This window comes from Sceloporus occidentalis, unplaced genomic scaffold, assembly GCF_023333645.1.
Source record: "Sceloporus occidentalis isolate IW3139 unplaced genomic scaffold, rSceOcc1.0.p SCAF_17, whole genome shotgun sequence".
NCBI classification, from domain to species: Eukaryota; Metazoa; Chordata; class Lepidosauria; order Squamata; family Phrynosomatidae; genus Sceloporus; species Sceloporus occidentalis.
Window position 1 is genome coordinate 6,707,360 of NW_028316997.1, and position 144,179 is coordinate 6,851,538.

Below are 144,179 nucleotides of genomic sequence, written 5' to 3' on the forward strand. Positions count from 1 at the left end.
ATATTCTGCCCGAGAATATATTAGCTATATATATGGTAGTGAGCTCATTGGTCGTCAGCAGGAGGCCCCCTGCTGGCGACCAATAGAGTTGCTGATATGCACATTTAAACTACTGGCGCCAGAGCAGCTGCGGTACGCGTTAACCCCGTATTAACCCCTTAACCGGAAAAAACGAAGAAAAAACGAATATTTGCCCGAAGAGAAGACAGGAACGGGCGAATATTCGCGGAATACGAAGATTTTTTTGGGGGCGAAGACGAGCACACAGACGAAGAGCCCCCTGGTGCCCAAGTCTAGTGGGAACACAGATGCAATTGGTTAGAGGTACTTGTAGTTAATGAGAGTTCTGGTGCTAAATCAAGATTTGCAGTTGTTATAGTGCTACAATAAAAAGGTATTTCTGTTAGACACCTTAACAGTTACAAATAAGCCATTGATAAAAATAAAAAAATAATGTAACCCCACTGAGATTACAGTAATTTCTGCTGTCACTGATTTACCTGCAGTTCTAATAGAGTGAGCAGCAGATGGCAAACTGCCAAGCACATGGCTGAAGCTATAAAAGGCTGCACTGAGCACAACAAGGCACATTGGACCTTACAACACAATTAAGATGCCCAGGTTTCCGGTAACAATGTCATATACTACATGTGGAAGAGCGCAGTAAACCCCTAGCCATGTGGTAGATTAGATTATTATGGGCTCCAACTATATGTACCAATTAACATTGTTGTGAGTGGGTGAAGCTTACATAGCAAAAGTGTTTTGCGAGTTCATTATAAGCTCATGAGAGGTTTCCTCAAAGGCCAACCATTCCTTCCAGAAACTTTCTATAAAAGTAGCATCATCTCCTGATGTGTCTGCATGTATTAACGTATACTTGTTATCTGTGTTAACTGCCCTATTTAAATTGTACAGCGCTGTGTAATTTGTTGGCGCTTAATAAATCAAAAGGAATAATAATCATAAAATTATTGCATTCTATACTGTTTTACTACATTACCTTGATTTACGAGCAGTGTGCCTTCCTTACTTATTCTATTACCAGTAGATCTATTTTAACCCCTTCTGTCCCCTATAGATGTACTGGTACATCCATAAAACGCATCTAAAATAACAAATATGGATGCACCGGTACCTCCGGCCCTTCTTGCTACACGGGAGATCAGGCTGTCGTTTGACAGTCTGGACTCCCCCCTGTCAGCAGAACACCTATCAGTATATACTGAGGCAGACATTGACGGTGGTACAGTGTAATCCCTATCACTATACATTGAGCCAGACATTGATAATAGTGCAGCATAACTCCTATCACTATATACTAAGCCAAACATTGATGTGGTGTAGGCCTACCACTTCATTGTCTGGCTTAGGGATGCACCGAAGCAAAAATTCTGGACTGAAACTGAATATGACCCCCCACCATTAAAAAAATCTCACACTTTTATTTAAAGTAAGTAACACAGCAAAATAGGATAAAAAAATTAAATAACAATATTAATATATGTATATATATATATATATATATATATATATATATATATATATATATAATTGTTAACAGCAATCACACTCCTATCATGCCCAGGCATACCCAGATTCCAGCATGTACTAGCTGACTTGGCATGATAGGAGTGTGATTGCTGTTAGCAATCATATATATATATATATATTAATATTGTTATTATTATTGTTCACATGTGAACTCAGCACTGGAGGCATAGAATCAGACATACAAATCCCGTATTTGCAGGTATACAATAATAATGTATGGAAACATAGCAAGAGATAAAACTACAGGCATAGATTATAGGTTGCACAACCCAAAGCCAGCCCTGGCATCCACACTGCCCCCATAGAACCTGACCAGCACCCAGATTACACACATATGATTTACCATCTTTGTCCACAAACAGCCCAGCACGATTCAACTTTGTTGCCAAACAGCCCGGCCTGTGCCATCTTTGTCCCATAAACACCCTGCCTGTGTCATCTTGGTCCCCAAGGCTCAAACATTCTGCTTGTGCCATCTTTGCCTTTCCACAAATCAATTATACATCTATCATACACACAAACACTTTAACAGTCACTCACTAATTCACACTTTCATTCACATAATTCATTCACACAATCATTTATTCTCTCACTCATTCACACAAATTTACACATTCATTAATGCATTCTCACAAACTCATTATCTCCCTCATTCAGACAATTCATCCACACATTCATTCATTCTCCCACTCATTCTCACTATCTACCTTTTCCCCTTTTTTACCCCCTTCTCACTATCTACCCCCTCTCCCTCCTTTCTTACTATCTACCCTTCCCCTCCCTTCTATCTATCCCTCCCTTCCCACTATCTACCCCCCTCTCACTCCCTTCTCACTCTCTATCCCCTCTCACTCCCTTCTCACTCTCTACCCCCTTCCGTCTCACTATCTATCCCCCTCCCTCCCTTCTCACTATCTACCCCCCTCCACCTTCCTCCCTTCTCACTATCTACCCCATCCACCTTCCTCCCTTCTCACTATCTACCCCCCTCCACCTTCCTTCTCACTATCTACCCCCTCCACCTTCCTTCTCACTATCTACCCCCTCCACCTCCCTCCCTTCTCACTATCTACCCCCTCCACCTCCCTCCCTTCTCACTATCTACCCCCTCCACCTTCCTTCTCACTATCTACCCCCTCCACCTCCCTCCCTTCTCACTATCTACCCCCTCCACCTCCCTCCCTTCTCACTATCTACCCCCTCCACCTCCCTCCCTTCTCACTATCTACCCCCCTCCACCTTCCTTCTCACTATCTACCCCCTCCCTCCCTCTTCCTTCTCACTATCTACCCCCTCCCTCCCTTCTCACTATCTACCCCCTCCACCTCCCTCCCTTCTCACTATCTACCCCCCTTCCCCTCACTATCTACCCCCTCCCTTCTCACTATCTACCCCCTCCACCTCCCTCCCTTCTCACTATCTATCCCCCTCTCTTCCTTCTCACTATCTATCCCCCTCCCTCCCTTCTCACTATCTACCCCCCTCCACCTCCCTTCTCACTATCTACCCCCCTCCACCTCCCTTCTCACTATCTACCCCCCTCCACCTCCCTTCTCACTATCTACCCCCCTCCACCTCCCTTCTATCTACCCCCCTCCACCTCCCTTCTCACTATCTACCCCCCTCCACCTCCCTTCTCACTATCTACCCTCTCCCCCTTTGTAGTTAAAGGTTTTGGACTTACCATCCAGAAGTCCTGCAGTTCCCACCACCTCTGTCTCCTGCTCTGCCGCTGCTTCCTCCTCTGCTTTACTGCTTCATAACATGCCGGCACCACGACAGAGTTAGAGGGCTCGCGAAGGAGACTGAGGGGCGCTGAGCGGTTGCCGGGGATCCGGGACATGTGGTCACCCTAGCCCGTGGCACCCCCCGATGAGCGGCACCCGGGGCGGACCGCCGTCCCCGGCTAGGTACGCTACTGATGTGAGTGATGTCATTGTGCTAAGTGATGTCATTGTGACATCACTGGTAGTAATAAGAGGTCCCTAAGACGACCTCTAACCATACTGCATTTTTTTTTTATAAAAAAATAAAAAAAGATAATAATATAAAAAAAAAGAAAAAACCCTTACCATTGCCCTAACACAACATATAAAAAGTATAACCCCCTGCCCCTGTTCACAAACCCGTTAAGCCAAAAGTATAAAAAATACTATCCTAAGGAGTTGAAGTTGAGAAACTTGTTTTGCAGGTTATATACAAGCAATGCAACACGCTTGTAGGCTAGAGGAAGTAGAGAGATAGGGTGGTAGTTTGACAGATTTCAAATATCATGTTTTATATATTTGTTTCCAACCATATATTTTTAAAAATAAAAATTCACTCTCAAAGAGAGGATTGTTCGATAAACAATTGTTGGCTCTTTCTGCTTAACTTCATGTCTAGAAGAAAAACTCTGTTTTCCAAGACATTCTATGGTATGTTAAAGGAGTTAAAGGAGATAAGAATGGATATATTAGATTTATCAGCATTTAATAGCCAGTTCCCATAAATAATCTTGGCAAGGTTCTAAGGGTCAACTGTCAAAAAGTTAACATTTTAACTCGTATAACATCTGCAACTTTATTTTAAATTCTTGGTATTTTTCATGTTGTCAGTGATAATTTATTCTCAAAACATTATTTTGCCTTGAAAAAAAATGGAGACACTGGCACCTAGAGGTGTAGAGACTTGAACACCTTACAGCAACACAGCAATTTAATGTATTTTACAGGATTGATCCTAATGATGATCTTTATGGTGGATTTTAGTTCTTGAATTTTAAAGATTTGTTTATTAATACAAATATACATTAACAGCACTACACTGATAACACGGTAGCCATTACATTACTTTTATCTTTATAGTGCCAGCAGATTCCATAGCGCTTTACCATCAGAGTCAGAAAAATACATTTAAAATTACAAACAATAACAAATTGGTACAAAAGGAGAAGAGGACCCTGCTCTTCCGAGCATAAAATCTAGTTGGTTGAGGTGGAAGTGAAATAGTGGGAGAGGACTGCTTGGATAGGAATGAGTTGGTCAGCTGTTGGTCATTCAGATGGCTTTGACAGGATGCTGGCTGAGAGTGTTATGAGTAAAGTTTGCATGCTACTCAAAAGAGGTGGGTTTTCAGAGATACTGATGGTAGAAGAGAGACAAAGGTCATGAAAGGAATGAAGAGGTCAGTTAGAGGTGTATTTAGGTGGGAGGGTAGATACAGTATCTCACAAAAGTGACTACACCCCTTACATTTTTGTAAATATTTTATTATATCTTTTCATGTGACAACACTGAAGACATGACACTCTGCTATGATGTAAAGTAGTGAGTGTACAGCCTGTATAACAGTGTAAATTTGCTGTCCCCTCAAAATAACTCAGCACACAACCATTAATGTCCAAATTGGGCCCAATTAGCCATTTTCCCTCCCCAGTGTCATGTAACTCGTTAGTGTTACAAGGTCTCAGGTGTGAATGGGGAGCAGGTGTGTTAAATTTGGTGTTATCGCTCTCACACTCTCTCACACTCTTCACTGGAAGTTCAACATGGCACCCCATGGCATAGAACTCTCTGAGGATCTGAAAAAAAGAATTGTTGCTCTACATAAAGGTGTCGCGGCAACCAGGTGAGGAGTACAAAGAGAAGCGTGTCTTGTCTACAGTCAAGCATGGTGGTGGGAGTGTCATGGTCTGGGCCTGCATGAGTGCTGCCGGCACTGGGGAGCTACAGTTCATTGAGGGAACCACGAATGCCAACATGTACTGTGACATGTTAAAGCAGAGCATTATCCCCACACTTTGGAGACTGAGCCACACGGCAGTATTCCAACATGATAACGACCCCAAACACACCTCCAAGACGACCACTGCCTTGCTAAAGAAGCTGAGGGTAAAGGTGATGGACTGGCCAAACACGCCTCCAGACCTAACATCCACCAGCTCTGTGATGTTGTCATTGAGGAGTGGAAGCAGTGCCGGATTACCGTAGGAGCTGATGGAGCTGCAGGTCCAGGCCCCTACCTGAAAATAGGCAGGCCTTGGGCCTGGAGACCAACATTCAAAGCTGTAAGACAGCCGCATGACTGCTGCTTTGAACTACGTGGCCGGGCTGCCGCTTTGAAGACGTGATGGCAGGGCTCACAGAAGAGTTCCTCGTGACAAGGAGAGGATCTTCACGTCGGAGGAGAGCAGGGAAAAAGAAAAAACCTAAATGTAAGTAAGTATTACCAAAAAAATAGTTAGGGGACTCATATTCAAGGGAGGGGGTGGCTGGGTTTTGGCTGTGTGGCAGAGCCTGTCCTGGTGTCTGTGTCTGGGTGTGGCAGAGCCTGTCCTGGTGTGTGTGTGTTTGGATGTCAGCGTGGCAGAGCCTGTCCTGGTGTGTGTGTTTGGTCATCTGTTTCCTGGCACTTTACTTACTGCAGGAATAAATAGAACTTTTTAGTTTTTACTTATCCAGGGATAAAACGCGCTCCTGAATTTGTAGTCACTTCACAGGACAAAACTTTCTAGGCCCAGAAATCAGTTAGAGGAAAAGTAAAGGTTTTGTGTTATTTACTCTATTTCAATCTGCATATTTTATTGAAAAGGATTTGTGGCGCTAAATTGTGGCTTCAGCTGTATCATGACCTTTTTTAGTGTATGGATGTACTCCCAATCCCGTCACATAAAAGTCTATCTCATACATCTGCCGAGCTCTGATGTCATCTTTATTCAGTACACATGGATGCCGAGGAGTTAAGATTCTGTCCATTCCCAGGTACTTATTTGGGCTTTTAACACTTTTGGTTCCTGGGATTTTAATAATAATGTGGTATTCTGTTATTGTAAAGGAACAATTTAATATAGTTTTAAAAAGAATGATTTATAGCTATTTAGATGGTAAATAGTGTGGCTTAGATAGTGTGGCGTGTGGGCACAGGAGCTCGACCACGAGATACAATACATGGGGGGCTGTGTCACACCAACCGGTGTAGTACGTACATGGACTGGCTACCCGGTAGAGATGGCACAGCCAATTTCAGTATGTGAGGGGTTAATTCGATTGTATAGGCATATGACGCCAAAAGGTCTTTTTAGATAAATTGGTCTTTTGAAGCTGGGACTCCAACCAAGGCCCTCTGCAAGGTGTGAAATTTCACGGGGAGGCGGTGCCTTTAAGTCTGCTAGTAGAGTCATTCACCATATGCCTGTATCCCCTCATATATAATGGATTCTTTGATATGCTAAGTTACCACTAGCAGTCAGGAAAACCATTTCATATCCAGGTCATATCCAACACATATCAATAATAACTCATATATTCATTATCATACCTCCTTGTGTGCATACCTAGAACGGGGAAAGCGCACCCTACAAAAAGAGTACAAACATGGTGGCGCCACTTAACCAGTTTGTAAGGAATTGTGAAGTCTATGATGTCTAGTCATAAGTAGCAAGTGTGACATATCTATGGACTTCCCAATTTACAGGAAATTCATAAATGCACGAATTATGGCTGTGGCGAGCACAGGAGGGACGGTAAAATGAAAATAAGTTATTTGGACTGATATGTTTCCACCACACAAGGGGGAGGTCACTTATGGTACCCCTTCCCCTCCGCTTATACCACCTCTGGGCCGGCTTGGAAACTCGAGATGAACTGGGAAAGGGTATAAAATTAAGGAGAGGAGATTGGTCAGTGTGCTTACTAGGGGCCAAGATCTAATTTTGATTAAGTTGCCATCTTTCCTTGCCGGAGCCCTACGGACAGAAAAACTGTTACTTGACCATTCAGTGAGTAGTTAGGTTTTCTGTAATTTTCTCCTTTTTATTTTTATCTGTTGGTGTAAATAATCTGTTATCATCTTTTTGTGTATGCACTGTGATTTTTTTGTTCATAATAAATATTCCTTTATTAAGTTCTGCCTTTGTCTGGTAAAGACTCACGTTACCTGAAGAGACCGTTTTATTGGTAATTTTAAATCACATAATTATTGTGTTAAAATATTCTGTGGGTTTTTAGTCTGAGTCGTTTGGGGTACCAAGGCACCCCATTTCTAAATTGTCTTGGTGGTGGCAGCGTTATTTTGATATTTGTTATATCATTATAGTTAATTGCGGGTGGCATTAAGGGTGGATATTTGTATTTTTATCACTATTTCCGGTCTAGGGCAGACAGATAGTGAATTGTAACCCTTTTACCACCATAACCAAGTCACGCGCACGCTTGGAGTAGAGTGCGTTCGTGACAGGCTGGTTTCCAAATATTTCCAGGGCTGCTTTTCATTCCCAGTCCGGCCTTGCCGCCAGGGCCATCTTTAATGCAGGGCAAAATGGACAGCTGCCCCTTGAGGAGCCGAGGAGTTAAGATTCTGTCTGTCCTGCCTATTTTATTTATTTCCATAAAAAGGCCCACCAAAATCCTCAGCATCAGGCCCATGATGCTCTTAATCCGGCCCTGAGTGGAAGAGGACTCCATGCCCAAGAGGGTTAAGGCAGTGCCGGAAAATAATGGTGGCCACACAAAATATTGACACTTTGGGCCCAATGTGGACATTTCCACTTAGGGGTGTACACACTTTTGTTGCCAAGGTTTAGGCATTAATGGCTGTGTGTTAAGTTATTTTGAGGGGACAGCAAATTTAAACAGGCTATACACTCACTACTTTACATTGTAGTTGCCACATGAAAAGATATCATAAAATATTTACAAAAATGTAAGGGGTGTACTCACTTTTGTGAGATACTATATATTTTAAAAACACATTAGTCTTAAATAAGATACATATGAAGATACATAGTTCCTAATATCACTATGGGCCATGGCATCATGCAATAGGATGGGACCAACTGAGGGAGCACAGGTATGGTTCATATAACGTGGAAAAAAAAATCTCAATACAATCTCAATTTCAAATGTATTTAACTTTCTGAAAACAAAGTTATTTAAAACAGATACATTGCTTTCACAGTAGGCAATACAGATTGCAAACAAAATTTTAGGACAAAATGTAGGATTATCAGCGTGAATGTGTGTAAGTGTATGGTGTGTGTTACCCCATTTCTCCTCACCATCATTTCTATCCCCTACCATTATCACTCCATATTGCAACACAATCACCCCCCTCCATCTTCATGCTCCTTAACATAACGTCTCATCATCTCTATGTCTAGCCTTTATTTCCTCACCATCTTAATACCCTTCCTACCCCTTCATATACATATAATGTTCAACAATAATTCCCATTAATTCATACAACTTAACACAGGGGAGTAAATAGAATACACAAGGCTCCAGTGCAAGAATTGCCCTGGGGCCACCCAACTTTAAAAACAACATATCCCACAGTGCCACCTTTGTCCATAAATAGTTAGAAGAGCCACCTTTGCCACTCAAACAGCTTGTCTTTGCCCGAAAAAAGCTTGTATGTGCCACCTTTTGTCCCCAAACAGCTTGTATGTGCCACCTTTTGTCCCCAAACAGCTTGTCTGTGCCTGTTTTGTGCCCAAACAGCTTGTCCATGCCCCCAGATTGTCTCTTCTATCTTTGCCACCAGCTTGTCAGTGCCCCCAAATATCCCATCTGTGCCATCTCTGCCTCCTAAAACATTTACGCATCCATGCTCACGCACACAAACACCTGCACAAGTATAAATTCCTGCTCACTTGCACATTCATGTTAACACACACTTATGCATACATTCTCATTTTAACATACATACATACTCTCTTTCGCACCCCTCCCTTCCCCGCAGCTTTCTCTCTATTTGCCCTTTTAAAGCTGCTCTTCCTGCATGCAATGGGCCAGCAGCATTCATCTCTGGTTGTTGTGCACCATATTGCTAACGAGCGTATAAAATCAAGCACATAGGCATGCTATCCACACAGACAAACATTGGCAGTAGAATGGGTAAGAATAGATCATCCAAAAAGTGGTAGACCACACACACTCAAAGAGCAGGGGCACTGAGTGCTGTACCATGTAGTGCATAAAAATCGCCTGTCATCTGTAGCATCATTAGAAAGCTCCAAACTGACTCTGGAAGCAGCATCAGCACAAGCTATTGGCCTCATGAGCTCCATGAAATGAGTTTCATGGCTGAGCAGCTGCACATAAGCTTAAGATTACGATCCACAATGCCACTTGTTGGCTGGAGTGCTGTACTGAACCCTGGAGCAGTTGAAACGTGTTTTCTGGAGTGATAAATCACACTTCACTTTCTTGAAGTCTGACAGATGAATCTGGGTTTGGCAGATCCAATGTGAACACTACCTACCAGAATGCATAGTGCATAGAGACTCTGGGAGAAGAGATGCTTCTCCGGTTAGACACCTGAATACTCAGGGTCAAGGAAGCGGGGTCCTGAAACGCCCCACTCCCTGCCCATTTCTCCTTTAAATGGAGGTGTTTCCTGTGACGTTGCGGGACCACTTTTAAGGATCTTAAACATAGTCCTCTAGGGCAATAAGTCTTAGGGACACCAATTTGCAGCAAACTGTGATTTATTTGCATGTGCACAAATCAAGCACCATAAAACAAAATCATAAAGAGAAAAGTCTAGCTCCCAATTTAAACCCTCTCGGGCTATACTGTACTGGCCCAGACTGACCTGCCTTATTACTTCACGTCCCTGCCAGAGCCACCTCAGCCTTTTTTTCCCTTGGGTTCAAAGGTTTGGGGTCAAGTGGGTGTAAGTAACCCGAAACTTTTAAAACTAGTCTACATGTGTATATATATATATCATCATACTAGTATTTCAAATAATACTGTGTGATTTGCTTTGTTTTATTAAGGGACGTTCATAAGTGTTCTATTCAGGGCCACTTTATCTTGGGCAGATCATCCTATTGGGACTAGGGTAATCTTATTCTGCCATTTAGGCACACACTATGAAGCGCATGAGATCACAAGCACAGGTGTTTGTATGTATAAGACGACCCCCCAAAATCTGAATATTAATTAGGAAATTTTTTTTTAGGAAAAAAAGAAAAAGCCTGAATATAAGACGACCCTGTAGGAAAAAAGGTTTAACCCTCTAAATACCACTGTGCCCCATGATATGCCTTTTAACCCTCTAAATACCACTGTGCCCCATGATATGCCTGTTAACCCTCTATATGCCACTGTGCCGAATGAAATGCCGTTTGACCCCCTATGTGCCACTCTGGCATTTAGGGGGTTAAAAGGCATATTATGGGACAGAGCGGCATATAGGGAGGTATAAGGCATTTCAGGAGGCAGAGTGGCGTATAGAGGGTTAAAAGGCATTTCTGGAGGCAAAGTGGCATTAAGGGGGTTAAAAGGCATTTCATAGAGCACTCTGCCTACAGAAATGCCTTATGCCCCATTAGACATGCATTTTTAACTACATAATATGTACTTATCTCTTTGAAGTAAAGACTATGATTGAAATATGATCTCAAAATAACAGCAGAACTGGCAGTTTTTTTTAATATTAGCCCCTGCTCCCGATATATAAATATTAAATCCTGCTGCCTATATATATATATATATATATATATATATATATATATATATATATATAAATATTAGACCCTGCTGCCAATATATATAGTAATATTAGCCCCTGCTGGCAATATATATAAATATTAGTCCCTGCTGCGAATACATTTTATATTGAAAAAATTGGACCCTACGCAAGAATTTCCTTGGGCCCCGCTCCACGCTCCCTAGCATACAATCGCTCCCACTCAACTGAATAAAACATACAAACATTATATTTTCAGGTATACATAAATGATGTATGGAAACAACATAGCAGGTATAGATCAACACATTTACACACAAACCCAGCTTTGCGTGTATAGATCAATTGAAATTCACATGTGAACTCAACACTGAAGGCATACAATCAGACATACAAATCCTGTATTTGCAGGTATACAATAATAATAATGTATGGAAACATAGCATTGCAGGTATAGATCAACAGAACACACAAGCCCAGCATTGCAGGTATAGATCAACTGGAAATCACATGTAAACTCAGCACTGAGGGTATAGACCAAATAAACACATGGAAACAGCATTGCAGGTATTGATGAACTGAATAATACATACAAACCCTGTATTTTCAGGTATACATAAAATAATGTATGGAAACATAGCATAGCATATATGGATCAACAGAATAACACTCAAACCCAGCTTTGCAGGTATAGATCATTAGGAATTCACATAAAAACTTAGCAATAAAGGTATAGATTACACCCCCTAAATTACAGGCATAGATCACAGATTGCAGCCCTGGCGTCCACACTGCCCACATAGAACCTGACCAGCACCCAGATAACACACACAGGTCTTGCCATCTTTGTCCCCAAACAGCCCAGCATGAGTCAACTTTGTCCCCAAACAGCCTGTCCTATGCCATTTCGTCCCATAAACACGCTGCCTGTGTCATCTTGGTCCTCAAGGCTCAAACACCCTGCTTGTGCCATATTTGCCTTTCCACAAATCAATTATACATCTGTGATACACACAAACACTTTTACAGTCACATTTAATTCACACAATCATTTATTCTCTTACTCATTCACACAAATCATTTACACATATTAATTAATACATTCTCCCTCATTCAGACAATTCATCCACACATTAATTCATACTCTCCCTCATTCAGACAATTCATCTACACGTTAATTAATGCTCTCACTCATTTACACAATTCATCCACACATTAATTCATACTCTCACTCATTCACACAATTCATCCACGCATTATTTCATTCTCACTCATTCACACAATTCTTCCACACACTAATTCATTCTCTCACTCACTCACTATTTATTTCAACATTCTTACTACCCTCTGTCTCACTACCCCTCCAAAGTTTTCTCACTATCTACCCCCTCTCCCTCCCTTCTCACTATCTACCCCCTTTCCCTCCCTTCTCACTATCTAACCCCTCTCCCTCCCTTTTTGCTATCTATCCACTCTCCCTCCCTTCTCACTATCTACCCCCTCTCCTCCCTTTGTAGTTCATTTACCTTCCAGAAGTCCTGCAGTGCGAGCACAAGGCCTCTGTCTCCCTGTTCTGCCGCGATGAGTGCTGCTCCACTGCTGACCGCCGGAATATGACGTCATATTCCGGCACTCAGCATGACATGCTGGCACCAAGACCAAGCTAGAGGCCTTGCGGAGTTGCTGAAAACTTCATGAGCGACCGCTTGGCACCCCTCTATCTCCTCCACGTCCAAAAAAAAAAAAAGATGGCTCTTCAATTTCCGGGACATGTGGTCACTCTAATTGGGACTCATATCACTGTGCCTCTCTTTCCTCACCTGATGCCCTTTATTTCTAAGAACTGTAATGTTTGGTGCATCTGGGTGTTGAAGAACACCAAGACAAATAAGAAGAAAGTGTGTTTAGAAATGTGTTTATAAATGAAAATGAATAAACTCACAATAACTGTTTAAAAATATAATGCTTTCTACATATGAATGCACATATCTGGTTGGGGTGGCGGTGCCATCAAACACTATTCCTGAGGTGCCGGTGGGTCTAGGACCAGTTTTGTCCAATACATATAATATTATTTTGCCCCACCGTTCTATGCAGCGAGAAATGTTAGATATCCTCACATTCTATGTGATTTACAGTACCTTGAAATTGATCTTTCGGATAATCTGAACATTTTACTTTCACAGTGGTAACCTTGTGAACCATCCATAACAGCGACAGCGTGCTGGACGTGATTAATATATTTTCTTTTTGTCTAGAAGTATGCTTAAAAGTTTTTAAGCATACTCCCTGCTGACTATGAAACTGCATTATTCAGTCAGAGGCATTCAGTTTAGAAGTGATTTATATCACTGATGAGGTAGAGACATTTGGCTAGTGATCAGATCTGTTTTTACTGCTAAAGCAAGAATTAAATGCTAGTGACACCACGTTTGGAAATTTTCCAAACAATGACATTATAATATTATTTCAACATTTAATTTCTGAGGTTTGCAGAAGTGTATTATTGTGCATACATATGTCAATTCACTAGACAATTTCAAAGCCATAATTAACCACATGAAGGACAGAATATGACTGTACACAATATTGCTACTCTTTTCTCACAAAAGCAGATGTAACACATTTACTTGAGATATACATTGTATATAGTAGTAGTAGTAGTAGTGTGTGTGTGTATGTGATATATATATATATATGTATATGCAGCACATACATGCACACACAATCTATATAGACAAGAAACCTGCCCATTACACCAACAGGGATTTCGATGACATTGCATTTTAACTACATAGACATTAATTTGAAGTTGGTCCCCCCTTTTTTTGGAGTGTTTCTTTGCCCATTCATCCAGTAGAGCATTTGTGAGGTCAGGGTCTGATGTTGGACGAGAAGGTCTGGCTCACAATCTCTGTTCCAGTTCATCCCAAAGGTGTTTGATGGGGTTGAAGTTAGGGCTCTGTGTGGGCCAGTCAAGTTCTTCCACAGACTAATCCAATCATGTCTTTATGGACCTTGCTTTGTGCACTGAGACACAGTCATGCTGGAATAGAAAAGAGTCTTCCTCAAACTGATCCCACACAATTGGAAGCATGGCATTGTCCAAGCTAAAGCATTAGTAAGCTGAATCATTAGGATTGTCCTTAACTGGGCCTAGCCGAAACCTTGATTTCAATAATTAGGAGGTGTGTGTCCCAATACTTCTGTTCATATAGTGTTGCACAAAGCCAGATCCATAAAGACATGAGTTTTGTGTGGAAGTTGCTCCAAGGAGAGTGCAAAAGTAGTGGTAGTCCCCGTTTGATGTATCGAACAGGCCAAAATTGTTAGCTATACCAGCATAAGCAGAAAAATCTTCAGGAAAGGATTCACAGAATCCTTGACGTGCTTACAGCCCTCAAAGAGGGAAGATATGAAGGTTGTTGTTGTTTACATGGTCAAAGTGTATCAAATATATGAACTGTAAGTTCCTGCAGGAACAGGGCCCCTCATTTCTCTTGTATCTGTATGTCAATTGTTGTATTGTACCTGTCATTATCTGAAACATTTTCACCTTGTACAGCGCTGCGGAATCTGTCAACGTTTTAGAAATAAAGAATAATAATAACTGTATAAATGATCATAGTAGATGCAGAGGGTAAAATTGTAGGAGAATTTGAAAACTTAGGCCAAAATAGCTGGCTTGGGAAAACCTCCAATTTTTTCAGTTCTTCGGTACATCCCTTAAAAGTCTCACCAATTCATTGCCAACGCTTGAGCCACAGTATCTGCCTGTTTCTTATTCTACCTGGGACATTCAATTAACATCATTGTAGGATTAAAGGAGTCCAAAAATTGAATGCATTAAAATTGAAAAAAGTAAGAAAAAGGCCCAACACCTTGTATAATGATTTATAAAATATCCTAAGAATATTTGCAGAAAATGTGTATATATTGTTGGTGAGATCTAGGCGATAATAAGAGTAGGAGGCACAGTGGGCTCTTGTGCTTTAAAATACCAGGGCCTATTTTAAGTCCCAGTCTGGCCCTGATGTGCTGTGTTGCTGCATAAAATAGTAACTGGGCTGAGCTGTCATTACTTGGAAGCAGTGATAATCTGACTGGCTGTATAGTGACTTGTAATTAATCTAATCCAGTAGTTAAATCTCTTCTGATTAGATGTCTTTAGCTGGTAAATGATGCACCACTATATTGAGTGAAATCTTTATAAGGATAGTCAAATCAGGTCCAGTTCTTTGGATTGTAATTATTCTTTGCCGCAGTTTCTTGCTAAGAATTGTGAAATCTGTGACAGGTTCTGCTTAGGTAATTACTCAGCTCCTTTCTATATCAACTGCTGATAACTGAAGATTTACATTCACAATTGTATGCCCCAGGATCTGTTACAGTAAATTATTTGTATGTTTTCACAAAGCATGTGTGACAAATGAAAAAGAGTACAGAAATGTAACATAGATTTAAAATAAGTATGCTGATTTATCTAACAGTTTTAAGATTAATAAAAAACGAAGATATGATAAAGGCAATGTGAAGCGCTCCATATTTTCTTCTCTCTCCAATAAACCCAGTAACAAAAGAAGTATATGAATTATGCCGTGGTCCAGATCTTATCTTTAGCACTAATATATTTGTTTGATAAAACAAAGAGAACAGCTTACAGGTAAGTAGTGAGAGAAAGCTGCAGTGTATAGCACAAACATGTTGCTTTGAACAGCCATATAATGATAAGCAAATTATTTCCGAATTTATTGTAAGAAGATGCAATGTACATTATACAACATTATGTATAGAATGGGTACTCTGAAAGGCCAGCGGGCAACTGGGCACTAGGGTGACAGCATCAGCCATGCTTTGTGGCCCAGCATTTTTATTTAGGCTGGTCAGCAATATGATCAAACATGGCCAATGTGGTCACCTTAGTGGGAACATCTTATGTACTATAGGCCAGTGACCAACAGTGTTTCAAACTTGCCTTCTCTCCTAAGCTTATCTAGGAGGTGACGACTTCCTATAGAAGTGTAACATGCAGCCACCTAAAGAATTAGATATCATCATGTATAGAAATTGTGATATATACAATGTGGCAACTGGTGGGGTTTATTTTATTCTAATAATATTGCTGGCAGCCTTGTCAGACTTTCTAGTAGCTCCTGCAGATGTCATTTACGTGTTAGTTTGGTTCTTTTATTTGACTTCCCAAAACCTTGTCATGATATGTTTTTTTCTGATTTTGGATCTTTTTATCTATTTATTCCCATTGATTCGTATTCTAGATGGCTTGCTTTTCCCTCAGAAATCTCATGGTGCTGCCACAACCACAAGGGATTCTGGGTAGGAGCATGCAAATACTTCTACTACCCCTTAAATTTAAGTGGAAGTAGAAGGGTTTTCCATCACCCACCATAACTTATGCAATTATATATATATATATATATATATATATAAATATATTGTCAGGACTCGGGTGATCAGGTCGGGTAGGAGCCCATGTGCAGGGGATACTTGGGGTCCGGTCTGTAACCCACAATGCATGATTATGCCAACAGAAACCACAAGCAGAAATCTAGGTAATGCAATGTATGTATATGACAGGACAAGCAAATAAGGGTAATACAGTCTAAGCAAGAAACCGGACGTATGGCAAAATAAATACCGGTAATAAGTCTTTTGGCAGGGAGCCCACTGGGAAGGGCACGAAAGGCAGAGAGCCCACTGGGAAGGGCACGAAAGGCAGAGAGGCCACTGGGAAGGGCACGAAAGGCAGAGAGGCCACTGGGAAGGGCACGAAAGGCAGAGAGGCCACTGGGAAGGGCACGAAAGGCAGAGAGCCCACTGGGAAGGGCACGAAAGGCAGAGAGCCCACTGGGAAGGGCACGAAAGGCAGAGAGCCCACTGGGAAGGGCACGAAAGGCAGAGAGCCCACTGGGAAGGGCACAAACCAGGAAATCCACTTGATCAGGACACAGGTGCAGCGCCACAGCAGAAAGGTCCACAGACTTCAATACAAAGGCCCTGACTGAAGGGCAGGGCAGGTCCATAAAGGCAGGGTAATCCAGGTAACAAGGCCCAGCTGGATATATTGAATAGGGCTCAACCCAGGTAACAAGGCACACCTGATCCTAGTAATTGAGTTCTGAGTGCTCCAGAGGGTGGAGGGGGGCCACTAGTGGTAGCAGATTTAAATACCACAGGTATAAGAAAGCCATGGTTCAGGCAGCGAAAAAGTGGTTCCTGACATATATTTATTTATATATATATATATATATATATATATATATATATATATATATATATATATATATATATTGCTATTTGTATGTATTGTTTTTTATGTTTACTGGTGATATGTGCTAGATACATTTTTTGATGCATTTGATAAAATTGGTTCAGTGGAATAATTAGAGATTATATTAGCCTTGGTGAAGGTCAGAAACAGTCAGAAACTGGACAGCAATGCGACGTCCACACTGGAACCAGAGAGCCACCGCTGAAAACGCAGGAGGGCAGCCCGGAACGTGCAGTTAAACTGAAAAAGAAAGAGAAGGAGAACCATAACAGCAACTGCGATCAGAGTAATGGAATTAAACATCAAGCACAATAAATGCAGACATCATAAGAAACAGAAAGAGCAACGCACTAAAAGAGAATAACCCACAACAATAAGGGAAGGGAGAGGAGGGAAATTATTCGCCTCCTGTCTTTAATAAAATTTAGATTATACCTTCACCAAGGCTAATATAATCTCTAATTTTACAACAAGACAGGAGGCTTCATAATTTGCATTTTTAACGCTCCACCAAGACAGACGCGGCATGCGAGACCGGTCGAAAATAAAAGGTGCGGAAAGTAGAGGCACGAGACCAGTCAGCCGCCCTAAGGACGTCCGAAAAAGAGGCGCCCAAAGAGACAGCACCTGAAGCAGCCGCGCCCCTAACCGAATGAGCCCCAAAACTAGGGTCGATCCCAGCCAGACCCAAAAGCCAACGGACCCATCTGGCGATAGTGGGAGCCGAAACAGGCCGAAATGGGGCAACGTACGATATGAGGAGTTGAGAACCCCCCGAACGATGGGACGCAGTAACTGAAAGATACTGCTGGACACAGCGAGCCACACATAAGAGGGGTTGCGACGGAAAATAAGGATAAGAGACCAAGGAGGTGAAAGACTTGGTGCGCCTAGCTACCCGGAATTCCACCCCCTCCGGCGAGAAAGAGATGGCTCCAGCGTCGAAGGCCCTAATATCCGCCACACGACGAAAAGAGACCAGAGCGAGCAACACGGCGAGTTTAGCTGACAATTGTTTGAGCGAAAGCAATGGGTTATCCGGCCAGGATAGCAAGAAATCGAGAACCCTCTGTACATCCCAGAGAAAGGAATACCTGGGAGCCGGAGCCCGAGAAAGACGAGCCCCACGTAGCAGGCGACAAACCAGCGGATGCCGGCCGAGAGGCGATCCCTCCACAGGGGCGTGAAAGGCCGAGATAGCAGAGCGGAAAACATTCAAGGTACGATAAGATTTGCCCTGGGAAAAAAGATGGGACAAAAAATTCAAAACCTCGGTTACAGGGGCTGAGAATGGATCAGCCTGCCGTCCCATACACCAAGACACCCAGGATTTCCAAGCATAGGTGTAAGCCCGTCTGGTCCCTGGGGCAAGGGCGTCCCGGAGCAAACCATGAGCATGCTCCGAAAGGCGGCGCAAATCGCAGGATCGCCGGAAAGGCTCCAAGCTATCAAAGGAAGACGCTGTTGTAAAATGAGGGGGTGAAACTGCCCTGACGGGTCCAGGAGCAGATGGGGTACCGCAGGCAGCAGAAGTGGAGTGTCCGCACATAGTTCCAAGAGGGCTGGGAACCAAGGCTGAGCCGGCCACAGAGGGGTGATCAGCAACACCGACACCCGCAGCAGTCGGATCATGTGAAGCGTCCGAGGGATCAGCGCAAATGGGGGAAAGGCATAAGCCCCTGAGGGAGGCCAAACCTGCAGGAAAGTGTCCACTGCCAAGCACTCCGGGTCTGGAAGCCAGCTGAAGAAATTTTCCAGTTGTGTGTTCAACCTGGAGGCGAACAAGTCTATCGAGAACGGACCCCTCCTGGCATCCAGGAGCTGGAAAACTGCACTGTCCAATTTCCAGTCGCCGACATCCCTCCAATGTCGAGAGAACCAATCTGCCACCGTGTTGTCGGAGCCTGGTAGATATTCCGCCTTCAGGGTGATGCGGTTGGCGAGGCAGAAGTCGTAAAGCTCTTTGGTGAGGTCTGTGAGCAGGCGAGAGCGTGTGCCCCCCAGCCGATTGATGTATTGAACGGCTGAAATATTGTCCATCCGCAGGAGCAGACAGCAGTTGGAACGGCCCGCAGCCAAGCTCTTGATGGCGAAAGAGCCAGCGATCAGTTCCAGACAATTGATATGTAATTGTCTCTCCTCCGGGGACCAACGTCCCCCCGTCGCCCCCGACGGTCCTGACGCCCCCCAACCGAAGGTACTGGCATCTGACTCCAAGACCAGGTCCGGGAGGGTGCCGAAAATGGCTCGACCATTCCAAGCCTCCATGTGACGTAACCACCACATGAGCTCTAGCCTCACCTCTGCGGAGAGGGTAACTGTCTGGTCGTATGAAGGTAGCCTGCGAAGATACTCTGCCTTCAACCTCTGGAGCGCTCTGTAATGGAGGGGCGCCGGAAAGATCGCTTGTATGGATGCAGACAACAGGCCCACTATGCGGGCCAAGATGCGTAGGGGAATCAACCTGGAGCGTAAGACCCTGCGGATTTCCTTCTTGATTGCGGTAATCTTGGACAACGGGAGTTTGAGGATGGCAGACACGGAGTCTATCTCGAACCCCAGGAACTGGATGACCTGGGACGGGGTGAGGGCTGACTTTTCGATGTTGATGACAAAGCCCAAGTCCTGGAGCCACGAGGTGACGAACGCGGTCTGCTGGAGCACACTGGACTGGTCCTGGGAAAAAATCTGAATATCGTCCAGGTAAATGATGGAACGGATCCCCTGGGAGCGGAAGAAGGCCATAACGGGCTTCATCAGCTTGGTGAAACACCAGGGGGCGGAGCTGAGACCAAAGGGCAGGCAGGTGAACTGCCACAGAGTCTGGTTCCAGAAGAACTGGAGAAAACGCCGGTGCAGATGGTGGACTGGGACCGTCAGGTAGGCATCCTTGAGGTCTAAACGAGTAAGCCAGTCGCCTTCGAGAAGGAGGTCCCTGAGGAGATGAGTACCTTCCATTTTGAAGTGTCTGTAAGCGACAAAGGCATTGAGTTGTCTGAGGTTGATTACCGGACGAAACTCTCCCGACTTCTTGCGGACCAGGAAAATGTTGCTGACAAAGTGTGGAGGTCCAGCGGCGGGTTCTATAGCGCCTTTCTGTTGGAGCAGACGTAGTTCCGCGTCCACCAAAGCCTGTTGAGAGAGAGAAAGACGGGGGGGCAGGGAAGGGCGGACTGGACAGGAGGATCGGAGAAGTCTATGAGGAAACCCCGAACCGATTGAAGGACCCATGGATCTAGAGAGACGAGGGGCCAGTTGTGGGAAAAGAGGGAGAGCCTTCCAGCAATTCTTGTAGGGGAATAAAGATTTGAAAATAAGGGACTCACCGAATCGTGCTCTCCCACGAGTGGAGCCACCAAAACCTCTTCTGTTGGAGCCTCTGTTGGAGGATGGGAAAGGAGCTCGCAGCTGGTAGCCGGGTTGGTATGAGGAAGGTTGGAAGTAGGCACGGGAGCCTCTAGCGGATGATCGGCTGGCGGCCCGGCTCCTCGGACGTCCAGCCCTGGCGGAAAAACGCTGGCCAGATGTAAAAGCCTTCCGCATGGAGGACTGGGCCTTCGTAAAGGATGTAAAGATGTTGACGTGCTTGTTCAACTCTTTGATAAATGAATCCCCAAAGAGGAGTCCTTCAGCAGTAGGCCCTAACTCCTTGCTTCCCAAGTCCATGAGCCGAGGATCAAGGCGTAGTAAAGCGGCCCGGCGTCGTTCAGTGGAGAGGGCCACGTTGGCGTTGCCGAGCAAAATGACACAGCGTTGGATCCATTCCCTGCCGAGGGAGGCATCCATAGGCGTACCCGACATGACTGCTTTGTCGGCCATCAAAAACAATTGTGTTAAGGGGCCTGCGACATCCAGTAGCTTATCTTGAGCACCCCGAATGCCCCGTTCTGCACCTTTCTTAGGGTCTCGACCAGTCTTTGACATGTATGTCGCCATGGTGGGGTCGAATTGTGGGGTTTTAAGGACCTTGTGCGGCAGAATTGGGCGAGGGCACTCAGCCCGAAGTTTGTTGCGAACCTCCCTTTCCACAGGCCTGCGGATCCACTTTACCAAGAAGTTGGAGATGTGGTCGGGAGGTGTCCACTCAGCGGAGCGTGGGTGCCTGATGCGTTCGGGATCGAACCAAGGTTCACCCGCGGCGTCCAGGGTAGCAGAGTCGCCCGTAGTGTCGTTTGTGGCAGTAGGAGTACGCCCGTAGGGGTCTGAATCTCCAGAAGTTAGGGCCGTCTCGCTGAACGTGCGAGAGGTAGGGAGGTCTTGGTCGCCAAAGTCCGAGTCAGAGTCTTGCGACTCCCCACGCCACTCGTCTAGCATGGCGTATGAGCCACCTGCAGCCTCTCCTTCCTCAGATGAGGAACCATAAACATCCCCACTGAGCTCTGGGGCGGAGCCAATGTGGTTGCGCACAGCGCGGTGTTTCCCCTTGCTGGTGCCAAACAAGATACCCTTACGTGGGCGTTTGTGTATTGAGCCCTCGGTATCTGGATCCGAATGTGTGGGATCATCTCTCCCGCCTACGCCAATAGGGGCGTCCTGGGAGGCCATAGTAGGCTGTGGGATGGAAGCCAGTGCCTGCTGTAGGGCCGAATCAAATGAAGCCTTGGCGGCTGACAGCCAGGATGAGGGATCAACCGCAGAAGATGACTGGGTACTCTCTGTCATATTGCTCACCAAAGCGCAGCTTTCAGAAGTTGACGCTGTAATTATGAGCAGACAAAAAATTGATGGCACCAGAGGTATGTGCAAAGCAGATACAAAATACTGTGCAGAGCACAACGAGTTAAACCACAAGGTGGCAGTAGAGGCTGAGAAGCAGAGCCATGTTACTTGCTAAGCCCAAAGTAGAGGTATAATATCACCCAGTAGGGGGACAGGGCCAGCTGAGTATGAGGTCTGTCAAGGCGAGACCTGATTAAATCACCCTGATTAACATCAAACACAGGGGACAGAAAAAGGGACTGTAAAATATAGTATAGTAATAATAGAACAGAATAGAATAATAAAAATAAAAAATAATCAACTATTCAATTATGAGGGGTCCCCAGAAGGAATCAAACTCAGGACCTGAAGACTATCCACACTAAAGCAGAGCCTTAGCCGGTAGAGCCATTCAACTGCTTAATTAAATAAATAAAGAAAACACTAAAAAGGTGTAGCTACAAAATTGCCCTAGAAGGAAAGACACTGCCTGGAACGGCAGTGGAGGGGTTAAAGGACAGAGGAGAAGCACGTGGAGAGCAGTCAGACCATAGAAGACGGGCAGGAGCACCTCTGAGGTGCGAAAAGGAAGCAGAGCAAGACAGCAGGTGGAGAAGGCAGACAGGAGGACCGAGAACAGAAGGAAGAACCTCGAGGGAAGGGAGAAGGTGAGAGAAAGTTAGTGGTAGAGGAAAAAAAACCACTAAAGAAAAGACGCTGAAGACAGCGTGGGGAGGGTGAGGAAAGACTGCCTGAGGCAGTAAACTGCTGGGAAGGCCTGGGAAATACAGGGATAAAACTGTAAACCTAATGGATGAAATGAGGCAAAGGTGACCGGTAAAACATAGGAGTGGAGGTCCCGAAATAGGGGGCCAGGGGAAGGGGCAACCCCCAGAAACACAAGTAGAAGCAAGAATAATAAATATCATAAAATGACATATATATATATATATATATATATATATATATATATATATAAGGACAGAAAAAACAACAATAATAATAATAACAATATAGTAAATAATAAAATATATAAGGATAATAATGATTAGCCAAAAGTGATCTGACCTTGTTGGTGGAAGCAGCAAAGAAAGAGGATGGAGTGTCATTGTCACTTGGTTTTATGGTTTATGTTACATTTTGATTGGTTGTATTTTTCTATGTTTATTTCTTTGCTGCTATTGGTGGAAGAGTAAAGAAGGTTTATGCAAATTATGAAGCCTCCTGTCTTGTTGTAAAATTCACAGCTGATTTACGTTAATATTTTTGTGAACAAAATTGATAATTGTTCTTATTCAGTGCCACCTAGTGGTAGGCTAAGACATTTTCAGGACTGCATAAAATATAATTTGATGGCTGCCCAATCAAACTCTGTCCATTTTTTACTACTGTAAAAACTAGACTTGGGCACCAGGGGGCTCTTCGTCTTTGTCTTCGTGCTCGTCTTCGTCAAAAACGTCCGTGGCGTTTTTTCAGTCCTCTTTGGCGTTTTACTGCTTTTTTGGGCTCTGTGGCAGTTTTTCAAAATCGCAGCATGTTGACACTGGCGTTTTTTGCAAGGAAATCTTGGCGTTTTTCTCCAATAGAAGTCTATGGGAGAGAAAAAACGCCATGAAAAAGCCATGTGGGTTTTGCCTTGGCGTTTTTTATGGCGTTTTTTTCCACAGTTACAATGCAGAGAATGGACCCAGTATCTGTGTGTCCTATGAAAAATAGGCTGGAAACAAACAGTTTCACACAAAACAAAGTTAATATTGAATTTTACACCATTTGGAACAAACATGCCATTACAAAAAACATACCCGACTGGATCCTGCGTGCCAGAAGCAACAGCAAACAATTTGCACCATCATTTAGGGCCAATCTTCCTAGAGGAGCAGACATTCGGAATAAAACATGCTTTACAAACCACAGAAAAGAGACAAAAGGGTCCGCCGGGGCGTGTTTAAGTAGAACTCTACCAAGAAAATGACATCAGGAGGGGGCAGATACTTGCCATTTATCCTAATCCCTTTTAGCTGGGTGAAAATTCCAACGTATAAAGGCTGGAAAAACTGCCTAAGGTCAAAAAAGCAATTTCCACAAAAAGGATAAAACGCCAGAAAAAAACGCCAAAACCCAAGTGGAAACCTAGCCTCTTACTTTTTTCTCTTTTGAAAAAGAGAAATATTACCGTATTTGCTCGATTATAAGACGACCCTATAGGAATAAAGTTTTACCAGTAAATGTTAATTCATGTAAACTATGTGAACAATTGTTTGTTAATAAAAGCTATGATTGAGAAAAATATTTTGTTTTTATTTCCTTTTTTTCAACCTGCCCCCCCAGTTATGCACATCTGCCCCCAGGCTTGCCACTCTGCCCCAGAAATGCCTTATACCCTCTAAATGCCACTGTGCCCCATGATACGCCTTTTAACCCTCTATATGCCACTGTGCACCATGATATGCCTTTTGACCCCCCTATGTGCCACTCTGGCATTTAGGGGGTTAAAAGGCATATTATGGGGCAGAGTGACATATAGGGAGGTATAAGGCATTTCTGGAGGCAGAGTGGCATTAAGGGGGTTAAAAGGCATTTCACAGAGAACTCTGCCTTCAGAAATGCCTTATGCCCCCCCCCTCTATTTAACACTCCCTCCCCCTCCCTCCGCCAAACTTACCGGTGCTTCTGAGTCCCCGGTGCTTAGTCCGGGCAGTGTGTAGAGCTCTACGCGCTTGAGCGGAAGTTGTCTACGTGAAGCTCTATACGCTGCCCGGACTAAGCACCGGGGACTCAGAAGCACCGGTAAGTTGGGGGGGGCATAACACAGGAGGAAGATCCAGGTCCCCTGCATCGCTGCGGGGGATCTGGATCTTAGTCTCATAGTCAGACCTATTTGAGGTCTGATTATAAGACGACCCTGATTATAAGACGAGGGTTTTTTTCAGAGCATTTGCGGGCAAATACGGTATATAAGAGAAACATAATATAATACCTCCCCCTTTTACTTTGTTGAATAACTTCATGTAGTTTCAACCAGGCCCGGACTGGCCATCGGACACACCGGGCATTTGCCCGGTGGGCCGGACCACGGCAAGGCCGCATTGACTTAGGGGCTGATGGAGCTGCAGCTCCAGGCCCCTACCCTACCTACGGCCGCATTAACCGCCGCAAAAACCCGATGTTTTAATTTAAACCCTGTGCGGCCGCAGACCCCTAAGGCCGGCCATGGTGGGGGCTTCCCGGCCCCTTAGAGCAGGGCCGGCCTTTGGGGTGTGCGACCGCACAGGGCGCCACACTCCAGGGGGCGGCGGCGGGGGCGGTCCGCACCGGGTGCCGCTCATCAGGGGGTGCCAACTTGCGGCACCCGGCACCCCTCCAGAGACGGACAGTAATGTCCGCCGCTGGAGGAGCAGGCTCGCAAGGGAGCGGTATCGGAGGTCTTTAACAGACCTCCGGTTCCCTTGAGTGATTTTAAGCCGGGTTCAACCCGGCTTAAAATCACTCAAGGGAGCCGGAGGTCTGCTAAAGACCTCCGATACCGCTCCCTTGTGATCCGCGCGGCAACAGCTGCTGTGCGCCGGGATTTGTTGTCAGATCCCGGCGCACAACACTGAAGCCGCGCCCACCGCTGTTCGTGCCCTCTGACCCGGAAGAAGACAGAGAAGACAGAAGAACTGAAGAAGAGGAGGAAAAGGAGCTGTAAGGAGAAAAAAAGGAAAGGTAGGAAAACATTCAGTGAGAGTGGATTGGTATATGTGTGGCTTAGTATATATGTGTGGATTGGTATATATGTGTGGATTTGTATATATGTGTGGATTGGTGTATGTGTGTATTGGTATATATGTGTGGATTGGTATATATGTGTGGATTGGTATATATGTGTGTGGATTGGTATATGTGTGGATTGGTATGTGTGTGGATTAGTATATATGTGTGGATTGGTGTATATGTGTGGATTGGTGTATATGTGTGTGGATTGGTGTATATATACGTGTGGATTGGTATATATATGTGTGGATTGGTATATATGTGTGTGGATAGGTATATATGTGTGTGGATTGGTATGTGTGTGGATTGGTATATGTGTGGATTGGTATATATGTGTGGATTGGTGTATATGTGTGGATTGGTGTATATGTGTGGATTGGTGTATATGTGTGGATTGGTGTATATATATATGTGTGGATTGGTGTATATATATATGTGTGGATTGGTATATATATATATATATGTGTGGATTGGTATATACGTGTGGATTGGTGTATACGTGTGGATTGGTGTATACGTGTGGATTGGTGTATACGTGTGGATTGGTGTATACGTGTGGATTGGTATATGTGTGGATTGGTATGTGTGTGGATTGGTATGTGTGTGGATTGGTATGTGTGTGGATTGGTATGTGTGTGGATTGGTATGTGTGTGGATTGGTATGTGTGTGGATTGGTGTATATGTGTGGATTGGTGTATGTATATGTGTGGATTGGTGTATATATATGTGTGGATTGGTGTATATATATGTGTGGATTGGTGTATATATATGTGTGGATTGGTGTATATATATGTGTGGATTGGTGTATATATATGTGTGAATTGGTGTATATATATGTGTGGATTGGTATATATATATGTGTGGATTGGTGTATATATATGTGTGGATTGGTATATATATATATGTGTGGATTGGTGTATACGTGTGGATTGGTGTATACGTGTGGATTGGTGTATACGTGTGGATTGGTAGGTGTGTGGATTGGTAAGTGTGTGAGAGTGATGGGTGTTATGCTGTACCATTTCCAATGTCTTTTTCATGATCTAATTATGCTCTAAAAGTACATCATAACTCCCATCACTCTATACTGTTCCATACAGTGGCAGAGCTGGGAGGCAGAGGCCTTGCACCCCCACCGCAGGACTCCTGAAAGGTAAGTGAACTTCAAAGAGGGAGAGGGTAGATAGTTAGGAGGGGGTAGTTGCGGCGGGCTTAAGGGGCTCTGCGTTAATGCGGCCATAGAGGACCAGTCAGTCCGGTCCTGACTGGGCTTATTTTAAGGTGGGGGCCTGGAGCTGCAGCTCCATCAGCCCCTAAATCAATCCTCCCCTGCCACAGGTGCGGTCGCAGTTGCTGCTTGTTCCGGCAACAAGGTTAGTAGGGTGAGGGAGGGGGGTGCAGTGAGAAGAGGCAGAGGGGGGTTAGATAGTGAGAAAGGGGGAGAGGGGATAGATAGAGGTGGTACATATTGAGAAGTGGGGAAGGGGGTTACATAGTGAAAAGGGGCAGATAAGATGAAGAGAGGAGGTAGTGTGAATGCGTATGAGAATGAATGAATAAATGTGTGGATGAATTGTGTGAATGCGTATGACAATTAATGAATTCATGTGAGGATGAATTGTGTGAATGATTTGTGAGACTGCATTAATGAATGTGTTAATGATTTGTGTGAATCATTAAATGCAAAGATGGTACATGAAGGGTGGGCTTTAACAATAAATAAATAAATAAATAAATAAATATGGGCTGCTCAGGCTTAAATGCCCGGGCCTATTTTTTGTCCCAGTCCGGGCCTGGTTTCAACTGTTGACTATTTTAGTAGCGGCCTTCTGAACTCTCACTAAAATATCTATATGCTTCTGGAGATGGTGTCTCTACTCTAGGTAAGGTTCTTTGATCAAGATATGTTGCATATCCTCCTCCCTTTTTCTGCTACTAATGCTTCTAGCTATATAATCTAGCACACTGCTTGAATATTCAATGCCCTATTGCATTGCCTGTCTACCTAAAAGTCCTCTGGAACAAGTACTCCCAAGTCCCTATTCTTATCTTTGGACGACAGCATAGGACAGGAGGAGTTTGTCTGGTAGCGGCGGGGAGAGAAGAGGTAAGTGTAGTGACAGAAGCTCTATGATTGTGGCAGAAGTTCGTCAGTAGGTTATATCTGTGGACATGTGGACGAAGAAAGAAAACAAGAAATGAGAGCTAGAGAAAAAGAGAGAAGAACAGGAAGATACAAGACACGGAAGCAGAGCTGCGGGACATGGTAGTGGAAGTGGACAGCAGAGAAGGTAGGGAGACAGTCAGAGTGCATGAGAGAGAAAGTAAATGAAAATCAGTGTAAGTGAAAGTAAACATGAATGTCGGACAACGAAGTTTGTTTAAAAAATTCATATGGCCCTACATTTTTTTCTGAAACAAAGGGCAGGAAACTAAATTTGTTGTCCAAAAATGAATGGGTCAAAAATTAATCTGAATAGTTTTTGACTCATTTGCACATGTTTTCAGTATTCTGGCTCTTCATTTTTTCCATCACAAGTGCATTATTTTACATACAACGTATCGGCATTGAACTGTAGCTGTCATGGACTTGTGCAATAATCTAGCCATTTGGCTATTCCACTAAGAATGTCTACCCCTATGCTGACCTTACTGCACTACTGCTAATTAAAATACTAAAAGCAATGAGACCCTGAGACACCCTGCTCTTAACAAGAACCCTTGTGCAGAAAGCAAAATAAATTAATGGGGTGATTTTGTTGCCAGTGACTGAATGCTTCAAGCAGCCAAACCTGGCACCAAATGCAGACAGCAGAGTGGATGTTATGCTGCTGACCTGAAGCTGTAGTGTTTTCTCCAGGTAAGCAGCATAACATCAAATCTGCTGTCTGCATTTGGTGTGTGTGGGGGGCAGGAAGAAAAAGTACTTTAATATGTATTCTTTGTTCATGTTCTGCTGATGGCAGGTGCATTTGGTGGCAGGTGCTATTCTCCTGTGTTTGGAGAGGTGAAACAGTATGTGGATAAAAAGCAAAATACCATATTTGTTCGGTTATAAGACAAGGGTTTTTCAGAGCAAATGCTCTGAAAAATAACTAGACTTGCGCATTCGTCTTCGGGCGAACATGAAAACGAGCACGAAGAGGCCGTTTTTTTGTTCGTTCCGAAGACACGCCGAAGAGAATACAGTGCCGGCAAAACGTAGGAGAAGACGAAGACTCACAACCACGAAGAATCGAAGATTCATTTTTGCTGCGCAGCCGCCAAAATTTCAAACAGGAGTGAGCTGATCTCGTCTGTCCAATCAGCTCACTCTTGTGACGTCACGCTAAGGGTCTCGTCCAATGCCTGTGCTGCTGTTTTTTGAATTCTGAAGGCGCCTTTATTAAACCAGAGCTTGCCTGAGAGATCCATTCATTTTTCGCTGTGACTGCTTTGGCAACACTGCTGTGCTGCATCCGAGCGTTACAGAGAGAGATTGTTCTGTTCTGTGTGAGACTGGTAAGCCTTAGCCTGCCATTTCTCACAGTGTACTTCATCCTCACTTCAGTGCTACTTAATATAATTAATAATAATAATTTGATTAATTTAAATTTTTTTTTATTTAATTTGTCATCAACTGTAATGTAAGTGCTGTTGAGTTGACAGTGCACCCAGTGCCTCAGTTGCACTGGGGTGCCCTTGCCCTGGGCTGGCACTAGTGCCTACTGCCTGTCCTGCTTAAATAAATTAAATAGAATTTATAAATAATAATTTAATAGAATCTATATTTTAATAGTTCATTATAATATTATATATATATATATTTGTCAGTCATATATATATATATATATATACTATAGTATACTAGTGTAGAGTGTACTGTAGACATTCATCTACTAGTGTCTAATTTAAAATCAGTAATATTAATTAATATAATTAATAATTGAATTCATTATAAAATTATATATATATTTGTCAGTTATAGTTAGTAATAGTATACTAGTGTAGAGTGTACTGTAGACATTCAAGACATCTACTAGTGTCTAATCTAAAATCAGTAATATCAATAATTCTATAATTCTTATCTTAATAGTTAATTAAATTAGCTATAAATAAAAGTAATAATATTAATTAATTACTACTAGCATATAGTTCAGCTAATCTTATTAGTACTGGTGCTGCAGCTCTATAGTTTGTGCTTTGTTTTAGCAACAGTAAGAGACCAAGTCATTTTTTCTTAATTAATCTTTCATTTTATTTCATTTGTTTTGCTCACCTCAGTCCATCAGTGAAGTGAACTTGTTGGGCTAGTGAGTGCAGCCGCATAAATTCTGTGTGTTTTTGTTCAGCAAGCAGTGAAGCTAACTGTTTTGCTGTGAATTTTATTTTATTTCTAATTCTTTTCAAGAAAAATTGACTGTGTGACGAGGTGTACTAAGCAAAGCTTCAAGCTACTAGCTGTAGTACTAAAATAATTCTAATCTTCTTTAATCTTAATCTATAATATATTATAAATAATATATAACAATATCAATTCTAATTCATAATCTATAATATAAGTAATTCTAATTCTAAATTCCAATTCATAATCTATATTCTTCTATCTATAATACATAATATATAAGTAAATTATTTCTAATCTATTAATATTATATAATTTAATATTAATTAATAAATCATATACTGAATCTGATTTAACCTCACTTTAGCTTAGTGGGTTTGAGAGCGTCTGCCTAGAGGTAGACTTATAGTAAGGAAATATAGCTTTAGGCTAGCATAGTAGTAGGCTAAGCTCTTAGGCCCGTGTAAATTCAAATTAAAAATAAAATACTGCTAGTTATTAAATAGTTAATCTTGAGTTAATAATTTAAATAACTTTTGCACTTTGGCAGATTGCACACAACAGCACAGTGCAGTAGTGCATAGTTTTACTTTTTAAGCAGTAGCACTGAAGAGAACTTCCTCTAATTTTTTTGTCTTTAATTCGTTTTTCATTTTTTTTTTTATTTTTTTTTTATAGTTTTTTAAACACTACACTACACTACACTACACACACAACACAAAATTTGAAATGGATCCTCCTTTTGGGACTAAGGAGGGACAAGCTCCATCTACCATCACAATCACCACCACCAGCGCCACCACCAGCACCACCACCAGTTCTAAGATGCAGCCTTTGCGTCAGTCTAGTCGGCCAAGCAGGCCAAGCTCTCGCTTATCATTTGGGGAAGCATTGCTTGAAGGATCATCAAGTAAAGGAAAGGCACCAAAAGCAGGCAGTAGTAGTGCGGCTAGGCCCACAAGCTCTATGGTTTTTTACGGAAAGCCTAAAGCACCAGAAGCACGTTCAAAGTTAAAGGGTAGCACAAGTAGTACCAGCCCAGTGACTAAAAAGAAGTGCCTTTTGCCCCAAGCAGCATCTTCCCCATCCACAAGCAGCATGCAAGGTACCAAGCAGAGCCAAATTAGCAGCAAGACTCAGAGGGGTCCCAAACCAAAGCGATCTCATTCCTTTGTAGGGAAAACCACCACCACCACCACCACCACCTCTACCGCCTCTACCACCACTAGTGCTGCGCCTACTGTTCCCACTGGTACCGCCACGCCATGTCCTCCTAGTACCTCTAGCAAGCCACCAAGTCCTTACAAAATTTTTGTAAAGACAGTTAGAGAGAGGACTACACATAGTGGAACTCCACCTAGCAAGGTAGCAGAGGAGCCTGAGACTGAGAGGCCAAGTGCAGAGTCTATTCTTCCTGCTCGCACTACTACTAGTCACGAGTCTCACGACGATATCAGTCTTAGCTCCAGCCTAGCAGGAATTCCATTCGATCTGGCTAATGAAGAGCTAGACTATGAGCCAGAGGAAGTAGAGGAGATGAGTGGTCAGGAATCAGATTCCTCAGGGAGTAGTGTCCAAATGACTAGTGCACAATTTTCCCCTGAGCCTCCACCTTCTCCGCTACGATCATCACCATTACCACCACCACCAGCAGCAGCAAAACCTAGCAAATCTAAAGCTAAAGCAATTAGCAGTCCCACTATGGCCAGTACTGTTACCACCAGTCCCACCACCACTAGTTCTGCCTCTGTTCATCCACCCCGAGCAGTAGGAGCAGCACCCAAGGCACACTCCAAGGCTATGCGCGCCCCAATTTGGGAGCACTTTGAAAATGTTGAAGAAGGGCGCTATGGAAAGTGCAAACATTGTGGGAAGCTAATAAGCAGAGGGAAAGTGTCTGGCCATTTTACCAGTGCTAGCATGAAGCATCACCTCAGCACTCAACACAACGCTGTGCTATTGGGGAAAGATGCAGAAGTAAAACTTAGTGCAGGCAGCATAGCTGGTGGCCGTGGAAAAACCCCAACAGCTTCTTCTTCTGAGCCAATAGCAGCAGCTAGTGCTGGCAGCCAGAGACCAAGGTAGGTTGGAGCACTGCATGTCCAGCCCACCCTGGAACAATTTGTGGCATTCCAATCCAAAAGGTCAATGCCCAAACAGCAGGCCAATAAAGTAACGCGACTGATTGGTCAGTTCATTGCTGTTGGAGGGGCATCCTTCTCTATGATCGAAGGGGAGCCTTTCAAACAATTGATGGCGGCTGTGGCTCCACAATATACAGTTCCGTCACGTTCCACTTTCAGCAGGAACATTGTCCCCTCATTGTATCGGTCCTGTGTTGCAGCAGTGAAAGAGGAGCTTTCCAAGGCTGTTGGTCAGTCTGTTCATTTCACTACAGATTTGTGGAGTGCACCTAGCGGCCAGCATGCCTTTCTTTCTTTGACAGCACACTGGTGGCAGCCCGGTGTGTCTAAGGAAGCTGCTGCAGCAGGCTACCGATCTTTCCTTCTCCATGCAGAAGTGATGGATGAAAAGCACACTTCCCAAAATATTCTGCATGCAATGAGGAAAATGTTTAGCCTTTGGGTGGGAGCAGAGGCGGGCACCAATGTTGAAGTTGGTTTTGTGGTAACTGACGGAGGTGCCAATATAGTGAAAGCGCTGCGAGATGGTCATATTGTTGGTGTGCGCTGGCAAATCTAAAGCTAAAGCAATTAGCAGTCCCACTATGACCAGTACTGTTACCACCAGTCCCACCACCACTAGTTCTGCCTCTGTTCATCCACCCCGAGCAGTAGGAGCAGCACCCAAGGCACACTCCAAGGCTATGCGCACCCCAATTTGGGAGCACTTTGAAAATGTTGAAGAAGGGCGCTATGGAAAGTGCTAACATTGTGGGAAGCTAATAAGCAGAGGGAAAGTGTCTGGCCATTTTACCAGTGCTAGCATGAAGCATCACCTCAGCACTCAACACAATGCTGTGCTATTGGGGAAAGATGCAGAAGTAAAACTTAGTGCAGGCAGCATAGCTGGTGGCCGTGGAAAAACCCCAACAGCTTCTTCTTCTGAGCCAATAGCAGCAGCAGCAGCAGCTAGTGCTGGTAGCCAGAGACCAAGGCAGGTTGGAGCACTGCATGTCCAGCCCACCCTGGAACAATTTGTGGCATTCCAATCCAAAAGGTCAATGCCCAAACAGCAGGCCAATAAAGTAACGCGACTGATTGGTCAGTTCATTGCTGTTGGAGGGGCATCCTTCTCTATGATCGAAGGGGAGCCTTTCGAACAATTGATGGCGGCTGTGGCTCCACAATATACAGTTCCGTCACGTTCCACTTTCAGCAGGAACATTGTCCCCTCATTGTATCGGTCCTGTGTTGCAGCAGTGAAAGAGGAGCTTTCCAAGGCTGCTGGTCAGTCTGTTCATTTCACTACAGATTTGTGGAGTGTACCTAGCGGCCAGCATGCCTTTCTTTCTTTGACAGCACACTGGTGGCAGCCCGGTGTGTCTAAGGAAGCTGCTGCAGCAGGCTACCGATCTTTCCTTCTCCATGCAGAAGTGATGGATGAAAAGCACACTTCCCAAAATATTCTGCATGCAATGAGGAAAATGTTTAGCCTTTGGGTGGGAGCAGAGGTGGGCACCAATGTTGAAGTTGGTTTTATGGTAACTGACGGAGGTGCCAATATGGTGAAAGCGCTGCGAGATGGTCATATTGTTGGTGTGTGCTGTGCAGCCCACATCATCCATCTTGTAGTGAAGGCAGCAATGTCAGAAGGAACTAATGTGGCAGCAGTAGTTCTGTCCCGCTGCAGAAAGATCGCTGGGCACTTTCACCATAGTGTTAAGGCTAGCCAACTTTTGAGGGAAGAGCAAGAGAGGTCAGGTCTTCCCGTACACTGCCTACGTCAGGATGTCAGTACACGGTGGAACTCCACGTTAGACATGCTGGAGAGGATTTTGGAGCAGCAGAGGGCAATCCATAATCTTGCCTCAGAGCACAATATTGGGATTACCTCTCCATTGAATAGGGAGGATTGGACAGTGATCGCCCAGCTAGTGGCAGTCCTTAAACCATTCAGGGATGCCACAGAAAATTTAAGCTCAAACACTGCCAGTCTGGCCCAGGTAATCCCAGTGTTCTCCCATCTAGGCAGCAAGATGGATGTGTTCCTTGAAAACCGTGAGGCTGTTCAAGGTGGCACTCTACATCCTGACGTAGCAGCCATAGTCAGGAAGCTGAAGGATCTGCTAAAAACGAATGGAAGAGAGTCCTGAAATGATGCTAGCGTGCCTTTGCGATCCAAGAATTAAGGGAAAGCTAGCTTTGAAATTGAATGTTCTCAGTAGCTACCGGGAGCAATTGGTCAACAAGGTGCGTGACTGGCAGCGTAAAATGGGAATGCTGTCCGAGGAGGGAGAGGGGCAGGAGGAGGAAGAGATGATGTGGTCTGCTACTCCTAGCAGCAGCATCAGCAGCAGTGCCACAAGCAGCACAACACAGCTGAGTGGAGCAGCTGCGTTTTGGGAAGAGGCACTTGGGAGTATAGTTGGACCATCTGACAGAGCTAGCAGCAGAAAGGAGAGTAGTGCTGCTGAAATGGTCAAACTTTACCTCTGTGAAGTTCCTTCTGCGCCAAATGTTGATCCTCTTAGCTACTGGGATGAAAAGAAGAGTGTGTGGCCTGCACTCTCATGGGTTGCGCAGCAGCTACTATCATGTCCGCCAACCACTGTTCAAAGTGAGGTTAAATTCAATCTGCCCAAGTTGGGTTACCCAGCTCTTAGCTCGGAAAGTTAATTTTTTTTCTCTGTAATGTTTAAGGCAGTTTCTCCCCCTGGTTGCACGTGTTTGTGGTGTGGCAACGTCTGCTACCTCCGCCGGTGTAGCCAATTTACGCTAGGGCCTAGTGTCTGAGTTCTGGAAGTCCGCTCCCAAACGCCAAGGACTGACAGTCTTTTGCCCTGGGGTGAAACAGGTGAGCGGGTCGTCAATTGCCCACTCATTCACCTTTTTCCGTTTCCAACGCTGCTGCTGGTGGTGGTGCCAGTATCTTTTGCCAGTTCGCTTCCTAGCTGAAATCATGCCTCAAATGTCCCTAATGGAGAGGGTAGTTAATCCCCCAGGTTGCACTTGCTGCGGTGTGGCAATGCCTGCTACCTCCGCCAGTGTAGCCAATTTACGCTAGGGCCTAGTGTCTGAGTTCTGTAAGTCTGCTCCCAAACGCCAAGGACTGACAGTCTTTGGATGCTTTGCCCTGGGGTGAAACAGGTGAGCAGGTCATCAATTGCCCACTCATTCGCACTTTCCAATGCTGCTGCTGCTGCTGGTGGTGGTGGTGCCAGCGTCTCTTCAATGCCAGTTCGCTTCCTGGCTAGTGTCATGCCTCAAATGTCCCTAATGGTAAGGGCAGTTTCTCCCCCCTGGTTGCACTTGCTGCGGTGTGGCAACGCCTGCTACCTCCGCCAGTGTAGCCAGCTTACGCTAGGGCCTTGTGTCTGAGCTCTGGAAGTCCGCTCCCAAACGCCAAGGACTGACAGTCTTTGGATGCTTTGCCCTTGGGTGAAACAGGTGAGCGGGTCGCCAATTGCCCACTCATTCGCCTTTCCCAATTCTGCTGCTGCTGGTGCCAGTGTCTCTTCAATGCCAGTTTGCTTCCTGGCTAGTGTCATGCCTCAAATGTCCCTAATGGTAAGGGCAGTTTCTCCCCCCTGGTTGCACTTGCTGCGGTGTGGCAACGCCTGTTACCTCCGCCAATGTAGGCAGCTTACGCTAGGGCCTTGTGTCTGAGTTCTGGAAGTCCGCTCCCAAACGCCAAGGACTGACAGTGTTTGGGTGCTTTGCCTTGGGGTGAAACAGGTGAGTGGGTCGCCAATTGCCCACTCATTCGCCTTTCCCATTTTTCAATGCTGCTGCTGGTGGTGGTGGTGTCAGCGTCTCTTCAATGCCAGTTCGCTTCCTGGCTAGTGTCATGCCTCAAATGTCCCTAATGGAGAGGGTAGTTTCTCCCCCCTGGTTGCACTTGCTGCAGTGTGGCAACGCCTGCTACCTCCGCCAGTGTAGCCAGCTTACGCTAGGTCCTTGTGTCTGAGCTCTGGAAGTCTGCTGCCAAACGTCTAGGACTGACCGTGTTTGGATGCTTTGCTCTGGGGTGAAACAGGTGAGTGGGTCGCCAATTGCCCACTCATTCGCCTTTTCCATTTCCATTTCCATTTCATTATTTTCCTTCTGATACACAACCAACCAACCAAACATAACACACACAATAACACAGTGACATAACACACATAACACATACACGTACAATGCACAAATCACAAGGACCTTTCCTCTTGTTATTTGTCCTGGCCTTCACTTCTACACTCACTAGTATTAACGCTATAACTCAGACTTCATACTATAACATTTTTCCATCCACATACCTGCCAACAGACCCAACTTTTTCAGGGACAGTTCTGCTTTTTTCCAGTCCTGTCCCATCTAATTTAGCTAAACTAGGTATGCAAATACACGTTGGTAGTTATAGCTCGGTAGGTAGCACTAGTATAAACATTAAATAAATATAATAAAGTACTAAATAATAAATCTAACTTTAAAATACATTTAAATAAACCCCTAATAAAAGGAAATAAAAACAAGAAAAAAATGCATTTTTCATTATCATAGTTTTTATCATCTTATATTCAGGCTTTTTATTATTTTCCTAAATTAATATTCAAATTTGGGGGGGGGGGCGTCTTATAATCGAGCAAATGCGGTATATGTCTGTCTGTCTCTCTCTCTCTCTCTAATCTTTATCCTTGCTACAATGAAAAAGCTCAACCTGCGGTGATCCTTGGCGGTCCTTGACCAAAAATTTGCCATGGCCCTTGTACATATCACCTCAGTAGAGCAGCGAAGACCCAAGGCTGAGCATAACCTCTAGGGAAGAGGCTGTCATAGGCAAAGAACTCTGCTGTATATGTAGACATTTCTGGGCTATGGATTCCGTTTTCACCAGCATCTGTGAATTTTTATTTCTCTTACTCACCAATAATATCTTAATTTCCTCACTCTATCGTTCTATGATTGTAAGAAGGCAACATTCTCCTGAATGCTTTAAATGGATAGTTATGAGGTCTTTAGTCCGTAGAGGCGATGTGCGCGTACATGTTTGATAATTCCTAAGCTTTAGTCTACAACAAGTGGTGCAATCAAATTCCATCTGCACTTTAAGTCAGTCACAATGGATGTGATTTGGTTTGCAATCATCTGCTTGAACCTCAATGTGGCTAGGTTCTGACAAGCTGCTCCTTTGGCCGCTTGCAAAATGAAGGCAGTAATACTGTATTCCATTCTTAAGGACAAAGTATGTATGTGTGTATGTGTGTATATATATATATATATATATATATATATATATATATATATATATATATATCACATTATATCTTTATTCCCAGGTGCAATATTCATAATGTTAAAAAAAGTTCTCAAGTTTGATATAAAGAGATGGTCACACAGATACATAATTCATTTCTTCTAGTGTCATGAAGAATTCAGTGTTCAGTCTTAAATACTTTATTTATGTCTTTTTGGCAATAGATTTGCGCTTAAGGGAAACTAAGCCAGTGGAATTCCCACTAGTACCAGCTGTCAACATATAATGAGGATATGATTTTTTTAGGTGTTCTTAAACTGTAATTCCTTCTGTGTCATCATCCAAAGCAACAATGGAATTCCCTCTGAAACACCTTCATGCATCTAAAGTAAATGATATATTGCTTTACAGTTAGTAAGAGTTTAACAGAGTCTACTATTTTGCCTTATGTTTCACTTAAATTAATTGGTACAGCTGCTGAAGAAATAAAATACACCTTGGTCAATGCAAATTATATTAAAATGTCCCTTGTATGTACAATAGTGTTTTCTTGGAGCTACTGGTCTATCGATGCAGGGAAAAATAAATTGAAGTACACTTAGAGAATCCATTTTACTCAACATTAAATAATGACTGAAAGCATAAAGATGAGCACCAATTTTGAGATAAACTATGATTTTCTCTGTCAGTTCAATGTATACCTAGTCAATGACAACTGCACTTCACATATTTTCATTTGTACATGTAAAGCTAACCATACAATCAGAGGCAAATCTTGGCTGTGGATGCCCCATACTACTTACCTCCATAGCCAAGATTTGCCTCTGATTGTATGGTTGACTGGTTCAGCCGTACTGCTTACCTATCGGGCTAAATGTTGGATATGAAATCATATATCTGCAAAGAGAAAGTTCATTACGGAGGTTGTGCTGTTTAGGCACAGTCCTCCTTAGTATTATGTGTGTGTGTGGTGTCGATTACAAGGGAGATCTCTCATCTCCACAACCGGCCCAAGGAGAAGTGGCGTGCTGGGGAGCCTGATCACCCAATAGGAAGATCTGCACCTGGTTATGTGGCCAAACCCATGGAACTGCTCCCCTAGGTTTAGTTGGCGTAGACAAGAATATGCTACTGCATAAATTGCTCCTTAAGTGGTAGTGTGAGGTTAACACATGTGCCAGAAGCAACACCATAGAAAAAAATGAAGTCACTGTGATTTAAGATGATTTGTAGCAAGATATTCAGTTTAATACACAAGCAAGATTCCTTTATTGACTAAATTAAATAAAAGTTCAGTTCGCAAAGTTAATAGAGAGATAGTATAGCTAAAAGAAGCATAGGAAAATAAGTTAGTTACACCACAGCCCAAACGTGCACTTTAATGCATATTATACAAAGACGAACCAGACAGGCTGTTTGGGGACCTGACTTGCAGATTGGTGGTAAAGATGGGACAGACAAGTTTGAGTGCAGTGACAAGCTGCTTGGGGACAAAGATGGCACAGACAAGCTGAGGTAAATATGGAACTCTAGTGGTTTGGTGGCAAAGGTGGCACTGTGAGACATGATGCTTGTGAAGTCGGGGGGGGTGGGATACTTTTCACACCCCTCCTCTTTAGGCTCCACTGCATATTAAGCATGGATCCTGAGTAATAATTCATACATTTAGTTGTTTTGTGCACCATTTCAAATGTTTTATCTATTATTTTAACAGATAATCTTTAAGTAGAATAAGAAAAAGTGTAAATTCAACCATTTTAAACACTAGGTTCACACTCGAGATTGAGCTGCAGCCTCCCAATTTCAGGTAACAAGTGCCTAGACCTCAATTCTTACTGCCTGCATAAGTGGCAGTAAGTACCAGCTTTACCCCTAACAGCTTGTCACTTGCCAGTGCCATTGTTGTGTACAAAACAGCTTCACAGTGCCACCTTGGGGTCAAAATAGCTTCCTAGTGCCATCTTTGTACCCAAAAAGCTTGTTTCTGCCATCTTTTTTACCCAGATATCTTCTCTCTGCCATATTCGTGCCCAAACAGCTTGTCTCTGCCATTTGTGTCCCCAAACACTTTGTCTGTGCCATCTTTTTACCCAAAAATCTAAACAGTATCATCTTTGTAACCAAACAGCTTAACTGTACTTTCTACCCAAACTGTTACACAGTGCCACATTTGTCCCCATAAAGCTTCCCAGTGCCATCTTTGTGCCAAAATAGTTTCCTAGCCAAAGTTATCACCAAAGAGCTTCCTAGTGCCAGTTAGTTGGCCAAACAGCTTCTCAGTGCCATATTTGTTCCCAAACTGCTTCTTAGTGCCAACTTTGTCCCCAAACAACTTCCCAGTGACAACTTTGCCCCCAAACAGCTTCCCAATGCAAACTTTGTCCCTAGCTTGCCACCTTACCTTGTTGGTGGTTACTGCTTTCGCAGCGCCATCCACAAAAATTACTGAGAGAGAGGATGGGCTCTAATACATATCAATAGTCAAGTAACTGCCAAGTTGTCAATGGGAGCACCAGAACAACTAACCAATCAACACAAAAAGGCAGTACACTAAAGACAGTAATATTAGTATACCAGTATTGTATGGATCTTCACACACTACTCTCAGCCACTCATATTCTCTATGCTGCAGCAATGGGACCTGCCAATATTGAGTAGCAGGGGGGTCACCCAGGCAACTCCTTGGCTGGAGGTCATGTTACTAAGTCAAAAGATTTAGAGACTCCTTGCTGGAACAGAGAGAGCGGAATGGAACGTTGTTTGCTGGGGTGTCTTCCCTGGGTATGGGGAATTCTTTTAAATGTTTCAGTCTTTCCTTTCCTAGGTTTGGTGGCTAATTAGGGCAACCTAAAAAAACAATAATCAGTGATCACAAGTCAGGTATATTACAAATTAAAGATTGTACAATTAAAAAAAGTAACCAGATCACTTGTAAGTGACAAGTTTAGGCCACTCAGTAGTAATTAGTAGCAATAATTATGTATAAAAAATAAATAAAAAGTAATATCCCAAAAAGAACATGGACACAAGATAACCAGATGCAACAATTCCATATATTACATGAAGTGCATTGTGTGTGAAAGAAAAAAAAACATTGACCACACACTTTGGAAAAGGCTGGTAGTAGAATTTGTGTATGGAAAGTGTTACAATTTTTGTTTCTCACACGTTGTAACTGTGTAGGTTTGTCAAGTCATTTGGGGGCTAAAAGGCCAGATTTGGAACATGAGCAGTTCAGTTTTTCAACTTGGAATTTTTACATCTGGCTCCTCTGCTCCCATGTCCTTTGCCGGTCAATTCAATTTCCCTCCAGTAAATCATATATTTTTGGAAACTAGACATCAAAGGGTATTTCAGATGGTGGTATTTTAATACTGTCCATGCACTAATTCTTCCACTATCCATATTTTTTTATTATTTCACACACACACAATGCACTTCAGGTATGAATTTATAGTTTGTGGTTTATGGAAGTTTGACATCTGGTCATCCTGCACTTCTATTTGGGATATAATGTTCTATTTGGGATATCTATCATGCTGGCCAATTCAATGTACTCTATCAAACCATGTAACCATGTGTAGAAACCCCTGGATACTTACACTTTTGTGTGAAAAATGAAGTACATCTCTTTTAATTTTATAGTTTTGCATATCAGGACATAACAATCACCTGTTCCATAGCTGGTCTAAAAATGAGGTAAATACAACCCCAGATGAACAACAACACATGACATATTACACCATGTCATGATTTATTCAACAAAAGTAAACCAAAATGTAGAAGATGTGTCTGAAAAACTAAGTATACCCTTACTGCTTCCATAGGAATTAAGATGCTAAGTAGCAGACATGCCCTTGATTAACCCCTAAGGACCAGGCTGTTTTTTACTTTTTACACACTTTGGGCTGGAGGCTGTTTTAACACTTTTGCGGTGCTCATGTTTAGATGTAATTTTCTCCTCACTCATTTAGTGTACCCACACAAGTTATATATTGTTTTTTTTCAGGACTAGAAGGGCTTTTACCCATAGCCCCATCAAACCATATATTTTTGGAAACTAGACACCCCAAGGTATTTCAAATGCTAGTATCTTAACCCTTTCCATGCATGAGATTCTACCACCAGTCTTTGCCAAAGTTTGTGGTAGTATTTTTTTTTATTTTTTTTTTCACACAAATTGCTTTTTTCCGCATTTTGGTCAATCTGTGGCTATGCCCTATCTTTGAGCCTGGCCACTCCAATTTACCCCATCAAACCATTCATTTTTTTAAAATTAGACACCCCTTCGGTATTTGAAATGCTTTTACTTTAACTCTTTCCACGTTAAAATTTTTGGGACGACAGAGCGCTAATTTTAGCACTTGCTCATAATAATAAACTTTATTTTTTTATTATTTTATTTATTATTTTTAAATGTTATCACTTTTTTTTAGCTTTTTTCCCATATATTTTTTTATTATTTTTTAAATATTTTACTAATCACATTGACTTGCATGGTTGAATGCAGTACCTGTATTCAACCTGCAAGTGGAGCTAGAGTTCTCTAGAGGGTATGACGTCATATTCCGGAACTCAGCATGAAATGCCAGCACAGCGCCCGAGCTAGAGGCCTCACAGAGCAGAGTGACGGGCGCTGAGCGCCGAGCGGTCGCACAAGAATAAGTTTTCAGCAACCGCTCAGCGCCCGTCACTCTCCTCTGCGAGGTCTCTCAGTCACGGTGCCGGCATTTCATGCTGAGCGCCGGAATATGACGTCAGCAGTGAAGCAGCGCACACCGTGGCAGAGCAGGGAGACAGAAGCCCCGCGCTCTCACCGCGGGACTCCTGGAAGGTAAGTGAACTTCAAAGGGGGGGAGGGTAGATAGTGAGAAGGGGAGTAGAGGGGGTAGATACTCAGAAAGGGGGGGTAGTGTCAGGAGACTGGGTCCATACAGACAACTGTAAAGACCCAGAGCGCCCAAAGATTGTGTTCAGGAGTTACGGTGCAGTAGCAGAGTTGGACAGGGCCTAGTTCAGGGCGACAGCACTCTCCCGGTGGGCATCTAGGGTTGTGCAGCCACATATCAGGGCCCTGACGTAGCAGCAGATGATGACAGAACAGAGCAGAACTTGGAGATATCCTGCAGGCCCCCTAGAGCAGACATGAGACATAGCACTGGAATCATGTGCAGGATGCTGCAGGCTGGGAATAGGGAAGCTAAGCAGGGTATATAAGAGAAATATAAGAAGCAAGGGAGAGGGAGACCAAGCAAGAAATACAAGGAATACTCAAGATCTGACATGAACAGGACAGGATACCCCTCTACTGGGGATACAAGACAGGACACCCCTCTACCGGGGATACCGGACAGGACAGGACACCTCTCTACCGGGGATTCAAGACAGGACACCACTCTACCGGGGATTCAAGACAGGACACCCCTCTACCGGGGATTCAAGACAGGACACCCCTCTACCGGGGATACAAGACAGGAAACCCCTCTACCAGGGATTCAGGACAGGACAACAAAGCACAGAGCTGGCAAGACTGACCAGGCAACACATGACAAGAATACACAGAAACCACAGGACCAAACAGGACTAGCCTAGGACTACAAGATAACACTTGGAGATTCCGTCACATCTTATGGCCATAGTATGCTTAGCCCACCACTACGCCAAAGTACTCCAATTTATGGTGGGTTCTAATGCTAAACCCTGCATACAGAGGTACTAAACAAACCAAACAAGAAATCTAAACACATAGCAATGAGACATACCTTTAGACTGCACACTGAGACAAACATAACGGGTGGGGCACACCTTATAAAGGAAACAGAGCTGAAGCAAAGAGCAGAAATAGAAGCAAGGAATGGAAGATCAGAAGAGAGCATAAGGAAATCCAGGAATGGATTGAAGCAAAAAAGAGAAACTGAAGCAAGACAGAGATATGCAGCTCCGCAGCCTGGGTAGAACGTGACAGGTAGATAGTGAGAAGGGGGAGAGCGGGTAAATATTGAGAAATGGGGGGAGGGGCAGATACTGAGAAAGGAGGGGTAGATACTGAGAAAGGGCAGGAGGGGTAGATAGTGAGAAAGGAGGGGAGAGGGTAGATAGTGATGAGGGGTAGATAGAAGGGGAGAGGGTAGATAGTGATGAGGGGTAGATAGAAGGGGAGAGGGGGTAGATAGTGAGAAGGGGATATTAAGAATATTGAAATAAAGAGTGAGAATGAGGGAGAGAATGAATTAATTTGTGGATGTATTGTGTGAATGAGTGAGAAAATTAAAGAATTAATGTGTGGATGAATTGTGTGAATGAGTGAGAGTATGAATTAATGTGTGGGTGAATTGTGTGAATGAGTGAGATAATTAATGAATTAATGTGTGGATGATTTGTGTGAATGAGTGAGATAATAAATGACTGTGTGAATGAATTATGTGAATGAAAGTGTGAATTAGTGAGTGACTGTAAAACTGTTTGTGTGTATCATAGATGTATAATTGATTTGTAGAAAGGCGAAATTGGCACAAGCAGGGTGTTTGAGCCTTGGGGACCAAGATTGCACAGGCATGGTGTATATGGGTTAAAAATGCCACAGGACGGGCTGTTTGGGGACTGGGCTGTGTCCAGATGGCAAGACCTGTGTGTGTTATCTGGGTGCTGGTCAGGTTCTATGTGGGCAGTGTGGACGCCAGGGCTGGCTTTGGGTTGTGCAACCTGTGATCAGTGCCTGTAATTTAGGGGGTGTAATCTATACCTTTAATGCTGAGTTTTTATGTGAATTCCAATTGATCTATACTTGCAAAGCTTTGTTTGTGTTATTCTGTTGATCTATATTGCTATGCTATGTTTCCATACACTATTTCAGTTGATCAATACCTGCAGTGATGTTTCCATGTGTTGTTTATTTGATCTATACCTTCCATACATTATTTATGTATACCTGCAAATATAGGGTTTGTATGTCTTATTTGTGTGCTTGTTTATGTGTTTATTTAATCTATTCCTGAACTACAGGGAGTGAGTAAAAGAGAGGTATGGCTTAGTGAAAGAGGGGACAAAGGGACTCTGGTGATAATTATGGGGGAGAGGGCATCTCTCACTGTAGCATCAGAAGGAGGGAAGACTGCACTGACTCTTAGTCTTCTCTAAATCTGCAGTACAGTGTATGGCTGATGTTGACGCCCCGGGGAGGGGACAGATATGGCCCCTGATGCCGATCTTGGTGTTGCTGAATGCCGGGCACATCATTGGTTGTCACCTTACCGTTTTTGTGTGACGTACCTGACCCGTCAATGGACGTTAAGGAGTTAATTGATCATCAGCAAGGTGTATGCTAATGCAAGGAAAGACATCAGGGATAATCATAGCAAAGCAATTGTTGCTGCCAGTTAATCTGGTAAGGTTTAAATGGCCATTTCTAAACAATTTACAGTCCATCATTCTACAGTGAGAAAGACTATTCAAAAGCTTAAAACATTCAAAACAATTACCAATCTTCCCAGGAGTGGATGTCCCAGCAAATTCACCCCAAGGTCAGACTGTGTGATGCTCAGAGAAATTGCAAAAAGCCCAAGAGTTACATCTAAGACTCTACAGGCCTTAGTTGGCATGTTAAAGTTCATGACAGTACAATTAGAAAAAGAACAAGTATGGTTTGTTTGCAAACCTATGCCGTACTGTCATGTTCTTCTCTGATAGAAGAGGCTTTCTCCTGGCAACGCTTCCAAAGTTGCATCTGAATAAACCACAGACAAGACCAAAGTGGAGATGTTTGACTATAATGCACGGCGCCATGTTTGGCGAAAACCAAACACAGCATATCAGCGCAAACCCCTTATACCAACTGTCAAGCACAGTGGTGGAGGTGTGATGATTTGGGCTTGTTTTGCAGCCACAGGACCTGGGAACCTTGCAGTCATTAAGTTGAACATGAACTCCTCTGAATACCAAGGTATTCTAGAGTCAAATGTGAGGCCATGTGTCAAACAGCAGAAGCATGGCCAAAACTGGATCATGTACAACAGAATGGCTAAAAGAGAAAAGAATCAAGGTGTTGCAATGGCCCAGTCAAAGTTCAGACCTCAACCCCATTGAAATGCGGGACCTTCAGAGAGCTATGCATATATAAATGCCCGCAAACCTCATTGAACTGAAGCAACGTTGTAAAGGAGAGTGGGTAAAAAAATATCAGTGTGTTTCTTTATTCTGTATTTCCTTCCAGATTATAAAGTCTGATAAAGCACAGGCTCAGTATCTCACACAGAAATATTTTCTTTCTTCGTTTTACTTTGTTACTCTTTTATAATGTGTTATGGAAACAGTTGGTGCTTTATAAATTAATCACAGTAATAATTTTATAAGCCACACTTTGCAGTAATGGTAAATTTTGCTTTATTGAAATTGCATAGGTAAATCCATCATTTTATGCTTGGTAATACTGACAAGTAAATACAGAATAGCACAAAATGTAATATTTTCTACTAGAACTCTAGTGCCCTCTCCTGGATTTATGCTGGCATAACATGTCACATTTGAATGTTTTACTATCATTCAAAAATATTATTGGTAAACTACTCAGCAGTTTAGTAAATTCTGTTGTCTAAATACTTTCAATTACAAAATGATAGTAAAACTGTGTTATGAATTATAATTTTTTTTAAATTCCACAAACATAATATACTTAAAAAATTAATATTTCTACCAAATAGCCAATGTTTCTGTACCTCTAGAGCACATGCTTTTGGAGGCTACAACTCCTATCGCCCCATCATAATCCTGTCTGAGGAAGATGGGGGCTGAAGCCCACAATATCTCATCAACTCATTTTTTTTATGAAACAATACAATAATAATATGTGATAAAATATAGTATAATAAAGGTAAGGAGCCCCAAAACAGGTTCCAAGTGCATGCTGGCAGACGGATTAAAATTAATTCTCCCTACCATAATCTCTCTGGCTCAAAAACGTTTTTTTCTTAAAAAAAAGAAACAAAAAAAAACTGATACTCCACATTGATGGGGCAAGGAATCCCCAGGGCATTGTTGCTTATGCTAAAACCTGAAATTTTTTTTTGATCTGGTGGTATGGTTGTACCCCTTCAGGTTGCTGGAACTTAAAAGCTTTGAACATGCCTTTACAAATTTTATATAAACTGTATACAGCAGTCCAAAGGCTTAAATTACCACAAATTACTATAGCACTAGACCCCTTTTTCCGCTGAATGTTGTCCTCATCCCTCTACAGGTGCATAGCAATACATAACTGTGAAATGATGATTACAGCGGATTATTTATTTTTATTTATAAGGAACCTGCAACAAACAGTCCCACTAATATTGGACCTTCTTACTTCATTTGAACAAATATCCAGGCTTAAAGTAAATCTAGGTAAATCAGAGGCCCCATGGCTTCCAGGCCAGGACCCCAAATAATCATTTGAATTGGCCTTTAAATGGACTCTATCAGCAATAAAGTATCTAGGACTTTATGTCCCCCAAAATGTTACACAGCTATGTGCTTTAAACATCACCCCACTGATGTGTAACTTGAATGTCATATACCAATGGCACAATCTTTTACATAGCTTTGTAAGGAGGGTGAACTTGATTAAAATAGTAATCTTTACATGCTTTTTATATTATATTATGTTACTGCTATTGAACATTAATACAAATTTCAATACTTCTGGAGAGGACGGGAGACCAGAATCAGTAGCTGTTAACTTATGCAGAGAAAAAGCAATGTGGGGCTCAATCCGCCAAATGTAACATTATACAACCCTGCTTGCTTATTGAGATATGCAAAAGACTAGCTTTTGTCCTCACATGGACATATATTGCCTCATGCTTGTTTTTCAGAAATTCCTTTACTATACCTTATGTTATCCTTGGGGACTTCAACATCCCAGTTGACACCCCATTAAGTCCCATGATGGTCACACCCTGTACCTAATTTTTTCTAGCATGTGCTATCTCACATAGCTCAAACTTTTCTAATTCACCTTTACCACTCTCTGACCACCACTTCCTTTCCTGCTCTCTATCCTTGCCTCTTATTCACTCCCCTGCAACTTATCCTCGCCTAACCAGAGACCTCAGCTCTATTAACCTTCAGAAGTTCTCAACTAATTTACTCCCTCTCCTCTCTCCTAACTCTAACATCTCATCCCCTAACAACGTTACTCTCACATCTGCTCATGAGGATGTAGCCCCAGTTACTACTTGCTCTTCATGACATTCACATTTCCAACCCTGGCACACGACTGTAACCCAACACCTACGACGTTGTTCCCGCACTGCTGAGCACTACAAATGTATGGTACTTTCCTACTACTCCGCTCTCAACCTTGCTAAAGAAACCTACTTCACCTCCCTCATCTCCTCCGTGTTTCATAACCCTAAACGACTCTTTATCACTTTTAATTCCCTTCTTCGACCTACCCCTATTGCCCCTTCCACTAACCTTAATCTGACTTTGCCACGTATTTCAATAATAAAATCGAAACTATCAGATATGACATATCTGCACAGTCACCACCCTGCCCTCACCCTCCCTCTGACCATGCACCCTCCTACCCACTGACCTCTTCTTCCCTCACTACATCAATTCTCTGCTGTCACTGAAGAGGAGGTACGTGCTCTTCTTCTTTCCTCTTGTCCAACCATATGCCCCCCTGACCCGATCCCTTTCTATCTCACCCATGTCTCTTTCATCTATTCTTGTCCCTTCTCTAGCTCACGTCTTCAACCTCTCCCTCACTACTGGATCTGTCCCACCCTCCTTCAAGCATGCTACCATTACTCCAATCTTGAAAAAGCCCTCCCTTGAAAAAGCCCTCCCTGATCTGTCCAATTACCATCCCATCTCTCTACTTCCTCTCACCTCTAAGCTTCTTGAAAGAATTGTTTATACCCAATTAACTAAGCTTCTTGATTACAACTCCCTACCTGACCCTCTTCAATCTGGTTTTCGCCCTCGACACTCTACTGAGACCGCCCTTACTAAAGTTACAAATGACCTAGTCACTGCTAAATCCAAGGGCTACTACTCCATGCTAATCCTACTGGACCTTTCACCTGCTTTTGATACTGTGGACCACCCTCTTCTCCTTCAAACTCTTCATGCTCTTGGTCTCCGTGACACTGTTCTCTCCTGGTTCACTTCCTACCTGATCGTACCTTCAGCGTCTCCTCTCAGTCGGGGAACCCCAAGGCTCAGTTCTAGGACCCCTTCGCTTCTCTTTCTACACTTCCTACTTGGCAAACTAATTTCATCCTTTGGCTTTCAATACCACCAGATCTATCTACCCTCTCCTGATCTCTCTCACTCTGTCTTAGATTGTGTAACTAACTGTCTCGCCTCTGTCTCTACCTAGATGTCAGTACATTTCCTGAAACTCAATCTCTCCAAAACCGAACTTCTCATCTTCCCTCCCTCCAACGCTTATTCCCCCATCAGTTTCCCTCAATGTTAATGGTGCTATCATCTCCCCGTCTCCTCATGCCCTCTGTCTTGGTGTTACACTTGACTCCAACCTTTCATTCTCCCCCCATATTCAGTCTGTCTCTAAAAACTGCCATCTCCATCTTATAAACATTGCCCGCATCTGTCCTTTCCTAACACAGAATGCCACTAAGGCTCTTGTCCATGCACTTATTATCTCCCACCTTGATTATTGTAATCCTGTCTTAGCTGGTCTCCCTCTTACCCGTCTCACCCCTCTACAATCGACCATGAATGCTGCTGCCAGACTTCTCTTCCTCTCCCATTGCTTCACTAACACCTCTCCTGTCTATCAGTCTCTTCACTGGCTGCCTGTGCGCTTCAGGATTCATTTCAAAATCATGACTCTTAGTTTCAAAGCCCTTCACAGCGGTTCCCCTCCCTACATCTCCTCACTCATCTCTAAATACACTCCACACTGGTCTCTCCGCTCATTCAATGATCTCCTTCTATCCTCTCCTTTGATTTCTAGCTCTCATGCACGCTTACAAGATTTCTCAAGGGCTGCCCCTATCCTCTGGAATGCTCTCTCCGGCCTATCTGTCTCTCCCCTGCCTTTATTCCTTCAAAAAATCCCTCAAGACCCACTTCTTTAAGGGTGCTTACAATATAGCACATTAACACCCTCCCATATTCCTTTAGCTCACCTAAACATTTGTTTATTTAGATTTTTACATGAAATGTGTGTATATATATATATATATATATATATATATATATATATATATATATAAAGATTCACAATCCACAAGCATGTGAACGCATCATATGAGAAGCTTAAACCTTACTATAATATACTGTTATAGGAGCAAGCCTGTTTACATAACTAGGAGTTTTTTAACCCCTTAAGGACAATGGGCGGTCCCTAAACCCATTGAAAATAATGAATTTTGAGCCTGTACATGTACGGGCTTTGTCATTAAGGGGTTAAACATTAAAATAACTCACAGTGGAACAGACGTAAACATTTAAAAAAAAAAATTAAATAACAAATATTGATGTTCTGGTCATTTCAAATATTTTAACTTTTCCCTTTGGGCTTCAAAATCTGCACCGAATTTTCTTTTTGTCTTTGGTAAAGAGATTTGTGACATCCAATAAAAAAAAATTGGGAAAAAATGAATACACAATTTTACAAAATATAAACATCCGATAATATTCTACTTAGTAATGGTGGTGATAATATTACCATTTAAAATATACTAAAAATGTATGATGATTAGTTTTCTAGTTATGTGCCTTTATCTCTAGTGAACAAAACTGAATTCCAGTACAAGCTGAATTCTGCATGTATAGTGCTGAATGGAATTACCCTGATCTTGATGGATTTGTAACTACCATGTTAAAGTTGATGGTATAGGGTGTTACATTTTGCCAGATTACTGTAGGACACTGTATATAGCAAGGGCCACTGTGGCCTTGGCTGCTGGCATGCACAGATCTAACATAGCCTTATGCATCCATATTAAATAGTATTCCACCATAACTAAGCAAGAATTGTTCATTGGATTCATACAGGTCTAATGGACAATACGTGCAGCTACACTATATGGAAGTGATTTTGGCTGTTGACTTTAATTTATTTGCTGTTCTAATTAATTATGTGTGTTTTTTTTAACAAGGGTATTCAATTAAATCTTCGTGCTTTAAGAAACTGTAAGCCACTGTCCTTGTTTGCATTGATCTTCTATTCTGAGTTTAAAACTACTTGAGTGGAACTAAGTTTCCAACCCTCTTTGTAACAATAAGACTCCACCTGTTATAGAAACATTTAATGTTTAATACATAGCACTTCTTTCTCATTCACTTGAACCTTTTGTAACAAGATATTATATTGCCAAAGATATCATTAAAATTAAATTAATTATTATTATGTTCCTCTTGAGTACCTGCTTTAGTATATTACATGTCCTACCTATTTTACATTTCTAATAATACTAAAGTCAATACCTTCTTGCATATTATATTCAAATCCACAGTGACTGTTGAAGAATTTTTTAATAAGTTCATGCCAAAAATTTTATAACCTCATAGCCATACACTTTATCTTTTAATTACATTCACCTGAATTATTCTAGTTGCATCGGTGATTTATTTCATCTGGTTAATGAACTTGCTATGCTCATTCCATAATTTTGAACTTGTCAACTCTTAAGTATTTTTAGTGTCACAGTATTATTTTAATAGCAAATAAAACAGGATTGCATTGCATAAACAAAATGAACACTGTTTTGTGAAACCAGTGTAATTTGCTTCTTAAATATTACATCACAGCATTAATACATTTAAAACTAGATAAATATTTTAGATAAACTAGATGAAAAAGTTCTCATTTGAACTCAATGAATCAATGAGATAGCTCTGAAAACATTCCAGGTAGATACTTAAAGTAAATCTGCCACTATAAAAAATCTACTTGACATTCATCAATTTACAGAATTGCCTGCATGGCAACAATTTTAATGCACCATATGGATATTGAAGATCTGCTACAAAATTTTCTGTCACGTCTACCAATTTTACTTTTAACCATTTAACAGGTGAGAAATAAGCTTTGGGAGGTGGCTTACATAAAAAAAAAAAAAATCTCCTAAAGAAAACTGTTATGGAATATTTTAAGAGGTGGTAACCCAAAATGCAGGACATTTTGTAAGCTCTATAATGGTAACATGTTTTCTTTCGCGGGCATTCTAATAGGGATATTTATGAGTTTGCTATTCTTTTTAAATACAGTTTATACACAAATTGTAACAAAAGAGTTAAAGGGCACATGCGTCTTCGTTTGTGTCTTTAATAATTATAACCACTGCTTGTTACATAATGAGCACTAAAACAATTTTAAGCGACGCTAAATAGGTACCAAAATAATTTGTTCTTGGACCATCCCTGAATAGAAGGGCTGCTTTCTTGAACTTTTTCCTTTTGTAGATGCTTTCAGAGAGTGTACAAAAGAAAATCGGAATTCTGTTTTCAATTATTTGTATGTTAGCATGTAACCTGAAGATGTTTATTGGTTTGCTGATTGATTCTTATATAGTTACAAAACTCAGAAAATCCCATTCGTCACATACAATTTTTTCTCCAAGAACACACCAGAGGAGTGGGGGAGAGATCATAACTAACCCTTTATATGAACTAATAAAATTCAGTAAGGAAAAAAATATAACATTATACAGCAAGGTATTCTGGTCTAGGGTGGCAGTGCCTCTACCGCAAAACCGGGGACAGATCTGCATCTCCGCTGTGTTAGTACGCAATAAGCTGGCTACAGTGCCCATTTTACTATTTATACTCCTCCATGGGATGCATTTACAAGGCCTTTTGTACCTATAACATGTTTGCAATGCAGGACATATAATGTCCCGCATTGCCCTATAGTTAAGGATGCAGTGTCAGGCCCCATCCAGGCTGCGGAGCTGAATGTCTTTAGTTTCCCTTGTCTTGCTAATGTTCCCACTTGGCTGTAATCCATTCCTGGATTTCCTTATGTTCTGTTCAATTTCCTTATGTTATGTTCTGTTCCAGTTCTGCTCTTTGCTTCAGCTCTGTTCCCTTTATAAGGTGTGCCCCACCCATTATGTTTGTCTCAGTCAGCAGTCTACAGGTATGTCTTTCTGATATGTTTAGTACTTCTGTAGGCAGGGTTTAGTGTTATGACCCACCGAATATTGGAGTACTTTGGCATAGTGGTGGGATAAGCAAACTATGGCCATAAGATGTAACTAAATCTCCAATAGTTATCATATAGTCCTAGGCTAGTCCTGTGTTTATGTGTGTAGCCTGTTCCTGTAACCTGTATTCCTCAATCTACAACCTGCTTCTACTCCTCTAGCTCTGTCCTGCCTTTTCTGTTCTTAGCTCCAGATATCTCTATATCCTGTTATCTGTACTGCATACCTCCTGCTGCTATTTCATGGTCCTGGTATGCGGCCACTCAATCCTGATGGCCCAACACACAGGGAAGTGTGGTTACTCTGCATCTGTTCCTGGGTCTCCACTCTTGCACGGTGACTCCTGCAATTACATCATCGGGCCCACTGGGTCATTACAGTCGTCTGTATGGACCCAGTACGTGACATATGGCTGCAGGCTATATATGTCAGGAGTTCGCAGAGTGGAGTCTGCAGCGCTTTCGCCTTGTCAGCTGTTCCAGCCGTCTGCCCTTCTAAGAGGGCTCCCTGCCTTTTATGACTTTTTCACAGTTCCATAGTTTCTGTGTTCCGCAACCGACCCAGTGTGTTCCTGTCTCAAAGTCTCTTTGTGGCAGAGTACTTTCGCCTAGACCTGAGAGTCCGCTAGAGACAACTCCCTCATTCCCGTTCAGATATGCTGACTTCTGTTTCGGAGGAGAGTTTGCATGAGGCGGCTTCCTCATTCCTGGTCAGATATGCTGATTCCTGTTCTGGAGGAAGTTGGTCTGCTAAGCGGTAGTGCTGGTCACCAAAGGACTCATTTTGAAGAGATTCCAGAATGTTAAACATGCTGGTTCCGGGGTTGACTTTTTCAATCAGTACTTCTGTCAGAGAGCGGGCCTTCATTCTATTGATGTTTCTGTTCGCGTCCGGAGGCCGCTCTTTTGGAGCGGGATTATGTCAGGCCCCATCCAGGCTGCGGAGCTGCATGTCTTTGCATGTCTTGCTACTGTTCCCACTTCGCTGTAATCCATCTCTGGATTTACTGACGCTCTGTTCTGTGCTTCTGATTCCTTGATTTTAGTTCTGCTCTTTGCTTCAGCTCTGTTCCCTTATCTGTATAAGGTGTGCCCCACCCGTTATGTCTGTCTCAGTCAGCAGTCTACAGGTATGTCTTTATGATATGTGTTTAGTTTCAAATGTTTAGTTTGTTTAGTACTTCCGTAGGCAGGGTTTAGCGTTAGGACCCACCGAATATTGGAGTACTTTGGCGTAGTGGTGGGCTAAGCATCCTATGGCCATAAAATGTCCAGATCTCTATATCCTGTTATCTGTACTTCATACCTCCCGCTGCTATTTCACGGTCCTGGTATGCGGCCACACAATCCTGATGGCCCAACACACAGGGAAGTGTGGTTACTCTGCATCTGTTCCTTGGTCTCTACACTCTTGCATGGTGACTCCTGCAATTACATCATCGGGCGCACTGGGTCATTACAGTCGTCTGTATGGACCCAGTACAAGACACGCAGGACGTAACAGTATGCCCTGTGTTTTCATCTACTCCAAGGCTGTATTCCTCCAAGATCAGCTGGCAGCATGGCTGAATCTGGCCATCCAGTGTACCTCCATGCATTTGATTACTAAAAACAGCAAACCTGCAATAGACAAAGGACATTTTATTAAATTAAAGGGTTTTCATGATCACGGTGATGAGATCAGTAATACCTGTACTACTGATTTTGTTTTTTTGTTGGTTAACCTTAAAGATACATTTTTTACTAAAAATTGTTAGGGTTGTTTAGTTATAATGTTAAGGTTACTTAATGTTGAATTTTAGTGTTACAGTAGGTAATTTTAGTTTTCGTATTAGGGCTGCTGAGTTAAAGTTAGGTTTTTTTAGCTATTTAATTGCATAGGTGAATTGGGAGTGGTTAGTCTAAATGCTTTTCATGTTTTCAGTTTACCCACTCATAGTAAGCAGGGAAATGATTTTTATTTATTAAGCCTATTTGGTTGGTCGGTCAGTAGTTAGTTAGGGTTAGTAGCGGTTTATATGTCTTGTCAAGTGCTTGAAAAAACAAAACAAAGAAAAAAGTATGCTTACTCAAGTAAGTTTAGAAAGTCAGTCAAAACACAAAATAAAAGTGCTTAAGAGTCAAATGAAGTACAGTCCCACAGTCCCAGTGATTCAGCACCTTGTTAAGCAGTATAACCATGAAAAATTAGACAGGTCTCGCCAAGCTTGGGGTACTTTGACATAGGGCAGGTTAAGCAATATATGGTCATGTAGTGTGACTGAATTTCCAATATTTATGCCTTAGATAGGCACTTAGTAATAAGTAAAGAATAGTAATAGCTCAATAGTATGAGTTAAATTATTGCTTTGTTTTGTATACATAAACATAAAGTGTGCTATATTTTTTCTCACTTTCAGTTTTTTTCTCCAAATAATCAAAAATATATACTTTTTTAAATTAAAACTGAAAAAAAACCAGCAACAATGTTTGTAATAATAAAAAAAAAAAAAGATTTTTCTATTCTTTCGAAGTTTTGTATAACAAGATCAGGAAAGATTTCAATATGAGGATAAGAAGGATATGCAGTAAAAAAGACTATGGGGTGCTATCTTTGTGGCTGCAGTCCTAAAGGTAACGCTGCTTAAGTTACTGTAACACTTTCAGAAAGTAGTCCCTCCTTTCTCAATATCGTAAATTACAAGGAGGTATGGGTCTGTTGTAAAAAATGTCTATTGCCTTCCAGAATAATTTTAAAACCTAAGGCACCTATAATTTGTACTTGAATCCAATTCTCCACCCTCTGTAAAACTTTTTCTTCCAATATCTGGGTAGTGACAGATAATGCAGAAATGGGCTAGTCAGATAGAAATCTTATATCTTAACAACCTTTCACAGAATATTATTATACAACACCCAAATATCACTGCCACAATTCAATATTCTTTGCTGTTTTAATTAATACATGTTACATTTTATATTGTTATTTGGTAGGATTCTGTAATTGAATAAAGTACTTAAGTATCATATATATATTGAATCAGCTGCTTTCATGTTGAGGGACATTTTGGTAAAGGATAAACATGAAAGCAGCTGACATGCTGTTTGGCAAGACTTTTCAGGAAAACAGTCCCACCTAGTGAACAATATTAAAATTGCATGTTCTGTCCACCAGTACAAGCTCTCAGATTCTCCAGATCCAAGATGAATTGGTATTGCCTATGTAAGGCATAAAATCAATTTTTTTTCTCTGAGTGCAATTATAGTAAACTGTAGAAAATATATGTACCGTATTTGCTCGATTATAAGACGACCCTGATTATAAGACGACCCCCCAAAATCTAAATATTAATTTAGGAAAAAAACAAAAAGCCTGAATATAAGACTACTCTATAGGAAAAGTTTTACTAGTAAATATTCATTCCTGTAAACTATTTTTTCATATTTAATAAAAGCTATGATTGAGAAAAATATATATTTTTTTATTTCCTTTTATTTGCCAACCTGCCCCCCCCAGTTATGCACATCTGCCCCCAGGCTTGACACTCTGCCCCCAGAAATGCCTTATACCCCCTATTTGCCACTCTGTCCCATGATATGCCTTTTAACCCCCTATACTCTGGCATATAGGGGGTTAAAAGGCATACCATGGGGCTGAGTGGTATATAGAGGGTTAAAATGCTTTTTGGGAGGTATATATATATACATATATATATATATATATACATATATATATACATATATATATATATAACTGCTAACAGCAATCTCACTCCTATCAAGCCAAGGCAGCCAGTACATGCTGGAACCCGGGGATGATAGTAGTGGGATTACAGCCTCCCTATGCTATGCTATAACCCCCACCCCCCTTACACATCCATGCTATCACACACACACTCATTCACAAACATTTAAATACTCATTCATTCCATTAATCACACATACTTCACACATTAATCACAAAAACCCTCCCCCACCCCCTTACCTGAACTGCAGATCTCCCACTCGCAGACATCTGCAGGGGCCCGGCTGTGGGAGCAACTTCTCTGGCCCCGCCCCCAGAGGAAGGAGGGGGGAGGCAGCATTATGTGACACTCTGCTAGCTTCCTGTTCTCCTGCTGCTAGAAGAGACGCTGCTCGCGACCAAAGCACCGGTAAGCACCATGGCCCCAGCAGAAATGTTTTTGAGGTCTGATTAGAAGATGACCTCGATTATAAGACGAGGGGTATTTTTCAGAGCATTTGCTCTGGAAGAAACCTCGTCTTATAATCGAGCAAATACGGTAATTTCAGCTGCTAGGGAAATGTTTGTATCAAATAAGTGTGAATAGAAACCCATAGACGAAAGCTTCAGGAATATATTGTGTAGATAGCGGATGGAATTCTATTTCAGTGAGTGAACAATAAGTTGATTTCAGTAGAAACCAATAACTGTGTAATGTCTTAATCACAATAGTCAAGCTAATGAGAACTAACCTTCAAGGAAATATATGGCAAAACAGAAAATTAACACAGTGAGTGGTAACATAAGAAAAATACAACTTAACTCCTAACGCCCATTGATGGCCCAGGCATGTCAGACACAAACGGTCAGGCACTGTGAATGATTTTGCCACTCACAAGATGGAGGCGCATCCTTTAAAAAAGTTTGAAAAGTTCCCTAGAGAGTCTCCAGACCCCCTTGAGAACTATAGCTCCACTTGCAGGTTGAATACAGGTACTGCATTCAAATGAGGCCTTTTAGCCCCAAACACCAGACAAACCCATGCATGAGTGGTATCACTGTACTCAGGAGATGTTGCTGAACACATATTGGGGTGTTGTTTAATAGTGATGTATACCTGGAGCTATAAATTAAAGTACAATTTGTGTGAAAAAATAAAAAAAAATTACTACCACAAACTTTGGCAAAGGCTGGTGGTAGAATACTAGCATTTGAAATACCTTGGGGTGTCTAGTTTTTAAAAATAAATAGTTTGATGCGGTAAATTGAATTAGCCGTCTTCAAAGATGGCCCTATTAGGACATGGGGCAGTAGGATCAAATGCAAAAGTTCTAAGTTAAAAATGCGCACTTCCTAAATGTGGCATTTTACCTCCCAAACAACCTGACAAACCAACGCATGGGGGTATCTGTGTACTCGGAAGATGTTGCTGAACACATATTGGGGTCTTGTTTGAAAGTGACATACACCAGGAGCTGTAAATCCATACCTGAAGTGCAATCTTTGTGATGGTAGTAGAATGAATGCATGGAAAGGGAAATACCAGCATTTGAAATACCCGGGGGGGGGGGGGTAGTCTTCAAAAATATATGGTTTGATGGGGTAAATTGCATTGGTCAGCTTCAAAGATACCCGAAATAGCACATGGGGAAGAATGACCAGATTTGGAAAAATTAGTTTTCAAAATAGGAAAATGCTATTTGTACTTATCGCCCCATAACGTGCAGAAATTAGCAAAAAAACATAAAAACATTGGGTATTTCTAAACTCAGGACTAATAGTTCAATCTTTTTAGCAGGTTTTTTTTCATTTGCTTTATAGAGTGAAAGATTTTTCAAGTCCGAAAAAGCCATTTTTATCAATTTTACACCATATTTTATACTTTTGTTATAAAAAATTATATGATACAATCAAAATAATGACAAAGCCCTTCTTGTCCTGATAAAAACAATACATAACTTGTGTTGGTGCAGTAAACAGGAAAGAAGAAAATCACAGCTAAACAAAAGCACAGCAGAAATGCCATAGTCACGAAAGGTACAAAAACTAAAATCAGTGACAGAGGGGTTACAGAACAAGCAACCTCACATATATCGGAAATGGAGAGGGATAACTACATAACAGGTGAAGCGCCCAGCCCATCTCTTGGAACCAGGTGTTTAGACGCAAACAAAAGGACTGGTGAAGACAGTCCCTTCCGTATGGACCCCTCATCATAAGTTGGAGCATGAGGAGGCAGGAGCCGAGGATAACAATCCGCAGCCTCAGGGAAAAAGACCAGAGTTGCAGTCTAGCAGAGGACTAAGCAGGCCAACACCACTGAGTATTGCAGTGCTGGTCCAAACCCGACTGCCTATGAAAGAAAGTACTGCACCCAGGGGCGTACCTAGAGTATTTGGCACCTGGGGCGGATCCTGTATGTGGCACCCCCCCACACACACTTTAAAACTGCATAGCTAACGTTATATACCGGCGCAGACACTGAAGGTGGTACAGCATTACTGTTATCATTATATACTGAGGCAGACATTGACAGTGGTACAGCATAACACTTATCACTATATACTGAGGTAGAAATTGACGGTTGTACAGCATAACACCTACCACTATATACTGAGCCAGACATTGACAATAGTGCAGCATAACTCCTATCACTATATACTAAGCCAAACATTGATGTGGTGTAGGCCTACCACTTCATTAGTAGTAGGGATGCACCGAAACGAATTCTGGACTGAAACCGAAAATGCAGCATTTACCTGGCCGAAACAGAATATGACCCCCCCCACACCATAAAAAAATCTAACACTTTTATTTAACCCCTTCGTGACAAAGGCTGATTTTACTTTTTGTACCCTTCGTGACAATGGCCGTTTTAACATTTCTGCGCTGCTCGTGTTTAGCTGTAATTTTCTTCTTTCCAGTTTCCTGAACCCACACACATTATATATTGGTTTTTTTCAGGACAAGAAGGGCTTTCTTGATATGATATTGTTTTGATTGTATCATATTATTTACTATTAAAAAAAGTATAAAATATGGTGAAAAATTTAGAAAAAAATGACTGTTTCTAACTTTTAGTTGAAAAATCTTTTACTCATCTATAAAAGGTAATGAAAAAACCTGCTAAATAGATTCTACTATTTGTCCTGAGTTTAGAAATACCCAATGTTTTTATGTTTTTTTGCTTTTTTCTACACACTATGAGGCAATAAGTACAGGTAGCGTCTTGCTATTTGAAAGCCATTTTTTCCAAATCTGATAATTCTTCCCCCCATGTGCCATTTCGGGTATCTTTGAAGCCGGCCAATGCAATTTACCCCATCAAGTCATATATTTTTGACAGCCCAGGGTATTCCAAATGCTAGTATTTTAACCCTTTCCAAGCACTAATTCTACCATCAGCCTTTGTCAAACTTTATGGTAGTAATTTTTTTTGCATTTGCTTTTTCACACACATTTTAAGTCAGGTATGAATAAACAGGTTCTGGTATATGTCACTATCATAAAACACCCCAATATGTGTTCAACAACAATACCTGAGTACAGCGATACCTCACATGAATGATTTTGCCTGGCTGTTTGGGGGCAAAAGGGCCACATTTGGGGCATGCGCATTTTCAATGTTGAACTTTGGCTTTTGGGGATCCACTGCCCATGCCCTATTTGGTACATCTTTGAGCCGGGCCATTTCAGTATGCCCAATAAAGCTATATATTTTTGAAAACTACACACCCCACAGTATTTCAAATGCTAGTATTTTAACTCTTTCCATGCACCATATCTACCACCAGTCTTTGTCAAATTTTGTGGTAGTCATTTTTTCGCATTTGTTTTGTCACACACACTTTACTTCAGGTATGAATTAAAAGGTTCTGGTATATGTCACTATCACAAAACACCCCAATATGTGTTCGGCAACATCTCCTGAGTACAACGATACCTCACATGAATGATTTTGCCTGGCTGTTTGGGGGCAAAAGGGCCACATTTGGGACATGCGCATTTTTCAATGTTGAACTTTGGCATTTGGGGATCCACTGCCCATGCCCTATTTGGTACATCTTTGAGCCGGGCCATTTCAGTGTGCCCAACAAAACCATATATTTTTGAAAACTGGACACACCAGGGTATTTTAAATGCTGGTATTTTAACTCTTTGCATGCACACATTTTACCACCGGAATTTTTTCAAAGTTTGCAGTATTCTTTTGTGTGTATTTTTCCCCCACACACCTATGTTATGTATGAATTTACAGCTCCTGGTATATGCCGCTGTCACACGACACCCCAATATGTGTTCAGCAACATCTCCTGAGTACAGTGATACCCCACATGCATGGGTTTGTCATTTTTGGGGGGAACTAAAAGGCCACATTTGGTACGTGTGCATTTTTCTAATTGGAAACTAGATGTGTGGCCATCCTTCCCCCCGTGTTAATTGGGACATTGTTGAACCCGGCCAATTCAATTTACCCCATCAAATAATAAATTTTTTAAAAGTAGACGCCCCATGGGCACTTAATATGCCAGTATTTTAACTCTTTCCATGTGAGAATTGTTTTAAGCTAATGTGCTAATTTTAGGACTTGCTCACAAAAATATATTTTTTCAACTTGAAGGTTCCCCTGATAGTGACATCAGTGGGAAAATATTATTGTTTATTTTATTTATTTTTTAAAATTTATTTGTACTAATCACACTGTGATTAGAAAGCTGGGCTCCATTGACTTGCATGGTTGAATGCAGTACCTGTATTCAACCTGCAAGTGGAGCCAGAGTTCTCTAGAGGGTGTGGAGACCGTCTAGCGAACTTTTTAATCTTTATTATTTTTTTTCCCGGGCCGGCCCCATCTTGCTGATGGTGAAGATCACCGGTAGCGGCGGCTGTGACCGCTCTCTGGAGCGGTCGCAGCCCATCCAGAGGTAAGTGTTTGGTGTCGCTGGATGCCTCCTGATCGAGGCATTCCAGCGACACCATTTTAGTTTAGGAGGTGATCGTTGATCGCCTCCTAAACGCTTTTAAAACGGGCGTCCGCCGCCATACAATGTATGGCGGTTGTTGACGCCCCGGGGAGGGGCCAGATCGTGGCGTTGCTGAATGCCTCGAGGTCGAGGCATTACAGCAACGACGTTTGGGTGCAGAAAGCAAACGCAGATCGCTTTCTGCACCTGTTTAAAGATGTGCCGGTTCTGGCACGTCATTTGTCGTAATCGACTTGTTTTTCCGTGCCGTGCCAGAACCGGCAATTGTCATTAAGGGGTTAAAGTAAATAACACACCAAAATAGGACAAAACAATTAAATAACAATATTAATATATATATATCACTATATATATATATGATTGTTAACAGCAATCACATTCCTATCATGCCCAGGCATTCCCAGATTCCAGGATGTACTCGCAGACTTGGCATGATAGGAGTATGATTGCCCTATCTACCCCTTCTCACTCCCTTCTGCCCTATCTACCCCTTCTCACTCCCTTCTTCCTATCTACCCCTATCCCCCCGTCTCACTCCCTTCTCCCTATCTACCCCCTCCTAACTATCTACCGTCTCCCCCTTTGAAGTTCACTTACCTTTCAGGAGTCCTGCGGTGGGGGTGCAAGGCCTCTGTCTCCCAGCTCTGCCACTGTATGGAACAGTATAGAGTGATGGGAGTTATGATGTACTTTAGAGCATAATTATATAATGAAAAATACATTGGAAATGGTACAGCATAACACCCATCACTCTCACACACTTACCAATCCACACATACCAATCCACACATACTAATCCACACATACTAATCCACTCTCACTGTCACTCTCACTGTCACTGAATGCTTTCCTACCTTTCCTCTTTTCTCCTTACAGCTCCTTTTCCTCCTCTTCGCTCCTCTTCTTCAGTTCTTCTGTCTTATTCCGGTTCAGAGGGCACGGACAGCGGTGGGCGCGGCTTCAGTGTTGCACAGCAGCTGTTGCCGTTCGGATCGCAAGGGAGCAGTATCGGAGGTCTTTAACAGACCTCCGGCTCTCTTGAGTGATTTTAAACCGGGTTCAAGGGAGATCCTTGAACCGGCTGAAAATGACTCAAGGGAGCCGGAGGTCTGTTAAAGACCTCCAATACCGCTCCCTTGCGAGCCTGCTCCTCCAGCGGCGGACATTACTGTCCGTCTCTGGAGGGGTGCCGGCAAGTTGGCACCCCCCTGATGAGCGGCACCCGGTGCGGACAGCCCCCCCCACCCCCCGCTAGGTACGCTACTGACTGCACCTACACTTCTCCCTCAGCTGCGGGAAACCCATGATCCTGGGACAACCTTATACAGGACTGGAAAACATGGCAGCTCCCTGATCACAAAGAAGATCAACCCTCGGTTTAACTTCTCCAAAAAGGTATGCATGGAAGACTTCACAAGCATTTGCTTGTCTGTGCCATCTTTTATCCTCAAACAGCTTTTCAGTACCCCAAACAGATTGTCTGTGCCATTTTTGTCCTCAAACAACTTATCTGTACCATTCTTTTCTACTACACCAAACGGCTTACCTGTGTTATCATTGTCCCCAAACTGTCTGTCTGTGCTATCTTTGTTCCCAAACAGCTTGCCACTGTCCCCAAAAAACTTAGCTGTGCCATCATAGCCACCAAACAGCATGTCAGTGCCCCTAAACAACTTGTTTGTGCTACCTATTATATAGCAAGTAGATAAATACTGCAGAAATTATTCATTATCTATTGATAATGTATTTATACATAATTTCCTAAATGGAGATATTTTATACCTGTGAGATCTTTATGTTTTTATCTAGCTATTAGAATGTATACCAATACCTCTATAGTATCTTTCATTACAAATTCTTGCTCCTGGACCCATATTTTTAAGACGGTTTAGAAAGGGTCATTGAACTGTGTGCATCACAGGACAAGTGATCAATCACCACTGAGCCTGTTTTAAAATTATTATTACTATTCTTGTCAATATATTCCCCAGGGCTGCACAATTTTAAATATGAGGTGATTAACAAATACATAACAGATATACATTTACATATACAGGTACAACAGGAGTTGAGGATCCCCGTTGTGGGTTTACCATCTGTAGTGGTGATTTAGAGCTTGTGGCAAGATGGTGGCATGGAGAGATTTTAGGTTGTTACAGGAAATCTAGAAAGGGGAAAGAGAAAGATGAATAAAAGAGTGGGTTGTAGGAGGCCACACAGGGAGGTGAGCTGGAGGGGAAGAATGTGCATTTGAAAGGGCAAACATTTGGACAAAAATTCATATTTGGTATGTATACTGGGAATAATGCTTGTTTCTGACACCCCTTTTATACACTGCTCCAAAAATTAATATCGTATGACATACTTTCGTCTTTACATAGTTGAATGTGCTGACAACAAAATCACACAAAAATTCTCAATGGAAATCAAATTTATCAACCCATGGAGGTCTGGATATGGAGTCACACTCAAAATCAAAATGGAAAACCACACTACAGGCTGATCCAACTTTGATGTAATGTCCTTAAAACAAGTCACAATGAGGCTCAGTAGTGTGTGTGGCCTCCACGTGCCCGTATGACCTCCCTATAACGCCTGGGCATGCTCCTGATGAGGTTGCGGATGGTTTCCTGAGGGATGTTCACCCAGACCTGGACTAAAGCATCCACCAACTCCTGGACAGTCTGTGGTGCAACGTGGCATTGGTGGATGGAGCGAGACATGATGTCCCAGATGTGCTCAATCGGATTCAGGTCTGGGGAACGGGCGGGCCAGTCCATAGCATCAATTCCTTCCTCTTGCAGGAACTGCTGACACTCCAGCCACATGAGGTCTAGCATTGTCTTGCATTAGGAGGAACCCAGGGCCAACCGCACCAGCAAATGGTCTCACAAGGGGTCTGAGGATCTCATCTCGGTACCTAATGGCAGTCAGGATACCTCTAGCAAGCACATGGAGGGCTGTGCGGCCCCCCAAAGAAATGCCACCCCACACCATTACTGACCCACCGCCAAACCGGTCATGCTGGAGGATGTTGCAGGAAGCAGAACGTTCTCCACGGCGTCACGTCTGTCACATGTGCTCAGTGTGAACCTGCTTTCATCTGTGAAGAGCACAGGGCGCCAGTGGCGAATATGCCAATCCTGGTGTTCTCTGGCAAATGCCAAACATCCTGCTGTTTGGCTGTAAGCACAACCCCCACCTGTGGACGTAGGGCCCTCATACCACCCTCATGGAGTCTGTTTCTGACAGTTTGAGTGGACACATGCACATTTGTGGCCTGCTGGAGGTCATTTTGCAGGGTTATGGCAGTGCTCCTCCTTACACAAAGGCGGATGTAGCGGTCCTGCTGCTGGGTTGTTGCCCTCCTACAGCCTCCTTCACGTCTCCTGATGTACTGGCCTGTCTCCTGGTAGCGCCTCCATACTCTGGACACTACGCTGACAGACACAGCAAACCTTCTTGCCAGAGCTCGCATTGATGTGCCATCCTGGATGAGCTGCACTACCTGAGCCACTTGTGTGGGTTGTAGACTCCGTCTCATGCTACCACTAGAGTGAAAGTACCGCCAGCATTCAAAAGTGACCAAAACATCAGCCAGGAAGCATAGGAACTGAGAAGTGGTCTGTGGTCACCACCTGCAGAACCACTCCTTTATTGGGGGTGTCTTGGTAATTGCCTATAATTTCCACCTGTTGTCTGTTCCATTTGCACAACAGCATGTGAAATTGATTGTCCATCAGTGTTGCTTCCTGAGTGGACAGTGTGATTTCACAGAAGTGTGATTGACTTCGAGTTACATTGTGTTGTTTAAGTGTTCCCTTTATTATTTTGAGCAGTGTAGAATACTGTATATAAAAGACTACATTCTTTCAAAACAAAAAACCCTTACCACAGAAGTTATAGCCATGCTGCAAAATCTTCCTTGTTTCTCCATGATCCAGAATCTCTTGCCTCTGATTGACTGCTTAAGCTGTAAACATACAGTATCTGCACAGTCCTTGAGGGGTTCTTGAATGGCTATCCATGCAACGTTCTTATTCCTGTTGGTCAACCTGCTTGTCATGGGTGTTGCAGCAGGGAGTCCTGAGATGCTCTCAACAGTGTTCATGGCTCTGATTAGCTTGTGGACACTAGGACTTCAAGGAACACCCATGAGATACACACAAGTAGCAGCGTTATACCTGAGTGCCAGTAAGAGAAGTCAGAGACTATTTACATGGTTCTCCAACATAATGTCAGAAACCCCACCTCCCTGCACGTTAGCAGGAAAGTTGAGAAAAGGAGGCACAGCCTCCGTGCATGGAGACCATGCTCCTGCAGCTGTGCGAGCGTACTACCTCCAATACCAGCTCCCTGCGAGCCCGCAGAAAATGAAAAGCATGGAGCAGAAGTCGGCACCTGATGCCGACATTGAGGGGACCACTATTCGGCCGCGTACCTGCTCTCAGAGGAGACACAGGAGAGAGAAGCCGCAACGTACATGCTTTTTACACAAACCATGCATTTTTAAAGTATATTTGAATAACAGATTAGTCATGAATGAGATGCATATAAACACACATTGTTCTTATTATTACTGTGGCCCATGACATCATTGGGACCAACTGGGAGAGAATCGGTAGTCCAAATAATGCAAATAAGACAAAATTATTTAAAAAAACAGAAAACACTGTCACACTAGATTTAATAAACCCAGAAGGGAATGCCCGAACGCGCTCTCGGGCAGTTTAAAATGTAACAGCTTTCCGGCTTTCATCACTTACATCACTTCCGCCATGGAAAGTGCCGGCAAGGAAGCTTGTTAACGTACATCGCGCAGACGTTCATCGGCTGCAGCGATGCGCGTAAACAACCTCCGCTGCCGGCACGTCTGCACGATGTGCTTTAACAACCTCCTTTGCTGGCACCCACCCGTGGGAAGTCCCGGCAAGGGATATTGTTAAAGCACATCGAGCAGACATGCCGGCAGCGGAGGTTGTTTACGTGCATTGCCGCAGCCGTTGAACGTCTGCGCGATGCGCTTAGACAAACTCCCGTGCCGGCACTCCCCCATGGAAAGCGCTGGCAGGGGAGGCTGTCTCAGCGTATCGGAGAGTAGGATCCAGGTCCCCTGCTGCCTGCCCGGCGCCCGGAACTGCATGTCCAGGGCGTCGGGCGATACGAATTGCGCATTCCTGCACTAATATAGACCGCACCCCCACTTTAAAGACTTAAAAAAGTTAAAGTTAAAAATATTCAGGCAAATATGGTATGTCCAGTTCTCTGAAAAAACCCAAACCTCTCCTTTCAACATCACTTTCACAGCCAAGCATTTATCTTTCTAAGCTACTGCTGCCTCCCTAGCGTAGAGCATGGTACAGGTAGCATTCCTGAAAATGATTAACTGAAACAGCTGCATAGGAGGAATGAAACTGGTTGAGGAACAGCCAAACTCGTTACCAAGGTGAAGTTGCTGAAGACAGTTTAATGTCAAAGGTCATACACCATGGCACAGTAACAAGACACAAGGTAGTTAGACTGGCAGACAGGGGTTTCCATATATTCTGTCCAAGTTTTTTTGATTAATTAATGCCTGAGGAAGAGACCTAACAACTTGGTCTCGAAAGCTCGCAATTAAACTCTCAGTTAGCCAATAAATGGTATCATTTTAACTATACTTTTCTCCTGTTTTCTCAACGGCTAACACGGTACAAAACCTTTTTATCAAGTTTTTTTGAAAAAGCACAAATAAATGGGTAATGCTGAAGGCTTAGTGCAACAGCTAAAAGACACATAATGCTTTCCAGTAGACTTGCGCATTCGTCTTCGGGCAAACATGAAAACGAGCATGAAGAGGCCGTCTTTTTGTTCGTTCCGAAGGAACGTAGAACAGAATACAGTGCCGGCAAAACGTAGGCGAAGACGAAGACTCACAACCACGAAGAATCGAAGTCTTCGTTTTCGCCGCGCAGCCGCCAAAATTTCAAACAGGAGTGAGCTGATCCTCGTCTGTCCAATCAGCTCAATCTGTGCTGCTGTTTTTTGAATTCTGAAACCGCCTTTATAAGACCGGAGCTTGTCTGAGAGATCCATTCATTTTTCGCTGTGACTGCTTTGGCAACACTGCTGTGCTGCATCCAAGCGTTACAGAGAGAGATTGTTCTGTTCTGTGTGAGACTGCTAAGCCTCAGCCTGCCATTTCTCACAGTGTACTGTGTTCAGTTCTACTGAATTAATAATTTTATTAATTTAGTCATTTTTTAAGTTATTTTTTTTTCAGTGCTTTTGTCTGTCATCAACTGTGTAGTGCTGTTGAGTTGACAGTGCACCCAGTGCCTCACTGGCACTGGGGTGCCCTTGCCCTGGGCTGGCACTAGTGCCTACTGCCTGTCCTGCTTAGATAAATTAAATAATAGAATTTATAAATAATTTAATAGAATATATAATAATTGAATACATTATAAAATTATATATATATGTGTCAGTTATATATATATATATACAATAGTTAGTTAGTATACTAGTGTAGAGTGTACTGTAGACATTCAAGACATCTACTAGTGTCTTATCTAAAATCAGTAATATTATTATCATTCATTTTAGCTAGCTTAATAGTTAATTAGCTATAAATAAAATTAATAATTAATTACTACTAGCTTATAGTTCAGCTAATCTTATTAGTACTGGTGCTGCAGCTCTTTAGTTTGTGCTTTGCTTTAGCAACAGCAAGAGACCAAGTCAATTTTTCTTAATTAATAAAATTTCATTTTATTTCATTTGTTATGCTCACCTCAGTCCATCAGTGAAGTGAACTTGTTGGGCTATTGAGTGCAGCCGCATAAGTGCTGTGTTCTTTTTTGATCAGCAAGCAGTGACGTTAACTGTTTTGCAAAGATTTTCTCATTTATTTTACATTTTATTTTAATTTTATTAAAAGTACCCTTAGTGTTTTGCTCACCTCAGTCCATCAGTGAAGTGAACTTGGTGGGCTAGTGAGTGCAGCCGCATGTGAGTTTTTGTTCAGCAAGCAGTGAAGCTAACTGTTTTGCTGTGACATTTTATTTTCTATTTTTTTTTCAAGAAAGATTGACTGTGTGACGACAACAACTGTACTAAGCAAAGCTTCAAGGTACTAGCTGTAGTACTAAAATAATTCTAATCTTTAATCTTAATCTATCATATATTATATAACATAATATAATATAATTCATAATCTATAATATAAGTAATTCTAAATTCTAATTCCTAATCTATATTCTTCTATCTATAATCCATAATATAAGTAATTATTCTAATATTTATTATATAACATAATATAATAAATTCTAATTCATAATCTATAATATATATAAGTAATTCTTTCTAATTCATAATCTATATTCTATCTATAATCCACAATATAAATAATTCTAATCTATTAATAAATAATATTATATAATTTAACCTCGCTTTAGCTTAGTGGGTTTGAGAGCATCTGCCTAGAGTTAGACTAGAATACTAAAGAATATAGCTTTAGGCTTAGCATAGTAGTAGGCTAGGCTCTTAGGCCCGTGTAAATTCAAAGTCTTTAATTTTTTTATCCCCTTTTTTTTTAATTGTTTTTTTTTTAATTGTTTTTTTAAACACTACACTACACACACAACACAAAATTTTAAATGGATCCTCCTTTTGGGACTAAGGAGGGACAAGCTCCATCTACCACCACCACCAGCACCACCACCAGTTCTAAGATGCAGCCTTTGCAAGTAGGGCAAGTAGGCCAAGCTCTCGCTTATCATTTGGGGAAGCATTGCTTGAAGGATCTTCAAGTAAAGGAAAGGCACCAAAAGCAGGCAGTAGTAGTGCTGCTAGGCCCACAAGCTCTATGGTTTTTTACGGAAAGCCTAAAGGATCAGAAGCACGTTCAAAGTTAAAGGGTAGCACAACTCGTACTTCTACTAGCCCAGTGAGTAAAAAGAAGTGCCTTTTGCCCCAAGCAGCATCTTCCCCATCCACAAGCAGCATGCAAGGTACCAAGCAGAGCCAAATTAGCAGCAAGACTCAGAGGGGTTTTCCTAAACCAAAGCGATCTCATTCCTTCGTAGGGAAAACCACCACCATCACCACCTCTACCGCCTCTACCACCACTAGTGCTGTGCCTACTGTTCCCACCGGTACCGCCACGCCATGTCCTCCTAGTACCTCTAGCAAGCCACCAAGTCCTTACAATATTTTTGTAAAGACAGTTAGAGAGAGGGCTACACATAGTGGAACTCCACCTAGCGAGGTAGCAGAGGAGCCAGAGACTGAGAGGCCAAGTGCAGAGTCTGTTCTTCCTGCTTGCACTACTACTAGTCACGATATCAGTCTTAGCTCCAGCCTAGCAGGAATTCCATTTGATCTGGCTAATGAAGAACTAGACTATGAGCCAGAGGAAGTAGAGGAGATGAGTGGTCAGGAATCAGATTCCTCAGGGAGCAGTGTCCAAATGACTAGTGCACAATTTTCCCCTGAGCCTCCACCTTCTCCGCTACGATCATCACCACCACCAGCAGCAAAACCTACAAAATCTAGAGTTAAAGCAATTAGCAGTCCCACTATGGCCAGTACTGGTACCACCAGTGCCACCACCACTAGTTCTGCCTCTGTTCATCCACCCCGAGCAGTAGAAGCAGCACCCAAGGCACACTCCAAGGCTATGCGCGCCCCAATTTGGGAGCACTTTGAAAATGTTGAAGAAGGGCGCTATGGAAAGTGCAAACATTGTGGGAAGCTAATAAGCAGAGGGAAAGTGTCTGGCCATTTTACCAGTGCTAGCATGAAGCATCACCTCAGCACTCAACACAACGCTGTGCTATTGGGGAAAGATGCAGAAGCATAGCTAGCATAGCTGGTGGCCGTGGTACTACAACAACAACTAGTACCATCTCCAGAGAGAGTGGAAAAACCCCAACAGCTGCTTCTGAGCCAATAGCAGCAGCAGCTAGTGCTGGCAGCCAGAGAGCAAGGCAGGTTGGAGCACTGCATGTCCAGCCCACCCTGGAACAATTTGTGGCATTCCAATCCAAAAGGTCAATGCCCAAACAGCAGGCCAATAAAGTAACGCGATTTATTGGTCAGTTCATTGCTGTTGGAGGGGCATCCTTCTCAATTATGAAGGGGAGCCTTTCAAACAATTGATGGCGGCTGTGCTGTGCAGCCCACATAATCCATTTTGTAGTGAAGGCAGCAATGTCAGAAGGAACTAATGTAGCAGCAGTAGTTCTGTCCCGCTGCAGAAAGATCGGCACTTTCACCATAGTGTTAAGGCTAGCCAACTTTTGAGGGAAGAGCAAGAGAGGTCAGGTCTTCCCGTACACTGCCTACGACAGGATGTCAGTATGCGGTGGAACTCCACTTTAGACATGCTGGAGAGGATTTTGGAGCAGCAGAGGGCAATCCATAATCTTGCCTCAGAGCATAATATTGGGATTACATCTCCATTGAATAGGGAGGATTGGACAGTGATCGCCCCGCTAGTGGCTGTCCTTAAACCATTCAGGGATGCCACTGAAAATTTAAGATCAAACACTGCCAGTCTGGCCCAGGTAATCCCAGTGTTCTCCAATCTAGGCAGCAAGATGGATGTGTTCCTTGAAAACCGTGAGACTGTTCAAGGTGGCACTCTACATCCTGACGTAGCAGCCATAGTCAGGAAGCTGAAGGATCTGCTAAAAGTACACCTTCGCAAACGCATGGAAGAGAGTCCCGAAATGATGCTAGCGTGCCTTTGCGATCCAAGAATTAAGGGTAAGCTAGCTTTGAAATTCAATGTTCTCAGTAGCTACCGGGAGCAATTGGTCAACAAGGTGCGTGACTGGCAGCATAAAATGGGAATGCTGTCCGAGGAGGGAGAGGTGCAGGAGGAGGAAGAGATTATGTGGTCTGCTACTCCTAGCAGCAGCATCAGCAGCAGTGCCACAAGCATCACAACACAGCTGAGTGGAGCAGCTGCGTTTTGGGAAGAGGCACTTGGGAGTATAGTTGGACCATCTGACAGAGCTAGCAGCAGAAAGGAGAGTAGTGCTGCTGAAATGGTCAAACTTTACCTCTGTGAAGTTCCTTTTGCACCTAATGTTGATCCTCTTAGCTACTGGGATGAAAAGAAGAGTGTGTGGCCTGCACTCTCATGGGTTGCGCAGCAGCTTCTATCTTGTCCGCCAACCACTGTTCAAAGTGAGCGCGTGTTTTCTATGACTGGAAACATACTGAGTCCACAGCGCTCACGCATGGCACCTCATCTGATGGAGCAGATTGCCTTTCTTAAATTCAATCTGCCCAAGTTGGGTTACCCAGCTCTTAGCTTGGAAAGTTAATTTTCTTTCTCTAATGTTCAAGGTAGTTTCTCCCCCTGGTTGCACGTGTTTGTGGTGTGGCAACGTCTGCTACCTCCGCCGGTGTAGCCAATTTACGCTAGGGCCTTGTTACACCTACCTGTCCGGCCGGGGTCTCACGGCGTTCCTCGCGCCCGTCCCCCTCGTGTACTGACGTGCGCTCTACATGCACACGAGGGGGCGTGCGTATAGAGCAGGCACGCCTCCCGGTCACTGACAGTTCTGTTCGGGCTGCCGCAGCATATCAGCGGCGATCGGAGACACGATCCGCCGCTACATGCTCGCGGCACCCGACCAGTACCTCTTCTGCCTGTGTGGCACTGCCGCGTCGCTCGCGGCGGCAACACAGGCAGAGAGGACCTCGTAGTTTACCGCCGCGGGCATGCTGGCGGCGATCAAGTGTTTGATCGCCGCTGCATGTCCACGGAGGTTGTTTTACCTCCCCTGCCTGTGTGGCTCCTCGGAGTCTTTCACGGAGGTAACACAGGCAGGAAGTTACCTGCTCTCCCGCCATTGGCTCTATTTAAACCTTCCTGGTTCCTTGTTTCCTTGCCCGTTCAACGAGTCCATGTTAATGTTCTCTGGGTGCTCTTGCGTATTGATTGATCTCCACGTGTACCAGACCTCGGCTTTGTTATTTGACCTTGATCCTGCGCTGCCCGTCCCGACCTCGGCTTTGTTATTTGACCTTGATCCTGTGCTGCCTGCCCCGACCCCGGCTATTGTATTGACCACGCTCCTGTGCTGCCTGTCTCGATCCCGGCTTGTCTATCGGATATTCTCGCCATTTCTGCATCGTGGGTCCATCACCTGTGGTGCCTGATCCGGCGTAACAGGCCTAGTGTCTGAGTTCTGTAAGTCCGCTCCCAAACACCTAGGACTGACAGTCTTTGATGCTTTGCCCTGGGGGGAAACAGGTGAGCGGGTCGTCAATTGCCCACTCATTCGCCTTTCCCAATGCTGCTGCTGCTGGTGGTGGTGGTGGTGCCAGCATCTTTTGCCAGTTCGCTTCCTGACTAGTGTCATGCCTCAAATGTCCAAAATGTTCAAGGTAGTTTCTCCCCCTGGTTGCACGTGTTTGCGGTGTGGCAACGTCTGCTACCTCCGCCGGTGTAGCTAATTTACGCTAGGGCCTTGTATCTGAGTTCTGTAAGTCTGCTCCCAAATGCCTAGGACTGACAGTGTTTGGATGCTTTGCTCTGGGGTGAAACAGGTGAGTGGGTCGCCAGTTGCCCACTCATTCACCTTTCCCAATGCTGCTGCTGCTACTGGTGGTGGTGCCAGCGTCTCTTCTCTGCCAGTTCGCTTCCTGGCTAGTGTCATGCCTCAAATGTCCCTAATGGTAAGGGTAGTTTCTCCCCCTGGCTGCGCCTGTTTGCGGTGTGGCAATGCCTGCTACCTCCGCCAGTGTAGCCAGCTTACGCTAGGGCCTTGTGTCTGAGCTCTGGAAGTCCGCTCCCAAACGCCAAGGACTGACAGTGTTTGGATGCTTTGCTCTGGGGTGAAACAGGTGAGCGGGTCGCCAATTGCCCACTCATTCGCCTTTCCCAATGCTGCTGGTGGTGGTGGTGCCAGCGTCTCTTCTCTGCCAGTTCGCTTCCTGGCTAGTGTCATGCCTCAAATGTCCCTAATGGTAAGGGTAGTTTCTACCCCTGGCTGCGTCTGTTTGCGTTGTGGCAACGCCTGCTACCTCCGCCAGTGTAGTCAGCTTATGTTAAGGCCTTGTGTCTGAGCTCTGGAAGTCCGCTCCCAAACGCCAAGGACTGACAGTGTTTGGATGCTATGCTCTGGGGTGAAACAGGTGAGCGGGTCGCCAATTGCCCACTCATTCGCCTTTCCCAATGCTGCTGCTGGTGGTGGTGGTGCCAGTTTGCTTCCTGGCTAGAGTCATGCCCAAAATGTCCCTAATGGTAAGGGTAGTTTCTCCCCCCTGGCTGCGTCTGTTTGCGGTGTGGCAACGCCTGCTACCTCCGCCGGAGTAGCCAATTTACGCTAGGGCCTTGTGTCTGAGCTCTGGAAGTCCGCTGACAAACGTCTAGGACTGACAGTTGTTTGGATGCTTTGCCCTGGGGTGAAACAGGTGAGTGGGTCGCCAATTGCCCACTCATTCGCCTTTTCCATCTTTCAATGCTGCTGGTGGTGGTGCCAGCGTCTCTTCTTTGCCAGTTCGCTTCCTGGCTAGAGTCATGCCCAAAATGTCCCTAATGGTAAGGGCAGTTTCTCTCCCCTGGCTGCGTCTGTTTGCGGTGTGGCAACGCCTGCTACCTCCGCTGGAGTAGCCAGCTTACGCTAGGGCCTTGTGTCTGAGCTCTGGAAGTCCGCTGCCAAACATCTAGGACGTTGTTTGGATGCTTTGCCCTGGGGTGAAACAGGTGAATGGGTCACCAATTCCCCGCTCATTCGCCTTTTCCATTATCTTTTCCATTTCCATTTCATTTTTTTCCGTCTGATACACAACCTACCAAACATAACACATAACACATATAACACAGTGACATAACACATAACACACATAACACACACACACGTACAATTCACAAATCACAGGACCTTTCCTCCTGTTATTTGCCCTGGCCTTCACTTCTACACTCACTAGCATTAACGCTATAACTCACACTTCACCCTATAACATTTTTCCATCCACATACCTACCAACAGACCCAACTTTTTCAGGGACAGTCCTGCTTTTTTCCTATCCCATCAAATTTAGCTAAACTAGGTATGCTAGTGCACATAGGTATAGCTGGGTAGGGTAGCACTACAACATTACATACATATAATAAAGTAAATAATAATAAATATAACTTTAAAATAAAATTAAATAAACCCATTAAAATAAAAATGTAATTATTATTTAGACATAATACATCTTTAACCAAAACAGTGCACTGCTAATCATCTTAAACATAACCGTACATTAACCCTAAGCTATTTTTTAGTTCTTGTCCAACATTTTTCCATTCGCATACCTGCCAACATTTTCGTGGAAAGTCCTGCTTTTTTCCAGTCCTGTCCAGAAAAAGTTGGGTTGTTGCAAAGTATGCCATTATAATAGGTAGCAAATGTTAGGCATGTATTAAAAGTGGTCCAAAATCGATTTAAAAATGTAAAATAATCCCTATTCTTTTATTAAACATCTATGGATGTGTGACTGTGTATGATAAAAAGGAGGCCAAGTCCCTTGGAGCATTTGTCTAGGTCTCAGACAAGACAACTGCTCAGAGGAACTTGGCCCCCAGTTTCGGTCAATGTGTATTGTGTACAGTACACCTCGGTACGTGTGTTCAACTCTATTGGTCGTTTCGGCAGGGGGCTCACCTGCTATCAACGAATGAAGTGCATTCTGCAGTTCTGCAATTCATTTGTTGATGCCAGACCAGCCCCCTTCCGGCGACCAATAGAGTCGCACACACGTACCTTCACAGCGCGAACGCATCTGCTGCTGCTGCTCCGATGTGTTCTTAACCCCGTATTAACCCCTGCTACGCAGCCAGGAGAAAAGGAAGATGAAACGAGCACGAAGAATGTACACGAATATTCGCCCGAAAAGAAGACAGGAACCTTCAGTTATCTGATTGCTTCAGCTTTGCTGCAGTCCATCACTTAACACTTGCTCCATTGCTGGAATTTGACCACTGGCTTGTCTTTTGTTGCTGCTGAATGTCTCTTGCCTTGGACTCTGCAATGCCTTATGCTCCTGAAATTTTGGTGCCGGTACCTGTCACGTCCTTACTAGCAGACAGTTTCCAGTTTCCCGGGTAATGCATACTCACTCGTTCCCAGCCTGATCCCGCTGGTGAAGGAACACTGGAGGTTTGCCTATAAGAAGCAGCAGGAGGTGCGCCTGGTTTAGCGTCAGATTTAAGAATCGGTAATTGGTCAGTACTGTTTCCTTGTTGTGATCATGGTATTATGTTTGCTGAGTTGGAGATCGTGTTTTGTTGTTATTGACCTTTGGCTTGTGTGACTAATCTTCTCTATTGACCTATCTTTGTAATGTACCTGGCTTATCTGGCTACCTACTATAGTGAACTATATCCGTCCTTGTACAGTTATTCACTTCCGTATGGGCTTTGCCTATGCACTCAATGCTGAACTTTACCCGCCTACACCTGAGCCTCCTAACAATTGGGATTGTCTAAGTCCCTGTCCCCTTAGCTTGGGGCTCAACTGCTTGTTAGGTGTTTCAGAGCTGAAGAACTTTCTTGGTGAGTGCTTGTCGGTGTTTGCAGACGTGACAGTACCGACCTTTGGATTGTTTGTTTCCTGTATTTCAATAAATTGTGAATTTTTCTAGTGCCTTTTGCCTTGTGTGAACCTGCATTTTCCTGAGTTTTCTGGTGACCACCTCAGAACCTATGCCCCTGTACTCCAGAACCCAGCTACTTACATTAAGACAGCTGCATTAAATACCTGGTAAAGCATCACTACGGAGAAAACCCAGAATTTGGTTTGGTTCTAGATTTCAGGCAGTCATTCACTACAAATAATTCTTAACAGGGCCGACTTTAACGTGGGGCAAAAGGGGCAGCAGCCTCAGGCTCAGTCACTCCTGGGGACCCATTGTAGCTAGCTGTGCTAGCTACAATGGGTCTGTGCTGTGCTGTGCTAGCGTCTCTTGTACCAACCAGGGGAAGCAGAAATGTAGCAGGGTCATGTTACATTACGTCACCTGACCAAGCTTCATTCCCATTTCCACTGAGCAGTTTAAGAGAAGTTGTCAGCACAGTGTGCAAGCAACCCAGGGTTAAGGGAGCCCCAAGGACAACTTTGCAGTTGATATAAGCAGGTATGGAACTGAGTATTTGTGAATGAATATAAATGGGAATGAATGAGTATTTGTGAATGAGTGAATGAATGGGTGTGTGAAAGCGTGGATGTGTAAGTGTGGGTAAGCATGGTACAGTAAGGATCTTTGGGGCAAGCATGGCACAGGTGAGTTGTTTGGGGCACAGATGGCAAAGCAAGGCTGTTTGGAGCAAAGATGACACAGGGAGGCTATTTTGGACAAATATGGCACAGACATGCTATTTGGGGACAGAGATGCCAATTCCTATTCTTGGGACCCAATCTGGGTGCTAGGCAGGTTCTGTAGATGCAATCTTGATGCTGGGACAAGTCTTATGCATGCATTATGGATACCAGGGCTGGCCTTTGGGCTTTGTGACCTGTGATCTATATCTGCAGTTTAAGGTTTCCATGGGTTTGTATGTCTTATCTCTTGCTCTATACCTGCAATGCTGTGTTTACATGTGGTTATTTAATCTATACCTGAACTACATGAGGGAGGAGTGTGGTCCAGTGAAGCAGGGGACAAAGGGACTCCCATCCTGTTTCAGTTCACTTGCTGGAGCTGCACCATTAATTCCCCTACCCTGTGTGTGTGGGTGGATATCTTGTGAGGAGTCACATTAGGGTCAGAAGGAAGACCACACTGACAGTCTCCTCCTGATCTGTAGACTGTTATCTGTTTCTCTGTATCAAGAATATGTTTGCTGAATAAATTGCACAGCTCTTTTTCTGTCCTACCACAGGATTTGCAAGTAATTAAATACATTATACATATTACTAATTAGTAACTAATATAATGTTACTTATGAAATGATTTCATAGTTACAAATGAACTAAAAGATTTATACCAATTTACATATTTCAAAAAACACTTGCAGATCCTGGCACCAGAAGGGAATATCCCCAGAACCTTTAAGCAATGAAATCTGAGGGGGAAATCCAGTGGCCCAGGGGACCCCCTAAACAACTAATGCATATGAAAGTACTTTTGTAGGTTTGTAATGTCGAAGGAGAAATAAAGAAAAATATACTTACCATAGGGAGAAGCTGCAGCTTTTCACCCCTCCATGTCCCAACATTTCACACCTTTACAATGTCTTTCTTCCGAGCCAGTGCTAGAGCTGACTGGTTGTAAGTATATCACGTTCAGGTGACTTGAAACATTCATAGTCTTGAAAGCTTGCAATCCATTATATGTTAGTTAGCCAACAAAAGTATTTACCCAAACCATTGAAAGGGATTGTGGAAGTCAATGGTGCTTAAGTGAGGTACAATAAAATGTTCTGAGAATCAACACCAGTAAATACAATAAAACGTACTTTTGACCAGACATGTAAGTGACAGCATATTCTGGCGATCTAGGAAGCAGCAGTCTCTCTGCAGCAAAACCAGAGTAGATCACTCTATTGGGTCATCAAGCTCCCAGTACACTGCACAATGGGCTGATTACAAGGGCGATCTCCAATAACCTCAACTGGTCCATTTACACTAAAATTAACTATGGCAGGATAGCATAGCCTGCATAGTATCCAGTAAACAAGTCTGCATATAACAAGCTGTTAAACTCAGGAGTATTGCAGGTAGGCATTTTTGTTATGTTTTTGCAGGATGAGTATTTTTTTTTAAAATGGCCACAACTACCGTAATTTAAATTAATGAGAACCTTGCATAAACTCAAACCGTTTCTTTTTTTTAATACACAAACATGTAATTGTTGATTCACGTCTCTCTAACACTATTTTCTGCATGGTCTAAACAAAATTCACATTCTTATCTTCCAAATTTAAGCTTCAGCCAAAATCTCCATTCTGTCAAAAGTGACAGCTGATGTGTCAGATAATATATCTGGCACTTTCTCTCTTACAGCTGCAAATGTACCTCTGTCACTTGCTGTTACTTGAAAAGTCATAAAGATGCCAATCACCAACAAACTTGGAAACTGAAATATGACCAGGACATTACATCAGGTATGCAGCAAGACTTAATGAGAATGACTGAAAATTCTGTTTTTTTAGTCCTACTTGATTTCCTGCAAATTGAGGTGAAATATTATATTAATAGCAAAGAAAATGTAACTTGATGGATGACATATTTACATACCAAGTAAGAAAAAAATAGAAAAATAGTATACTAAACTGCAAACTGTATTTTTTAGATAGCCAAAGGTCCAGTGATCAATACAGATCTATGATTTAAAATAAGATTTTAATTACCATTGCTAAACACCTCAATTGCAGAACAGTTAATAGAGGCCAACTTTTTTCTTTACAGAGGGAAACATCCAAATTGTTATTTCTACATGAATATATATATATATATATATATATATATAGATATATATATATATATATATATATATACATACTGTAGCAGACGCATGTTGGTTTACTTCATGTGAATGGAAAATTCTAGTCTAGTAGATTGCCAAGCATGAAAATATATTTTAAACTGGTCAATTACATTTACCTAATGAATGAATGAATGAATGAATGATGAAATACAATCTATTACAGCCACTGGATGTCACTGTTATACCAGTTCAATGATTTCCCTTTTGTAAGTTTTCAATACTTTAAATAAATGGTTTAAGAAATCAGTTGCACACATTTCTGCTCATACTTATTAGTATTTATAATATTTAAAAAAATGGATTGATAGCAACGAGACAGGCAAAAAAATATCTATTATTCTGCAATCTTGACAAAAAATATTTAGTAGACAATTTTCCCCCCTTATTAAAATATGCATTCCTTATTCATGTTTCTTATTGTACATTTTTGCATAGTTACTAGTACTCAAAAGGTAGCACAATGCAATTTTGTGGTTCATAAAAAAATATAAATTTATATATGGATTCCTGCTGTTTATATTTAAAGGTATTGATAGGAAACACAAATAGAAAGATAACAACAGGTATAATCACTTTGCAGTCACATAACCACTATAATTTTTTCCCTTGCGGTACTTGTCATTAGACATAAAAATGTATTCATAAATAAAAAGGGGCCACGATGAGAATTGACAGATTATCGTTTTTCCTTTAATTTCCCAAAATTGTAAGGTACAATTCAATACATAAAATTGTGCATATACATATAAACAATGCTCGTTAAGATAATGAGAGTACAACTCTAGAGTATGGTACTTATTATATAACTGCATTTCTTGTACCTCCTCTTTTATTATACTGTAAATTGTACATTGTTAGATACATCTGTTAGCGCTTAATAAATAAAAATATGCATAAACATACATACTTTAGCTGCAGATACTTTCAATTTAAACAAAAACATTGACCCAAATTTTATTGCAGGAACCAGAATTTCCTTTCCTATGTGCTTCCTTTGCATGTCTATTTAATGTTTGCCTAGGGAATTCTTTCCTGTTTTATTATCATAACTGTATATTTTAAATCTAACAGTCTTGATATCCCCTTTCTCATAATGCTTCAAGCTGCATTGGCGCAAACTCCTACTGAAATGGTTTAAGACCCAACCTCTAAAAGAGAAAGTATTAGAAGTGTGCAAATTCATGCACAGCAAACAGTCATTTCTGTGGCAGTCTGTGGAGAAAATTAACTGGTAGCATTTGTATTGGAAACTGAATGATGACTTGTGAAAACATAATTAAAATGTAGTTTTTATTTCATATACCATGACTAATAACACAATTTACTTATATGACTTTATTATAAGTTGCACTTGTAAACACTCTCTATAATATTATATTCAAATTATTTACCAGTAAATTCAACATCAATGGTGGGCAAATTACATGGGAAGTACAATCCTAGACCATATTGAAATATACAAAATTATTAGTATAATCTGTTATCTTCATCCGCATCTCCGTGAACATAACCTAGTGGCGCTTGGGGTGGCGTCCTCTCGGGGATCAGGATCTCACCAAAAGTCCCGTCAGTTTGCCCTAACTTAAAAATAAAAAAATAGAGTTACAAGAGAAGATAAAAGATAGAAGATGAAGAAGATGCAGAAAAAAAGGTAGGGAAACATTTAGAGAGTGTGAGAGAGGGTGAATGAGAGTGTGAGAGGGTGAGTATGAATGTGAGCACCGGGCAACAGTTCTCAAATTAAAAATCGTTTTTGGCCCAATTGCACCTTTCTATTTCAGAATGATTTCATTACATTGGAAGAATAATCCAAATGGCAGATGAGATGTGAGCCCAATTCAATGACCCATCTAAACCTTAATTGCATTTAACAAAGATGAAAAATGCATGGTTAGCAATTCAATGAGCTGTCTAATAGGACTTGTTAAATTAAGACTGCAAATGCTGAAAAAGACTACATTGATCAGTTAAAACAATACTCAATGATGTGTGCTACATTTTAGCTTGATACACTTTAGTAGATTGTTGTAAGCAGGTCTTAACGAATTTTATGTAGTCAGATTAAATTTAATTTGTACCAGCATTCCAATGAAATACAGAATAATGTAATGTTTCTAGACCAGGGGTAGCCTGTATTTAATTAATATTAAAATGAAATAGCTGTCAGTATTGCAGGGGTTATTTTTTTAATTTAAAAAATACAGACAGATTTGCGGAGAAAGAGAAGCACCTCTCCCTGCACCTCTCTTTCTCCACAAATCTATCTGCATTTTTATGACCTCTTGGGGACAGCCTCTCCTTTGTTTCTCTGGGTGTGTCCAGAGGCTCCACCCTTTTGCAGCAGTGCACTAGGAGGTGAAGAAAGAAGACAGAAGACAGGGTCAATTAAGCAGTCAGCGGAGAAGGTAGGGAGACACTGAGACAGCATGAGAGTGCAGAAGTGAGACTGTGAGTGACTGGTCAGTGATAATGAGGGTCATCTCAAAAAATGTCATGATTCATCCTTTTGTAGCCATGTGTAGCCTCCACTACAAGCCGTTTTGGTGCCATTAAAAGTTGTTCTGCGCTTAGGTGGTGCTGCGATGAGGTAAAGTGTGAGGGAGTGTATACTGTAGTGTATTACAGACATTGTTCCCCTGTTCCTGAGCAGAGTTTAGTTGAGTTGCTTGAAAATGTTGCTGCTGTGGCCTCTCCCCAAGTGGCCTCCTTATAAGTGGCTATTTAAGAGTTACACTGGACTATCCAGACATCCATCCCTGATCTTCATGCTTTCATCCATGCTCTGGCAATCACTAATGTCCGCCATATCTCTTCTCTTACAGGTAAGAATATCCCATATTTCATTTGAACCCCTCATCTTCTGCTGTTATCCCTGTTTTCCACCCGGTATGAATATCCCATATTTCATTTGAACCCCTCATCTTCTGCTGATACACCTGTTTTCCGCCCGGTATGAATATCCCATATTTAATTTGAACCCCTAATCTCCTGCTGTTACCCCTGTTTTCCACCTGGTATGAATATCCCATATTTCATTTGAACCCCTCAACTTCTGCTGTTACCCCTGTTTTTCTGTATCCTGCCTGTCTCCGTACCCTGCTGCTATCAAAGGGTTCATTTTGGTGCCCTCTAGTCTAGCTTAATTGCATTTGTAAGCCAAGGTGTGAAACATCTGCCTCCTGTATGCAATTACCTTATCTGACCACTTGTGAGGCAGCCCTATAAATTTCCAGGCCTCACTTGGAAACAAGCTTGCTTGGAAATGTAGCCTCTTCCCTAGTTGCCTCCTTATAAGTGGCTATTTAAGAGTTACACTGGAGTTGAATGGGAGGGAAACAACATACCAGGTACCAATGCAGAAAGTGGCTACAACATCATTGCAGCCAGATCAACACATCTCCATCCAAGCAGTCCTCTCATATTGTCTCCCTTCCCACTCAACCACCGAGCAGGGCCCTCTTCTCTTTTTGTACCAGTTACTGTATGTGTTTTTGTATGTGAAATTTGTTCTACTGATTGTAACAGCGCTGCAGAATCTGCCGGCGCTTTATAAATAAATGTAATGTAATGTAATAAGACGGTTGCCCTTTTATGCTACTAGCCAAACCTCTCATTTGTGGACAAGTTCACCTGAGGGCAATATGGTGGCACTTGCTGTTATGCAGGCCTAGGCAACACAGGATAACGGACCCACTAAGCAGGAGTGGCGGCGTACACACAGATGAATGGTACGTACTCCAAAGTAACAGGACAAAGCAGGACCAGAGGCAGAGGCACAATAACTAAACAATCCAAGGTCGGGGCAGGCAGCACAGGTTCAGAATCACTAAACAGAGCCGAGGTCTGGGCAGGCAGAGCAGTTTCAGAATAGGTAAACAAAGCCGAGGTCGGGGCAGGCAGCGTAGGAGCAAATGTCGGGAATAATAGCCGAGGTCTGGTAGAACTCACTAACATTACACGAACACACACCCAGAGTAATAAAGACTCTTTGCACGGGCACTAGTCACAGGGCAAGGGGGTTTAAATAGGACTAGAGGCAGGGAAAACAGTGAAACTGACCAATGGACGTGCGATGACGTCGTGATGGCAACATCGCCAAAACAACAACAAGCTCTGCCTCCACAAGCTGCACGGAGGTGCCACACAGGCAGAACCGGTAATGGACGAGCTCTCGCGGCGGATCGGTGATAATCACCCGATCGCCGCAGACACGCTGGGGCAGCTCGACCTGAAATGTCCTAAATGTCCGTACGAGCGACTTTATTGGTCGTTCGTACAGACATTTAACTGATAGAACAGGAAGACCAGTGGGATCTGCAGGGTAAGTTGCAGCATTGGGGTTTTAAAAGTCTGTACGAGCGACCAACAGGCATAGACTCCACTAGAGCTCTTAAGGTGTGTGGTGGTATCTGGCATCAGTTGCGAGGTGGGGCTGCCATGGATGCATCCTGGTGCCATGTGTTCTCCAGATATGCGACGCACATGCACCAAGCCATCCACTTAAAACGAGATTTATCAGACCAGGCCACCTTCTTCTATTGCTCCGTGACCCAGTGCTTGTGCTCACGTGCCCATTGTAGGCACTTTTGGCAGTGGACAGTGCTTAGCATGGGCACCCTAACAGGTCTGTGGCTACGCAGCCCCATACACAATACACTGTAATACACTGTGTGTTCTGACACCTTTCTATCAGAACCGGCATTAACTTTCTCAGCAATCTGAGCTACAGTAGTTTGTCTGTTGGATTTGACTGCACAGGCCAGTCTTTGCATCAATGAGCCTTGGCCGCCCATGACCCTGTTGCCGGTTCACTGATTTTCCTTCCTTGAACCACTTTTGATAGGTTCCTACCACTGCACACCAGGAACACCAGTTTTGGAGATGGTCTGACCCATTCGTCTAGTCATCACAATTTGTCCCTTGTCAATGTCCCCCAGATTCTTATGCTTGTGCATTTTTCCTGCTTCTATCACATCAACTCTGAGGATGAAATGTTTACTTGCTACCTAATATATCCCACCCACTGACAGGTGCCATGATAACAAGATTTACACCTGTCAGTGGTTAGCACAGTTCAGCACAGGAGAGGTCTTGATACCACAGCTAAGTGCCACAAGCATCAGTGTGTACAAGATGAGAGAGTGTTGCATATATTTTGGAACTGCTTTTATGTGCAGGACATATGGAAAAAGGCAGGGCTTATTTTAAAATGGATTTACAGTCTTAGGTTTTTTAATGACACAGTTGTTTTATATGATCTTTTCACTTGTCCCACAGTTGACCAGTCACGTGTTTTATGGATTATGGTACATTGTATAAAAGACAAAATTTGGAAGACAAAAATATTTTATTGCTCAAGAAAGCATATATAGGTTAAATGAAACCAAGGGGTCTTTGGTGCCTTCCATTATATTATTTGAAGTGTTTTAAATGTATTTATTTATTGTACTATTACATATAGCTAATAGATGTTGACTGAGCTGTGTGTTTCCTGGTTCTGATCTGTGGCTTTGGACTTCGAGCTTGTTTCTGCTTTGCCCTATGTACCTCGCCTCATTTTTTATATTTGCCTTGGACTGTAACTATTATGTGGATCATCATTTGTTACCTTGCATTGTTTTACCTGTGTATGACCTTGGCTCGTTTGACCTTGTCTGCCAGCCTCTGCTGCCATCTACCAGTCCTGCTGCTGGTCTCCGCCTGCCCACTGCTGTCTGCCAGTCCTGTTCCTTGAGATGGAGCCTAGAAAGAAACCTTAAGATGTTGCAGACTGCCTTCTGAAACCAGGCATTTCTATATTTGATTGCCCCAGGGTTCCCGCAGGGTTCTGAGCCAGAACCTGTGCCTGCACAGAAACTCCCACCTAATCCAGTACCCGCAGCCATGACAAAACCACAGGGCTCCGGTGCGAAAATTGCCCCGGGGGCCACTCAACTTCACCAAGCACCACGTCCCACCTTAGCACCTAAACAGCTTATAAGTGCCACCTTGTCCCCAAGCAGCTTATCAGTGCCATCTTAACCCCCATACCTGCGGCCTCTTTGCGCTAGCTTGTTCATGCCCCAAACATATACCGTATGTAAACAAATGTACACAAATTTACATGCTTAGTCATTCTCACTAACACACTCCCTCTCACACCATTTATATTTACACACTCCATCTCACACCACATACACATCTATGCTCACTCACACGCTCACACATACACATTCATGCCAACACATTCATAATCGTACATACACTTTCACATACACATTCATGCTCACATACATTCAAACCTACATAACTTGTGGGCCAGTGCTCACACACTGTATGAGCAGCTTCTGTTTCACTGCAGGGCCACATAATGAAACGGGACCCCGCTGCACTCCTGTTGCCCCGTGCAGGTTCAAAATTATTTAGAAAGGGCCCTTCCAGCCCTAGAGATTTGGGCCCTTCGCAGTTGGGACCCCTGTAGTTAGCCACTGGTTTCACTGTCAGCCAGTGGCCCACCTGACACTTGTCCTTGTGGACAGTCTAGAATGATTCATAGCTTTTTCTTGGTAAGGAGATTTGCTATTCAAATTTGGTGAAATGTACATAACAGTCCAGTGCAAGACTATTAATATTATGCAAATGAATATAATTTATAGTACTTGGGTAATACATGAGAAATACCACATGCAGGGCTGGCAACAATCAGCTTGGGAGAAAGTCAAGCATGGTGGTCCAGTAATAAATCAGCCCAAAATATGACAGACTCAATATCACAGTTCTATTAAAAGCATATTTACCACAAGCAAGCATCAGAAATGACCAAGTCATCATGTAATTTCTGCCTATTTGCTTTAGACCGGTAATGTTTTAGTGAGTGGCCTGAATTCAAAGCAGCCCAGGATGCAGTTACCTCCCTATACTCCCTGCCAGCCTTTCCCTGAGCTCATGGTTGATAAATATGTAACAAGACTATCTAACCTCATATATAATAAGAGTGTACAATGTTCTGTTTAAGAAAATTATGCTAAAACATAAAGTAAATGTATTTGCATCTGAAATGTTATATACAACCAATCACTATTTTACAAAAAAATATAGATCCACATTAATAATGCAATATTTGCCCCGCTATTATCTTAAACTTGTTCTTCCATTGCCATAAATACTGATCTGTTGTTAAATATTTGTCTGACGCGCTTGGCTATTCTTATTCTCAAAAGACTCTTTTTAATTAAACCATTTCTTTGTCCCTCATATTTAATCTGCTCTCTGGCATTTTATATACAAAAGACCTTGCTGCAAAAAGGTCAGACAATACAGTTATAAACAGAAGGGAGATTAAATGAGCTCTCATGCTATCTGAAGATCTTTGAAAAGCCGTATACAAGTTGTGATGGGTAGGCATACACTGTTGAATGTAAATGTGCATCTTCAAAAGAATTAACATTTTTACCTGTTTCTGTTATACTAAACTAATTCTTCTTAGCTTAAAAAAAGGTGAACTTGAGAATACCTTTAGTTTTGTTAGGACTGAATTGTTTATCTTTATTAGAGCTATAATGTTCTTATTGTGAATGAAAACAGTAGTTTGTTGTATTTACTTGAATATTCTAATGAAACGTGTTATATGTGGCAGACTATAAATGTGCAAACAATTGTGCTTGAATACTGATAGCATGTCAAGTCAAAGGACTAGGTGTGTTTAATGTGAAAACCTAACATTTTATTTTAATTTAAAATAATTAAAATAAATGTATACCAGTTTCTAATTAATCAGATTATATGTCATGTATTACCAGGCTGTAATGTATTAACAGGTCATATAGTGTAATGGAATGGTACTTTGACATAGAAAATCCAAAATATTTACTACAAACTACTACTTTCAAAGGTTAGTTTCCTTCATGAATAACACACATTGATTATAATATAAGATTGTAGAAAAAATCTGACCTTGTTTGGACCTCAAAGGGCATCTTAAAAGGTGGTGGTTCAGTACAAACTGAAAGTTATTGTACCCAAATATTACAAAAATGAAGGTCTTACTATAATCTTTTAATAGTTTGTACAGATGATGTACAAATTCTTTTGATTACTGATCACATACCCTCAATTTTGTGTTAAAGACCTTTTAGAGATTGTACATCATAGCATCATAGTAATTTGTTGAAACATTTTGGATTTAAATACATTTTTACTGCACCCTTATTGCAAATAGAACAGAGAAGGCCATTGCTTTATTGTTTACAATATTTTTTTCAAGATCAAGTGGTATGTCACAGAAATGACTGATGTGATAAACCAAAAAAGCAGGTTGTTTCAATGTCACACATTGAAAAATGTTAATTATGTAATTAGCACTTAGATGCTGATGTTGATGTGTGACATTTCGTGTGAGATGTAAAAAAAAATCAGTGTTTTTGACTAATTACATTGTACATTTTTTTAAGTTCAGGTATTTTTTGCACCAAGTGCTAATGCTATATCATTTTATATTTCCAAATTATTATTTTCATTTTTCAAAACACATTGTGTTAAAAATACTATAGATTTTGAAATAATAATGCTTCTTTTTTCTTTCTTGAGTGCTAGTCGATTTTGGATGTAAGGTAATGATAAGAATGCATTTAAAATCAAATGTGTGCACAGGAATTATATATTGCCTTTAACCCCTTCGTGACAACAGCTGATTTTATTTTTTGTACCCTTCGTGACAATGGCTGTTCTAACATTTCTGCAGTGCTCGTGTTTAGCTGTAATTTTCTCCTTTCTCGTTTACTGAACCCACACAAGTTATATATTGTTTTTTTCCAGGACAAGAAGAGCTTTCTTTAAATGTCATTATTTTGATTGTATCATATAATTTACTATTAGAAAAAATATAAAATATGGTATGACTTTTACTAGAAAAATCTTTTACTCGTCTATAAAAGCTAATGAAAAAACCTGCTAAATAGATTCCACTATTTGTCCTGAATTTAGAAATACCCAATGTTTTTATGCTTTTTTCTGCATTTTATAGGGCAATAAGTACATGTAGCGTTTTGCTATTTCAAAACCATTTTTTCCAAATCTGGTAATTCTTCCCCCATGTGCTATTTCAGGTATCTTTGAAGCTGGCCAATATAATTTACCAAACCATATATTTTTGAAAACTAGACACCCCGTGGTGTTTGAAATGCTGTTTTTTTAATGCTTTCCATGCATTAATTCTACCACCAGCCTTTGTCAAAGTTTGCAGTAGTATTTTTGTGTGTATTTTTCTCACATATGTTGTATTTTAGGTATAAATTTACAGCTCCTGGTATATGTCACTGTCACACAACACCCCAATATGTGTTCAGCAACATCTCCCAAGTACTACCCATGCATGGGGTTACCTTGCCGTTTGGGGGCAAAAGGGCCACATTTGGGATGTGTGCATTTTTTTGAAAATTCGAAATATAGACATGTGTGTTCATATCCTTCTGCCTGTGTTAATTGGGACATTGTTGAACATACATTTTTTAAATGTAGACACCCCATGGGCATTTAACATGCCAATATTTTAATTCTTTCCATGCAAAAATTGTATATATATATATATATATATATATATTATTTATTTATTTTTTTCTTTTGGCCTCTTTATTTATACATTTTTTGGAACTGGAAGGTACCCCTAATGGTGACATCAGTGGGGAAAATATTTACATGTTACCATTTTTTTTTAAATTTTTTTTTAATTATTATTATTATTGATTAGAAAGCTGGGCTCCATTGATTTGCATGTACCTGTATTCAACCTGGAGAGATCCTCCTGAGAACTCTTTTCAACTCCTTTATTTTTTTGAAAGTACACGCCGCCAACTTGCAAGTGGCAAAATCACTCGCAGTGGCAGTTGTGACCGCTCTCAGTTGTGACAGTCACAGCGTGTCCTGCACTTAAACTACACCATTGAAGTTGATCGCCTGCTAAACTCTTTTAAAACGGGGGTCCGCTGCCATACCGTGGATGTTGACGGCCCAGGGAGGGGCCAGACACCGTTTCAGTGAAGAAAGCGAACGTAGATCACTTTCTGCACCACTTTAAAGCCATGACGTGCATGACATGCCCGAACCATCAATTGTCATCCAGGAGCTAAAGAGAGCTAAATGAAGAAAATAGGGATGAATACAAATTATGGCTGACATTTTTGAGACTATTGGAAAGCTCTTTATTCTAACATTTAATTGTATAGATGGTTGAATGAACCTATTGTTTTCGGGGTTGCTCCAGCTAAATCATGGTTTAATGACCACATTTTAAAACATTCAGTGATACTCACTTCCTTACTTTGATGGAGGGCTGGTCTTAAGGCGAGTGTCGCTATTACGCTGGTCTCAAAGGGAGGTCTTCACCGCAGAAGTTCTTCTGCCCAAGCTACTGCTGCTGAGAGGGGAGCTCCCGGCAACAGCAGTCCAGGACTTAGATGATCCCAACAGTGGAAAACCTCCCGCCAGCTGGAGATAGGCACTGAGCAAAAGCAGCAAGGCGCAGCACGCAACAGGAACACGATGCAGGTAGTCATACGAGCCAGGGGTCAGATTCACTGCTGTTCCCTGAGCTGGTTCTCCCCTTCCTGGGACGACGATCCGGGGAATGGACCGATTCCCCAGATCGTCGTATACCTCGGGCGGAGGGTTGTCCGCTGCCCGGGGAGATGGTTTCCCGGGACCCGCGGCCAGCCCTCCTCCCGCTAATACCACTTGTGCCGCGGGTGGAGGACTGCCCGCTGCCCGAACGGCCGGCGTTCGAAAACCGCAGCCGGTCCTCCTCCCGGCGGCATCAGGAGCCGGAGGAGTGACAGCGAGTCAAAACGGGTCGCTGATCCGATTCCAGTCATTCCTGGGGAGCCCAAAGCACCTGCCCCTTGAGCCCACAACTACTAGGGTTGCCATCCTGCGTAAATAGCCCTTTTAAGTTGGCGGTGGCATAAGTAAAATACCGGCAATGTGACAGGGGGAGCAGAGAGCAGGCTTCCTCAAAAGGATGGAGCTCACTTTTCAGCTGCCAGCACTAATAGAGACACAGTTTAGGGACTAGCTAGCTATCTACCACCACTTTTATTCTCCCACCCACTCCCCTGAGTGTGTGTGTTGACACACCTCTTCCTTTCCGTTCCTGCTTCCTCTGGTCTCGTCCACCCACTTTTGCATCTGCTTGAGATCCTAGCACTGCTCAAGGTAAGCGGGAGTGAGATAGTGTGAAGGGTGTGAGTTGTTATGGCTGAATTTTATTTGGAATGAAGAGTAATGTGTGATAGCTGGTTATGATGGGTGTGATGTATGATAGCTGGGTGTGATAAGAGTGAGATATCTAGGTGTAATGGGTGTTAGATGTGATGATTGGGTGTCATATGAGTGGTGTGTGTGATTGGAGTGAGGTGTGATGAGAGTGAGACTTGAGATGTGATAGGTGTGATAGGAGTAAGGTATGGTACGTGTGAGTTTGAAGAAGACAGAAAGAAAGAGATAAGGGGAGAATACAGAATAAAAAGTGACAAGGAGTAGAAAAGAGAAAAAAGGATTTAAAATGAAGCAGCGAAAAAGAAAGCAGAAGAAAGGAAAAAAGGGAAAGAAAAAATGAGAGAAGAAAAAAGTGAAAATATTATGGGGTTAGAGGAAAAACTGGAGTGAGAAAAAAGAGAGATAGACAGGAGAAGGAAGAGAAAAAAACTGAAAAGGTGAGTGGAAGAGAGGGAAATAGAAAATGAGTGTTATGGTTGGGTGTAATGGCTAGTAAAGTTGCCACTGGCCACAAAGAAGAAAGAAACCCTAACGAAGGAAAATAGAAGAAGAGGCAAGAGAAGAAGCGGAGCTATGGAAAAAAAGACAGGCATATGAAGCGGTTGGTGAAGAAGGTAGGGAGTATAGCTCAGAAAGACACCATATAGACAACATTAGCATGAATACCAAGCCAGGAATATACCATGGGCAGAAGAAAGCGGGAGGATAGACATACATTGCAAGAATGAAAAATATAACAAATGTATTGTATAAAACACACACACTTAAAAACAGCAAGCGAGGCCAGCTGGTATTTTCAGATAAGGGATAGCTTCCCAGGAACGATCCCTCCACGGAAAAAAGACAGCCAACTCCCAGTACACTCTCCCAGGCTGGATACAGGTATTCTTTTCCACTTAAACAACAGCATGGAAATAAGAGTCCACAATCCACAAATAAACCAATCATATATAGAAAGAGAGTAAAATCACTGAAAATATAAAGTATATTCGAGGCTCAATATTTCGTTTCGTTGGACAAACAACTTCTATGGTGGTCTACATACAATTAATACCTATCCTAATTTGCAAAACACTCCTGCACAATATACACCTCCCTGTCCTCCTCCAATCTTGCTACAGTTCCAAAAGTAGCTCCAGCTGGTAATTCCATGCTAAGACTGCATCCAAGTGTAGGAACTTGTAACTCCACCCATTAAGTCCTCCAGATCCCTCATTCATGCCTGAGTAATAATCTTCTCAGTGAAGATGTTAACCCGTTCCAACCCAAACAAGAAATCACTGGATATTTAAGAGCGAGACAGCCGTACAATAATAAAAGTCTGTCATGTTTTTCTATATCTTCCTTTGCTCTTTAGAAACAATTGCAGGCATTATCACACTTACTGCTGCTACCACAACATTATCATGACAGAAAGTTTGAAAATGGGCCTTATGTATATTCCAAGGACTTTATGCTCATGTACATTTCTACAAATATTTAATTATTCAGTTGATAGGGTTCATCCCTATCCAACAGGATCTTCTGTCTATAGGTAGTTAATTATTCAGTTGAAAGGGTTTCTACAAAGGACTTCCTATTTATATTTAATTATTCATTTTATGTGATTCCTACATGGGATTAAAGGGCAAAGAAACAGCAACAACCACTCCCAGCCACTCCAAACCAGCAAAAAAATGTGACCTCCCAAATATGACCTTTTAGCGCCCAAACAACAAAACAAACATATGCACGGGTAGCATCACTGTTCTCAGGAGCTGTTGCTGAACATGTATTGGGGTGTTGTTTGACAGTGGTATATACCAGGAGTGGTAAATTCCTACCTGAAGTACAATGTGTGTGTGGAAAAGAAAATGCTAAAGATGTTTGATGACAGCTGGTAGAAGAATTAATATACTAGCATTTGAAATACCCTGTGGTGGCTAGTTTTCAAACATATATGGTTTGATGGGGTAAATTGTACTGACCAGCTTTAAGGATTTCCCAAATAGGACATAGGAGCAGATTGACCAGTTTTGGAAAAATTATTTTGCAATAGCAATATGTTACTTGTACTTACTAACCCTTTAACTTGAAAAAAACATAAAAACATTTGGTGTTTATAAATTCAGGACAATATTAAAATCTATTTAGTAGGTTTTTCATTATGGGTGAGTCAACTTGCGCATAGAGGTCTGACGTGAGAATGGGAGAGGTACCAAATACAGCAGAGCCCCTTTTATCCACCTGATTGTGGAAAGGCTGCATCTATCGCGGAAGATAAAGGTCAAGCAGCCGAGAGGAGGAGACAAAAGTCGTCCACGGCAACCACTTAAGGCCATTGGCGTACTCTCGACCATGGGCAGAGGCCACAAGATCTTCCATGTGGGAAATAAGGTTGACCCTTGCTATCCAGGCAGCGATTGGGGGGGGTGGCGTCTTCCAGAATCGGGGTATGGTGGCTTTAGCTGCATGAATCAGATGTATGGCTAATGACTTTTTGTAGAAGGTGAACGAGACAGTAGTGTGGTGTAATAATAAACCCTGGGGCGAGGTCACAAGATCTGGGTCTATGATATCCTGAATGACTCTCACCACAGTCTGCCAAAAAGGACGGATGTCAGCGAAGTCCCACCATATGTGCCTATAAGTGCCGTCCTCTACCCCACACCTCCAACAAAGGAGGGAGACCTGAGGAAGGAAACGGTGTAGGTCAGCTGGGACTTTGTACCAACGGGACAATAATTTGTAATTACACTCCTGAACCAAACTAGATATTGCCCCTTTGTGGGTGAGTTGAAGTATTTTGTCCCAGTCAGCATCGGTCAGGGGTGTTTGCAGGTCTCCCACAGGCTCAAATAAAAGGGTTTAGTGTTCCCGTATGCCGCCTGTATCAGGGCGTAGAGCCTAGACAATAAATGAGCGGGTTTGGAATCCGAGAGGCATAACTGCTCGAACCCCGACGAAGGTCTGGTGAGCTGGGCATTCGGTAGTAGAGAGGATAGATAATGTTTGAGCCCATTTTAGGAGAAAGACAACTGGAAGGACGGTGCCAAAGGGTGCAGGAGATCCCTAAGAGATCTAAATGTGCCCATCTGTAATATATGACAAAGCCGCAAGGGTCCCGAGCGTGTAGAGGTAAGTGATCTAATTATGCCGCCCGGGGATTGTATAGGTAAGTCGGGGTTATGTGTTAAGGGGAGAAGTGGGCCCGGTGTGGAGGTGAGAGCAGTCCCCCTCACTACTCTTTTAAGGGCCTTCAAGGTAGCCGAGATAGTGGGGTGTGATGAGAGTGTAAGGCCCTTGGATCCGTTCGGTAGCCAAGGGGCCGCCGAAATGCTGGTGGTAAAGAAGGAATTTTCGAGGTGGATCCAGAGCTTTGGGGCTTCTAACGACCATTCCACCACCCTCCGTTAATGGGATGCCAACCAATACCATTCCAGGTTAGGGAAGGCCATGCCTCCCTTGAATTTTGGCCTGGATAGGCGAGCAAAGGACAACCTAGGAGTCCCCTCTCCCCAAACATAGCCCGTAAGGATCCTCTGGCAGGCTCGGAAAAAACTCCTAGGTAGGAATACAGGCAAGCATTGAAAGAGATACAAAAATTGCGGGAGGATGTTCATCTTGATCACTGCTATGCGACCGAACCATGAGATATGAGGCACCGACCATTTACGTAGATCTTGGATTACTGTAGTTAACAGGGCAGAAAAGTTAAGCAGAACAATCTGGGAGAGATCAGCTGGGATCCAAAGACCCAAGTATTTAAAAGCCATGTCCAGCCATTTAAAGGGGAAGGAGCGAGTCATGGTCGACCGCAAGTCATCAGGAACATGACTGCTTAAGCCCATAGCCCGAGGTCAAGCACCCAACACCAAGCTTAACCCCAACATATCCCCTCAAATAACGACACAGACACCATTAATGCTTATTTTAAATCCGTGCTGGCCAGGGGACCCAGACCGCCAACGCGACCCGGGACCAGAGTCTACTCTGGCCCGGTTCGCGCCCCCCCCGCCGCCAGCACTTCCTCAATGCCGGACTGAAGGCCCATATTAAAGATGTCCAGCCCTATAGGATTAAGATGAACCCCATCAGAACGCAGAAATCCTTGTGTCTAACCGTAACACCACCAATTCTGCGAACGAACTTGGAAATCGAATAATTGATCTTCCTACGACACCTTTCCAAGGCATTACCATTGGGCTGGAGACTCCAAACACTCCGAGGAACAATTTCAGACCAGACCAAGGAAACGCTAGAAAACATGGCCAAATCATTCTTAATTCTATGAATCAACTCAATTGTCCTAACCCGACCCAGGTCTGTCACGGACAGGGCTATCGGCCGAGCCGTGACGTGGGAGTACGGGCGTAACAAGGGTCAAACGCCAACCAGACTTCCAGCGCGTTTGGTCACTTTCCCCGCAGGGCACCAAGCAACCACCACCAACCCCAACCAGTCACCCCAAAACTCCCAGTGTAAAACACGCTGCCCCCACCAAGAACTTTAAAACCGGGCGTCTTAGGTTACCCCAAAAACAATTAGACCGCGATAACTACACAATCCCCAAACTGATATCTATATAGTTAACCGCTTAGTAACGTGACTTATATGTATACAAAAGGCTATCTCTAGGCTGAATTCGATTAGAGAACAAAGACAGAACTGATTAAAAATGTTTAATCTGAGCATAAAATGGGTCACAGTGCTGTTACACAAAAATGCATATAAAAAGAGACATAGACTAAAATAGTACAAGTACAAAACAGTATAAATTAAAAGGGATAAAACAGAGTATCATACCATACTTCCTTGGAGCCTTGATGTTGTCTCTGTGATGGTAAAAACAGGCTCTCTACCATTACCAATTGCCCACCTTTTTATCCCCCCCCCAAGACCGCCCTTTTCCTGTTACCTGAGCAAGGGGATGGGAGTAGGGGGTTCAGAACTATGACCTTCTGAAGGCGGGGTTATATCTTCTCAACTTTGGTCTGGGATCAGAAAATATGTAATATGACGCCGGCCGAGCTTGGCATAATTATGACACCAGGATTATCATAATTCTCTGGTCCTAGTGATCATTTTCATACCAAACTCCACACCTGTATCAGTTGGCACAAGGACACATTCGCATAACACTTGCTATGGACATGCCTGCATGGCGTGTTTGGTCTCCCTGAAACCAGCACATCACAGGCAGAAGGATGCAATGTATGATGGGGCCCAAAAGTTATGTACTCATCATATTTTGGACATTATGCATTTATTAATTTTACCCTGTGTCCATTGATACCCTGTCTCCACACCCCAGGGAGATGTTGCCAGGATGTCTGGCCTTTCACTCTTCCACAGGAATCCCTTCCTGTCCAAGGTGACAAAACCCAGCATGGGGTAATCAAGTTTTATTTTGGGTTCTGGCTCCAAAAGGAAAGGTGTGAACAAATGTTACTGGACTTAGCATCAGTCAAATGCCTTAACCCATTCAGTGCCAAGCTCCAGTTACTCATGCCGTGGCATGACAAGGTCGTTACCACCAGCATGAATAACCAAAACTATATTAGGCGGCACCAACCTGCGCAACAAATGTAACTCACAAGGCAGCTGATCCCAGCGAAGACCCCGAAACCCCTGCCAACGAATATGAACTTGGTCATACGGGAAACTTAAATTACGGCCATAGACTCATGCCTCCGCCCTCCGCGCCGCCCAATGAATAAAGGAGTGACCGACGATCCACACCAACACAGAAGGGCCTAAGGAAAAGAAAAGGAACATTAAGGCAACAAATGAGGGCGGACGTATAAACAGTACCGATTAGACCCCCACCTACCCAATTTGCGGATAACATCAGAAGACAAACCAGAACAATACGCTTCAGTCGCTGCCCCGATTCGAAAGGAATGGAAAGAAAATCCGGAAACATCAACCATGGACAGAGACAAGCAACGCTTAAACACAGAATTAAATTGATATCTCGTAAGGGGGGAACCATCAGAATGAATGAGTAGGGGGCCACTAACTGGAACACGAATACGTAGAAAGGCCTCAAGTAATGAGACCGGACAGAAATCACCACCCATAGGTCTGAGGGATACTAAACTACCGCGACCTAGCTGATCCGTCTTGGATGGCGTAATCCGAATAAAAGCCTGACCGACACAAAATGAGACATCAGATAACTGAACACCACCAGGAACAGTCTTACTAGGTGAAACAAGCTTGCCAACGCGAAAGGCACCAAAGAAGGACAATGAAAAGGCGGCCCGAAACAAAGAAACCTCATAGCTGGAGAAACAAACCAAAGGTACCTGGACAAAAATGAACCGTAATAACGACAAGGAGACCGGCCGCCGGCGATCAGGCCGACGAGACTTCTTCCAGCCTTTAATAATCTTACGAATTAAAAAGTCCTTGGTGACATCGTGCCAACCCAAAGCCTGGAACAGAAATGACAAAGCAGACAAATCCCTCTCTGCTGATACACCGGATAAGCCGGAAAGCCGTAACTCATCCAAATAAGACAAAACGGCCGATCTCCTACCGTCATCCGTCCGAAAAGCTGCAGACTGTTCTGCCAAGGACCACCAAGATCTCCACACCCTGCTGTACGCTTTCACTGACTGAGGCGCCAGCGCCTGACCAATCAGCTTGAAGAGTCCTGAGAAACCAGGGTCCATAAGTGAGGAGGACAGGGAAGACCATCCGCCGCTGCCCCTGGAGCCGCCTCCCGGAATCGCGTGAACTGTAAACGAGATAAGGCATCTGCGATCACATTAGCCACACCAGAAATATGTTAAGCCTTAACCCATAGATTAAACTGCAAACAACAAAGAATGAGATGCTTCAGCAAGGACAACACTGGTGGGGAGCTAGATGTAGAACGGTTAACCACATGAACAACACTCATGTTGTCAGTGCGAAATACAATACACCGGTTAGCAAAATCTGGACCCCACAGTTCAACAGCGACAACGATCGGAAATAACTCCAACAAAGTCAGGTTGCGCAGCAAAGAGGACCCACTCCATGACTCAGGCCATGCATGTGCACATCACTGACCTTGACAATACGCTCCAAAGCCAATAGCACCGGATGCATCAGTATACAATTCCAGCTCAGAATTTTAACACTCAGCCTGCTGCCAGCAAGTGTGACCATTATACTGCTCCAAATAGGTGCGCCAAATCGATTTGGTAATCCGGACAAAATGCGTGGGCTTCCTAACTCCCACTAAACTCAGAGATAATCGGCGACAAAAAGCCCAACCCATGGGCATAACACAACATGCAAACACCAAATGACCCAAAAGAGATTGAACCTGCTTTAACTGAACTTTTTTAACCCTTGAAAACCTTTCCAGTAGCTGCACCAGGGCAGTAAGCTTTGCCTCAGGGAGATGGAAAACCATTGCCACAGTGTCTATTTCAATGCCTAAAAACAACAAAACCGTACAAAGGCCCTCCATCTTGTCCTCACCTAGAGATATACCAAAATCCTGAGCCATTACACGAAAACACTGTAACAAATGGAGACACTCAAAACTCCCAGCAGAACCTACAAATAAAAAATCGTCCAGGTAGTGAAGCAATGAGTTAAAACCGGAACTACGGGAAACAACCCATTCTAAGAATGTAGTGAAAACCTCAAAGTAGTAGCAGGAGATGGAGCAGCCCAGGGTCCTTCTTAGGAACGAGCCCAAGAGGGGAAACCCTGAGATTGTGAAAGGGGGGAGAAGAAAAGGGGCCTGCTATCCTACCTGCCTCAACTTCTTTCCGAAACTGCCGCTTCCTGGGAGGCCACAGATTTTAAATTGGCAGAACTAGATGGGGAATCAGAAGGGATAAACGGCACCCAAAAACCTCTTGTAAAACTGTCCTCAAGCAACAAAGCATCATGTCTCTTATTGTAAAGATCGAGCCACGGGCGCATCTTTTGGACGCTCACTGGCATCCTCGCCCTTACCGGAATCCTCCCGGCCGTGCTTCGAATTGGCAGCTCTTGCCTTTTTAAAACAGCGGAGCGCTGGGTTGGATCCCCCACAATGGGAGCCGGACCTGCACGAGTTATACCACCTGCAATGGCTATCATTATACAACCAACAAAGTCCTCTTTTCGTGGATGCGGCCGCCCCTGAAGGAGCGGCGGCTCCACAAAAGGGCATTGGACGGGCAGGCGTCATGAGCAACAACCAGAGATTGCCATCCTGCATATCAAATCGGAGACCCGGCCGCGCCGCCATCTTCTGACTAAACTGCTGGTCATACATGAACCAGCACTGGCCTCCATAAACTTTATAAGATCCCCAGATTAAATCAAGATAAGCAAACAAAGCTGGGCTACGGTCAGGGAACTTCTCACACAAAATAGCTGCAAAAACAGAGAAACCCTGCAACCAGTTACCGAAAGTCCGTGGAAGCTGCTTAGTTTTATCCTTGTCATCTAAACTATCAGGTTTTCGTGGCCTGTCCACCGACTCTCTATCAGGGGGAACTAAACTCAAAACATCCACAAACTCTCCATTCCAGATTTTATTCCTAACCTCCACTGGTACATGAATGCCTAAGGGGGACAATTTACAAGCAGTCGGTGGCGCAGAAGGAGTATTGACTCCAACCAGGGGTGGATTTATCTGACCCACAGGGGGAGAGGGAATGGAAGTAAGCCGGTCAACCACCGTCTTAAGCATTTGCACCAACTCACCCCCACTACTCTCAGCCGACAAACCACTAGCAACAAAACCTCACTCATGGGAACCATAACCACCAAACTCACCCGCAGGACTAGAGCCTGATGGACCCGGAAAGTGCTGAATGCCAGATGTGGTCAGCGGTGCCTCATCCTGGACGTGTAAATCAACTGCATGCTCCTGAAGGGTTGCTGCTGCTGCTGTGTCGCTTCTCCTCCTAGCCGCTCTGGTGGCAGAGCGCCGCTGATGAGGCGAAGAAGAAGCCATCCGCCTGTTTAGCGGAAGCTCAGGATGATCCTCAGTCACTGAAGAGTGCAGTGGCTCTGTCTGCCGTCCTGCAGAAAAGCTCTGATGCATGCCGTCACACCGCGAGTGACGCGCATGCGCACTTGCGTCTGTTCTGGACCGCGTCATGGAGAGCGACGGACGAGGGCTGCGTGAATGCCCCCTTTCACTCCATGGGTCACGTGGAGCGCGGCCTCGTCGCGTGGAAGCTCGGGCCCGCTCCGGAGAGTTGCGGCTCATCAGGAGTTGGTGGCAAGGAGCTGCCAGGCGACGTGGAAGATGAGGATGGAGCTTCTTCAGCCAGAACAGCCGGGTCGGGTTCCCTCGTGCGAGCACCTCGACGACAGCGAACCGGACTGGGGCTGAGCCGAGCAGGAGGCCTGGAACGTCTTGTCGTCTTCCCTCTGGATCTGGTCGCAGGATGGTCAGCAGCAGGTGGGTGTTCTGCTCCACTCTGCTTGCTGAAGCAGGTCCTGCAGAGATGATCTGCTATTAGCTGCAGCATAAGCTCGCAGCAACTCCAGCATCTGGGCAGTCTCTATTGAACCGGATTTCTTCCTTTCAGAGATGCTGCAATGCTGACAGGAACGTCTGCAAGGTAGCTGGTGACAAAGGAGAAAGAGGTAAGATTCACCTCTTGTCCCCAATATAACCCTAATAGCTGCAACAATGTTGCAGTTACCCACCAATGACAAGGACCCTGACTTATGCCCTGGGCATGAGCCAGCAGTCATGACCCCCTTCCCTATTGGTCCAGGGGGCCCCTTTAGTGCAGAGAATTTCAGATTTCTGCAGATTAATTTGATAGTTCGATAGGGTATTAAAAAGTTTCAATTCTGAAATAATATGCGACAGGGAGAGGTGCGGATTGGTTATCATGCATAACATGTCATCTGCATAGATAGCGATTTTATGGGTGGTGGTAGCAATGGTTAAGCCAGTAATCAAGTCATGATCTCGCAGCGCTTGAGCCAAGGGTTCCATAGCCAGAATAAACAATAGTGGGGAGAGGGGACATCCCTGTCGTGTGCCAGTCAAGTGGTCTGAAAGGATGCCATTGATTTTTATGCATGCAGAAGGGTTGGTGTATAGAGCAGTGAGTTGGTTGAAAAATGGGCCGTGGATACCCAACTTTTGCAAGACCCTAAATAGGAATGGCCATGAAACCCGATCAAACACCTTTTCGGCGTCCATAGAGACCAAAGCGTACGGAATGTTGTGAGTGCGTGCGTATGTGATGAGTGTCACGAACGCACTCTACTCCAAGCGTGCGCGTGACTTGGTTCTGGTGGTAAAAGGGTTAAAATTCACTATCTGTCTGCCCTAGACCGAAAATAGTGATAAAAATACAAATATCCACCCTTAATACCACCCGCGATTAACTATAATGATATAACAAATATCAAAATAACGCTGCCACCACCAAGACAATTTAGAAATGGGGTGCCTTGGTACCCCAAACGAATCAGACTAAAAAAACCCACACAGTATATTTTAACACAATAATTATGTGATTTAAAATTACCAATAGAACGGTCTCTTCAGGTAACGTGAGTCTTTACCAGACAAAGGCAGAACTTAATAAACGAATATTTATTATGAATAAAAAAATCACAGTGCATACAAAAAAGATGATAAACAGATTATTTACACCAACAGATAAAATAAAAAGGAGAAAATTACAGAAAACCTAACTACTCACTGAATGGTCAAGTAACAGTTTTTCTGTCCGTAGGGCTCCGGCAAGGAAAGATGGTGACTTACTCAAAATTAGATCTTGGCCCCTAGTAAGCACACTGACCAATCTTCTTTCACTAACTTTATACTCTTTCCCAGTTCATCTCGAGTTTCCAAGCCGGCCCAGAGGTGGTATAAGCAGAGGGAAGGTGTACCATAAGTGACCTCCCCCTTGAGTAGTGGAAACATATCCGTCAAAATAACTTATTTTCATTTTATCGTCCCTCCTGTGCTCGCCACAGCCATAATTCATGCATTTATGAATTTCCTGTAAATTGTGAAGTCCATAGATATGTCACACTTGCTACATATGACTGACCATCATAGACTTCACAATTCCTTCCAAACCGTTTACGTTGCGCTGTCATGTTTGTACTCTTTTTGTAGGCTGCGCTTTCCCCGTTCTAGGTATGCACACAAGGAGGTATGATAATGAATATATGAGTTATTATTGATATGTGTTGGATATGACCTGGATATGAGATGGTTTTCCTGACTGCTAGTGGTCACTTAGCATATCAAAGAATCCAGTATTATGAGGGGGAAACAGGCATATGGTCGTCTACATTTGAACCTAGACAAAACGGCAGCTCCACTGCAGGACCTAACACCCTGTAGAAGGCCCCGGTTGGAGTCCGAGCTTCAAAGGACACATTTATCTCACAAGACCTTTTGGCACCACATGACTGTACAATCAAATTAACCCCTCTCATACTGAAATTGGCCATACCATCTCTACCAAGTAGCAAGTCCATGTATGCACTACACAAGTTGGTGTGACAATGAGGTTGAGTGTTCGGATGGAGTTATCCCTGGCCTCCCTCCCCAGCACAAATCCAACTTGGTCCTTATGGATGAGGGAAGGGATGTATTGTTGGAGGCGTAGTGCCATCACCTTAGCCAATAACTTGATATCTGTATTTATCATGGATATAGGGCAATAATTGGCGCACAGTTCCAGATCCTTATCCGGTTTGGGGATAACCGAAATGTATGCAACATTTGATTGGGGGTCAAGTGTCGCTCCGGCGGCCAAGGCATTGAAAGGGTTATCAGATGTGGACCAAAAACCGGAAAAAATTTACGGTAGTACCCAGCGGTAAAACCATCCGGGCCAGGACATTTGCCCCGGGGGGTTAATTTTAATGCTGCCTGAATCTCATCGCCAGTAATAGGTGAATTTAAAAAGGTTATCACATCCCTGTCCAGTCGCTTGGGCAAAACATTTTGTAAGTAGTTGTCAATGTGTTTCAGGTGCTCAGAGGAACCGGCAGTCGGAGGGGTTAGGTCGTAGAGTTTTTTGCGGAAGCAGTTAGCAATGTCATGAGATTCATAGTGAGTAGAGCCATCTGGGGACCTGATTTTGGGGATATAAGAGGAAGCCGATTGAACTCTTAGAGCCCTGGCTAGTAGTTTGCCTGATTTATTCCCGAATTCATAAAACAGTTTTTTAGTCAGCAGGAAATTCCGTTTCGTGGTGTCGTAGAGGAGGGAGGCCAGTTGGTCCCTCAGTGCATGTATTTGGGTCAGCACCTCAAGGGCCAGTGTGATTTTATGAGAGTGTTCCAGGCAATGAAGTTTGCGTGTGATGTCCAGTATAGAAGCCAATTTTAGTCTTTTGATCGTAGCACCAAGTTTAATCAGGTGGCCACGTATCACCGGTTTATGAGCTTCCCACACTACGGGGAAGGGCAATTCTTCCGTGACATTGTCCTGGAAGTAATTGCGAAGGTGTGTTGAGAGATCCGCAACATGGTGGGGATTACCAATAAAATTTTCGTTCAGTCTCCAATACCAATGCCGGGGTATGGGGTTTGTGAGGCGTAGTGTGAAGTGCATCGGGGCATGATCACTAAGGGACTGTATGCCTATTTCGGAGTCATGTAAGAGCATAAGGTGGTGGTGCGAGAGGAATAGGCAATCTACCCTGGTATATCTATTATGTACGTGTGAGAAATAAGTGTAATCCTTAGCTGTTGGATGTTGTGATCTCCAGGTGTCAGTCAACTGGTGTAGGTGTAACGACCTTTTAACTCTTTTAATGTTGGAATAAGGGATGGAGGATGTGTGGACTGAGGAGTCCCTGTGCGGATCCAAAATCATATTCAAATCACCCCCAAAAACATTAAGGCCTTCCTGGAACGAACCAAATCTATTCAACATACTGCATAGTAGACTTGGGCACCAGGGGGCTCTTCGTGTTCGTCTTCGTGCTCGTCTTCGGGGGGGAAAAAACCTTCGTATTCCGCGAATATTCGCCCGTTCCTGTCTTCTCTTCGGGCGAATATTCGCGGACATTCTTCGTGCTCGTTTAATCTTCGTTTCCTTCCCGGTTGCCTTGCAGGGGTTAATACGGGGTTAACAACACATCGGAGCAGCAGCAGCTGCCGTGAAGGAACGTGTGTGCAACTCTATTGGTCGTTTCGGCAGGGGGCTGGTCTGGCATCAACTAGTGAATTGCAGAACGCACTTCATTCGTTGATGGCAGGCCAGCCCCCTGCCGAAACGACCAATAGAGTTGCACACACGTACTGAGGTGTACTGTACACAAAATGACCTAGAGACAAATGCTCCAAGGAACTTGGCCTCCGTTTATCATACACAATCACACATCCATAGATGTTTAATAAAAGAATAGGGATTATTTTACATTTTTAAATTGATTTTGGACCACTTGTAATACATGCCTAACATTTGCTACCTATTTACAATGGCATACTTTGCAACAACCCAACTTTTACTGGACAGGACTGGAAAAAAGCAGGACTGTCCACCAAAATCTTGGGTGTGTTGGCAGGTATGCGGATGGAAAAATGTTGGACAAGAACTAAAAAATAGCTTAGGGTTAATGTACGGTTATGTTTAAGATTAGTAGCAGTGCACTGCTTTGGTTAAAGATGTATTATGTCTAAATAATAATTTAATTTTAATGGGTTTGAAAAAAAAATTAGGGGTTTATTTAAATGTATTTTAAAGTTAGATTTATTATTTAGTACTTTATTATATTTATTTAATGTTTATACTAGTGCTACCTACCGAGCTATAACTACCAACGTGTATTTGCATACCTAGTTTAGCTAAATTAGATGGGACAGGACTGGAAAAAAGCAGGACTGTCCCTGAAAAAGTTGGGTCTGTTGGCAGGTATGTGGATGGAAAAATGTTATAGTATGAAGTGTGAGTTATAGCGTTAATGCTAGTGAGTGTAGAAATGAAGGCCAGGACAAATAACAAGAGGAAAGGTCCTTGTGATTTTTGCATTGTACGTGTATGTGTTATGTGTGTTATGTGTGTTGTCACTTGTCACTGTGTTATATGTGTTATGTGTGTTATGTGTTATGTCACTGTGTTATTTGTGTTATTGTGTGTGTTATGTTTGGTTGGTTGTGTATCAGAAGGAAAATAATGAAATGGAAATGGAAAAGGAAATGGGAAAGGCGAATGAGTGGGCAATTGGCGACCCACTCACCTGTTTCACCCCAGAGCAAAGCATCCAAACACTGTCAGTCCTAGACGTTTGGCAGCGGACTTCCAGAGCTCAGACACAAGGCCCTAGCGTAAGCTGGCCACTCCGGCGGAGGTAGCAGGCGTTGCCACACCGCAAACAGACGCAGCCAGGGGGGAGAAACTGCCCTTACCATTAGGGACATTTGAGGCATGACACTAGCCAGGAAGCGAACTGGCATCGAAGAGACGCTGGCATCACCACCAGCAGCAGCAGCAGAATTGGGAAAGGCGAATGAGTGGGCAATTGGCGACCCACTCACCTGTTTCACCCCAGGGCAAAGCACCCAAACACTGTCAGTCCTAGACGTTTGGCAGCGGACTTCCAGAGCTCAGACACAAGGCCCTAGCGTAAGCTGGCCACTCCGGCGGAGGTAGCAGGCGTTGCCACACCGCAAACAGACGCAGCCAGAGGGGAGAAACTGCCCTTACCACTAGGGACATTTTGGGCATGACTCTAGCCAGGAAGCGAACTGGCAGAGAAGAGATGCTGGCACCACCACCACCAGCAGCAGCATTGAAAAATGGGAAAGGCGAATGAGTGGGCAATTGGCGACCCACTCACCTGTTTCACCCCAGGGCAAAGCACCCAAACACTGTCAGTCCTAGACGTTTGGCAGCGGACTTCCAGAGCTCAGACACAAGGCCCTAGCGTAAGCTGGCCACTCCGGCGGAGGTAGCAGGCGTTGCCACACCGCAGACAGAGGCAGCCAGGGGGGAGAAACTGCCCTTACCATTAGGGACATTTGAGGCATGACACTAGCCAGGAAGCGAACTGGCATCGAAGAGACGCTGGCACCACCACCAGCAGCAGCAGCAGCAGCAGAATTGGGAAAGGCGAATGAGTGGGCAATTGGCGACCCACTCACCTGTTTCACCCCAGGGCAAAGCACCCAAACACTGTCAGTCCTAGACGTTTGGCAGCAGACTTCCAGAGCTCAGACACTAGGCCCTAGCGTAAGCTGGCCACTCCGGCGGAGGTAGCAGGCGTTGCCACACCGCAAACAGACGCAGCCAGGGGGGAGAAACTGCCCTTACCATTAGGGACATTTAAGGCATGACACTAGCCAGGAAGCGAACTGGCAGAGAAGAGACGCTGGCACCACCACCAGCAGCAGCAGCAGCAGCAGAATTGGGTAAGGCGAATGAGTGGGCAATTGGCGACCCGCTCACCTGTTCCACCCCAGAGCAAAGCATCCAAACACTGTCAGTCCTAGACGTTTGGCAGCAGACTTCCAGAGCTCAGACACTAGGCCCTAGCGTAAGCTGGCTACATTGGCGGAGGTAGCAGGCATTGCCACACCGCAGCAAGTGCAACCAGGGGGGGAGAAACTACCCTCTCCATTAGGGACATTTAAGGCATGACACTAGCCAGGAAGCGAACTGGCAGAGAAGAGACGCTGGCACCACCAGCAGCAGCAGCAGCAGCAGCAGCAGCATTGGAAAAGGCGAATGAGTGGGCAATTGACGACCCGCTCACCTGTTTCACCCCAGGGCAAAGCATCCAAAGACTGTCAGTCCTTGGCGTTTGGGAGCAGACTTCCAGAACTCAGACACTAGGCCCTAGCGTAAATTGGCTACACCGGCGGAGGTAGCAGGCATTGCCACACCGCAGCAAGTGCAACCAGGGGGAGAAACTACCCTCTCCATTAGGGACATTTGAGGCATGATTTCAGCCAGGAAGCGAACTGGCAAAAGATGCTGGCACCACCACCAGCAGCACCGTTGGAAAAGGAAAAAGGTGAATGAGTGGGCAATTGACGACCCGCTCACCTGTTTCACCCCAGGGCAAAGCATGAAAGTCTGTCAGTCCATGGCGTTTGGGAGCGGACTTCCAGAACTCAGACACTAGGCCCTAGCGTAAATTGGCTACACCGGCGGAGGTAGCAGACGTTGCCACACCGCAAACACGTGCAACCAGGGGGAGAAACTACCTTAAACATTACAGATAAAAAAAATTTACTTTCCAAGCTAAGAGCTGGGTAACCCAACTTGGGCAGATTGAATTTAAGGAAGGCAATCTGCTCCATCAGATGAGGTGCCATGCGTGAGCGCTGTGGACTCAGTATGTTTCCAGTCATAGAAAACACGCGCTCACTTTGAACAGTGGTTGGCGGACATGATAGTAGCTGCTGCGCAACCCATGAGAGTGCAGGCCACACACTCTTCTTTTCATCCCAGTAGCTAAGAGGATCAACATTAGGCGCAGAAGGAACTTCACAGAGGTAAAGTTTGACCATTTCAGCAGCACTACTCTCCTTTCTGCTGCTAGCTCTGTCAGATGGTCCAACTATACTCCCAAGTGCCTCTTCCCAAATGCAGCTGCTCCACTGCTGCTGATGCTGCTGCTAGGAGTAGCAGACCACATCATCTCTTCCTCCTCCTGCACCTCTCCCTCCTCGGACAGCATTCCCATTTTACGCTGCCAGTCACGCACCTTGTTGACCAATTGCTCCCGGTAGCTACTGAGAACATTAAATTTCAAAGCTAGCTTTCCCTTAATTCTTGGATCGCAAAGGCACGCTAGCATCATTTTGGGACTCTCTTCCATTCGTTTGCGAAGGTGTACTTTTAGCAGATCCTTCAGCTTCCTGGCTATGGCTGCTACGTCAGGATGTAGAGTGCCACCTTGAACAGCCTCACGGTTTCCAAGGAACACATCCATCTTGCTGCCTAGATGGGAGAACACTGGGATTACCTGGGCCAGACTGGCAGTGTTTGAGTTTAAATTTTCTGTGGCATCCCTGAATGGTTTAAGGACTGCCACTAGCTGGGCGATCATTGTCCAATCCTCCCTATTCAATGGAGAGGTAATCCCAATATTGTGCTCTGAGGCAAGATTATGGATTGCCCTCTGCTGCTCCAAAATCCTCTCCAGCATGTCTAACGTGGAGTTCCACCGTGTACTGACATCCTGGCGTAGGCAGTGTACGGGAAGACCTGACCTCTCTTGCTCTTCCCTCAAAAGTGGGCTAGCCTTAACACTATGGTGAAAGTGCCCAGCGATCTTTCTGCAGCGGGACAGAACTACTGCTGCCACATTAGTTCCTTCTGACATTGCTGCCTTCACTACAAGATGGATGATGTGGGCTGCACATTGCACACCAACAATATGACCATCTCGCAGCGCTTTCACCATATTGGCACCTCCGTCAGTTACCACAAAACCAACTTCAACATTGGTGCCCGCCTCTGCTCCCACCCAAAGGCTAAACATTTTCCTCATTGCATGCAGAATATTTTGGGAAGTGTGCTTTTCATCCATCACTTCTGCATGGAGAAGGAAAGATCGGTAGCCTGCTGCAGCAGCTTCCTTAGACACACCGGGCTGCCACCAGTGTGCTGTCAAAGAAAGAAAGGCATGCTGGCCGCTAGGTGCACTCCACAAATCTGTAGTGAAATGAACACACTGACCAGCAGCCTTGGAAAGCTCCTCTTTCACTGCTGCAACACAGGACCGATACAATGAGGGGACAATGTTCCTGCTGAAAGTGGAACGTGACGGAACTGTATATTGTGGAGCCACAGCCGCCATCAATTGTTTGAAAGGCTCCCTCATAGAGAAGGATGCCCCTCCAACAGCAATGAACTGACCAATCAGTCGCGTTACTTTATTGGCCTGCTGTTTGGGCATTGACCTTTTGGATTGGAATGCCACAAATTGTTCCAGGGTGGGCTGGACATGCAGTGCTCCAACCTGCCTTGGTCTCTGGCTGCCAGCACTAGCTGCTGCTGCTGCTGCTGCTGCTGCTATTGGCTCAGAAGAAGAAGCTGTTGGGGTTTTTCCACAGCCACCAGCTATGCTGCCTGCACTAAGTTTTACTTCTGCATCTTTCCCCAATAGCACAGCGTTGTGTTGAGTGCTGAGGTGATGCTTCATGCTAGCACTGGTAAAATGGCCAGACATTTTCCCTCTGCTTATTAGCTTCCCACAATGTTTGCACTTTCCATAGCGCCCTTCTTCAACATTTTCAAAGTGCTCCCAAATTGGGGCGCGCATAGCCTTGGAGTGTGCCTTGGGTGCTGCTCCTACTGCTTGGGGTGGATGAACAGAGGCAGAACTAGTGGTGGTGGGACTGGTGGTAACAGTACGGGCCATAGTGGGACTGCTAAATGCTTTAGATTTGCTAGGTTTTGCTGCTGCTGCTGCTGGTGGTGGTGGTGATGGTGATGATCGTAGCGGAGAAGGTGGAGGCTCAGGGGAAAATTGTGCACTAGTCATTTGGACACTTCTCCCTGAGGAATCTGATTCCTGACCACTCATCTCCTCTACTTCCTCTGGCTCATAGTCTAGTTCTTCATTAGCCAGATCGAATGGAATTCCTGCTAGGCTGGAGCTAAGACTGATATCGTCGTGAGACTCGTGACTAGTAGTAGTGCGAGCAGGAAGAACAGACTCTGCACTTGGCCTCTCAGTCTCAGGCTCCTCTGCTACCTCGCTAGGTGGAGTTCCACTATGTGTAGCCCTCTGTCTTTACAAAAATATTGTAAGGACTTGGTGGCTTGCTAGAGCTACTAGGAGGACATGGCGTGGCGGTACCGGTGGGAACAGTAGGCGCAGCACTAGTGGCGGTAGAGGCGGTAGAGGTGGGGGTGGTGGTTTTCCCTACGATGGAATGAGATCGCTTTGGTTTGGGACCCCTCTGAGTCTTGCTGCTAATTTGGCTCTGCTTGGTACCTTGCATGCTGCTTGTGGATGGGGAAGATGCTGCTTGGGGCAAAAGGCACTTCTTTTTACTCACTGGGCTAGTAGAAGTACTAGTTGTGCTACCCTTTAACTTTGAACGTGCTTCTGGTGCTTTAGGCTTTCCGTAAAAAACCATAGAGCTTGTGGGCCTAGCCGCACTACTACTCCCTGCTTTTGGTGCCTTTCCTTTACTTGATGATCCTTCAAGAAATGCTTCCCCAAATGATAAGCGAGAGCTTGGCCTACTTGGCCGACTAGACTGACGCAATGGCTGCATCTTAGAACTGGTGGTGGTGCTGGTGGTGCTGGTGGTGATGGTGGTGGTAGATGGAGCTTGTCCCTCCTTAGTCCAAAAAAGGAGGATCCATTTCAAATTTTGTGTTGTGTGTGTAGTGTAGTGTTTAGAAAAAATAAAGAAGAAAAAAAGGGGGATAAAAAAATTAGACTTTGAATTTACATGGGCCTAAGAGCCTATCCTACTACTATGCTAAACCTACAGCTATATTAGTATTCTAGTCTAACTCTAGGCAGACGCTCTCAAGCCCACTAAGCTAAAGTGAGGTTAAATTATATATAATATTATATTATATTAATAGATTAGAATTACTTATATTATGGATTATAGATAGAATATAGATTATGAATTAGAAAGAATTACTTATATATTATAGATTATGAATTAGAATTTATATTATATTATATAATATATTATAGATTAAGAAGATTAAAGATTAGAATTATTTTACTACTACAGCTAGTAGTTTGAAGCTTTGCTTAGTACAGTTGTCATCACAGTCAATTTTTCTTGAAAAGAAATTAGAAATAAAATAAAATGTCACAGCAAAACAGTTAGCTTCACTGCACTTATGCGGCTGCACTCACTAGCCCAACAAGTTCACTTCACTGATGGACTGAGGTGAGCAAAACAAATGAAATAAAATGAAATATTACTAATTGAGAAAAATTGACTTGGTCTCTTGCTGTTGCTAAAACAAAGCACAAACTATAGAGCTGCAGCACCAGTACTAATAAGATTAGCTGAACTATAAGCTAGTAGTAATTAATTATATTTATAGCTAATTTAATTAACTATTAAGATAAGAATTATAGAATTATTGATATTAATGATTTTAGATTAGACACTAGTAGATGTCTTGAATGTCTACAGTACACTCTACACTAGTATACTATTACTAATACTATACTAACTATAGTATATATAACTGACAAATACATATATAATTTTATATGTATTCAATTATTAATAATATATTCTATTAAATTATTTATAAATTCTATTATTTAATTTATTTAAGCAGGACAGGCAGTAGGCACTAGTGCCAGCCCAGGGCAAGGGCACCCCAGTGCCAGTGAGGCACTGAGTGCACTGTCAACTCAACACAGTTGATGACAAATTAAATAAAAAAAATATTAAATTAATAAAATTATTATTATTAAATATTATTAATTCAGTAGAACTGAAGTGAGGAAGAGTACACTGTGAGAAATGGCAGGCTGAGGCTTACCAGTCTCACACAGAACAGAACAATCTCTCTGTAACCAGGGCCGGACTGGCCCACCGGGATACCGGGAAATTTCCCGGTGGGCCGGGCGGTCCGTGGGCCGCTCCGCCTGATCGTGCGGCCGTAAATTTTGTAAAATCGTAAGACAGCCGCTAAGCAGCTGCGAGGAAGCTTGAAAGCGGCCATTGCGCGGCCGCCAGTCCGCCTCCACCGGCCACTGATGAAATTAAAGCGGTTGCTGTGCACACAACGCACCACCCAATGGCCTTTCCTCTGCTCTTTGTCCCACCCCACAAAAGGGGTGGGACGAAGGCCATTTGGTGGCGCGTTGCGCGCACACCAACCGCTTTAATTTCATCAGTGGCCGGTGGAGGAGGGCTGACGGTGCCACATCTCTTTGTCCCACCCCACAACACGTTCAACACAACGCTGAGCGGCTGCTAGGAAAGTTCAAAGCGGCCATTGCACGGCCGCCAGTCCGCCTCCAACAGCTACTAATGAAATGAAAATGGCTTACGCTGCAGCAGCACGGCGGCTGTGTGGAACGTGTTGTGGGGAGGGTCGAAGAGCTGCGGCACGGCCATTAGGCGGCATGGTGCGGTGACACTCAAGGGGGCGGGCTCAGCCTCACAGAAGTAAGTGTTCCTTACAGAAGGATTGTCACGTCATCAAGGAGATCAAGAGAGCAGGACAAAAAAAAAACAACACAAAAATGTAAGTACCGGTAGTATTACCTAAATATAGTTATGGGTTAAAGGGGAAAGCAGACCCATATTCAAGGGAGGGGGGTTTGCCTTCATTAAATTTTAAAATTAAATAATACAAAAGAAGGGGTTGGCTGGGGGGTAATACACATGGCAGTGGGGGGCATCAATAATAGACAAGTGTGCTTCACAAAAGTGTTAGGGGCATCAAGGGAGGGGGTTAGCTGGGGTATCACATAAATCAATGGTGGGGGTAATACATGCACAAAGGGGGTAATACCCAAGGTTGTGTTGTGAGGGGAAGACAGTAATTAATACTAAAGGGGGACCTGGCTGGGGCATCAATACATAAGGGGATTAATGACAGGGGGAGTTCATGGCAAAGCAGTGTAGAACATACATGTTTTATGCTTCAGTGTGGCAGAGGCTGTCTGGGTGTCGGTGTGCACTGTACTTACTGTAGAAATAAATGGATTTATTTAATGTTTACTTATCCAGAGATAAAACATCCTCCTGAATTTGTAATCACTTCAGAGGACAAAACTTTCTAGGCCCAGAAATGAGTGAGAGGAAAAGTAAAGGCATTGTGTTATTTACTCTTATTTTAATCTGCATATTTTATCACAAAGGACTAATCACAGAAACTTGAATGGTGGTTGGGATCTTCAGAGTGAAACCCAATTTAGTTGTAAGGACTAATTTCGTTATTCCTGTTGGTTTCACAGTCCTTCCCCCTTAAGAGAGGACCTTTTACATAAACATACTGGCAGACCACTTTGCACCATGAACTGTGTGCATTTAAAAAAAATAATAATAATGTATATGCTAGAACAGTTGTGGTATTAATAGCCAAAAATTTCTTACAAGAATATCGTGAAGAATAATGTGATCACTGTTTTTTTCCACTAAATAAAATTGAACTTTTTTATCTAAACATGTTTGCAGTATCAAATGTTTTGATTCCAGTATGTCTAATAATGCTAATGAGTAAAAATCAGTAGTTGTAGCATATGTATTCACAGACTAACAAAAAAGTGAGTGAACGATGTTACTGTTTTTGAGTTAGTTAAAGGTGCTCTTTCCCTTGCTTGTTTTTTTTCCATGATTTTCTGACTAATGTGATTCATGTGTATGTTTTACCAGTGCGGCTTGAATAGCTCATAGTTCATAAATCTAACCCATTTCAAGTTTTATTGTGTTATCTGGTAAACAATAATCTAGCATTGTCTAGAATAGACTAGAGCAGAGGTTCTCAACCTTTTTGGTGACACACTTCCCTTGTGAAAACTCTTATGACCCTGGTCTCCTGTGTTTTAATCAGGTCCAAAATTTAGGCTAAGGCAGCATGAGTTTGCATAAAACAATTTATAGTTACCATATGTGAGGCTATACCCCACAGATTAAGAACCCAAGGACAAGAGCAATCACAATGCAAATCCACATAGATAGGTTATTGTAAACATCATATAAAAGTTATTTGTAATCAGTATCATCTTTACTCTAACTAACCATGTCTAACCCACTGTTTTAATGTTCTAAGGTCTGTTGCTAGGTAGCACCAGCAGCTTAGTAAAAGTTAATGCACTTTTTAGGTGACTTGGAGCAGTGAGATGTAAAATAAAATTAGAGATCTGTTTATTTTTCTTTTACATGATACATCACTAATTGTATGGGCACCTTAGGTGAAAGAGCACCTTTAATGTTTGTAAGATTGGAAATAGCAGGGATAAAATGTTACGAAAACCTCAGCAATAATATTTTCCTTTTTAAATCATATATCATCTTGTTCGATCAAGCCATATTTTGGTCAATATAATACACATGATGCATGATGCGCACTCTAAATTGTTCATGACAGCTAAAAATCAACTGTGTTCTACATGATTTCATGTTATTGAGCTACTCCATATAAAATCATGCTGTATTTGGTTGAGTTTGGTTGTCGTTCAGTTGGTTTATACCTGTGTTTACAGGTTTTGCATGTGGTTGTCGTTCAGTTGGTTTATACCTGTGTTTACAGGTTTTGCATGCAGTTGTCGTTCAGTTGGTTTATACCTGTGTTTACAGGTTTTGCATGTGGTTGTTGTTCAGTTGGTTTATACCTGTGTTTACAGGTTTTGCATGTGGTTGTTGTTCAGTTGGTTTATACCTGTGTTTACAGGTTTTGTATGTGGTTGTTGTTCAGTTGGTTTATACCTGTGTTTACAGATTTTGTATGTGGTTGTTGTTCAGTTGGTTTATACCTGTGTTTACAGGTTTTGCATGTGGTTGTTGTTCAGTTGGTTTATACCTGTGTTTACAGGTTTTGCATGTGGTTGTCGTTCAGTTGGTTTATACCTGTGTTTACAGGTTTTGCATGCAGTTGTCGTTCAGTTGGTTTATACCTGTGTTTACAGGTTTTGCATGTGGTTGTCGTTCAGTTGGTTTATACCTGTGTTTACAGGTATTGCATGCGGTTGTCGTTCAGCTTGTTTATAGCTGTTCCATGTATTTCTTAAATGGTATGCAGCCTGTATACCCATGATATACACTTTATACTGCATTTGTGCATCTCTTGTTTTACAGACATCTTTCTTATGTGGAGGTACAATGTAGAATTGTACAAGGCTGTGATCACAGGTTTTGAACCTTGTGCAAGACATTTTTTGAGTTGTTGGTTTTCAGGGCATTTTTAGCGACATATGTCCTTACTATTTGGGATAGGGACACTTAACCTGAAAATGTCTCTTTTTAGAGTTGATGGATAAAAAGGGAGAAGGAAAACGAAAACATCAGAAAGGAGGGGCAGAAAAAGAACGTGATAAGAAAAAAAAATTATTAGAAAAGGATGCAAGCCACTGCCAAAAAGTCAGTTCTATGTTTAAGACCATTGAAAGCAAACAAGTATTGGATTGTGAAGATGATGAAGATTTACATGAAGGCACCAGTGCAAGCTGTAGCACTGCTGCACATGCAGCTGTACAAAGCACAGCGATAACTAGTGAGGCCACTAAGCACATTGTAGAAGCGTGTATTGATCTACAAGGTTATGAAGAAATTTCAGTTGAGTATATTGAAGAGTCCCAACAAGTGATTGAAAAACCAACAACATCCATTCGTGAAGGTGTGCATGACATAATTGAAGATAAAAACTGGTTCTTTAGGCCATCATCAGAAAATCTTAGTGCCTTTTTAAAGTTCCATCCTTCCCAACCAGATGTTCTCAACTTGAATTCCAAAAAGTTGTACCAAAGAAGAGATGGGAAAAAACGTCAGTGGTTAACATATTCACACAGTCATGGAGCTTTTTATTGCATGGTCTGTCTTGCTTTCAGTAGAGAAACAGACAACAGTGCTTTTATTGGTGGGTGCTTTGATGACAAACATATGTACCAAAGAATTGAAGAACATGAAGGAAGCAATCTTCATAATACAACTTCAGAAGCCTTCCTCATGAAGTGTAAGGGCATGGACTTACGTAGTAGGTTTCATGAGAAACAAATGTCTGCCAGAAAACAAGAAGTGAAGAGAAAGCGTGCAATTCTTGAGAGAGTAATTGAAACTGTTAAATTTATAGGCAAAAGAGGATTGAGTTATAGAGCATCTACTGAAGCTGCTTATACTTTATTGGATGAAAAAGTCGACCATGGCAATTTTTTAGAAATTCTTCTACTGCTGAGTAAATTTGACCCTATGCTCAAAGGTCATCTTGATGACATAATTAAAAAGAGTAAAAAACAACATGAGGGTGCAGAGGGCAGTAGAGGACGTGGCAGCCTTGTAACAATGATTTCAAAAACTACAGTTGATAGTATTATCTCTATAATTTCAGCACTCATAAAGGAAAGTATAGCTAAAGAAATCAAAGAAGCTGGTATGTTTTCTGTACAGCTGGACACAACACAAGACATAAACGTCTCTGATCAATGTGCCATTATTATTCGATATGTCACAGATGTGGTGCATGAACGGCTTGTAGCGGTGATAAATTGTACATCTACCAAAGGAAAGGCTCTTTGTGACCTAGTTTGTGAAGTTCTAGAGTCCATGGATATTGATATTACCAATTGTGTTGGCAATGCAACAGACGGAGCTTCAAATATGCAAGGGCAGTACAATGGGTTTACTACATGGTTAACCAGCAAAGCACCTGGCCAAATTCATGTATGGTGCTATGCACATGTACTTAATTTAGTCATAATGGATGTCACCAAGATTTCTATACAGGCAGTATCGTTATTTGGACTTCTAAATTCTTGCGCTGTGTTTATTCGTGAATCCTACCTCCGCATGACTGTTTGGAGAGAGCAGTCTCATGAAGAGCGAATTAGATCTCTGTCTGTTATTGGAGAAACAAGGTGGTGGGCCAAGGATGCAGCACTGACCAAAGTGTTTGGTTCATTTAATGACCAAAGCCAAGCAATGTATGTGGAACTCATTCAGGCCATGGCTGAAATCTCAACATCTAATGTTTTTAATGCAGAAACAAGGTACAAGGCTGGGACATTCCTAGAGTCACTGAGAAAGTTTCAAACTTTAATCACAGCCCAAATGTACCTATTTATTTTCAAACATACCTCTCCCTTGTCTCTTTACCTGCAAACCCAGGGTCTGGATGTTTTTCAGGCATATCGAATGGTGACAGAGACAATAGACACCTTAAGAGACCATGAACGGGACTTTCAAAGCATTATGAGTGCAACAAAGAATTTCATTTTGTGGGGAAATGAGAAGTTAGAGAAAGCAGGCTGTGAGTTTGTGATTGAGGAAGATTTTCCTGTACCTGGAAGGGTACGCCGAAAGAAGAAGATGGCAGGTGAATGTGCAGATGATGAGCCAATAATATCAGAGTGTGACAAATTCAGGGTGGACGTGTATAATATAACACTGGACAAGATTATCAACAGTCTGCAGAGCCGGTTTACTACCCATGGCCATCTGTTTGCAGATTTGTCATGTTTGGACCCTAAACATTTTGAGGACATTTTAAAGCACATTCCCCACAATGCTTTAGAACGACTGAGTAAACTACTCTCAAGATTTGATTCTGCAGCATCTAAAGAAAAACTGCAAACTGAACTGCATGATTTTGCATCAAAGTGGAATAGGCTAAAAATGTCTCTTGATGAAGAGTATAGTGTGACCTATGAAGAAGATGAAGAAGCCATCCATCTGATCTCTGGGGAAGGACATTCAGGTGTTCAGCATAACACTGGGAAGTGCAAGACTTGCAAGTACTGCATCACATGCTGCTATAATGTACTTCTACGTTTCAACTTATACAGCCTTGTATACAGTTCCCTTTTTAATGCCTACAAGTTAATTTTGACACTATCCTCTTCTCAGGTGGCATGTGAGAGGTCTTTCTCAAAACTTAAATACATCCTGAACAGACTCCGCAACTCCCTATCCCAACAGCATTTGGAGGCCTTTATGCTGATGTCAATAGAAAAAGACATATTGATGGGCCTGAACAATGATACCATCATTGATGTTCTAGCTTCCAAGAGTGGCTTGCTGCAAGGATTATTGGTTATTTAAAATGTTTTTTGTATCTCAATACTCTTAATGTTTTCACTGTTTCTTAGTTTGTTTGCATAGCACTTTAATTCTATGCCACATTTAGTGGTTTTCTGTGTTTTGCCCTGTAAGATAAAAACATTTTGCACTTTTTACCAAAGTTTATAAGAATTGCTTAATATAAGCTACTGTGTAGCTAAACAGTTTACATTTTGTATTTATTTATAATTATTATTATAAATATTTTTCATTACCTGTAAGAGTTTCCACCTTATTACAGTTTTAAGGCACATTATTTTTAGTAAATTGTGTAAATTAATAAAACTTTGAAAAAGGTTCCACACTATAATGTGTATTCAGGCTTCCCATGTTGAATGATTTATCGTTTTTAGAGTACTGATGTCCTCCTAATCCCTTTACATAAGGTTATATTGCTTTACAATCTGCATAGCACTGATGTCATCTGTATCCCTTACACATGGACCCTGAGACGTTAAGATTCTGTCTGTTCCCCAGGTACTTATTTGGGCCTTTTAACGTTTGGTTTCTGGGATTTTAATAATAATGTGATATAAAAGAATGAGTTATAGCTATTTGAATGGCAAATAGTGTGACTCGGGTATGTATTAGGAGTGCGTGTGGGTATAAGAGCATGACCGCGAGATACAATATATGGGGCTGGTCTCCAAATGTTTCCAGGGCTGCTTTTCATTCCCAGTCTGTAATGTGCGGATGCAGCACAGCAGTGTTGCCAAAGCAGTCACAGCGAAAAATGAATGGATCTCTCAGGCAAGCTCTGGTCTTATAAAGGCGGTTTCAGAAATTAAAAAAACAGCAGCACAGGCATTGGACGAGACCCTTAGCATGACGTCTCAAGAGTGAGCTGATTGGACAGATGAGATCAGCTCACTCCTGTTTGAAATTTTGGCGGCTGCGCGGCAAACACTAAGACGATCTTCGATTCTTCGTGGTTGTGAGTCTTCGTCTTCTCCTACGTTTTGCCGGCACTGTATTCTCTTCGGCGTGTCTTCGGCACGAACAAGAAAACGGCCTCTTCGTGCTCGTTTACATGTTCGCCCGAAGACGAATGCGCAAGCCTAATAATTATAGTTATCATTACTAAAGTCCACTAAATGACATGCTGTTGAGGGTTACTTTCTGGGAGCTAGTGGTTTATGACTGCACAAAATTTGAACTGTCCTACAAAAAACAAGTAATTTGGCAGGTATAATAAAAATAAAATGTTATTCCAAAGACAGGCAATCTTTTTCCTCAGTGTCCAAGCAACATTTTTGTCCACAAATAGCTTAACACAGGCAACCTTGTGGCCAGACAGCTTGTCTCTTTGCCACTTAAGCTTCCTGATACAATTTTTGCTCCCAAACAATGTGTCACTTGCCAGTGCCATTTTTGACTACAAGATTTTGTCTGTCATTGTTGTCTCCAAACAGCTAAACAGTGCCATATTTGTCCCCAAACAACTTAACAGCACCATCTTTGTCCTCAGCTTCTCTGCTACATTTGTCACCAAACAGCTTAACAGTGCCATTGTTGTACCCAACAGCTTCCCATTGCCAACCTTGTCCCCAAAACAGCTTCCTATTACCATCCCTGTTCAAAAAAATAACAGCTTCCCATTGCCAACCTTGGCCCAAAAAACTTCCCATTAGTCATAACCATGCTGCACACGAAGATTGAGTGATGCTGGTATTACCCATTAAAATTGAGCAAGTGGGCTCAATTCCTTTTCACACCCATCTCAAGATACAGCTCTGTTGAGAGATCTTATTGAGGCTGCCCAGTGCATAAAGTCCTATTGCAGGACTATCCTGGGCATTCTGGGACATGTGGTCACCCTACCTTGTGATTAACTAATAAAACAATATCAAATATATAATCATTTAAGGAACGTGCTTAATTGCATTTCAGTTAATTGTGTAACATACAAATCTTGAATGTTGTTTACACAGGAGTAGTTTAACTACAAATAGGCAGTGTTTACAGTAAGTAGCTTGCCTTATAATGGATCTCAAAAGTAAGCTGTAACAATTTCTGTTCTTTGCTGAGCTTGTCCTCACCTTTTCTATGTACTTTTTTTACTCAAGAGTCTGAACATCTTGAAAGAAAGTGAGGTATAACGCATGCTCAAAGATTGTAGGATTAGTTCACTAAACAAGGAGGTGTGCAGGATTGTGGAAAACATTGTTGCATTAACTGTGAAGTCGTTCAAATTAGGGCTAGAGTTAGCGTTTTGTAATGCTGCTTCTCTTCTTTACTCATATATGCATCCAAAGAGGAAGCGGTTGTAATATAGCTCATAGTTCCAGGTAATATGCATATATTAATATTAACAATATATTCTACTTATGTTTCTATTGTGCTAAATGTGCACTGGTATTGCTTTCTCCATTGATTGTGTATTTGATGACATTGTCCTTTTGTTGCAACCTGCTAACTCGTGTTTACCCATTTATATTTTGTTTTAGCCATATAATCTAGTAAAAGTACTTTGCATTTCTCAGTGTGTCTGTATAACCTTGTATGGATAATTTGCACCCACCCATTTTGTCAAAAAGAACTGTGAATATACTGTACATAGACAAATTTTAACTGGGAAATCATTTAGATCTGCACATGTTTATTTTAAAAATTGATTGATATAAGCTTGTTAACAGTTTATTTGCAACTGTATATTTACAAAACGCCTGTGTGTGTGATGTGTCAGTGTAAAACATATATTTAATCATTTAACACGTTAATGTTTTGTGTGATCACAGAGGAAAGCAGAAACAGATGCGGAATAGTTGTGGGGTCGGATTGTGGATATTCCTGACATATGCAAAAAAAATGAAACTTGCATAGGGCTTCACTAGAGTCGTACATCACAACCTTTTCCCTGTCCTCCATCACTACCCTGTAGGATGGATGGGATATGTTTGTGGTAAGCTGCAATAGTATATATACCATGAAGAATTGTATAGCAATGTGTTTGAATACAATGAAGTGAGTAAGTGCTTAATTGATGCAAGCTGAACATCCAAAAAAGTCTCCCTATAGATACGTTCAACTTTGAATTTGAAGTCAGAGATCACCTGATGTTTGGTTATTTCTGTCACTCATTCAGAAACTTTCCTAATTTTTAACAAAGTGCATATAGTGAGTTCTCTCGCGAGCTCTCACCACCAGAAATTGTAAGCATTTTTAATTTTTACTTTATTAAAAACTTGCAAAACCATTATGCCATTTTTGTTCCCATTTGCTCTGTTTTTTTATATATATTCTGATTTAAGTACTTTTATGTTTTATACAAAATGACTTGTATATTTTATTTTAGAGCACTCCAACTTGTATTTATGGATAAAACAATAAGATCCTCCATTCCCCCCACTCTACCTCAAGTCCCTCCATTAGGGTGGTGAGCTCCATCTAAGCACCCTTTGGAAAAAAGATGTTCTCTGGTCTCAACCAGATATAGCACTGCCCTTTCCTCTTGCAGCCCACAGAAAGTGGTCATCCAAAAAAATCTGCCTGATGCAGACTCACATGTTAACTCTAAATGTTGTCAATAGACTCTACTATTATTAATGGGGCTATTTTTTCTGGTTTCAGGACTACATAGACATTATTTAGTAGTTGTTCCCCCCCCTTTTGCAGCTATAACACCTTCCACTCTTCTGGGAAGGCTTTCCACAAGATTTTGGAGTGGTTCTGTGAGAATTTAGCCCATTCATTCAGCAGACCATTTGTGAGGTCAGGCACTGATGTTGAATGAAAATGTTGAATCTCTGTTCTAGTTAATTCCACAGGTGTCTGATGTGGTTGAGGTCAGGGCTCTGTGCGGGACAGTCAAGTTCTTTCACACCAAACTCATCTAACCATGTCTTTATGGACTTGGCTTTATGCACTGGGGCACAGTCATGCTGGAATATAAAAGGCCCTTCCTCAAACTATTCCTATAGTTTGGGGAAGGTGGAAGCATAGCATTGTCCAAAATGTTGTGGTATGTTGAAGGGGACATACCTTCTCATCCTCATAAATGGTCCTATGTATGAATGGGCAAAAATTCCATCAGAAATATTTCAAAATAGCTGTTATAGCTGCAAAGGGGAGACCAACTACATTTAAATGACTATGTATTTAGAATGTAATGTCAATACTTTTGTCCATATAATGTAGGTCTAGGGATGGGTAGCCAATAATGTTTATTTTGTTCCTACATATGATATATATGATCTTATATGCTTTTTCAAATACATTGATTGAGTTTATATTTTGTCTATAACTATATTTCGAAAATGAAATAAAGAAAAAGGAAAAAAACAACTTAACAGTTAATTGAAGTTATTTATAATAAACAGCAATCTAATTAATCTTATTAGGTCATGTGATGTTATTATTATTATTATTATTAATAAAAAGATCACAGGGTTGGTTACCTGCAGCTCCCCTTCTGTGTTGTGTTAAAGTTCAATAGCAGATCTAGCCCCATGTTAACATTTGGGTTAGCTCCCAGATATACCTATGGAAGTGGGTAGAGGGTAGGTAGAGAGACCCATACCATCTGTTGTCATTGCCTTCTCTAATGTCTCTAATGTTTTCTTAGGAGCCAGGATAAGGAATTTGTTGTTTATGATTTTAATGCTCTGCAGGAATACAAGGAATGCAGGAATAATATGTATACAAACAGAAGGAATGCTATGTTGCTCTAAAATAATAATTGATGTACATAACTATCTAAAGTTTAGGGAGACGCCTAACAAGTCATTGCTCTGTACAAACTATATGGTTAGAACAAACTAAAATGCATCATAAAACATCAAATATACAGTGCAATTTACATAAACTTCTTTAAAGATATATCTTGTACACACCAGCATTAATAATTTTCTATACTGATATTTTTGTATGTAATTACATTCATCATTAAAGGGACATTCTAATTTAATAACCTGAAATAAAATAATAGAAAAACATGTCAATATTCTTATTCCTTGTAATAAGATGTGACATTTTCTGAAAATAAATCTAATATAATTATTCACTTCATGAAGGAACAGTTACACAACTGCACTTATTAAAATGAAATTAAAGCTTAATAAGCAACTGAAAGTAATATTCAAATGCCCATATGTTGCTAATCAAAGTATTTGGCATAGCAACGCACTTTAGAAATGTTCATAAGGTTAAAAGAAAAATATAAAGAAAAAAATGGCATTTCATGTATTACTGTATATACCATGGTTGTTTTAGAATCCCTCTTGGATTTTGCAATTTGATGGCAAAATTATAAATAATTTGCAATTAAACGACAAATTCCATCAGCTTCATCAAGACTTGATCAATATATAGCCGTTATATGGCCGTTTGTAACATATTGGAAATTGTGAGTAATAGTGCCCTTTAAACATTAGAAGGAACTTTTGGATCTTAATCACTGAGTCACAGTATGGGGACAACCATGACGTATGCTTTTGCAGACACAAATCTATCTTGTGCAGGCACATATGTCAATTTCAGATTTAAAAAAGTAAACTTGATTAGGTTTTTAATAACTACCAGATTTAATTGCATATAAAGAAAAATATAAATATACAATTAATACAAGACAAAAATCACTTTTTAAAAATGACTGGTTAAGTATGGCCATTTGCCACTAAAAATATCAGTCAAATGCACTTGTTCATTAATTTCATTATAGTTATTTTTTGAGATCACTAACAACCTCAGATAGTTAAAGTTAACATTAAAACATGTAAATGGCATACATATATTCATCAAAGATGTGTATCACATTTGCAGTGAGGAGCAAATAGATCACTATATACCACATACAGAAGAAGGTTCAGTGACTGCTGTGCAATGAAAATTTGGGATTTACTTAAGACCAAAGAAGGTGCAATAATTTTTTAGAAAAATTTATTTTTCGGTCCAAACGTACATGCAAAAACAAGAACCAATTGATTTTGTCCTTAAAAGACAGTGGTATATGGCGATGCAATAACTGCCCTTATAAAATTAGACTATGAACTGGATTTTACAGTAGATCATTAATAGAATTCTGTCGATCCAGAAACAGGTACTCTTACACAAACAATTAAGATAGTGTGGGTTCAGTTTAAAGGCATTATATGAAACATCAAGGAATTTCTTGCCTGGTGCGTGAATAACACAGTACCCCCTTTTCTATTTTTATGTATTTCTAATGCTGCTAATAAATTCTTTAACACCTTTGTGGCAATACTGTTTTTTTTATTTTTTGTACAATGTTTTAACATTTCTGCAGTGTTTGTATATATGCTGTTATTTTGTTATTAACTGTACCCACAGAAATGATATGTTTTTTTCAGCACAAGAGAGTCTTTCTTTAGATACCATTATTTGATGATATCTAATTTATCATACTTTAGATTTGAATTAATAGCCATGGTATATGTCACTGATGAATATCACAGCAATATGTGTTCAGCAACATCTATCCATGCATAGGTTGTTTGGGAACTAAAAGGCCACATTGGGAAGTTCAACTTGGAATTTCTACATCTGGTTATTCTCTTTTGAAAATTATTTTTATTTTAGGTTTTTCAAACACAACTGGTTACAGAGTCAGTTGGGTTTACATAGTAGCAGTTGAAATCATGACATATTGATAGTGTGTAACTTTATTTATAACTTCTGAAGGGTAGTGAGGTCTGAGGTGGGGATGGGGAAGGAAAGAGTAGAGGGAGGGTGGATGCGTGTATAGGGAGGGTTGTGAGGGTTATGAGGGGTGTTGAGTGGGTGGGGTTGCTGGTGGGAGGATCGTCATGAGAGATTGGTTTGGGCAAACAGTAGAGACTACAGTATAGTGAGGGTTTCTGTATGAGATTGAGCCAATGGAACCAGGTGTTCCTGTATTGTTCCAGTTTCTCCATAGACAGGTGGTGTAAACCTTCTATAGAGCAGATACTCTCCACTTTGGTTATCCAAATTGAGAGGTTGGGGGTCTTGGTAGTCTTCCAGTGTAGCTGGATCAGGAGCTTTGCCGTATTGAAGAGTTGCTTAATATATGCTTCTCTTGCATCTGGAGATGTGTAACATGTAGTGTGCTGGTGAAAAGGGATGGGAGAGAGCTTCTCTATGATCTGCGCCGCCAAGGTTCTGGTCTCGTCTTTCTCTGTCTTCTTGGTCCAGTTACTTAGGGTGTCCTCTGTGGTTGTCCCTGTGGAGGTGTTGGATTCGGTCAGTCAGTTGGGTATAGCAAAGGTGGGCAACTCCTGGTTCTCAATGAAATGGGGGATGTCTTCTGGTCTCCTGATGATGAAGAGGTCTGGAAAACGGGTGGCCCCAGCAGTAGAAAATCTTCTTCTCTCTCTGCATTGTAGTGGTTGGTGCCAGGGCTCTTCTGGCCTATGGGGTCATTGGGGATAAATCTTGATATAGTTCAATCTGTTGGGTTTCAAATTTTAGGGTCCGGATTAAAATCTGTTTGTTCGGTGACTAGCTCTCTAGGGCACAGATAATTTCTCTCGGTGGGGCTGTGGTTGGGCCTCTTGGCCGGAGTGCCCTATGGATCTGGTTTATAATGATATTTGTCTCCTGGGGCTAGTGTAAGACGCTGTTATATATCCTGGTGATGATTTACGGGAGCTCCTCTGGGCTTTTACCTTCCTATATGCCGCATATTCTAATGTTGTTTTGGCAGCCACTCTTGTCTAGGTCCTCCATGGTCTGGCGCATCTCTTGTAGTGTTAGGTGGTTGCTGGACATAGCAGGTAGGGCTCATTTAGCCGTTCACTGGATGTCTTTTTCATGCTGGTTATTTAGTGGTTCAGGTGCAATATGGCCTTTCTGGTCTGCCCAGACCATCTGGTGGACCTCAGCAAGGAAGGCTCATCCATCCTCCTTCAGCATCTCCATCAGTTCAGTGTAGAATGCTGCTGATTGATTGCTTTGTGATACTTCTTTATGTCTCGTTTGGTATTATTAGGCTACTGGGGGGAGCTGGATGTTGCTATCTTTGAGCACTGAGGTCTGCTGTGGCAGCCATTTTCTTGGAGACCAAGTGTTGCAAAAGCTTGGCACTTGGCACTCCTAACCTCTGTTAAGAAGGGGGTGGCTGAGCGTGATGGGGAGTTGTTCCATCAGCGCTGAGCTCGGCTAAGGGGGGTCCCTGATGGTGCAGGGAGAAGCCTGTAGTCATGGTGCTGGTGTTCCTGCTCAGCTGCCGCCTTGCCAGATGAGTTTTTCTCTCAGTGGTCTTTATATTTAAGTCTGGGTATATATGTCTATCAGTCCTATTTTTCTTGTTTTTATTGCTACTCAGACAGAGCTGAAGTGTCCGTCTAGCTTAGCTCCTCCCCGGATGTCCCCACATCTGATCATTCTGAGCCCATGTCCTATTTCAGAAATCTTCAAAGCTGGCCAGTTGAATTTACCCTCTTTGTAACTATATATTTGTGAAACTACACACACACCAGGAAATATTAAATGTTGGTATTTTAACACTTCCATGCATTTATACAGCAAGCATTTGTTAATGTTTGTCGTAGCATTTTTTTGTGTTTTTGTCACATACATTGTACTTCAGGTATGATTTTTTTTAGCTCCTGTTATATGCCACAGCCAAACAACACCTAAATATGTGTTCAACATTTGTTGGTATGTTTGGGTTCTAAAAGGCCACTTTTGGGACATGCACAATTAAATTTTTCAACTTGAAATTTTGACATCTGGTCACCATGAGCCCATGTTGGGTCATTTTTGAAGCCAGCCAATTAAATTTACCTCATCAAACCATTTTTTTTTTAAATGCTGGCATTTAACACTTTCTATGCCAGGATTCATGAGAAGATACAACCCCAGTTTTAGGACTTGCTCATTATATGGTTTTTTTTTGTCTTTACTCTTTTTGAACATTTTTTAATGGGCACTGCCATCTTGTGAGAGGCAGCATATCTATAGGGGTGCCCATGAGAACCTATTCATCAAGAGAGCAAATCCTGACTTATTTGCACATATAGTGTTTCTTGCTTCTATAAGTGGGTACCTACTTTTGAATATTTGATCCTCAATCTATTTTACAGTAGAAACTAAGGCCTCCAGTCACTCTTCTACTTTACACAGCTGGGAATTTCCATCCAAAACATAGCTCATTAAACAAAAAACAAGATTTTGGCCCTGTCATTAGATGCCGAGAAGGCCTTTGACAGGGTCAGATGGGATTTTTTAGGGGATACATTACAGGCATTTGGATTTGGTGGTAATATATACCAAGCAATTATGGCCCTTTATACCTGCCCCTCTGCTAGGATGATCGGTCCAGGAATCGATGCAGAATGGTTTGAAATTAAGAACGGTACGAGACAGGGATGTCCCCTTTCACCGCTGCTCTATATATTCACGGTTGAGCCCCTTGCCCATGACATTCGAGAAAATCAGGAGATACATGGCTTTAGATTAAAAACACTGGAAAGTAAGATTAGTCTTTATGCTGATGATATCCTGGGTTTCTTAGAAGAACCCAGAAAGTCATTACCGGAGTTAATGAGAGTAATTGAAGGTTACTCAAATTGAACGTTAATAAAACCATTTTGCTTTCATGTAATCAGACGGATATAAGGTATTTAAAAGCTAACTTCGATTTTATATGGGCTAAGGATAGCATAGAGTACTTGGGTATTAAGATCACGAAGGATCCGACAAAAGTAATAGAGGCAAATTTTTTACCCCTTTTGAAATCCACAAATAAATCCTTAAAAGATTGGATAAAAAAAGAAATCTCTTGGGTTGGTAGAATCAACACAATTAGATCATATATATTGCCTAAATGGACCTATCTTTTCCAAATGTTACCGCTAAAGGTCCCTAAAGCATGGTTAGGAATGGTACAGATGGCATTCAATAAGTTCATATGGCAAGGTAAGAAGCCAAGACTGGGTTTGTCACTTCTATCTAGGAAGGTAAACAATGGGGGTCTTGATGTACCAAATATTAAGGATTATAATGAGACTTGTATGGCTGCACATGTGATGCTGGCTCAGATCAAAGGCATAAAAGAGGAAGTATGGTATCAAATTGAGGAAATAGCAATAGGCCTGGAAGGCTTAGCAGTTCTCCCATGGTCCATCAGAGTGCCAGAAAGTAATCGTCAGGCGGGATTAGGATCTTTGGTCGTAAAGGATACTTTAGACGCCTGGAAAAAGATTAGGAAGAAGCTAGCTCTTTTCAACTGCATAGTGGATTTTCTCCCATTGGAAGTTTTAGAGCTTAGTATAGAGAATATCCGATTACAAACATGGAAACAGGCGGGAATCCTGACTATCCATGATCTCTGCCTTGATAAGGAAGTAAAACCCTTTTCTCAGATACAGGAGGAATACTTACTTCCTCCTAAAGAGGTATTTTCTTATCTTAGAATCAAAGGGTTTCTTTCGAAATATGTTATTCTAAATAATGGAGAAAAATGGGCTCTCCTTAATTCCTTATATAATATGACAAATACTAAGGGAATGATTACTAAGTGTCTAACTCTCATTAAAACTGATTACGAACATACGCCAGTAAAGGCAATTAAGATCTGGGAGAGGGAACGGAATAGGACTATCCCTTGGGATATTTGGAGAACTACAATACAATCGGTTAACAACGAGATCCATTGCTTCAATATGAGAGAGAACTTTTTTAAGGTTTGTTATAGATGGTATCTTGTTCCAGCAAAGTTAGCAAAAATGTACGAACACACTAAGGCCAACTGTTGGAGATGTGAGAATGATACTGGAAGTTTCTTACACATCTGGTGGACTTGCCAATATATAGAGGCTCTCTGGAAAGAGGTTTTCAGCCAGATTGAGAAAATAACTGGCGTATACTTACCTTTTACACCAGACTGCTCTCTATTACATCTAGATTGGCCAAAAGTTCCCAATCTCTACAGAAGCTTAATAACCCATATCCTTGTCTCTACCAAACTACTCATAGCGAAAAATTGGAAAAACAAAAAATTGCCTAATTGGGAGGAGATAAAATTAAGCACAATCTACCATTGTAAAATGGAATTGGGTATAATCAAATTAAATGGATTTAACGTAATCAAAATTAGGAAATGGGAAAGAATATTAAATCTATTGGAAGCCTGAGTATGAGTGGTTCTGGGTTTTTCTTCTCTTGCTGCATCTCATTGTATATTTTATTTGGGTTTTTTTGTACTGTTTAGTATGTCTTAGAGGCATGTATTATACTCTTTGCCTTGTCTAAAAAATTGTTTTCTTGTATTGTCTAGTATGTCCTAAAGGCATGTATTATACTCTCTGCCTTGTCTAAAAAATTGTTTTCTTGTATTGTCTAGTATGTCCTAAAGGCATGTATTATACTCTCTGCCTTGTCTAAAAAATCGTTTTTGCTATAAATGAATAAAAAAAATAATATTTAAAAAAAAAAACAAGATTTGTGAAATCAAGGAATAGCTGAAAACCTCACATCACAAATCATGGACATAACACAATAATTAATGTGAAAAATTATTTTTATTCACATAATTTCATTTTGGCCTTCCATGTTATATTCTCAAACGTTATACCAATTACAAATAAAAACCGTGGTAATGCGATAAAAGCTTATTTTGCTTGCTGTAATCATAGCATCTAACTGTTGAAGAAATGGCAGGCATCCATACAGATGGATACCATATTTGACAATTTAACAATACTCTAAGGAAAAAAACTTTATAGTTTCAATAATTTCATAACTTCTAGGTGATGTGTTTAATTATATGGCACATATTCTACTTAACAATGGAAGTCACACTTAATAACTGAATAAATATGTGATAGGTGATAATAAATTCATTCTCCAAAGTGTGTATAATTAAACTCAGGAGGATTTATGAGTGACTGGGACTCAACTTTTTATTGTTAAAAGTATATAAAATGTAAAACATGAAGTTACATCAAGTAGACAATATAGATTGTTTAGGTGATTCTGTTTGCATTAGTGTCATTGATAAGGTAAAATTTATATTTCCTTGTCCAGATACTAACATAAAACCTTGACACCTGTGGGGTAATATCTATTTTTACTGTATTAAAACACTTGATTGTGCTTATTATAATAATGATTCTACTAAACTACAACCCTATGAATGTAGAGCCTATTAACCCAAAAAAATATTTGTCAATATGTACACTATTATTAAGATATACTTTAGGAATGTGCCTATTGCGCTATTACTAGTAACTTAATCAGATTTACAGAGGTTATGTCAGCTACCTGTGGTCCTCTAATACTAAGCTACTATTGATGTCATACTGTGTAGCAAAATCTGCAGACTTTTATAATTTTGTATATGCTTATACTAATGTATACATATTGCAATCAATATATTTAATTAAACTGTATAAGGCAAGATTTGAGCTAATTATCAGCCTTGTCACTTACACTTGTATGGAGACTACGTGGTGCGTTGGCTTCTAACAAAGCAAGAATAATTAATATGAGGCTAGATATCTCAATTTGAGCTAACAGCTATTTTCACTTTGAACCACAGAGAAAGGTTAAATGGCAATTTATAGTTACTACAACACCTACTAACAACAGTATTTAATACACTTAAGTTCAACATGACTCAATTTGCAACATAAAATTGCTTGCCTAATTTTAACTTTGTTCAAGAATTACTATTTAATTAATACACTAATTCTGTTAAAACAGTAATCATTTCTCTGTATTACTTAAATTATTATAATCAGTTACAATCATGTTATAAATTCAGAAATCAAGAAGAATGGAAGAAATGGAAGGTGAATATGTTTTGATTATTTATCTGATGAATCCATTCTTCTTAGATCATACTGATGACTATGGTTCCTTGTAATTTATGCCTTACAAAGCATTAATTATCAGTTTCATATAAAGCAATATGCTACAAAACTGATTTTCCAGCATAGAGGTGTGGCACGTGTCCAGAAGAACAGGTGTCTCTTGAGCAGGTCAGCTCAGCTTACAGCATTTGGCAGAAGGGCCAGAGCTAGCTTGCTCCCTTTATAAGTGAAAAGCCGAATCTGGTATCTAATGCTTGTAGCCCTGGGCAGTTTGTCCATTTTGCACCATCCCACCATAGAAATACAGTTCAATTGAAAAAAAACCTCATTACACATACATGTAGTGGTACCTTTTTTTTTTTAATAAAGCCTCTGTGTAAGCCTTTTTAGTTATTTGTTGTTCAAGCATGCCTGTATAGAAAAAATGTAAGCTATTTTCTAAAACTGAAATATAGGAAAATTATCACTGGAAGATGATCCACGGTATGATTTTTAGCTTAAATGTTGAGAAATGCATAGTTATGCATTTTAGGAAGGTAAACTTAGTAACAGTGTTCAATGTCAGGCAGCTATTGGCATGTATAAAAAGGTATTAACTGAGGGAAGAAAATACAATTTTGCCTATATATAAGTCAATGGCAAGACTCCACTTTGAATATCTGGTGCAAGCCTTGGTACCTGTTATTAAAAAGGATGTTATGGAGCATTAGAAAGTGCAGAGGTAGGCTTCAAAGTTAATAACAGGAATGTAACACCTTAGTTAAGAAGAAAGGCTAGAGACGTTTAATTGGCATGCATTACAAAAAAGGCTTCTTAGAGGGGATATTATAGCATGACAGATGTAGCTTCGACTTACAGGCAAGGCTCAGCCCAGTTACCCACAAACACAAAATATGTGTTTGAAAGGGCCATAGCCGTATTTAACACCAGTCATTGACAGGTAAAACATAGATAAAATAGGTAAAAATAGTAAACATAAATGCATTAACAGACACAATGAATACCAACATACAAGCAAAGTATATATACACACCAAAACCAACTGTAGGGTATGCAGGGTTTGGAGCGTAGTGCAGTGAGACACCAGATATGCAATAGAGGCAAACAGGCAATATAAGGAATATGAGCAAGTTTATTCCACTGAATAGTAAAAGGCATAAAGGGTACCGTGTAGCAATTCAAGGTCAAGGGTAGGAGAAGTATATCAAAGTCCATAAACAAGCCGAGGTCAAAAGTCCAGTAAATCCAAAAAGGGGTATCAGCAAACAGGTTCCAACAGGTATCAGCAAACAGGTTCCAACAGGTATCAGCAAACAGGTTCAAACAGGTATCAGCAAACAGGTATGCAGGGACTTGAACAATCAAGTAATGAGGCATAGATGCTGTGTGTTTAAATAGCCCTCTAGAAATCAGTTCCTCCCCACCAATAACAGAGACCCATCCCTCCTCAATATGTCCAATGGAGTAGTGATTGTCAATCACTACTCGTCCCGCCCCTAGCCAGGACTTTCTCATTATTGGAGGCGCAGGCCACACATCCCTGCCATCACTCCACGTGTGGCGTTTCTCCTGTGCGGCATTCATCCGGGGATGCGGCCTACCGTAGGCTCGCGTACAATGGAGTCCCGCGACTCCACCATTGGGTGGAGACCTCTGCTGCCGGGGGATTGAGGTAGGACCCCGACACCAACCTAGCTTGCCAACTTATCCAGGGACCATACCACACACCAATTTTGGTAAGGGACATACCCACATGCCACAACCCTGAGGTTCTAGCCACCACTACCTGCAAGGAACCTTCCAACAGATATGACCACCAATGATCATACCACTGTATTTACTTCTTGTATACCTGGAAAGCTACTGCCCACAACTGTGACAACACAGCAACTGTAGGGTCTTGGCTGGGATGCGCTGGAGACCAATAGCAGGGTGGTTAGGCAAAAAAAGGTTCAGGCAAAAGTGTTGTCGAAGGCAATCCAGAAGGTCGGGTCAGGCAGCAGAGGAGCAAGCCAAGGTCAGGCCAGGAGAGAGTAGGAGAATCCAGTAGACAAGCCGAGATCAAAAACCAGGAGAGCATGTAATACTAAAAAGCGAACACTAGAGGGGGGATATGATATCAGGTCATTGAGCCAAGTCTCAAACAGGCATTTAGGTGTTATAAGTGAAGGTAGTGAGAGGGACCATCCGTGGTAGTAAAATGCCATCTTTATTACTGAATTAAAAATTGAAAATAAATTCCTCCGCAACACAGAACAAAAACAAAAATAATACAAAAAAGGTTACCTTTAGTAACTAGAAAGGACACTGGGACCTTCTTAAATTATAGTATATGAATGCATATCTCTCCAGGGTTCCTATAAATCAAAAGTCATTTAAATGTATTAAGCAAAAGAAAAAAAGTTAGCCAGTAGGGGTCATTATAACTCCTATTTGTGGGTCATGAAAATGAAATAATAGCAAAAGTGAAACCTTCTATATATTTGTGGGGAATTGTTAATAAGAATTATCCACATCTCATTCATTATTTATTGCCGCTAGTTTACAGGTGCCAAGCTCAGAAATCCCCAAAGATAATGCAGCAAATCACATTTAGTATAAAACTTTAAATGAAATATCTTGGAAGAATTACAATGATTAACCAACATAAACAATTTTAATAAATACATTTTGTTATAGTGAGAGTTCCCCTCTAATTTACATCTTCCACTTTGTGTTCTACATCCCTGCCATTAAACATAAAGCTATATCGAAACACTAATGTCTGTAGCACAAATTTTCTACTTCCCAATAGGGTAAATGAGTCAATCTTGTACCCTTCATTTAAGGACCCTAAAAATCTACTGATTCCATTGTCTTCAATAAAATAAAAACAAAAAAACGTAGGCTTAATTTTTTTTTGTCAAAACCTTAAACCATTAATAAATACAGACTGACGTCAGGGAAACTCCCACTGATGTCAGCGTGACCTCTCACTGATGTCAGTGTGACTACTCACTGATGTCACGGGACCGCCCGCTAAAATACCAGCATTTGAAATACCCTTGAGGGGTAATTTGCAGAATGAGCAGATATAGAAAAAAATAGCAAAACGCTACCTGTACTTATTGCCCAATAACTTGCAAAAAAACCATAAAAACATTGGCTATTTCTAAACTCAGTACAAATAGTAGAATCTATTTAGCAGATTTTTTCATTAGCTTTTTTGGATGAGTAAAAGATTTTTCAAATAAAAGTGAGGTGGGTTTTTTTCAATTTTTTTTATCATATTTTTTTTTCATAGGACATTAGATAATATGATCAAAAATGGTATATGAAAAAAACACTATATACCTTGTGTGGGTACAATAAATGTGTGAGGAGAAAATCTAAACACGAGCACCGCAAAAGTGTTAAAACAGCCTCGGTCCCAAAGGGTACAAAAAGAAAAAAAAACAGCCTGGTCCTTAAGGGGTTATAGCACATATAATTACATATTATATATTATACTTAATTGTACATGAGTACATCTATGAGGGGGAACTAAATTTTGGAAGGGCTATAAGGATGTTTCACAATAATATAGCACAGATGTTTGTTAATATGTAACAGACAAAAATAGGGAATGGAAAATAGTATCTTCAGAATTGCTAGAAACACTGGTAAACAGAAAACTAATAATGATATTCTTTTTTTTTTAAAGGTAGAAAAGAATGGAATATTCATGTCTAGGTGAAAGAGTTATCACTCGACTTTCTAGTTAAAAAAACAATATATGTGGGAATCCTAGTTTTAAGACTTAAAGATGATGGTGCTTTCTTTAATGTGTTATAGAAATTACTAAAGTGGAAATATCTTTTTTCCTTTATAATCTAATTAACAAATAATTTGCACAAGGTACAGATTCATCATGAGTATTAAAGGAAACATGAAGTACCGTATTTGCTCGATTATAAGACGAGGTTTTTTTCAGAGCAAATGCTCTGAAAAATACCCCTCGTCTTCTAATCGGGGTCGTCTTCTAATCAGACCTCAAATAGAGTCTGATTAGGAGACTAAGATCCAGATCCCCCGCACCGCTGCAGGGGACCTGGATCCTCCTGTCTCACCCCCCCCCCCCATCATACACACACTTACCGGTGCTTCCTGCTGTATTGCCGGGGCAGCGGGTTGACGTCTACGCGATCCGCGTAGACAACGTCCGCTGCAGCCGGAAGGAGGTGTGGCTAGCAGCGGGGGTTGTCTGCGTCCGTCGCGCAAACCTTCCCCGACTGTCAGAGATCAGAGTTCCCCGCACCGGTGCGGGGAACTCTGATCTCTGAAAGCCGGGGAAAGTATACGCGACGGACGGATACAAACCCCCGCTGCCAACTCCACCTCCTTCCGGCTGCAGCAGAAGGCGACGTCAACCCGCTGCCCCGGCTGGAAGCACCGGTAAGAGAGGGCTGAGAGGGGAGGGGAGGGGAGAGTGTGTGTGTGTGTGTTAGTTAAATGGGGGTATAGGGTGTGTGTGTGTGTGTGTGTGTGTGTGTGTGTTAAATGGGGGCATAGGGCATTTCTGGAGTGGCGTTAAGGGGGCATTTAATAGAGCACTCTGCCTCCTGAAATGCCTTATACACCTATATGCCACTCTGCCCCATAATATGCATTTTAACCCCCTAAATGCCAGAGTGGCATATAGGGGTATAAGGCATTTCTGGAGGCAGAGTGCTCTATACAATGCCTTTTAACTCCCTTAATGCCACTCTGCCTCCTGAAATGCCTTATACCTCCCTATATGCCACTCTGCCCCATAATATGCATTTTAACCCCCTAAATGCCAGAATGGGATATAGGGGTATAAGGCATTTCTGGAGGCAGAGTGGCATATAGGGGTATAAGGCATTTCTGGAGGCAGAGTGGCACATAGGGGGTCAAAAGGCATACCATGGGGCACAGTGGCATATAGAGGGTTAAAAGGCATATCATGGGCCACAGTGCCATATTGGAGTGGCAAGCCTGGGGGCAGATGTGCGTAACTGGGGGACAGGTTGGAAAATACAAGAAATAAAAACAAAAAAAATATTTTTCTCAATCATAGCTTTTATTAAAAAAAATAGTTTACATGAATTAACATTTACTGGTAAAACTTTTTTCCTTTAGGGTCGTCTTATATTCAGGCTTTTTCTTTTTTTCCTAAGTTAATATTCAGATTTTGGGGGGTCGTCTTATAATCAGGGTCGTCTTATAATCGAGCAAATACGGTATATACCTCTCTAACAGGAAGGCTTTTGAAATGAAAAAGAAGGCAGTAAGAAGTATCCTTATTTAAGCATATTTATCATTCTACTGCCAGAAGAATCAGCAGTTCATTACAGAGAAAGGTAATGCCTCCTAGCTGTAAATGTGTTACTGTGAGGAAATGTCAAATAATATGTCTGGCAGCGAGTAATGGTGACACTACGCGCATCTCATCAGGTATAATTATGATGCATTCTGGTGAATCAACAGATTTCGTGTCCCTGTTTTATGGCACCTAGGAAATGTACCTGGCATGGATGGTCTACTCAGATATTGCAGATATCTGCTTCCAACCATTAAATATAAAGTATATTTCTAATGTTATTGTATATGCTTACTTCCTGCCTTCCAAACCTTTTTGTGTGCAGCGGACAATATTTCCTGAGTTTGACATTTAGATTGTGACTTCTACATTAATGTTTTGCTGCCTGGTCTAACCTTTATATATATAAAATAAAGGTGTATATTAAGGATGTGGTGGCAGTTAATCTACTCAATATCAAAGATTATATAAGTGTATCGGATACATATACTCCCCTCACAGTGTTTTTCTTTGTTCCTTGAGGTTTCTGCATTGCAAGTTGTTAGGGATATTAATGAGACAAAATAGGCTAAACCAATATTTTATCACACACGCAAAATAACGACGCTACCAAATATTGTAGAACCACTTCCACAATGTTAATTTAAGGAGATACCCTATATTTTATCTTCGATCCTAAATTCTTTCAGATCGCCGAAAATTATAATTCAAATAGATATATATATCGCCACGATAGTCATTCAAAAATATTATTTATTGTAAACACAATTTATAAAATATCTATATGAGTCACACAGTGCATGATATAAAACAGAAAATTCTTAAAACATGTCAAATTGAATCAGTTCCAAATACAGTATATAATCGAAAGTTATTAATATGAATTACTACTTTATGAGTCTAACACACACAATTAATTTCCAGTCCACTCAGCAACCAATAATGATAATAATCAGGGCAGTAATAAAAATATCACTTACTCTATCTAAATATTAGTTCAACTAATATGACAAAATAAGAGTATTAATGAAGTTCCTAATAGATGCAAATAATGTCAATCTTCATCTACAGTTAAAAATACCTTTTCATTATTGTCATTATCACGGGTTATAAACTGAAGTCTCACAAGCCGTTATATACAATAACGTCAAATACTTGCTATTTCCCAGAAAAAGGGAATTCTATATGAAGAAGACAAAATTATAATTACGACCACTTGTTGCTGTGATCCAACTGGTCCTTGTAGAAGTTAATCCAGGTTCAGTGGCAAGAAATTAAGTGGGAAGCAATATAACTTTCTAAAAGTTATATAGGTTAGAACTCAAAGTAAAGAGTGAAAATTATGGTGCCAGGATCTTAAGATTCCAATTCTCTGGGGTACATTTGGTGAATGAGTCCGTCAGGGTCTGTCTGTTTCAGGTTGCCTTCGTTTTAGGGTGCGTTCTTTTAGGGTCAGTTTTAGGGTGAGTTATTTTATTATTAAAGACATAAGCTTTTAAAGACAGGGCTTATTATCATAGCCTCCACCTCTTGATTAGAATTATCCAATCATGACGGTGGGTTTTACCCATTATAATTAGGACTTCTACTCATATTTACACTGTTGTAATTTCTTAATTTACCTCCGAGAGACGCTCTGGTCTAAGAAATAACTTAAGACCATTACATATGCGTTTGGAATTTATCCATGGTCACCCTTATCTTTAGATGTTACCTCCTAGATAGTAAATCAGGTCTTTGTAGTCACCCATATCTCCAGACGTTGCCTCCTAGGTAGTAAATTAGGTTTTGGTGGTCTTACGTATCCCCCATTCCAATTTACATTCCTAAGGATATGTAGTGTCTACTCCTTAACTTTCTCATGGAAGATAACGTTAATTAGATCATATATACTGAAGCATCTATATACATGTATACTTCTTTGTTCTCAATTATAGAGAACAGAAAGAAATAACCATTATATGATTAAGTAAAATAAAATGGTTCTGACTCCATTTTGTGTTCATGTATAATACATATATAGAATACATGTTTTCTATCATAAAATATCTGACAAAGTGTCTATATGGAGTAAGTCAATTTTTTAGTAGTCATCAAATGCTTAATAATACAAAAAGCCCTCTGAGTGTCACATGCCTCCAAAGTGCACAAAGTCACAGCCCAAAAGATATCTAGTTATTCAGGTATTCACATCCTGTTGCCACGCAGTAGCCAAAGACGCAAAAGCATATTCATTAACAGTCATGCTTTAGCTCCTGAGCTAAGTAGTTCAAATCAAGGTCAGCATCAACAAGACTCAAAAAGTTGTTTTAACCAAGCTTAGTTTGTTGCTTGTACCAGCTCACAAAGGTAATTACTAGTTATGTATAAAATAGTGATTCTGGTGAAAAGTTTGAAAAGTGGACTTATTGTTGGTTGTGGTAATGATGACTGCCTTCCAGATTTTGCACTGGTTAGTTAGACATGCTGAATATATTTAGTGTAGACAACTGATGTGTCTTAGCAAGATCAACTAGAAGTACTTACCTCAACCTAGTTGTTAACCAAAGCATCAGCAATACAAATTTGACCATCAGTCATATGCTTTTTGAAATGTTTTCATGTAATTACTTGGTATTTTCACGAGGAAAAATGTTGTATAGTGCTGATCTGTTTTTATTAATAATAAGAACACTAATAAGAAGTCACAAATGGATGAAGGAAATAGTTTTACTTGGCAATGTTAGGAACGATCCTGTCAATGTATGATATTCACCATGTTCTGTGGGAAGATCTGAATATTCATTTTGGTTCCTGAATAGACTTTCTTGCCTCAGGATGTTTGTGACACATGATATTTGGAGCTTTGTTATTTAAAAAAACCCTCATAATATTTATGGATAATCATTCAAATGTCAAGAACATGTTACCTGCACTTCCCTTCCCAATTAGTGGCAAATTGTTAAAAAAAATGATGCCCTGCTGAAAAAATAGTTTGCTCACATAGTTAAAGAACCATATATGGACCTCTTTGTAAGTTACTTTTCTTGTTTAACATTTTTCTGGCATTACTAAGTCTTCATAATTGAACTACCTACAGCTCTATTAAAATATGTCCTATTTGCTTAAATCCAAATATAAGTATAGGTAAATGTTTCTTCTAAAGTAGGTTGCAAACATAAAACCAAGAAAATATGACTTGACAACAATTGCTGTTTATTTAGAATATCTATCTATCTATACTATATGGACAAAAGTATTGGGATAACACCTCTTCATTTATTGAATTCAAGTATTTCAATCAGACCCATTGCCACAGGTGTATAAAATAAAGCACCATGCAGTCTGCATTTACAAACATTTGCAAAAAATTAGTCATTCTGAAGTGCTCAGTGAATTCCAGCATGATAATGTGATGGGATGCTACCTTTGCTATGTCAGTTTGTGAAAGTCCATCCCTGCTAAATATTCCACGGTCAACTGTAAGTGGTATTAACATAGAAAGGGACAGGAGATAAGAATCATTTGGCCCATCTAGTCTACCCAACTTCTAAATATTTTCTTTAGTCCCTGACCTTATCTTATATCTAGCTTAGCCTTAGGTCTATCCCATGCTATCTTAAACACCTTCACTATATTAATCTATAGTCTATTCCATGCACCCACTACCCTTTCAATAAAATAATATTTAATATTTGCCCCTCTAGCTTAAGACTATATCCTCTTGTTGTGGTATTTATTCTTTTAAATCGTCACGTTCTGCCCAGGCTGCGGAGCTGCATATCTGTCTTGTTTCAGTTTCCCTGTTTTGCTTCGATCCATTCCTGGATTTCCTTTTGCTTTGTTCTGATCTTCCATTCCTTGCTTCTGCTTCAGCTCTTTTCTTCAGCTCTGTTTCCTTTATAAGGTGTGCCCCACCGGTGTGTTCTGTTTGTCTCAGTCTACAGTCTAAGGTATGTCTCAGTGCTATGTGTTTTGATTACATGTTTGGTTTGTTTCGTACCACTGTCAGCAGGGATTAGAGTTAGGACCCACCGTCATTGGAGTACTTTGGCGTAGTGGTGGGCTAAGCATACTATGGCCATATCATGTGACGGAATCTCCAATTGTTATCAAACAGTCTTAGGCTAGTTTCTGTATTCATGTTTGTTTGTCTCTTATGTACCTTTGCCCTTCTTCCTTGTATCATCTGAGGATTCTGGTTCCTCTCTCCTCTCCCTTTGTCCTAGTTTATATGGCCTATCCTTGCTTAAAGGAGAAGTGTCCGAGGATTCCGGCTCCTCACTCCTTCCCCTGTGTTCCTTGCCTTGTTCCCTGTCCTTTGTTGTGCCCTGTCTCATGTATATCTTGTCTAGTAATGTTTATTCCTTGTCTGGTTCACTGTAGTGCCCTGTAACATGTATATCTTGTCTGGTTATGTTTCGTGCCTGGTCTCCCTGTCCCTTGCTTGTTATGTTTCTGCTATACCCTTTGCTTAGCTTCCATACTCCCAGCCTGCAGCATCCTGCACGTGATTCTAGTGCTTCATGCCTGCTCCAGGGTGCCTGCAGGATATCACTTCACTTCATTCTGGACTTCATCCGCTGCCATATCAGGGCGCTGGTGTTTGGCTGCACAACACCTGGGTGAGTGTGGTCGCCCTGCAACCAGGCCCTGTCCATCTCCACTACTGCACTGTGACTCCTGCATACAATCTTCGGGCGCGCTGGGTCCTTTCAGTCATCTGTTTGGACCCAGTCCGTGACATAAATAAACTCTGGCGCTTCATGGAATGAGTTTCCATGGCCGAGCAGCTGCGTGCAAGCCTCACATCACCAACTACAATGCAAAGCGTTGGATCAATCCATATAGATGTGTATTTATATATTGCTATGTAATAATTATCATTTTCAATAAATGACCAGCTGTTTATAAAGGCAATATATTATAAAGATAGAATTAGATAAACAGCTAATGCTATATTAAAAACAATATTTTAAACTGGCCTCTCCTTTTTGTATGCAACTCAGCTGAAGTTTAAATAAAGCAAAATGAAGTCCAATTGACTAGGGCTTGCACTACTGAATCTATGGGGGTATAGATGAAAGCTGCTGTCATAGTGATCTATTCATAAACACAAGCTACGTGCACCTATAAATATAGCCTTCCTGTTAAATGCTGAAGGAGAACTGAAAGTTGATGAGTAGCTACAGGTGTACAAATGTCTGCATCATCCAAACCGAAAGGTCATAAGGCAACAGATGCTAATATCAAATTCCGACCATGTGATGGTACATATTGTTTGGATTAATATCCCTCTGATTTTATATATCAAGCAATGGTCAGGCTTGTGGTGATAGAAAAGCATATTGAGTATTCTTTAGTTTCTTATTAAGTCTGTGGTTATATAAATAAAAAAGACAAATTGTGCCACACACAACATGATATGATACAAAATATTACAAAAATATAATTCCCCATCATATCACCAGTGAAGATCAGACATGGTTCTCTTCACCTATAAACTACAAACCAAATAATAAATAGAACCGAAGCTACATTTTTGGGAAAAACTTCCACTTTTTTCCAATAGATGTGGTTGCACATGTAGTTTGTAGATGCAGCTATTGTCACAGTACACACAATATCACAGTGTAGGCACACATAAGAAGGGATTATTGTTATAATCATGCTAAAGAAACAAAACATAAGTAGATATTACCAATATACTGTGTTACATTTAATATTACCAATATACTGTGTTACCTTTAGAGACAATTGTTTATTTTTCACTTGCATTCAAGTTGGGTTATCAGTTTTCCCTCACCCCTTCTTTAAATCCATATAAAACTGTGTTTACAAATTTTAAAAAACTCAATATAGAAGCCAACTTACCTTCCTTTTGTTACCATGTGCTTGGTTATTCCTCCTAAATAAGTTAAGATTCAGGAAACAGTTGTAAGGTGAGGATGAGTCCAGGACAAGAAAACCGATTAGATGATGCTGGCCCTGCTACTCCAAGCATGGTTAAAAAAGTTATGTGGTAGATGAGTTAATTGATGTGGTTGGAGCTGGCCATGTCAGTGCTGAAAATTGGAACCTGGACAGGTCATGTGCTCCTACATGCATTTTTTTTTATTTTAAACATGCATCTGGGTTGTTTTTGTTTCATTCAGTGACCAATGGCTCAGATAGCAAAGTGTTCTTATTTTGTGAGTGACTTCCCAATTGTTAATTGTAATCCCTGTACTCAAGTTACAATCTTAACAAGAGTTTTGCAATGTTGCACTGCATAGTAAACAGAAGTTCCTCACACTTTAATTGGGATATGTCGTAGAACAAGTAACCAATTCTAGATCTGTAAACAAAACACTTCACATAAATCTGGAATTTACATTATTGGAATCTATATTGCAAGACATCTGTATAAAACACATTTATCACATGTAAACTGAAACACTTTATATCCACTTGGAATCTATCTCATTGGAACCACACAAATTGTCATTTGCACATAAGTAGTGTGGACCTTTTTTTTTGTAATAGCAATCTTTGTTCTTTACTGCTGCTATTCACAAAGTTACTGCACCATTTGTAATTTTAGATTTTTTTGGAAGTACCTATTTTTATCAAGAAAAGTCCATCCCATTATATTGTCCCCACAAGTACTAATTAATATTCTGTATTATATATATTTTATTTATTTTCATTATTCATTGTTTATTTTGTCTTTTATATTTTTCCATTTTACACAAGTGCCCTACTGTTCTTTTTGGACATAGAGTCAAGATTTTGACAAACAAATAAATCATATAATGGAATTTTTTTCCTGACCTTATATTGTCTAGTGCACTGATGTTACTCACATGTTTTCTCTAAGTTGCATCCCTCCCATTTTTCTTACCCCTTACTCCAATGCACACATATGCAGAATTGGGATACCTGCATTAGATGCCAGTTATATATTTACGGTAGTGCTTGATTATGGCTTGATTTTTATGGTAGTGCAACATCTTACTACTAAGTCCTTATGTGTGAGCAAGGCACCTTAAGGAGAGCATTCTTCCCCATTTACTTCATACATCACTTTGAACCGGAATATATTGTTAATTTTATTGCCTTTATATCACACTTTTTCCAGTTAAATAGTTATATGGATGTACATTTCATGTTTTTATGTGTTTTGTGTATATTAAAAAAAAATACATAAAAATGGTGCATTGAAAAAAGACATTTATTGAAGATACTTAGAGATTGTCTGGGGCATCACAACAAGAAAAGTTGTGATCAAACGACAACAATGATTACTAGTACATAAATTTGCACATTATGACACATTTCACTGCCTTTTTCATGTCAATACAATATATTAATGCAGACAATAAAAGCTGTTAGAAACATCTAATTCACACTATATTTTGGTTTTTATTGAAATGTGATATAGATTGTCTTTTACAAAAGCATTTGTGAAACATAATTAAAAGCCTAATTACTGTCACAACTATATTAATAACACTAAATAGTATTATGGCACTGAGCACCTTAAGCATCTGGTGAAAGGAGTGTTTCATGCACCATTCTGACACTGACACATTCTTACCTAATAAATCACGTTTCATTCTCAACGTTATCTGTATTGGCACTGGCATTGCCAAGTTATGCCAACGTATCACTTTTAAATTGGACAATCAGCCATTTTATGCCACTTTACAATAATATTTCTCGAGTTCCATCCTTTAGCCTGTCAATTGTTCATTGAAGTAGCAATGCTATTTTGACAGCACTTACACAAAGAATGTGACATCATCTTTTTACAGCTGTTACTTAAGTGAAAATTTATAAAAACCTGATACCACTCAATCTAAATAAAAATGAAGCAACTGAAACTCCCCACATGGATATGTAGAAAGAAAAGCATAGGTAGTAATGCCAATTTCTGCAAAATGAAAATCATAACAAAAACAATGAATATTCACTATTCAAAGAAAGGCAAAGAACAAAAACATTCTTAAAAACATGGAAAATATTAACCTAGTGCATCTAACATATATCATTTGATGTATTGAGAACTAATCTCCAAAGAGCTCTTAAAGATCTTTCAAATGTGGTCCTTTGTCAATATTAAAGGAACATGACACACACACAAAAAACATTTTCTTAATTTTATTATATAAATAAAGTCTTCTGTGCATGATACAGACCTTCTAAATTTATGCTGATCATCTAAGCTGATGTTTGAATTGAATGCTTGTGACAAGTGTCCTTGCTGGTAGCATGGACACAGATCTATTGGGTAAGCCCTGAACCGGCCACAATGGTGGTAGGAAAGTATCTAAGTATGCTGACAGTTTTTCTGTATCATTGCACATTGCAGCTGGTGCTTATGCTTGGCAGAAAACAGTATTTCCATGAAAAAAATGGAATCTACAGAAAGGCAGCAAACAATTTTTGCCTCACTGGTTTTTTTAAAAGTAGTGAGCATGACAACTTTTTTTATAAGAGGTTCTTATGAAAAATATTATTCATTTCGGAAGTAGAATCTATCTTACTCCTTTTTAAGAGGCTTCTTATTCCTATCTCCTTCCCAGTATAACCAGTATAATGAGAAAAGATACAGGGCAAAACACACCAGAAAGTCATAATGGTACATTAAACCTGCAAACACTACAAACATAATAAAACAGAAGACTTTGGAGCTTACATTGTCGATTGATAAAGTATTGGAACTTATGTTGTCTGATTCACCTGGCTTTTCAGGAAGTGGTTCTTGATATTGTTTTCTATTCCCTAACTTGCCCTGTTCTTTAATTTCTAAGGTTTGTGGTTGTATTTCAGTATCAGGGATACTGTTTGAAATGGATGAACCTGTCAAAGTCTCCTCCTGGTTTGGTTCTATGTTAACATTTTGAACTTTACTAGCTGTCCTATTATGCACTAGCGGCCTTTCTGGGAACGCCACACATTCCATAGCTGACTCATAAACTCTGTTTTCATTGTGTAACTTTATAGCTAGGTGTTCACCTTTAGTATCAATATCATCTGTAAATTCTTCTGAAAAATGGGCACTTGACCTGATAGAATAATCTACATTTAAAACACCTTCATCAGCTGTGGTCACATTACTGCAGATCTTGTCACAATAACTTTGTGGCTGGTCTTCTTTTGCACCTGCACAAATTATGTTTTCTTCACAAAAACAATTTAATATAGATGGGCTTGCCATCACAATGCCTGCTATGTCTTCTGTTCTTTCATCTATACTTAGATCATTATCCACAATTTCAGCTCTAACCAGGTCTGTGTGTACCCCCGGATCAATAATTAAGTTTCCTTCTAAATCATCACTTAACATTTGAAAAGGAGGCCCACTACCTATCTGTGATTCTTCTGTTAACTTGTTGCTTTCACTTTCACCCTTACCCATATAGCATCTCATCCTATGATCATCACCCTGTGTATTTACTTCACTGTGGCTTTTCTCTTCTGTCATCACAGCAATGATGACTTTCTCTATGAA